Source organism: Lacerta agilis, chromosome 7, assembly GCF_009819535.1.
Source record: "Lacerta agilis isolate rLacAgi1 chromosome 7, rLacAgi1.pri, whole genome shotgun sequence".
NCBI lineage: Eukaryota > Metazoa > Chordata > Lepidosauria > Squamata > Lacertidae > Lacerta > Lacerta agilis.
The window spans coordinates 51950711-52076306 of record NC_046318.1 but is presented as its reverse complement, the minus strand read 5'-3'; the positions used below and the strand labels follow the sequence as shown (position 1 = coordinate 52076306).

At 39.7% G+C, this 125596-nt stretch overlaps 1 protein-coding gene across 1 annotated transcript; it reads left to right on the top strand.

The window, feature by feature from the left end:
* Positions 1-24623: 24623 nt before the first annotated feature.
* Positions 24624-121324, top strand: ASPH (aspartate beta-hydroxylase). The gene is made up of 28 exons (XM_033155293.1): positions 24624-24739; positions 40340-40489; positions 43028-43096; positions 60053-60142; positions 62729-62809; positions 63734-63880; positions 65551-65601; positions 66917-66973; positions 68697-68741; positions 69673-69720; positions 71799-71837; positions 72967-73008; positions 73649-73681; positions 74353-74397; positions 77867-77920; positions 79715-79759; positions 91657-91692; positions 94151-94236; positions 95654-95740; positions 96823-96973; positions 98515-98651; positions 101813-101911; positions 103689-103778; positions 105184-105321; positions 113181-113316; positions 114880-114971; positions 115884-116017; positions 121092-121324. The coding sequence occupies exons 1-28, from the start codon at positions 24685-24687 to the stop codon at positions 121240-121242; spliced, it is 2388 nt and encodes a 795-aa protein (XP_033011184.1). The 5' UTR covers positions 24624-24684; the 3' UTR covers positions 121243-121324.
* Positions 121325-125596: the final 4272 nt, after the last annotated feature.

The window sequence follows — 125596 nt, the reverse complement described above, 5'->3', positions numbered from 1 at the left end:
ACACACTCAAATGCTTCTTCTTCTTCTTCTTCTTCTTCTTCTTCTTCTTCTTCTTCTTCTCCTTCTCCTTCACAACAACAACAACAACAACAACAACAACAACAACAACAACACACCTTTTCCCCTGGCACGACTCAAGGCAATTTACAGATAAAATAAGAACTAAAAAAATATTTACAAAATCATTAAAAGACAATTAAGCATTGATAGAACTGAAGCATGATAGTACTTAATGGTGTGTACATTCTTGGCAGCAGATAACCAAACAAACATCTATGTTTGAGATCTTAGAAAATCACAGCACCATTTAAACTGAAGAATCAAAATAGCATATGATAAGATTTATAGGCATGACCCATTAATCTCATCAAGTAAATATCAAGGAATGGGATTACTTAAAAGCTCCAAAGGATGTGCTTTGAAAACAGGAAAGAATAATGAATTTAGCAAGGCTTTCCCTATGAGCTGAATAATGTGCCACAAACTGTCTGCATTCCCCTTTAGGATTCTGTGGTGATGGTCTGATTCATGAGTCTTCCTAATGGCTCTGCAGTGCTATTTAGAGGCTGAGAACTGCAAAGGAAAGCTACTGCTGAACATTCAGAAATGGCAGCTGTTGCTAATGCCAGCCAAATAAGTCACACTAGTACAGAGCTTGTAGATTTCAAAAGTAGCTAGAACCCCAATTTGGGTCAGAAAAGAACCCCCAAGTGGTCAAAAATTAGCTCCACTCCCCCAGTTCACCCCACACCACTGCCCCACATCACTGTTTAGCAGAATGTTGTTTTCGAGTGCTCCGAAATATTATAGGACATTACTGCTGTGATTGCCTTTAATTGTGTTACTTCTCTCCTAGGAAGGAGAGCACTCTCTAAAAGAGAAAAAAGAAGATAGATCAATCATGAGCACTGTTTGACTGCTTTTAGCAGTTCTGTCTTGGGCTCCTGCTCCTAAATGCTAGCTTCTTAAAATTAGATTCCCTGCCTTTCACATAATCTTTTGCTGCTCTAGAAAGGGGAAATTAGCAGAAGGGGAAACAACAGATTAGGTTATTGTTTTGTTATTGGACATGAACACTAGAGCAAGATGCAGAAGTGGATCATATCTGATTATTTAAAAATTGTAACAGATCCATGTGTTCTGATAATGCAGTTACCTAATGACAAGTGTAGAATGAAGCCTAATACAGAATAAGTTGGTAGAGTTACATTAGAAAGTAACCCCTCAGTTGTCCAAGAGATTAATTGCACACACTGAAGTAGGGATGAACAACCTGGGCATTCCAGTTCCATCAGCCTCAGTCAACATAACCAATGGTCAGGGATTATGGGATTTGAAGTCCAACAACATCTGGAGGGTGAGAAGTTAGTCACCCATGCTTTAAATGAAAATACTTGGCCCACAACAGACTTGAACATCCAAAAAGTTCAATAGTTCTACTTTTGATTAAGACATACTGACCTGACAAGTTAAAACAGCCTACAACCAGGGGTAGCCAATGTGGTGTAATCCAGATGTTTGAAGATTACAATTCCCATCAATGGTAGCCCACATGGTCAATGGTCAGGGATGATGGGGAATGGATTACTATATTCCCATTCAGTATCAGAGCTCCCATGCCTGCAGTTTGCATGGGACAAACATTTCCACCCACTTCCATTCCACTGTACTGGACAATAGCTCATGGTGGGCAAAGGTTAAAGCCTACCACGACTATACAGTAAGGTCTTGATCAGGATTGGATCTCTGTGCTGGCAATTTATTGTTGAAATCATCACTTGTAGTTTGGCCCTTAGTACCAGGCAGTCAGTGCGTGGCCTTTCACCTGAGAAACTTACATGCATCCACTCAAACTGGGTGAAAATACATTGTTGTTCCAGAGATTCTTTGTATATTTCAGTGAGACACAGGCTGCAAGGCAACACAACACCAGACCTGAGCTTATAAGCTGCCACTTCTTCTGCACAATTTAAAATAAAAACTCAATTTTTTACCCTCTGAGTGCTCATAAACAAGTTTTATAGTGCCTTCAACTAGAGTCTATTGTATATTGCTGGTGAATTACAAGTGGCTTGGGTTTAAACCTCTCTCCTAAGTCATCAAACAGAAACAGAAAATGTTGCAGTTTTTATCTTTACTGAAAAGCTTCCCAAACTTCTTAAAACAGAGAGTCAGCCCCCCCCCATGTAATTCTGGACTTACATATACACATACAAACACAACATCTTGTAACAGAGAAAGATTGAGAAGTGCATGTTTTGCCTAATTGTCCATCTACATTCCATTTAGCTCTGAAACACAACACAAAATTCAGATCAAATTTTTAGTTTCAGGGCCCCACTTTCCCTCAGTTAGTTCAGTGTTACAGATTAGTAACTGTCGCGGGCCCTTCGCCCTGTACAGCCCACCCCCGGACGTTTTACGGTCTATGAGTGCTGCACCAACGACAAACAGTTCCCAGCAGCAGCCCTTCAGACTACTAGCTGGATCCTGCTTACTTCATTCACCACAGACGAGGATATTGTGAACTAAAAAGATGTTTATTGCGTACAAAGCTTGTGGTTGCTGATAAATAAAAGGTTGTTCAATAAGCTTAAAACAGTTGTCCTATACCGGCCTAATACCTCTAGATGTTACCGGCCTAATACCTCTAATAGTAAACTAAATATCAATAACAACGCGTTTCACTATCTCTTTATCCTCTCTGCTAACATCCACCTAAGACTCTAAACTCCCAGCTCTATCTCTTGACTCACACTTCAACTCCCCGCACTTAACTGCCTCACTGCCCACTGGGAGGGGTGTTTTATACCCAGGCTAAGCCCGCCCCTGAGGGTTCTAACTGTCAGAAAAAATTAACCCCTACCTGGCATTGGGCTAGTTCTCCACATACCTCCCTCCTTTTTAGGTTTGTATCAGAGGCGTTACTAGCCAAAGTATCCCTCTGATACAAACAACATTTTTAAACATTAACATAAACAATACATTTTATAACTCTTACCTATATTACCTATCTATAACATAAACAGTTACATCTTCAGTAAAAGTACATATGGTTGTGAACATTATATACATGCAATATTACATAGTACCAGTGACATGCAATATCGTTGTGGTGATGTCTTGTCTTCGGATCAGCCGTGGCTCCCTGGTTTTCGAGACAACGCATCAGCCACAATGTTCAGGGTTCCTTTTACTGATTTGATGGTGAAATCAAAGTCTTGCAAGATTAATGCCCACCTCATTAGCTTGCTGTTGGTCTTCATGGATCGTAGCCAGATCAGCGGTGAGTGATCCGTACAAAGTTCAAATGTTCGTCCCCACAGATACGGCTTTAAACGTTGCAGAGCCCAGATGATGGCCAAACACTCTTTCTCGATCGTCGACAGATGTTTCTCCCGAGGCAACAACTTTTTGCTGAGGTAGACGACCGGATGTAGTTCGTCCTCAGCTCCCGGCTGGCATAACACAGCGCCAAGTCCATCATTAGACGCGTCAGTGTAGACCGTAAATGGCTTGCCAAAATCAGGTGTAGCTAGTATTGGTTGGGATATCAGTGCGTTCTTCAGCTTGTCAAAAGCAGTTTGACAGGCTGCTGTCCACGTGATGGGGTCTGTTATTTTTTTCCCTGTCAGACTAGACAAAGGAGCAGCTATTTCACTAAATTTGGGGATGAATTTACGATAATACCCCACCAGTCCCAAGAATGCCCTCACTTTCTTCTTGGTTGTGGGTTTCGGCCAGGTCGCGATGGCTTCTACTTTTGCAGATAAGGGTTTAATCTGCCCATCCCCAATCATATGACCCAAATATTTGATAGAACTGCCCCCAATGTGACATTTTGCCGCCTTGATGGTTAGGCCTGCCTCTTGGATTCTTTGTAGCACTATTTTTAAGTGCCCTTTATGCTCCTCCCAAGTTTTACTAAATATGGCGATATCGTCAAGATACGCAATTGTAAAGTCATATAACCCATTTAAAACTTTATCCATGAGGCCGTTGGAAAGTGGCTGGTGCGTTTTTTAGACCGAACGCCATGACTGTAAATTCATATAAACCGATAGGACTTCTGAAAGCGGTTCTTTTCCCTATCTTTTGGGTGCATTGGAATCTGATAGTATCCTTTTGTTAAGTCCAAAACTAGATATATATTTACAGCTTCAATTTTCTCGATTAAATTGTCGAGCCTAGGCATAGGATAGGCATCTGATTTGTCACATGGTTAAGACGGCGAAAATCCAGACAAAATCTTATAGTTCCATCGGGCTTATCTAATAAAAGAACAGGGGCTGCCCATGCACTGCTCGAAGGAACAATAATGCCTGCTTTTAACATATCCTGAACTTCCTCGGTTACAGTCTTTATATAATGGCCTGTAATCCTGTACGGAGCCAATGCAATGGGTTTGGCATCGCCCGTATCAATCTGATGCATTACCCCTTTAGCAATACCTGGTTTATTGCTGAACGTGGGTGCATAGTGTGTCAAAATTTGTTTTACATCTTCTTGTTGGGACTGCGTTAGTTGGGGGTCCAACTTAATGTCAGTTATTGGACAGGGTTTCTTCTCCCTTTCCCAACAAGGTATTGGCATGTCTTGGGGATCTTCTTTAATAGCAAATAATGACCACCCTTCTGCTTTATAATAAGGCTTTATCATGTTCACATGCACGACCCGCCTGCCTTCACCGTATTGAATTATATAGTTTACATCATTCATTTTTGAAATGATTTTAAAAGGACCTTCCCAGGTCAGTTGTAACTTATTCCCTTTTACTGGTCTGATTAATAAAATATCCTGTCCTGGCTCAAAAGATCTCACACGTGCCTTTTTGTCATACCAAACTTTCTGTTTGTGCTGAGCAACCTTGCAATGTTCTCCTGCCAGTTCTAGTGATCGTTTGAGAGTGTTTTGCAATTTAAATAGGTAATCAACTACATTCTCCGAATCTCCAACCGGCCGTCCTTCCCAATTAAATCTTAATAAATCTAGGGGACCCTTGACTTTTCTCCCAAACAATAATTCAAAGGGACTAAAACCCGTGCTTTCCTGGGGTATGGATCTATAAGCATATAATAAGGCTTGAATATTGTCATCCCAATTGTGAGGATGTTCCGTTACATATGCCCTCAGCATTCTTATCAGGCTTCCATTAAAACGTTCTGCCAAGCCGTTCGTCTGAGGGTGATAAGCGGTACTGGTGATATGTTTTATCCCACAACTCTCCCACAAACGCTGCATCAGTTTAGAGGTAAATGAGGCTCCAAGGTCTGTCACGATCTGTTCTGCAAACCCTAGCCGACACATATAACTTATTAGAGCTGAAGCCACTGTTTCAGTCTCTATGTTTCGTAATGGAATCGCTTCCGGATATCTAGTCGCAAAATCCACAATAGTCAATAAATAATGATGTCCCCTGCGACTGGCTTTTGGCAGTGGTCCAATAATATCTATTGCTAAGCGTTGGAAGGGTTGGGAAATTATAGGCAAGGGGCATAATTGTGCTTTCGTTTTATCTTGCCCATGTCCTTGTAATTGGCAAGTATGGCACGTTCGACAAAATAACTTTATTTGCTTGCCCATCCCAGGCCAAAAGAAATTTTGGGACACCCTTTGTTTGGTTCTGGTGATTCCCAAGTGACCTCCAAAGATACTGCCATGTGCATGTTGTATTATCTTGGTTCTGAATTCAGTAGGTACTATCAGTTGCCTGTGGATCTCATTACCCCCCTATTAGGCTTTAAAAGAATCTCCCTGTATAGCAACCCATTGTTGACTATAAACCGCTCCGGGCTTTCAGGGGTTAATACTGTATTCACGGCTGTGGCTTGAAAATATTTCTGTAAATCTGTATCTAGTTTCTGCTTGGCTGCAAAACTAGCTGCTTGACTATTTGTAACTGGCATTATACTTGTATCTTGTGTCAGTTCAGCAATTGTATCAGGCCTTTCCTCCTGAGGTAACTGTCGCAGTTTTTGTGCCCTAGTTATTACAAATGCACTCTGTACATGGTCAAGGAGATCCCACCCGATTAACATTGGAGCTGGGATTTCTGGTGAAACTGCTACTTGCCATTTTCCAGACCATTGTTTATATGTCAGATTAACTAATGCGACTGGCAAGATTTCTGGCTGTTTTGATATTCCTTTTAAACTGATTGTTTTGCCTTTAATAAAGTCTTCTGGCTTTAACAAATCAGGATGTACAATACTAATCTGAGACCCTGTGTCTTTTAAGCCTTTATATGGTTTACCATTCACCCAAATTTCTTCTCCTGTTTTGTGTAATAGCATGTCATCTTGTTGAATTATATAGCACCTCACAACTTGGGCCACTGGTAACTCATCAGCCTCTGACTGGGCCTCGGTTGTCGTGGCAACCATGTTGGCAGTTGGCTCTGTCTCCACAGTTTGGACACATATGTCTGCTTCTGAGGGATAGTATTTGCACTCCTAGTTCTGAGTTCAGTTCTACAGTCCAGTTGTCTATGGCCTTTTTTCCCACATTGCCAACAGATTAATTCAGGCCTTTACCCTCACTATATTTATTTACTTTTCCCTCAGTCCCCCCCGTGTCATAGGCGTGTTATGGGGAACATTTGCATTGGCGGGAAAAATTTTCTTGGCAGTTTCTGTGGTAAACTTTGTGGGCTGTTTGCATTCTCTTAAACTTATTTGTTTCCCACTGTTTGTCCTTATATTTTGGGGCATCATAAGCGTGTTCTCGGATTTCATTTATTTCATCTGCCAGATTAGCAGCTTCCAGGATGGTTTTAGGGCGTCTTTCTTTAATTAAATACTTCAGATGACTATTAATCGTGTCATAAAATTGTTCCAATGCGATCACCTCTTTTATTTTTGCCACAGAATCGCACCCTCCTGTTCTAGCCACTTGTTTAAATAATTTGTAGTTTTAGCTCCTAGTTGAGCAAATGTTCCTCACGCACTTTTTTATTGTTCTAAACTTTTGTCTCAGTTGTTCTGCAGTAATTCCGAATCTAACATAAACCAACTGTTTAAATGCTTCAAAATCTTTAGATTGATCAGATGGCATTTGAGAATAATCTCTGTTAAGGTTCCACTAATACGCGCTCTCAGTATTTGCATTTTTCCTCTCTTTTACTTCAAAATCCTCACAAGCCCTCTCAAAAGAAATGAAAACGCTTCAGGGTCGTCTTTATCTCTTGAGTCAGGGAATCTTTTTTAAATCCCACCCTGCTAGGATTTGTGTGGAACTATTGTTGTTGTTTCTATTATCTACAGCTGATAATTCAAGTCTTTTCATTTCTAGTAAATATTCTCTTTCCTCCCGTTCTCTTTCTCTCTCAATAGTTAAGGTCATTTCTTTCTCTTTCAGTTCTCTCTCTTTGCCTCTCTTTCTCTCTCAATATTTAAGGTCATTTCTTTCTCTTTTAGTTTCATTTCTTTCTCTTGTAGTTCTCTTGCCTCTCTCTCTCTCTCTCTCAATATTAATTCTCTCTCTTTTGCCTCAGCTTGTAACTTTAATTCTCTCTCTTTTGCCTCAGCTTGTAACTTTAATTCTCTCTCTTTTGCTTCAGCTTGTAATTCGCTAGCTCGAATTTTAAATTATATTCCTTCTCAAGTTTCCATTTCTCAAATTCCTCTGAGGCTTTAAACTAGTCCCCTCAGCAGGATTTTTGTTAACTGTTTCAGTACTGGTTTCCTCAATCTGGGAAACCCCATTTTCTTCTTCAGAGCTTTCTACTTGTGAGTCCCTAAGAGCTGTTTTAGTCTTTCTAGGTGGCATTTCTATTTATTTGGTGGTATTTTTTTTCTTTACTTAAGTCAAGGATGTTTCAGTTTAAACTATTTCTTCAGGCTCAGTTTCCACAGTTTAGGTCCAAAGTCACGCCTAAAGTTACCTCAGTGCACTTTATCCAGCGTACTTTTTCCGACCTCTCACTATAAACCTTTCTGCCTGAAATAGTTTCAAAACGCAAAGTATCTTTGTAACTCTCTCACAATCTCACAGTCTTAGGCGCTATCACACCACACCCTAGGGCCAGGTAATTCCTCTCTGAATTCCCCTTCCTTCCCTTTCCAGGTGTATGCGATCCCCTTCCTGACTAGATTGTAGAGTCTCACTGAAGTTTGCTTAAATCCTCTTTAAGCCTCACACTTCACACAATGCGTCACCCTTAAATCCTTCTTGTACCTTGGCACTTCTTGCCAACACTTTAGATCTTTGATCTCAACGTGACCACCACTTATTGACAATCTTTCGTCCGACGCTGCCACCACTTTAATGTCGCGGGCCCTTCGCCCTGTACAGCCCACCCCCGGACGTTTACGGTCTATGAGTGCTGCACCACCGACAAACAGTCCCAGCAGCAGCCCTTCAGACTACTTAGCTGGATCCTGCTTACTTCATTCACCACAGACGAGGATATTGTGAACTAAAAAGATGTTTATTGCGTAAAAGCTTGTGGTTGCTGATAAATAAAAGGTTGTTCAATAAGCTTAAAACAGTTGTCCTATACCGCCTAATACCTCTAGATGTTACCGGCCTAATACCTCTAATAGTAAACTAATATCATAACAACGCGTTTCACTATCTCTTTATCCTCTCTGCTAACATCCACCTAAGACTCTAAACTCCCAGCTCTATCTCTTGACTCACACTTCAACTCCCCGCACTTAACTGCCTCACTGCCCACTGGGAGGGGTTTTTATACCCAGGCTAAGCCCGCCCCTGAGGGTTCTAACTGTCAGAAAAAATTAACCCCTACCTGGCATTGGGCTAGTTCTCCACAGTAACAATGACTGACAGCAGCTCTCCAGGATTCCAGACAAAGGAGCTTTTCCAGCCCTACTGGAGATGCAGGGATTAAACCTTAGACCTTCTACATTTTATTTATTAGTTATTGAATTTATATACAACCCTGAGGTCTCAGGGCAGTTCAACAGAATGCAATACATGCAATACAGAACTATAGCTTTCTCCTGTGGTGTTCCTTTGTGAGTCGAGGACCTGCCACCCGCCTTAGAGATAATAAGTAACAAGGACACAGGAATTTAGGTTAATGGGCTAAAGAAGGCCACAACTTTATTGGTTACAGCATGTGAGTGGTATTGCCCTTAGGCATTGGATCAGACAACTCCACATGACTCCACCCTGCTCAGTGGGGAGTCATTCAAGGGTTAACAACCAGTGTGTGGAGCTTGTTGATGCAAATACAACTGGAAGCTCCCCCTTATGTCACCAGTGTGTCATAGGCATACTGGTGGGGGAACACAATTTGTTGTGTGATGTGACATTATTTTCTGTTTTCCCACAACATCTCTATATTGTTTGTCTTTCTTACTTTTGCCTTGAGGGTTCAGTACTTTTGCTTATGCTGATATAAATCATCTGCTCAGGGTGATATGAACAATTACCCTTAGTTAATAAGTAAATGATCACTACATGACCAGCCCTGTGGATAGCTCAGTTGGTAAGAGCACAAGACTCTTAATCTCAGGATTGTGAGTTTGAGGTCCCAATTGGGCTACAGATTCCTGCATTGCAGGGGAAGTAGACAGGATGATTCTTGTGGTCCCTTCCAACTCTACAATTCTATGATTCCGTGACCATTTTCTGTTCTACTTTTGTATGGCCAAAGCTTTGTTCACCTTTGTGAATGGAACTAGTTAGCTCAGGCTTCCTTAACCTCGGCCCTCCAGATGTTTTGAGACTACAATTCCCATAATCCCTGACCACTGGGATGCTTTACACCATCAGTGCTGCCAGTTCAGACCTTAACACACACAAACACCCCCCCCCCCGTTCACTTCCATGAAGCCTCATCTTATATATAAAAGAGCCTTTCTCAAAGCAGCCTTCTGACAGGGTTGCCAATGGTAAAACTTTTCCAAGGGAGCAGGTCTTTTGACTTCATCACAGCTTCTCCCATATGTACGTTTAGGTTTTGTAGGAGCTCCAGCACGAGGGAGTCTGTGTGCTTGCAGACAAGAAGCAAAAGGAATCAGATCAGAGGTCATGGGGAAAAGCGAAAGAACAGTCCAGTTTGTGTCTGCCTGCTGCAAGTCTTATAAGGCATGAAGTGCAGTGCTAGGAGAAGAGGGAGCTTCAAGAACCTTCCAAGCCAAAGAGCTAATTCAAATGTACAAGCATTCATGTGGTATATATCTACCTCTGACTGTAATGCTTCTGGGATGTACATAAGAGATTGGAGTGGTGGTGTTCTGGTTTGTTTTTGTTTTTTAAATCCCACCCTGTTCAAGCTCTCTTCTCTGACATGGACATCCTCCAGACTTCATTTTTATTGTGTATTCATGATTATTTGTGCTTGTGATGGTGTTGGGGTGGATACATTTCCAGAATGGTTTATTCCTGCAAAGGTTTTGGGGGTGGCCATACTGCCTCATTGTTCATGTTCAGCTTCCTGCTGAAATCCTGAAACTTTTCATGCCACAAATATTCTGATCTTGCTGTTTTTCGTCCTCCTTTTGTCTCCCTTCAGATGCAAGAATGCGATAACATTGGGGAAATGTCTCAGAACACTAATAAACCAGAATGTGGACGGTCCAGTATAAATCTACCACCAATGCGCTATTATTGCATCAATGGTACGTTGTAAAGTATATCTGCAAGAAACTCCTCTCTGAAGGAGCTGATGTGGGATTAATCTTTCCTTCTTAGCCATTTATCTGCTCAAAATGACAGGAAGGGTACTGTAGAGCATTTGCTTTGCATGCAGAAGGTCCCAAGTTCAATCCCTGGTATCTCCAGGTAGGGCTGGGAGAGAAACCTACCTGAAGGCACAGCCCATAGACAATACTCAGCTAGATGGACCATTGGTATGACTTTGCATAAGAGAGATTCCTAGGTTCTTGTATTCCCTACTGCATCCCCCACAAGCTGCTTGTCTCCCTAAGAGTTGAAAAATATGGGTTGGTGTATCTTTTTTCTATTAGGGGAAAAAGCACCTGGGTGCAAATTTGAGTAGAGAAATGGCTGGTAAGGATAGGGCCGAGCAGGTTCTCCACCTCCCTACATTAGTCCTGTCCTCAGTGTGATGTCATATGGAGTTGTTTTACCTGAAAAAAGGAACCCTATGGGTATATATGTTGGATCAATCCATCAACCTCTGATGGGTGATTTAGAAGGATTGGGTCCGGCATCACTTTCGCTGCATGTGTGTGCCAGTATCCATACTCAGCAGTTACATTTCAACACAGCTCCTTCCTTGGAAGCGTATTTGGGGTTGAAGGTACACACAGTAGGCAATAAACACTCATGGACACCATAAAGATTCAGTCAAGTTTAGATGTTTACTTGACAGGCATAAAAGCATATTGGTAGAAAATATATACAGTACAGACATTCATCACTGCCATGGTCAAGAGATGCTTAGAGTCTGATATGAGTCCAAGACTCTCTCTCTCTGCTTCTCTCACTGCAAGACGCAAGTAAGAGACTCATAACAAGTTACACAGAACCGTTATCAGTACTTCCTGTCACACTGCACATGTCCAAAGAACAGTTCCCACAGAAAATGTCCTTGCATAGACAAAACAATCTCAGACTGCTGCTGCTGCTGCTTGAAACATCTTCTCTGTTTCTGGAACAAATTATTCTCTCTCACACAGAGAGAATATCCAACAATATACCAAAGTTGGTGAACCTGTGGCCCTCTGGATGCTGTTGGGCTCCAAGTCCCATAAGCTCCAGCTAACATGGGCAATGGTTAGAGGTGGTGGAAGTTGTTGTTCTACAACCTCTGGAATGTGATGTGGATTTCCATCCCTGGCATAGACCTTTAGAATCACATGTAGCATGTAGTTCCATTCTCTGAGCCAGTGTGAGCCAGTTCTGTTTGCATGTCCCACCTTTTCATGCTTAAAGGAGCCTTGTGAAGGCATCCTGCCCAAGACCTCCAGAATCCTGGAGCAGACACTGCACATTAGAGGTCAGTAAGAAATCAATAATTTGTTTGTTTCCTGTATTCAGTGCTTATTACAGTGGCTGCATGGAAGCAGCTCGCTTTTAATTATGGCCGAGGCAGATTTATTTTGTAGCATCATTGAGTGATAAGTCAGCCTTTACCTTTCAAAATGTGAAGCTGTTTATTGTTGGCAATGAAACCACGGAACAGAGAAGCAAGTCTGAAAATGGATTTGTGTATTATTTTGCCCAGATCTTTTGTGGGCAGATGATGAAAGAGAAATTAATGTGGACTTCAAAACTTGTTCCGCCTAAAGATGCAATTCAATAGTTGTGTGATACAACTGGCCACATGCCATTGCTCCATTCAGTTCTACCATCAATCCATAGGGAAGAAGTATATAACAACAACAACAACAACAACAACAACAACAACAACAACAACAACAACAAGCAGCTCTGGGCTAAATATAAATATTTGGTGACATGCAGGTATACAATTTCATTTCACAGTTTCAGTAGTGTGATACTTGCCCTGTTTAGGTCTCTACACAGATCTGATTTGAATGGTAAGTAGAATAAAAGTACATTTATAAGTATCATGGCTACAAGACCCCACATCAAGCTTCTTCTGTTTTTAATTACAAATTTCACAAGTCCGCTAACATTTAACATTGGCCAGGGCATTTATATTTAATGGCAAACCTAAATTTTTGGGTAAGGACTTTTGTAGGAAGATTACATTGTCCCTGGGATAAGTGAAGCAGTCCTAGGAGGAAAAGATTATTTGCATTAAGCATCAACCCTGGCACCCAAAGCATACCCAACCTGTCAATCTGCTGTTCTCAAACAAGGATAACCACCATTTCATTCTCTCATTTCCCAAGTACCCTTGGCTGCAATAATCACTGATGAAAGGAAAATAGAGCATATGTTGCTCATGAGGTTTGCTTAAGTTAATGGTGCAATTGGTCATTAGTGTGACTAATAGCAATAGGCCCCCTCTGATGAATTATTTGTTCAAAAGGCTCCAGCTGCTTCAGCTTGGCATTAGTCCGTCATGTATAACATATCTGGCTTCCTGGTGTTTTAGAAAGTGATTTTTGTATAATTGACAAATATTTGGGCTAAGTTGGCCTTATGGATATTTCAGTGTTCTGAGCCCCCTGCTCAACAGGGGAGGCAAATGTCTGATAGTTACCGGTAAGTCTTCACTGACAAAGAAGCACTTACAGCAGCTCCCATGGTGCTCTGGACACAAACACACACTTCTAGATTCTAGGCAGCTGTCCTCAGATTTGTGCTCAGCTCTGTGGAGCCGTTGCAGCAAGGGAGGACCATGTCCCTCACCAGCTTAAGTACTCTCAACTGATGGAGGGGTATGTGTGTAACCTGAGGCTCCTCCTACATGGAAACTATTACTGCTCTTTCCTCTTCAAGCCCCTCCTATTTCTAGCAGATGGCGGGGTAGGGAGTGGCAGGGAGTCTACTGGCTCATCCCTTGCCTGAACAGTCTCTTTCTCCTTTGCCATATCCTGCACGCCTCCTTCCATCTCAGACTGCCCTTCCCCCTCTTCCTCTTCCTCCTCTGGCTCCTGCCTTGCAGGCAGCCTCAAACCCCATAAAATAAATCACTGACCCATTCTCCTGGGTCACTGTCCTGGCCCCTGCCTCCACCACACACTCTTCCAAGCCCTGCCAATTCCTGACACGCAGCTGTTACAAATGTGCTAGTATTCTACAGGGTATCGGATAGCAGTTACCCCAGGATCACCCTATAATGTCTACTCCAGGCATAGGCAAACTCAGTCCTCCAGATGTTTTGGGACTACAACTCCCATGATCCCTAGCTAACAGGACCAGTGGTTTGGGATGATGGGAATTGTAGTCCCAAAATATCTGGAGGGCCGAGTTTGCCTATGCCTGGTCTACTCCCAGGGATGGGCCACAACTCAGCGGTAGACCATTTTAATTTTTCCCTCCCCCATCCTATAAATTCTAATTGTTATTGATACAAAATGCCTTTTACTTATGGTCACCAATCTAAGCAACACACACTATGATGCATCATTTCATAAGTGTGATAATTGTAATTATTTTGGAATATACACTTCGACACAGCTTTGTTAATATATTCAAAAACATTTGAGCTTTATTAATTGTTTCCTTTTCATTTTCATGTGAGTGTTGCATGTCACATGCTCTCATATAAACAAAGATATATTTCAATGCAACCATGTTAAACAGTATAAAGAAGAAAATGAATATAAAATATGTTACACACATCCCAGTCACAACTGAAATGCTGGAAAGCTGCTGCCAGTAAGTGCAGACAGTATTGTGCTAGATAGACCAATGGTTGGACATTGCTTGGAAGCCATTCCCCTTGCATTCAAGTGGGACATACACTACATTTTTTTGCTTAGGATCACAATCTTAAAGTAATACAACGTAATCCTGTGCACATTTACTTAGGGCTCGTCCACACTCCTGCTTGTCCTGTTCCCAGAAAATACAAGTCTGAGCACTTTGCTGCTTGTCCTGTGCTTTCTTGGCACAATTCTGAGTGGTTTTGCCTTTTTGCCCCGCCGCTACCTGACCCCCTCACAGAAAACCTGATTTTAGCGCCAACTTGGAACAAACAGCAATCTTTGGAAAACTCAACTGTTGTTTCTTCCAATTAAGCACTAACCACATGCAAGCATGCAAATGTGATGTCACACGTCTGCGTTGCAGTGGCAGCCGCTCCTCTTCCTCCTCCTCTCTGCAGCCAGTGAGGCACCCTTTTCCACTGGGAGGGCCCCCCACAAAAAGGATGCCTCGCTCACTGGCTGTGGAGAGCAGAGCTGAACTGCTTCTCTCTCGGAGGCAGCACCACTGCCACCTACCAGCTTTGCTCATTGACTTTGTGGGTGCCCAGCCCCCACAATTATATTGCCCCCTGCAGTTGTCTCCTATGAGCGCTAAATTGTGGGCTTTTCCAGGGAAAAGAGGAAGAGCAAATGGAGGTGTGACTAAGCCCTCAGAAGTAAATCTATTTTCAACAATGCTTGGTCCTAGTTAAGTGGGAACAGGATTCAATTTTAATCTATGCAGCTTTGGTTTTTTTTGGGAAAAGGTATTAAATATTTTTTAGCGTGGTCTTCCTATAAAGGTAGAAATAGGTACCATATATTTGGTTCACTGCTTTCTAAATCACAAGGACCACCTAAATTCAATGACAGTACTTTGAACATCGACTATGTAGCAACAAGGTAGCTATAAAAGTACAATTAATATAACAGTTCAACAACTTGATTGCTTTGAGTTACCAGATCTATTTCATCTTTGTATGAGAACATAGGAGATTATTATTCTCTCCCACCATTGATAGGAGTTATTCTTGTATAAAGCTATTTCTGTGAGGAAATACAGTGTAAAACATCAAGAAGTCCCTTTTGCTTAGGAATTAATGATCAGCAGAATCTGCAACTGAGGTTATGAATAAAACACCCACACAACTCTGCAAGAGCTTGGGGCATTGGCATCAAACTGTGAGGTCAAGTTTATCAACCTGACATGCAAAAGTCTTCAGAAAAATGAGCTGGATCTGAAAAGAAAGATGTTTGGGGATCTGCAAAGTAGCCTTTTGGGCACAAGACAGTCCCTGAAGCATTCATTTAAAAAAGAAAAGAAAATTACCATTTCTCAAAAGTGAAAGCTGACTTTGTTATGCCCTATAACAATGTGGACATTTTTTTTTTTAATACCAGTGCGAGCCTTTAAACAGGTCACCTAAAACTGTAATATCTTTAAGCAAGAGAAATGATTTGGTTTCCAAGTTAAAACATTTGCCCACAAGAATGCTCTGCAAATAATTCATTGATGAAATAATATAGGTTGGGATTCAGGAAGCTATTGGTGACTTTATTTCTTGGAACACACCTTCATGCCATGTCACAAATGGCCTTCGGAAGTCCCTTTTCTATATATATAAAAAAGGCCATTCAATAGGCTGCTTTTGTGAACAAGAACTCCAAAGCCTCCTTAGCTGCATAGTACTACCGGTAGTTGTTCAGTTAGTTGGGTCCCAGCTGTCTGCTCACAAATCAGGTGCACAAACAAGTCTTTTAGGCCCTTGGGTGAATATCATGTAATGGACAATATGCTTATAGCACACTTTCAGCCAGAAGACTGGAAACAATTACCAATACAAACCCTGAAGACATTTTTAACCCAGGAGATTTGGCAGGTCAGGGGGCTCTGAGAGAACTGGGTGGGGTGTGTCTGTTCTCAGAGACATTTTCAAAGCAGTAGTGAGAATTATTACAGCAGAAGTAGAATGTTTAAAATTAAGACCTGATTAGCTGTATTGGCATTCATATTGTAAATATTCAGGGATCAAAAAAAAAAAAGACTTGGTTTTAAGGGAAGAGTTAAGGTGCTTATAGATTTTCTTATGTGTCAAAAAAGCACAGAAATTGCAACTTAATGCACCTGCTTACTTTCCATGCCATGTAAGCTGGAAGAGGTGCTTGTTATATTCATAGCCTGTCATGAACTGGCAGGACAACAGAGAGGAGTAAGAGAATTCCAGAGAAGGATGTAGCCAGGACTGGGATACACTGGGGCAAGCTGGGGGTGAGGAAGGAGAGGTTGGTGTAGGAAGTACTCACAGGGTGACAGACGAGGGGATGGGGGTCAGTACACAGGACCCAGAGCAGCAGGACCCATCAGCAGATGGGTCATTCAAAAATGGCATTGATACAGAAATGGACAGCAGTGGTCTAAAATTTATGTCAATCAAAAATAATATCTCAAGTACAAATACAAGCATACCTTGTCTTAAAGAATAATTTTATAATGCAGAATTCAGAATCACCACTGCCCCAATTGCTTTTATTTTGTATGGTTTACAGGAATTTCATATAGTTATCTCCATAGATAATACTTATCAGGTAACCATGTGTACAGTCCTATGCACATCTTCAATTATTTTTCCCAGTCAGAAATTTATGGAGACTTGCTAACACAGTCATATTTGACATGATCTCCTGAATTTGTTTCTTATGTACGTTGATATAAAACCAAAGTCACTTGGTTTCGTACTTGCCCTGTGTCTTCTGTAGTGAAACGGATAAGCAATTAACCAACCAAATGTGAATCTCAGCTCCAAGCTAAGATACAAGTTATAAACCTGGAGTTTGATAAGAATGGTCATCTCAGAGATGGTGACTGTCAACAGCGTCAACTAAAGATGACTGATGGCAACAGAAAACTCAAGACTGTGTTACTTCAGTCTCTAATATGAAATGCTATGCATGTTTACTTAGAGACAACCCATGTTGGATTCAGGGTACTGTACTTTGTTCTCTCTCGCTTCCTAAATACAGTATGAAAGCTAGTTTCTAAAGTGTCCTTTTCTGCTGCAACACTGACCTCTGCTGAGCAGCTTCAATATACTGCAGATTCCAACTGCAATCCAACCTTTCCAAAATGGAAATCACAGCAGGATTACAATGACAAACTCTTACAGAAATTTCAATTTAGTGAGCATCAGATTCCCAGTAAACGAGAAGCAATACACAGGGAGTTGGTATCAGCAGCAATCAAAATGTTGATAAATGCAGCATAATTTTGGACTCCAGACCACTTCCCATATGCAATATTTCCATATAAAGGCAGACTTCCACACACCCCTGCACACCAAGTATTCCTCACCGCCACCTGCCTATAAAGTTGTATTCTGCTTGTGCTGGCTTAATTCCAGCAGACCATATTATTTCACACAATTACAAAAATTGCTACTATATTATTCTTGTGATGGAAAAAATGTCATTACCCCCACTTCAGGACAAAGTTTAGCACCTTCATATTTGATATTTCCCAGATCAATACACTACCACAACAGATGCCTCAATTTGGTTGGAGACCTGCCAATTACCTTAATCTGGCTTCACCCATAGCACATGCCATGAAAACTATTAATAGAGTGTTAATGTAGCTGGGAGGCCTGATCCAATACTCTGCAGACAGAGTATTCCCTCCCTCACTGCAAGAAGTGAAGCTACAGGGAACCAGGCAGAGGGCCTTCTTGGTAGAGGTGCCCGCCCTGTGGAACACCCTCCCATCAGATGTCAAGGAAATAAACAGCTATCTGATGTTTAGAAGACATCTGAAGGCAGCCCTGTTTAGGGAAGTTTTTAATGTTTGACGTTTTATCACTTTATTATTATTATTTTCTGTTGGGAGCTGCCCAGAGTGACGTATAAATAATAAATTATTATTATTATTACAAGTTCAGTGTGGAAGTAACAAACCTGCACGTCTATGGGCCAAACTACCTGTGATACTAAACCCTGCCCTCAGCCAGTTCCCATCTGTCTGCCTTTCTTACAACTAGTCCAGCAGGTAGCACTGGCCATCAGCTTTCTCCTCCTTAGGCTCAGGGTTGCCCTTGTGGAACTCAGCCAGGGGGAAGATGAGTTCAACACTAGAAAGAGTTGGCTCTGCCTATCATTGGCTCTGGTTCTACCTACTCTTGGCCTCCCTGCCCTACCTGTCGGAATGTGTAATCCATATTTTTGTGTTGGGTTTTTTTTTTTAAAATAAATACAGATGTGGAGGTTGCAAGACCTGAACAGTGGAGATAGGCAGAGTATTACCCATATCTTTTCCACCATGGACGATGAAAAAGCAGCTTGGTGGGGAACAATTATTATTATTTAAATGACTGGGACAAAAAAAAGGTTAAGTAGCTCCCCACTCTAAGTGGATCTTTCACTTCAAATTGAAGTATCAGTGGCTTGTTTGCAAATTGACACCCCCCACCCCCTGAGTTCTGGGAGGAAAACTGCAACCCATTCAGCATCCCATGTAGATTAGTCAACACTGTTTAATATCAATATTTGACTATCAGTTTGAAAGTGTCTATTAAAACATGTCAATTAAAATCCTGAAAATAAATAAAAAATTGCAAATGAAATGAAAGGAATAATAATAATGATACAATTCATGAGTTACAGTTTATACCTCTTTGGTCGATGAAAAGCTTTTTGCCCATCATACTTTCTCATATGTGTAGTTTGAGATAAAGTTATTTGCTGGGATTAACAGGACTGTAAACTCTTCCAGATGGAGGGCACAAGGAGAAGGGGACGACAGAGGATGAGATGGTTGGACAGTGTTCTTGAAGCTACTAACATGAGTTTGGCCAAACTGCGAGAGGCAGTGAAGGATAGGCGTGCCTGGCGTGCTCTGGTTCATGGGGTCACGAAGAGTCGGACACGACTGAATGACTGAACAACAACAACAACAAACTCTTCCAAACAAGTGCAATAATATTCTTGTGGCATCTACAGTACTTCTGCTGGTGGCAAATGTTTGCTTTGCACAAATTCCTCTTTACCAAAAAGGTAAAGTTCGTACGTCACAAAGTAGGAAGCAAAGTAGTCCACATCACTACCTATACAAGGTACTGTAAAGGTTCTAGCAAAGTATTTGCATAAGATACAATCTCTTCCTGCTGAGAGTGAGACTAGGCCTGACTGATAGTAGATTGATGTAGCCTTTGACAGGTGGTTGTGATATACTGAGTTAGACTTTACAACTGGCCAAACAGCCCAAATCTGGACAGTCCAGATCAAATGTCAGTGCCTGATAGGTCAAAGTATTGCAGCATGATGTTGTCAAATGAAGCCTGGGGCAAGGCAAGTGCTATTGCCCATCCTGTTTAAGCAGATTTAAGCAAACATGTTGACAAGTTATGAAGGTTGTCAAAAATGAATCTTATAAAATATTGCTGTTACTTAACCAGTAAAGAGGATTTCTGACTTTGACCACTTTAATAACAAAGCAGATTTTTTTATACCATAGATCTTCTTATGGCCCAAATGTAAATTAAACAGGTTACTGCAAAATTTAATACTTGCTCACATAATGGGGGGGGGGGGAGTCTCATGTACAATATTAGTTAACAGTAGAAACTGTTCAACTATCCACTTCCATGAAATTCAAATGAATGATTGATCTGTCTTTTAAAGGGCTGAAAGATTTTGTGATTATTTAAATGCACCTACAGCAAAGCAAGGTTTGAACATGAGAACAGCTAACTTGCATAAGATTATAAGCTCCAGGGCAGAAGCTGATTACCTACTGAGATCAGGATGGAAATTTCCTTAAAGTCACAGAGATGTCTGAATACATTATAGTTTTCTTTTTGGTTTCAAAATCCTCACAACATTTTTCCAGGAACAAATTATTCTGACTATAATGGCTTTGCTGGCTTGTGCTACAAAGCTTGATTTAGGAACTACTGGATATTTCTGCACCCAAGATGCTGGATTTCAAGGATCTATGACCCACGTTTGTATTCCAAAATGTTTTCCCCATAATCATCCAATCTCAGTATACCAGATGTCATGCTTTTAAAACAGTTACAGGTGGGTAGCCGTGTTGGTCTGCCATAGTCAAAACAAAATCAAAAATTCTTTCCAGTAGCACCTTAGAGACCAACTGAGTTTGTTCTTGGTATGAGCTTTCGTGTGCATGCTTTTAAAAGATCTTTTTACACATCATCAACTTGATCTACCAACTCCAGCTGTTAAAATGGTGGATTATGACTTATGTTACTCTCACTAAAATCAGCGCTTTTTTTCAAGAAAAATTGCTGCTGAAACTCACCATGAAGTTGGTCCAGTAAGTCACTGGGCAACTTGGGACAGCCCTAAACGGATGCTCGCAGAGGTGCTAAAAACTCTGACAAGCTGTTTTCCTAGTTGGCTTGGGGGGTTGCCACTGGTTCTGATGCAGGTTAAATAAATATACCTTCACTTTCCTTAATTCTCTTAGATTCAGGAAGATGTCTAGGGTAGCCTGGGTGGAAGGGCCTTTGTGAAAACATGCAACTGTACAGGCCCGGCCCTGGAGATTGACCAGTTGCAGGTAGGAGTGGCTAGGTGCAATTATATATATATATTTATATATATAGGCACACACATGCTAGCCAGCTTTTGCTTTGACTTGAAATGTTCGTTTTGAGCTTCTAAGAAGTACGTAAATGCAAAGAGCTAACAGGGTGAATGCCAGCCTGCAATGGCACCCACTTGAGAGGTGCTGGACCTTTGCTCTGGCATGTTGTGGCTGAAAAGAAGCACTGATTAAAATTTGCTTCTGCTGTCAATGCAATTGCACTGGTTAAAATTCAAATACTCAGGGTCTGACTCTTCAGTCAATAATGCTGAAGATAAAACTTAAAAGTTCTGCAAAGGGTACTTGATTGAATTCCAATGGTACTTTCCAGCAATCTTCACATATCACTAGATAATTCATTCTTACAGGGGTTTTGAGATCAACCTTTTGTTTAGTTATCAGCAACAGTTTCAGTAGCTTGTGCTAGAAGGTCACAATACTTTATAATTAAGTGTGGGTGAGGCAAATCTATTCCTTCACACTGAAGATAGGTGAGGCTTCTTATTGAGTTTGCTATAATTCCTCATTATGCTTTACATTTAAATATTAATAATAAGGGTGTCATTGGAGAACAAAATATATTATTCCCATTCACCAAAGTTAATAGTCATGTATATGTGTCGATTTATCAAGGTTAACAGTAATTTATATGAATTGTTTCCAACATATACGACAGTTTACCCTCAGAAAATTATCTTAAGGACATTGTTTTTCTTGTACTGTACACTGCAGAACATTTTACAGCAGTGAAGAGCCTATTAAAGCTCCTTAGTTATGTCATTATCAAAATTAAATAAAACTATTGTCTTCTTATGGTAGGAAGCCAACTTTGCAAAACAGGCTGAACAAAAACAAACAAACAATGGGACAACTTCAGAATCAAGGTAGCTGATTTGCTGGTTTGGACATTAACTCTAAGCCAGCTGCTCCATGGTTTGTTTCCATACTGGGCTAAGGCAGGAGCAAAGTGGAAGTGCTAGAGATGTGTGCACTAGCATGTAGCTCAGGCATATTAAGGGTGAAACAAGCTGTACTTTGTGGCTTCTCATTGTGCTAAAATGCAACCAGTATTAAATAAGTTGACGGAGTTGCAGTGGTCTTCAGTGAGTGCACTGGAATGCTAAACAGCAGCCTTCCCCTACTTGGGCTCTCCAGATGTTTTGACAACTCCCATCAGTTCAAGGCTGGGAAAGACTGAGATAAAGTCTTGTAAACCTACATACTGCTATACAGTACTGCAGTCACAAGGAAAGCAACTTTCAAAGGCTGGTGTACAACTAAGTTCTACTCAGAGTAGACACACTGAATTTAATGAACACAACTAAGTTGGTCCATTAATTTAAATGGGTTTACTCTGAGTAAAACTTAATTGAAAACCACTAATATGTCTAATGGCCTATAGCCACAGCTCTCTCCCACATATTTCTTTTGGGTGGCTCAGAGTAGACCAGCTAACACTAATGGGCTAAATTGAGTCATGACTAATTTGACTGATTTCAATGGGTTTTCTATTAATGTGAGTCGCCATAGCCCCACCCCCTATTCAAAATTATTTGATTTTTACTATTTCCCCCTTAGTATTCTAGATGGTGGTAAATTTCCCAGCTCTATATGCTGTAAACATTCCAGAATTGTAAAAGTCACAATTTATTTTGAGAAGTCTCACAATATACACTCTCACAAACTGATTTAATCTCCAAGAACAAGATCAGAATACTACAAGTTTCCAGAAAATTCACGTTCTCATTTAAACCAATATTGAACAGTTTCTCAGAAAATTTTAAACTCTAAACAGTTCAAAATATTCAGGATTTAACTGAAACATTTGCTGTTCAGCTACTGAAAGTAAAGAAGTCCAAGAAGCCATTGATGAATGTATAAGCTAGACACTTGTACACAATTCTTGCACAAGAATGCATACCCAAGTTTGCTTCTTAGTAAATTATTAACATTATTTTTTTTCTTGTTTAGATTTCACTCTACTGTTACTTATCAAACCTTCTTGTTAAGGGAGAGAAATTCTCAAATGAGTGTGCACAAAATACATTTATTCCTCTTAGATTTTCAAAGCGTTTACTGCATCCTGGTGGAAAGAAATGTTGCAAAGATATTTACTGCCCGATTTCAATAACTTTGAAATGTTTATGCAACATTACTGAGTTTTTATTTGTTTATTTATTAAATTTATATCCTCCTAAAGGTTCCCAGGTTTGCAATGACCTTGGTCACTCATTAAAACATATTCAATGAATGTATCTGGATTATATACAGGCAGGGCCATCTTAAGTGAATCCGGCGCCCTGGTGCGAAGATCCCTCCGGCGCCCCTTGCGCTCCGCCGGGCAGGGCCAGGCGCAGCGAGCAGCAGGAGGGCACGGTGTGGCGGGGACGGCGAACTTGCAGGGCCAGGTGCGGTGGGCAGCCGGAGGGCGTAGAGGGGCGGGTGGGGATGCTGCCAGCTGTGCTCCACCTCCGCCTCCGCCTGCTTGGCCGAAGCGGGGGCGCGATACTGGCTGCAGCGCCAATGGGAGGCTTGCCGACGGCCTCCCCGTGTCCGCAGCTTGAGAAGAGGTGGGTGAGAGCGGCGCTGCAGGCGGGGCTGGAGGGCGCAGGCAACCCCCTGATGCCGTGGCACCTTGCGCCAGTAGCCTCAATGGCTAAGACGTCCCTGTATACAGGAATAGTTAGAAACTTTCAACCCACCTACATCTTTTAAAATTCAGCAATGAATTAATTGGGGATAATATGCAGTCTCCTCTGCATTTCTCAAGAAAAGCTGACTGCTTTTTAGCTGAAGGTACATAAGCATGTATGTCACAGTCAATGCAAAATATGCATGTGTATGAATCAAATGAAACAAATAAGACTTTGATGGCATCAAAGTATCATTAGGATTGAAGTGCTATTTTGTAACATGAAACTTGCAGGATCAGACATGACTGCATTATACCAAAGAGCAGATATACCGGTAACATGCTATGCAATGCACTTCAGCCGTGGTTGCAAAGGGAACCAGGATGCAATACGGTGCACTTTGCCCTACAGTGAAGCTCACTGAACAGAAACGTCGTTCTACAGGCCAAAGTAAATGAGATGCTAGGCATGTGATTTGGGCCTTGCACTTGAGTTTCTGCTTACACCTGTGCGGCGGGGAGTGATTCAGATGGGATTGGGAACTATAGTATGAGATGGGAACGGATGCAATCCTGACCTGAATCTCCACCGTGCAACTGATAAATTGCCCCAGCGGTGGGGGGAAAACCTCGGCAGCAAATCCCGCTGAATGGAATAGGGTGGGAATTAATTCCAAATGGAACGTGCAGAGGGCACTGGAAGTGAGCGTTTGCTTCTGCAAGCTGAACAAATGGTTCCGGGGCTGCACTGACGAGACACAGAACCAGCAGCAGCCTCTCCCAGGCAAACTCTCTCCCGTCCCGCTCCGCCCTCCACGTGCCCCCTCGTTCCCTTCCCTCTCCTTCTGCGTTGCCACGTTCCAATCGATGCGTTCCCAAGCACGGTCCCCGCCGCGGACGCAACGGGCGCGCGCGCGCGCGCGAACGTCGAGGAGGCGTTCCCCGCGGACCGTATTCGCCAATCACGTTCGAGCGGCTCCTCCCCAACCGCGAGCCTCCGCCTCGCGATTTGCTAGGGGCAGCTGCCAGTCGGGCAATCAGGCTCCCGCCCAAGGGTCAGGTCGGTGTGCGGAGCGAAGAGCGTCCGCCCCGCCCTCGCGCCGAGCCCCGCCCCCCCGTCGCGAACGCGCCCACCGTCGCGAACGCGCTCCCGCCTCTCTCACTCTACTCGGCGGCGTTACCTGACAGGAGGCGACATGGCCCCGCGCAAGAGCCCCAAGAGCGGCAGCCCCGGCCCCGGAGCCAGGAGAGGTCAGTAGCGGCCGCCCAGATGGCCCTGTTGTGGAGGGCGAGCGGGCGAAGAGATGCCCATCCCGCCTTCCTGGTTCTCCGGACCCGGCGGTCCTCCGGAGGCGGCGTTGGCGGGCGGGCGGGGTGGATGGGGGTGGGAGCGGGGCCTCTCCTCTCCTGTCAGCGCCGCGCTTTTCGAAATTGGCGCCCTGAAGTCCAGTCCTCTTCCAGCCGCCTTGCCGCCCGGGAGAATTTGCTGCCGGTCCCGAAGCGGCTCCTCAGGAGGAGGAGGCGGCTCCCTCCCGTTGGGCAAGGGAATGAGGGGCCTGGACGGTGCTGCTGCTGCTGCTGGGATCAGGGGCGGGGAGGGGAATAAAATGGAGCCCGGGATTTTCTCAGTCCGAGGCGGTCCTGCTTCTGAATACCAGTCACTGGAAAAACCGCGGGAGGCGAGAGGGCTCTTGTGTTCGTGAGAGCAGGATGCGGGCCGTTGGTCTCGATCCAGCAGCGGGCACTTCTTTTGCATGCCCGACTGCAGGTCGTGAAAGCGCTCTCGAAATCCCATCGCTTCTGAGCTCCTCCTTGAGCACACAGATTGAGAGAGAAGGAGGCGAGGAGCCCGGCTTCGTTTATTTCCCCTTCCACTTGTGTACACAGGTCACACCTCTCAGCTGGGTAGAACCGATTTAAAGAGGCTGCCATCCTGGGCGCACGTGTACAATTAGGAGCTGGTAGCTTTTCTTGCTCTTTTGAAACTGTGTGGTTTTAGAACGCATAGGAACATTGAATTGTAGAGTTGGAAGGGACCCCCGAGGATCACCCCCCCCCCCTGCAAGGCAGGCATATGCAACTGTCCCATACAGGGATTGAACATGCAACCTTGGCATTATCAGCACCAAGTTCTATCCAAAATAAGTTATCCAGGCCGACTCTTGTGGAAGACAGTGGGTCTCAATTCCATATAAAGAGACATAGGATTGTGTTGCAAGGTTGCAAACCAATGTATGCTGGAGTGAAATGCCATGGAATTCAGTGAGGCTTGCTTCTGAGTAAACACGCACCAATCCTTGATGATAAAGGATTAGCTACTTCATGCACAAACTGGCACAGATCAAGTGTTGACTGACTAGGTTGATGATGTGCATGCCCCTGTGAAATGTCCCTAACTCTGAATTCTTTCTAACCCTTTACTTTTCCCACTCATTGCCATTGCTTTCTGTAATGCCACAGTTTTGTTCCATTTGCAGCCCATTTGGTGACCATCTTCAGGACACCTGAGGAGAGGCTAGCTAATGTAGCCTTTTCATGGGGGGTTATCATCCTGTGAGGGTATCTACATTGTGCGCAAAGTGCAAGTCACTGTGTGTTAGCAGAATAAAATCCTGTTCCATTCTGTATTGAAACACTGCAAAGTATTTCATACAGTTATTTTGAGTGTCTTTCTTTACACAGAAAGGTGGCTATCAAATGCTTCTGATGATTGCTGCCTTGCTGTATGATGGTTTTGTGCTCTATCGTGCACTAACTATAGTCCACTGGGGGAAGATCTTGGAATAATCTATTTCAAAGTGGTATGGTGGCAAACCATTCTCTTGAAGTGGATGTTGTTAACCTTGTTCCACTGGTGGTGTTGCATAAACCCGCAATAAAGCAAAACTATTGTATCACAATGCAATCCTTAAGTTATTTATCTGGAAGTCCCGTTGATTTTAGTTAGACTTACATGCAGATAAGAGTGCTAGTTACCCTGTTTCTCCTAAAATAAGACATAGCCATAAAATAAGCCATAGCAGGATTTCTATGCATTTGCGAAATATAAGCCGTTCCCCAAAAATAAGCCATACCCCGAAAATAAGCCATAGTGACGTGGCACCTCCCATTAAAACAGCCTGGGGAGGCGTGGCTATGCAGCGTATCGATGCAACACGGTTAAAATAAGACATCCTCAGAAAATAAGCCATACTGTGTTTTTTTGAGCAAAAAAATATATAAGACGGTGTCTTATTTTAGGAGAAACACGGTATATACAAAGTGCTGAGGCACTTTTCTAGCACAGTTATCTTTGGGAATCTGTAGTAGATAATCTGATTGTTGGTCAGAGTTTTTTTGTTTGTTCAACACCTCTGTTCTACTGGACACTAAACTGAATTACACAGATGAATTTTGCTGTGATTTGTCCAAAAAGATGTTTGATAAATTTTGTTGTGATTTGTCCAAAACTCTGTGTAATTCAGTTTACTACAGCTTTGTGAGGCTGCAATGGTGGGAAACATAGATTTTTCTACATCATTAAATTAGCTGGCTGAGTGAATTTTCTAGGATTTGGCACATGGCAGCCTAACCCACAATCTATCTCATTAAATCACCATTGTAGTTTGTTGCCTGTAATCTGGCATCAAGTTTCATGTACAAGTATAAAATGCTTTCTCTTGATTGTGTGGCAAGACTTGTATCCCTTGCCAGTAAGGTATTTTCACTACTTCTGTTTGGTTACTCCCTCATCTCTTCCAAAGTGTTTACGTGTCAACTGCCCATTAAAGAAGGGTGAGGTATGACCAGATGGTTTACATTTGCTGCTTGTATTTAAATCAATCCCCCCTCCTTTTCCTTCTCTACTGGCATTTTAGTGACAGAGAAATGTCTTAACTCGCAGAAGAACACATGCATAAGTGAATGGAAAACTTTATATAATAAAACCTAGTTAGTGATAAGAGGTCAGATGAATGTGTGGCTGGTGTTAGTATGAATGCCTTTAGGGTTTCTTTTTCTTTTTTTGCCAAGCAAAATACCTTTTTTTTTCTTTTTTTTTGCCAAGCAAAATATTTTTGCTTAAAATACCCTGCTTTTTAAAGGTTCCAAGTAGAAAATAATAGTTCTCAAAATATTACTTTCTTCCAACTAAATATACTCTAGATTGGTATACAGATTTTGTGGAAATTAGGAATTTTTTTTTTTTACTTTGGTAGTAAAGTGGAGTGTTAGCTGGCAGGTTTTTCTTTTCTTTCATTTTCATTGATTTCATTTCATTGTCTCAACATGGAAAGTGTGCTTTCCTCCACATATTTTTGTTAAGTAGCTCACAGTTCATAAGTTTATTATTTCTTTCCTTCTGTGACAAGGGAGAATATCCTTAGCTTTAGAGAAACCTAAAGCCCTCCCCTAAATGTGTTTATTCAGAAGCAGGTCCTAAAGGGTTCAGTGGCACTTACGTCCAGGCAAGTAAGTGTAGTTAGAATGGTGGCTACCTCATATGCATGTTTATTTCAGAGTTGGTTCTGTTTAGATCAGGCTTCCTCAACCTAAGCTCTCCAGATGTTTTTGGCCTACAACTTCCATGATCCCTAGCTAGCAGGAACCATGGTCAGGGATGATGGGAATTGTAGTCTCAAAACATCTGGAGGGCCAAGGTTGAGGAAGCCTGGTTTAGATCAATTGCACATATATTTACTTAGAAATAAATCCAATCTGTAGCATTAATGTATAGTTAACCTAACATCGCCAAGATTTGGTGGCATATGGGGCATTCAGGCATATTTCACCCATCCATCCTATACTGTAGCTGCCTTCCTCAGTGTTCCCACATTGATGATACCTTTGTGTGCCTGTATGTGCTGGTAACAAGCTATATTGAAGATTTTAGAACATAATTGAGTAGACTGCTTTATGTCATATTATTATCATTCCGTTACACACACACACACACAATCACAACATAATTAAGCTATTCATAGTCTCTGTGAGCTTACAAGTCTAACTGAAAAATGGCCATGGCTTCCACAATGATAAGTCCTGCCCCACTAACTTTTTAGTGTTTTTTTGAGTATGTCAACAAGTCAACATGACTAAGGATGACTAAGTAGACATTGGGTTTTATCCAGTGTTAGTCCTACTCAGAGTAAACCCTATACAGAGTAGACCCATTGAAGTGTATGATAAAGGAAACTTCAATATGTTAATTTTAATGAGTCTACTCTGAATGGAACTTAGATACAATCTGTGTATTTAGAGTTTCAAACACCTAGGTCTCCTGAGTAAGCTTAGCAGTCATGGGATAAGAGGACAGGTCTTTATGCACAGAGTAGGGATAAATTGACAGTTTGTACAATGGAGGGACATAAGAAGCAGAAATGCCGGAACTTCTTAATTCTTTGTGCTGTCCATTCTCATCCATCACGTAACTCCTTGCAGGGCTTCTCGTCATCTGGTCGCACTATTAGTTAGCTTTCCTAGTAAAGTATATCAAGTTTCTCTGCAATATAATTCACGTGGTATTCTCACAGTTTACTTTGTTAAAGCAAGACTAAGACCAACATTCATTAAATATAATGAAGGCATACAGCTTTACTGTGCTCAGTTTTGCCCATACCTTTAGAACAAACATACTACCGGTATGTAAGGTGGAAGGGCCGCTTGGACTTTAGACAAAACGTATCTTTTCTTGGCAATTTCTTACATCTCTTCTGAAACCATGTACACTTTGATATTTCTCTGATTTTTCGCTTCTGGAAAAATACTATAGAATATATATTATTATTTATTATTTCTGAACAATGAAGTATATCTTATGCTAATGGTTTATTGGATTCTTCATTATAGGCCATTTGTGCAATGTTTTCCTTGCACCAAGGTGATTGTTCCTTGATGAACATCATATACTGGTAAAGTGTGACGATTGCTGTGACTGATAACGCTGTTTATTTTGTAACCACACTCATGGATTGATTTGCTGCATGTGAAGTTTTTGTTTGTGTGTTTTAAAATGCTGTGAAATGAGAGATCTAGGGCTGGGAAATCATTCAAATTCATAGATGCTACCACCAGAGGCTCTAGCCATGAAAAAGATTCAAATTTCTAATCACCAACACATTTTTTCAAACAACAACTTTAGGCACATGGTGATTGCTTTATCTGATTTTCCAGCCCTGGAGAAAAGAAAAGCATCATTTTATAATTCTTTTTAAACCTATGTTGAAGTAGTTGTATTAGTTTTCCTGAAAATATTACTTGCAGTGTTAAATATTTGTTCAATTGTTAAATGCTCGCATTGAAAGAAAACTACTAATGAGTGGTGTGGTTTTGGAATGAACAAGAAAATAATCAACAATAGAACTCTACTTTTAACTTATTTATTATTTTGAAGATTTATACTCTGCCTTTTAATCAAATGACTTTCAAGGCACTTGCTTGTAATAATAAACAACCACCATCACCAAAAAGTCACAAATATACACACCACCCAGCACATAGCTCCTTTCAGTTCTTCAGTCTCAGTGCAACTAGCTGTTGAAGCAGAGTGTTCTTTTGTGGTAGAGTGGGGAAGCAAACTCACTGCAGCTGCTGCTCCTTTAATTGACAGTCGGTTGGGCTCAAACTGTGTCTTCTTGCCATGGTATTCTTCTGGTGGGGTTGGGAGGGTGTACTGCCTCCCAGTGGCCCTTGGCTCCCTGGCCAGTGACAAAGGTCAGAGTGCTTCATAGACATGCAGTCCCAAGGCAACTGGAGATAATCATTGAAATGCAGCATAGACTGCCTTTTACTAGGTCAGACAATTTGTACATCTCACCCATAATTGTCTACTCCGATAGGCCATGGCTTTGGCTGGCCAGAGTCTCATCCCCACTCCTGTCACCTGCTACCTGATCTTTTTAACATAGCAAGGAAGGCCTGGGGGAGGGGGTTGAAAAGAGGCAGGTCTCTCCCCCGCCCCTCACCGCTGAAACTCTTCCCATGCTCTTTCTTGAGCAGGAGTTCAAAGCTCCTGTTTCAGGTTGTATAAGCACACCTTCACAGCTGAAAATTGCAAAGTGCACACATTTTGTTCTTGTGAAATGAATAGGTTTGAACATACCTGCAGTCTCCTTGCATGCCAAGCAATCATGGTGATGTGTTAGAAATAAGGCATTAAAAGCTTTGACCAGATTGAGCAAACATTTATGTCTGACAAACGTCAAACCTGTACGCTGTTTATGCAATTTACCTCTTTTCTCCCTTAAGCAAGGATTTGGAAATGTTATTTAATTATGTGATCAGACAGGACTCTTATCTCATAGAGCTATTTAGGACTGCAGCTTTTACTCCTGTTGTAACAATGGGAAACAGATAATGAATGCAAAAGAGCATAGAAAGAAAATAATGGTAGTGTTAAAATGTCCTTTTATGTTTTATGTGTGTCCCTGTCTTTTCTGCTTGGCCTTCTTTTAAGCAGACTGCTTGAACAGGCTTTCTTGGTATTCATAGTGTGATAATGATGAATATATCAGCCCTCACTGTACAGCAGAATGAAATATTGCAGGGATGTCCAACCATTAGATCGTGATCTACCCGTAGATCCCCAGCTGATCCTGGTAGATTGTGGGATCCTTATCATGTACAAAAAGTTATGGGGGGAAAGCTAAAAACCTCTGTGCAATCCTTCCCCCAAAAAGCTCAACAACAACTCTGGGCAATCCACTCACCCCACACCCCCTCCTCCTCCCTCCAATGACAATGGGTACATCACTGCCAGCTTTTTAATACTGGGAGTAGATTACAGTCTCTTGGGAGTTGGATATGCCTGAAATGTTGGATACAAAAACATCTCACGTATTCTTCCTTGGTGGTGTTGCTGTTAGTTGAGGCACAGTATGCAGCATGCTGCAGAGGGAAGGCCTTTTATGTGGTGGTGCTTACTCTCTACAGCTCAATCCCATCTGAAAGGAGCTTCCAGTATCTTCTCCAGACCTTTCTGTTTACTCAGGCCTTTGCATGTGATTAATTCCTAAAGGTAAAGGTAAAGGGACCCCTGACCATTAGGTCCAGTTGTGTCCGACTCTGGGGTTGCGGCGCTCATCTCACATTACTGGCTGAGGGAGCCGGCGTACAGCTTCCGGGTCATGTGGCTAGCATGACAAAGCCGCTTCTGGAGAACCAGAGCAACGCACAGAAACACCATTTTCCTTCCTGCCGGAGCGGTACCTATTTATCTACTTGCACTTTGACATGCTTTTGAACTGCTAGGTGGGCAGGAGCTGGGACTGAGCAACGGGAGCTCACCCCATTATGGGGATTCAACCCGCCAACCTTCTGATCAGCAAGCCCTAGGCTCAGTGGTTTAACCCACAGCGCCACCCACATCCCGATTAATTTCTAGCTTGGAGTAATATATATTGCTGGCTACAGTGAGTGGAAGTTTACAGTGGTTTATTGTTTTAAAGTGTTGTTTTATTATTGTATTTTGGAGAACTGCTCTGATATTACAGATGAAGAGTGGTATATATTTTTTTTTTTAAAAAAAGGTTGACAGAATATACAGCATGTGCTTTTGCATTCAATTGGAGGATGAGGCCCAGCGTAAACCTAAACTGCTCTAATAACATGAATATGTACTAAATCTGGACGACTGATATCTGATGTCTCAATAAAACTCATCTAGTTACTACTAGAGATGTAAAATTTCCGGAAATTTTGAAGCTTGGAAAACCCCCCGGTTTTTTTCCAGTTTTTTTCGTTGGAAAAATTGAAAAAAATGCTACATTAGCACTTCTTTTTTCTTTTCCAGATTGAAAGTCATTCTGTTACTTTAGAAACATAAAATATAACTATGGACAATTTTAATGGGCATTAAATTATCACAACTAACATATTAAAGATATAGTGTATCTAAACAATTATTACAAACAGAATATTCTTTTAAAATATTTATTTGTATTTGTAACAAATGGAGCAACAATCTCCTGAACTGTTTACTAGTTTATGTGTAACAAAAAAACTCCACAAAACAATTTTTAAAAATGCAGAAATAACAATTATTCATATTTCCTCTCCACAGTATTTAAAAAAAACATTCTCATAAAAAGAACTGAAGAAAGAAGTGGGACTAAGTTTCAGTGAATGGGCATGAAATTTAATCAGAAACATTTTCTGAGCTGTAATTAAGTATATACTTTCAGGCCCTTTTTGTTGCTCTATATTTTCTTCCAGTGCTTTGCAGCCTAGTGAAGAGGAACAGAACCAATGAATACCACACGCATGCAAAAACAAAACTGAAACCTTTTTCTTTTCTAGTGACAACAGCACCTCCTAAAGGAAGAAATGTATCTTGTTCTTGCATTGGAGAGTTCAGTTTGTAACCTAGGACTTGCTTGTCCTCACAGAAATTAGAATAATCTGATACCACACATTTTTTTTTAGAAATGATTTATAAAATACAGTGGTGCCCCGCTAGACGAAAATAATTCGTCCCGCGAAAATTTTCGTCTAGCGGGGTTTTTGTCTTGCGGAGCGGCAATGGGAGCCGCGCTCCGCAAAAACGAAAAAAAAAAAGACGAAATTTTTTCGTCTTGCGAGGCAGCCCCATAGACTTTTTCGTCTAGCGGGGCAGCCTCCCGCTAGACGAATGCTTTCGTCTAGCGAGTTTTTCGTCTAGCGAAGCATTCGTCTAGCGGGGTACCACTGTATTTGAACCCCTTATCTTAAAATATTTTATTCATCATTTTAAAATAAAACATTCCAAAATCTATTTTTTATTTTTTTCAGTTTTTTCCGGCTTTTTCCCAGGCCTTCCCATCTCTAGTTACTACCTAGAGATTTTAACTAAAACAAGAATTCTGTAAAACCATGTGCTGGGGTATTTTTTAAGGCCTGCATTGCTCTCCACTTTTAAAGCATGCTATACAGTACTAGGAGTACTTGGGTTTCAGTGTTAAGTGCAAATTATTCTTCAGCTTCTTCACAGTCTGTGGTGCCAGTTTTGTTCAATTTTGTCCTGGCAGCTTTGTAGAATTTGTGGAGTTTGTGTTGCTGTTTCAGCTCCATTTATAGATAGAATAGGAAACATGGCTTCATAAGAATGGAAGTAGCAGCAGGAGCAGAAAAACTACCGGTACTTGAATATAGCACCTGTTGCACCCTCAATCTATTCTTCAACACCCACTATCTCACATCTACAAACATAGTCTTGCATCTGTAATCACCTGTATTTCATCCATATAGTTTACTCTGTTAATTCTCTTAAAATGAATTGTGTGACTTTGGTTGGTAGAGATTATACTTGGCATTGAATCAATGTTTGGTAGTAGCAGTAGTACTTCTATCCTGTTTGAAACTTGTTTAAATTATCATACCATCTCTTTTAAAAAAAATGAAATGAAATGTGTTGCTACATTTATATCACAGCTTTCCTCCAAAGAGCTCAAGGTGGCTTGGTCACTTCTCCCCCTCCCCATTTTACTCTTACAACAATCCTGCAAGGTGTTTTAGATTAAGAGACAGCAATTGGCTCAAGGTAATGTAGTGAGCCTTATGTCTGAGTGGGAATTTGAACCCTGGATTCCCTGGCACTGTTCCAGTACTCTGAATACTACAAATGCCACATTGGCTCTCATCTGATTTTTCTCCCTTGTAATCTATTCACTAAGTACAACTTTTCAAGCAAATGTATGTATTTTATGAACTGGAACGAGTGATAAAATTGAGATAAAATGATTTTTAGTGTGTTGTTATTAATTAATTTTCCAGCCTTTTGCCTGAGTTACTTTTCCGGATTAATTAATGAACAAATATCACAAGAGGTGAGCAGTTATGTGATTAGGGGTTATTGGGTCATTTACCGGTATTCTTTCCAAAGAGCTTCTTCTTCTTCTTCTTCTTCTTCTTCTTCTTCTTCTTCTTCTTCTTCTTCTTCTTATTTTATTATCTATACCCCGCCCATCTGGCTGGGTTTCCACAGCCACTCTGGGCAGCTTCCAACAGAACATTAAAATGCAATAATCTATTAAACATTAAAAGCCTCCCTAAACAGTCTTTACAGTTAATTTGTAATCACTTTGTTCCATTGACAGTGATGCTTTGTCCCATGAAGTGCATGTAGTCTTAACCACTTTTAAAGTACTTTCTAAGATGACGCAATGAGGGTGGATAATCTGTGGACCATACCCTGCCCCCAAGAGTTTTTGTTACTGCCAAGGACCCCTCCCTAAAAATATCAATAAAAAGAATCTGACAATTTCTGTAGGTCCCCTGCTTTTATTCTGTGATGGGCAGATTTCAGTGGAGGATGGGAAGTTTAATTGCATGAGGAAAAGTCATTTCACTAATGCAATGCCTTCTTTGGATAAAAACCTGTTCTAGAAATTGTCAGGGAATTTCATTTCATAGGGTGGCCATGAGTTCTTTGTCAGTCTTTCTCCATTTTATACTATTATATGAAGAATTATCCCTTAGATCTGCTTTTTCCCCTAACCAAAAGGTTTCCAAATGCTTTAGCATTCTTGTGACAGATCAGGAGAGGGATTTCCCCCCCCCCCCATGCTGATCCCACCTATTTAATAACTCAGAATTTGAATTTTGAAATTGCTAGCTACTTCTGGCCAATTGTTTATTGTGTGAGATGGGTTATCTTGACAATTTACTTGCTTTGAGACATCTATGGGGGAATGGCTGTTTGACTTTTACATGCCATGTCTATGGGATCCTCTCTTCCCATATATGAGGGATGGCTAACGGTTCAGAGCTGCCTGTAGTATTTGCTTGCATGAAATTGCGGCATCTTAGAGAATATATAGCGATCATGTCTTTGTAACCATCCTCAGCTTAAATGTTTCATTCCTGCAGAAAGCCAGCATTTAGGATCCTCAATGTTGCAGTAGAAGTTAGAGGTGCTTCAAATGAGGGGTTGTTACCTAGTGAGGCAATAGAACAGCTCGGCTAATGTAAACTTCAGGTTGCGAAAGCAGCAAACCCAGAATTGTTTCGCTGTGTGCGCATGCACAGAAATGGCCTACTGCTTCTCCTCGGGTTGTGAAAACCGTGGGATCCGGCTGGACCTCCGGAATGGATCCCATTCACAACTGGAGGTACCACTGTACTTGAACTATCCTCAAGATAACTCCCAAGGTCAAAATGTAATTCTGTATTGATTATGAATTGTAAAGGTAGAACCCATAAAATATAGTTGCATACCCCTAGTTAAGTTTTTTAGAAAGTGTTATACCCATGGAAAACTTTTATGGTTGTTCTCTGTGTAGCAGGTGTAATATTTGAAAATAATGTACTAATTGTGGTTGTCCAGTTGTATGAGGCATTTTTGTATTAGCATTGCACATTCCTAAGTGATGAAGTGCTGCACAATGTGAGCTGACAGATGTGACAAAGACTTTTCAGATGCTATGGACACTATGTAGAACAGCACCATGTTGAAAGTTTCCTGAAGCTTACACAGAGTGGTTATAAAACTTACACTAGCTTCATGTACAGAGACCAGTGAGATTCACACGATATTTTTAAAGCAGTAGTTTTGTGTGGATATTCTCCTGTGTAATGACCAGACTAGGGCCATACCTGAATCTAGACTTGCAGGTTGTGCCCTCCTGCTGGGGGGAGGGGAATCAAAAGCCATCAGCTAAAGTCAGGCAAGTTGGAAGCCGGTTCCCCAAATGCAAAACACAATGGTGTTGACCAGCCAAGAGAGTTTATGCTGTCTTCGAGTTTCAGGGGCCAGTGTTGGTCTTGAATTCTTCCTTCTCTGCCAGAAGAGGGCTTTGAGGCCCGAATAAGGTATGGGAGAGAAAATCAGTTTAGTTCACATTTAATGTGACTCTACCTAATTTCCACTCTCTGAAACAATACGTGAACCTAAATGCAGCTTTCTTTTGAAATTTACTCATCTCTGGATTATGCAGCAAAAAAGAAAAGTGTGTAAAATGTACATATTGTGGGAACATGTGCATAATAATAATAATTATGTTTGTAAAATAAAATACAACAATAGGAAAATTGCTTAGCAAAGTGCATTTTAGGAGAAATGCACATTAAAATATTGACTTACCTTTTCATGACTTTAACATAAAAAAACTGCAAACTGTTACTGAAATGTGGTGAGCTGAATTTAAGATTTAAAAATTGACAGATTCATCCATCCCTAGGCCTGAGTTTAGGAATGAACCATTGAAAACTGGAGTCCCTGATATCCTTGGCTGTTTGCTGCTTGGTTATGCATTGGGAGCACAAATACTAACCTGTTATAAAGGACCTTGTGAGAACTGTATAGCTGCCAGCTGGCTATCTCAATATTTTTTTTCTTTACAAGGAGTGGCATTTAATAAATGAAGTTATTTGGCTCACTCTGTGACCTATATTATCGCTAACTACTCTTTTGTACTTAATGATTCAATTAAATTAACTGAGCCATTTATTAACTTATTCATAATAAATTGATTTATTGCCTGTTTCCTTGTGTATGCATAGCCAAATCACACCAGTTAAGGTCTAACATTTTACTCAGTTCTTACCAAAAAAACCATGCTGCAGCCATATAGTGCAGTTGCTTCAATTGTCTTCTAGTTGCTGTTCCTCTCTATAAAATTGTTTTGAACTTCACATTGATGATTTCAATTTATCTACAGTCAGTAAATATATACATGTATGGATTATAGTTTGAAGTCAACGAAAGTATAGTTTTTATTATTTAGGTTATTATTTGCTAAATGGGATTTTTGTACCTTTCCCCCCCTAACATATTTAGATTTGGCTGTTAGAAAACAAATGCCTTAGCTTCCTGAGGAGAGAATAGTTGAGGGATTAGCAGGCAGGTTTTGCCTCAGAGCTATTGCACCCTGCCCTACAGGAAGCTGGGTTGGTCCCATGGTGCTGTCACTTTTGAACTACTCAGCTGTGTACTGGAATGTAGTTTCTTTGAGAATGAAAGGTGTTTTTTTTAATAGGCATTCTTTGGCTGCTCTTTACTATTAGCATGTAGGCAAATTATTGACTCCTTAGTTGTGAAACACTCTTCTCCTAAAGCACATCGGAATTCAAGCCTGCAAATCTTCCCAAAATGCCAACAGTCTTTATTATTTGGGCTAGAATTCAACAAGTTAGCTCTTTTTGTGTGTGTGTAATCTAATGTTTACACAATGCTTTCTAAAAAGCTATCAGAAGGAAGTTTTAAAAAACTAAAAAGGGGCTATTGACAATATTTCCTGCTTGAGGAGAGCTAAAAACTAAAGCATGTTTACAAATATTAGTCTTGCACCAAACGCCATTACCTCCCAGTTCAAAGCTTGGTTTGCAAATGTTGCATCAGAAGGCAGCCTAGCTGCATGTGCCTTTCTTTCTTGCCAGTGACACACCATCCTTAGTAGTACATAATACAGTACATGTGTTAGTGCCATTCTGTATTTGTGGATTATAATTGTGTCAAGTTTATAGATAAAAATGCACCCAAAAGTCATCCGATGGCTGACTGTCAGCATCATGTAAATGTGTGTGGCTGTTGCCCAAATTGCACAGACAAGCTTTGTGTCCTGACTTTTGTTTGAGTTTGTACAGAAGGTTTAATGCTCTTAGAATTTAGTCACTGAGGCATGCTTTCCTGCAATCATTTTTAAAAATCTGTTCTGTTTTGCGTCTCTGGTATGTTGGTGTTTAGAGATTAAATGAGACAGAAAAGATCCAGGATGCTTTGTTAGTAGGAGGGGGCAAATTTGATTGTCGTCAGCACTGGGTTTCCATATGGGTACTTAAAAGCATTTGGCTTGCAGATGATTGCACTAAAAATAGCTTTTGAGCAGTTTGCAGCAGGGTCCGATTTCGTGCCTTAGCTGAGTTGGCTTTATGAAACTTTCTTTGTGGCTGTAGGAAGGCTTACATGAGGGACATTTTTTGCTGATTCTATCTGGACACTTGCTTTTTATATTAAGATTTACTTAATTCATGGATAAAGGACACTGATGCCATGGCTGATGATTCAGGTATACTTCTAGCAGCTTGGAATACCTAATGTATTTGTGATTCTGAGAGTGAGCAGCAAAACTGTAAATGTATTGTGGTATAACTTTAATCTGAAGATTAAATAGTTTAAAAATTATTAATATCTGGGACTTCGTCTCCCTAGAGCTGTATAGCTTTATGAAATAGATACACTGCAAACAATGAGATTTAGTTTTGACTTGATATATACAATGTTTATGACTTCATGTTTAATTAGAAGCAGATCACAATTTTGTTCAGTGGGGCTTAATCTCATGTAATAAATGGATTACATTTTGTCTTCAGATTTTGACAGTGGGTGCCATTTTTTCTACTTGAATCTAGAGAATGAACAGAGATCCCTTTATATAAAATGGGGCATATTAAACCTGAAGTGAATGAATATTCATGAAGACATAGTTCTTCACATTATTTTATAAGCTTTGAAAGTGCAGCACTGTATTTTACAGGACTATGGGATCTGTGTCGAGACATATGGTAGGTGAAAGTAAAGGCTTACAAGATTTGGAAATTGACCTACTTTCTACATGGCTGGCAGCTTTTGCGTGCAGGGCTTCATCCTTGATTTCGTTTTCTGGAATGAGTTTAAATTGGTATATAAAATATGCTTTTAGCTCTCAGTTGGCTCTTAATTATTAAATGTCATATGATAAAACTTAAATGAAAAAAGATAAGGTTCTGATTAGCATAGCTCAGAGGAGTCTAGCTGGTGCTGGCAGTAAAAGCTTCACATCAGGAATTGTTTCACATTGGTTCTTGAGTGGTATGTGTTTGCATAGCAGTCAACAGTGCTTCACAATTTCAAAAATAAATGTTCATAACATGGCATTTTCCATGAAACTGAGTTTAAGTTTTTGCTAAATCTCAGGGGGAACTATCTGCTGCTGAGATCATTTTTACTTATATAGACTATGCAATATCAGTTGCTAAATACTATATTTATCTCTGCTTTGGTCTCTACATCGTAAGTGGCTTCACTATCCATGAAGTTGCTGGACCCAGTAGTGTGCTATATTATATTCCCATGACTTGTGCTACAGAAATATTTAAATATATTCATCTGTAACATGAGCAACTACTGTATATAATACTTGATGCTGCCCCTGATGACTGTTTAAGGCCAGGCTGAATGTGGAGAAGCTATTTCCATGATTCAGTCCTAAATTTCTTAGTGTGCTTTAAAGACTGAGGATTTTTTTTGTAGTTTTTCTTCTGGACCCAAGACTCTAGAGTGCAATCCTATACATTAGTGACAGCCAACTTGTGGCTCTCCAGATGTTGGACCTCAATTTCAGTCATCCCTGGCCATTGGCCAGACTGGCTGGGGCTGAAGTTGGCATCCAAAAATAGCTAGAAGGCTTTTATCTTGACATCTATGCTATCTTACTTATAATATCCAGTTTAAATACCATGAAAATCAATAATCTTGCACATAATAAAGAATTATGAGATCTAAACAAAATAATAATATAGTATCTGCTATTCTGGGTTGGGTTGAATCCCAAAAAGGTGTGTATTACATTCAAGTTAATATGGTAGTATTTTGCCCAATACCTTAAAAAAAAAAGATTTTGGGGTGACACAGAGCTGCAGAGGGATGGAAGAGGCATGAGCATAATGGAAAACAGTTCAAATCATGAATTACAAAATGGGAAACAAGATTTAAATAAAGGATAAGTTTTATCTTTTTATGTTTGATAATTTTAAATGACTTTGATTTAAATTAACCCACCAGGCTTGAATCAGTAGACAGTCCTTTAAATAATTGCATGAAACACTTCATTCTGAATTTTTGTAATCAAATAATATATTTGCAGGAATGTATAATTGTAAGCCTTGCCTGCTAGTAGTAATTTCACTTGCTTTATTTTGCAGAAGCAAGACATGGAGGGAACAAGAATGGGAAGAAAGAAGGAATTTCTGGAAGTTCATTTTTTACTTGGTTTATGGTAATTGCACTGCTGGGAGTGTGGACATCAGTTGCTGTGGTTTGGTTTGAACTTGTTGATTATGAGGAAGTGCTAGGTAAGCATTACAACAGCATTTGAAATGAAGTAATTTTAATATTTCACATTTACAAATGTCATTCTTTTGCAACTTCAGGATTTTGATTAAGAACCTTGGGTCATATCCAGCTCTGTGGCTCCACTGGCATAAGTAATACATTTGAACTTCCTCTTCCTCTCCTGTCTCTTCCAGCACCCCCCTCACAAAATCATCTGCAAAGAGTTGAGGGACCCTCAAGAGCAAATTTTAAGGGTGCACAGGGGGAGGAGAGGAAATCAAAGTCTCATTTCCTAAGTGAAACCTCACTAGTGCAACATTGGATTTAACCTTTCAACAATTACAGGTGCTTATTCATTGTTCACTACCAAGCACCAGATATTCATGAAAGTATTGATTTAAAGAGTAAATCATGTAGTTCATCTGTTCAGGTTTTGACAATGTGAATAATGGTTTCTATATTTTTACCACGCATGCAGCCAAAGCAAAGGACTTCCGTTATAACTTGTCAGAGGTACTCCAAGGTAGGATTATAGAGAAATAAACTGTTGGAGTAAACAAAATATGCTGTAACTTTATTTTAATTTTTGTAATGGAATATGGTTGGCTTCATTATTTTATCTTCTGCTATATCCTTCAATCTTTGCTTTCTTTAAGTGGTTTTCAGATTTTAAACCGTACTCAGCTGCTACTCTTTCTTTTAGGGTTGAGTTTTGGTACTTCTTTATTAAGCAAATTTATGAACCACTTGATCAAAAATAAATTTTCCAAGTGTAAAAATAATAAAAAGCTGAGGAGGAGGAGCAGTTGGATCGCGTGAGCTCTGTGTTCTTTGGGGGAAGTGTATGGGCTAAGTTGACTTTCCCATTTTCCTATGAGAGTGGAAAGCTGATATAGGTAACACCTGGCATGTAGCCTGTTCTCTGCTTATCTCTATATGAAGCTGCTTTGGGGCATTTTGCTTCATTTGATTTGATTCTAGAGACTGTTGGAGCTCAGAGCAAATAGAAATGACGTAACCCAGGGGTCAGCAACCTTTTCCAGCCATGGGCTGGTCCACCGTCTCTCAGACCATGTGGTGGGCCAGACTATATTTTGGGGGGAGGGAAATGAACAAATTCCTATGCCCCACAAATAACCCAGAGATGCATTTTAAATAAAAGGGCACATTCTATTCATGTGAAAACACGCTGATTCCCGAACTGTCCACGGGCCGGATTGAGAAGGCAATGCAGGGTTGTATTCAACTAAGTTATACTTGCAGTATACTCTTTGAAATTTATGGGCCCAAGTTAGATAGGTCCAGTAACTACAGTGGGTCTATTCCAAATCCTATGGTTTGCATAGCTGAGAGCATAGCATAGCTGAACTCAAAGAATCAATCAAATTGGTTTAGAGCTGTTTGCCTGCTTTTGTCACCTGTCTGCTCTGCTCTCCTGTCTCTGGCTATATTGGCCTTTGGAAGCAGAACAATCTCCTTTATTATGGCTTGTCAACTCATACATCAAGCCAAACCATAGCTAGATTTCCTTTCTTATAGTGCTGGTTTATCATATTATGTTCAGTATAACTAATGAATAACAATTGAATGTGCTGCTAGAATTTTCAGTTTCATTCTTGGATATTTTAATTTTTGTTGTTTGGGATAAAACAAATATGCCCTTTGAGCAACCACCTTGGCAGCACTCTGTTTTAGCTTCTTCTCAGCATGACTGTTGCTTCTGCCTTGTTCAATAAGCCATGGCAAAAAATGAGCTCAAACTATGCTCTCCAACTTTTAGGACTTTCTAGCAGTTTATCTACTGTATCAGCCAGCTTGGCATGCATTTCTCTGATTGAAATTGCTTCTGCCTTAATTTCTTTTGAGTGTTTAGGGCTATGGCTCTGCCAGTATCCCAAATGCAGCAATTGCAAATTTCCATAGCAGCAGGAATATTTCTATGTTGCATGCATCTGCATTATTCCTGAGTACACCAATTTACTGTCTGAAAAAGATGCATTGAACGTTGTGTTTGATATGCTTATGAAGTATTGTACCTTTGAAATTAGGTAGGCAATTTTATTAATAAGCAATCATCATGTAGCACTTAGCATTAGATTTTGGGTTTTTTCTTAAAAAAAAATACTATTCCAGTAATCTAGATAAATACTATTTAGTGAACTGGTAGGTGCAATTCTGTTCCTATTAAAAGCCAGTACCATACCTTCCACTAATGTGAATGGAGCAGGATTACAGCCATTATGTCACTTGACTTGCATATTCATTGCAGATACAAAATTGTTACAGTTCCTTAAACACTAGCAAGTAATGAGGTGCTGATTTAGCAATCCAAAAGGATTTCAGATTTGCAGAAAGATACACTATCTTTTAAGCAGTTTGGTTTGTTTATTTGGAAAAAATGTGTATCATCTCAAAACAGTAAGCTTGCATTTGTGTTTTGGAATGACATCTTTTATAAAATGTTGAGGCTCATGATTTCTTGCTACATTCCATCACACATTCAACAGATTAATATAGAAACAGATTACTGAATTAGTTTCTTTCTATCCCTCCTTTAGGAAAACTTGGGATCTATGATGCTGATGGAGATGGAGATTTTGATGTGGAAGATGCCAAGGCTTTGCTAGGCAAGTAGGCACTTTTTAAACTGTCTTAAACGTTAACTTCTCTTGCAGCATTAAAATAATCTGGTTTCCAAAACTTCACAATATCAATATTTATTACATGTATTTTTAAACAAAAAGTAACCCAAAGTGTTAAAATAATCACAGTAATTGCTTAATATTGGTGAAATTATGTAGCACAGCACAATGTATTCCTGTAGTCCTGTTGTTCTCATATACAGCATGAAACATTTAATACGATAAATGTTTAAAGTGATAATATGTTTAAAACTTTTTAGGGTACCTGTATAAAAGATTCCTGAGAAATCCTAAACCAAATTAAGAAGAGTGCTTAAGCCTATTAAGCCGCCTTGAGTCCCATCAGGGGAAAAGGTGAAAAAGAGCACTGGAACCATTTTATATAGAGAAACAGTCATAGTATGCAATGAAAACAAAAACAGAAAACAAAAGCATAAGATTTAAGAGAGGTGAGAACTGATGTAAAGTGTGAAGCTTGATTGTCAGAGTAACCCAGGATACAATTGAAGTAAAACTGGAAAGAAGACCTAAACACCGTTACATAAGGCAAATCAAGAGGAAAAAGTAACAAGACATACCTAAAAAGCCAGAAGATTGACAAGACAGAAAAGGCTGAGGACTTTGCAAAGGCCAGTCTGCCAGACTGAGACATGTGAGGGAAAAGGGCACTTAGGACAGTGCACCTGATTTGAATAGCTAGGTTGTAAAGGTGAATAGTATAATACTAGATTAATAAGCAGAATTACATAGGTTGGAAGTGGAGAAGAGAACAAGTCCTGGGACCTTTCCCAAATAAAAACAATTACCTATATCTTGGCATTTTTATGCTATATTGACATGCTGTTTAAAGGCTCTGTGTTGCTTCCTTATAGTACAGGGATATTGATTTAACATTCAGATGTTCTCTAAGATCTTCAGCTTGTCTGAAAAACTTAATAAATTTGGTTTGTGTCGCTGCACTGGGCAAATATACTCCTGTGTCTTCAGATACCTAATGCATTTGATCATGTACAACCTTTAACCCAAATTGCTTTTATGTATTCTGACTACTTGTGATTTAACAATGTACAGATAGCATAGAAATCAATATATTCAGACACACCCTGAATCTCCTCCATTCATGAGTTGATTAATAACCTATACAACCCCCCCAAAAAATAACTGAGGGGTGGTGGAGTGATAATAGGCAGGTGCTATCATTGTTATTTGTGATTAATTCTTTCCCCAGTTTCAAGATTTACATTGCAGAACTTTGTATATTAAATATGAATAATATGAACAATACTGATTCAGTCGTTCACCAAGATGCTTACCCAATACCTGTACATGCCGAACTTTGGTTTTATGTTTTTTTAAAAAATACATAAACTTTGAGTAGCAGACCTTTGGAAGATAAGATGAGCTGTGTGTGTGCGTGTGTGTGTGTGTGTGTGTGTGTGAGAGAGAGAGAGAGAGAGAGAGAGAATGCATATTGTGCATATTGATTCGTTTGGGCAGGTGTCAGTAATTTACTGGTTCAGGAGCCTAGTCTTTAGTGGTAACATTATTTTGCAACTGACATCAAAAAGAACTATATAGTTGTAAAGACACAATCATGCTACTGTTTCATAGATGTACATGTAATTAGAAATCAGATATTACCCAGTCCATGACCATGACTGGTTCTTATGAGCAGGATAATGAAAGCTTTGTCTCCCTCACAAGGTATGTCTATTTCTTCATCTCCTAAAACAGCCTTGCTGGTGTGATTTTAGGGGTGTTACCCTTACTTTATTAATTGCTCATTTTTGTAATAGTAATAATAATAATTTTATTATTTATACCCCGGCCATCTGGCTGGGCTTCCCCAGCCACTCTGGGCAGGTTAAAGCATATATCAAAACATAATGAAACATCAAGCTTTTGGTTACAGACACCCATTTGCTTTCTCCTTTTCTTTCTTCTTCAGTCTGTAGTTCCAAGATAAATGCAATCTGACAGCAGTGTTTTCACAGTAAAGGGAATAAGCAGCTAAAATGGGGATTCAGGTTTTTTCCTAATTCTCAATCACTGCTTTATATAATTCTACAAGGAAAAAACAACAACAAAGTCATCCTTTAGAAAGGACTCATTTCTTGGTTACTGAACCAATATGCTTTTGTGCTTAGGATATGTTTCCAGGGATGGGGGAGCTTTGGCAGTGCTGGACTTGCAAATTAAGGCTATGGGGAGAGGAATTTGATGGGTTTGCACATGCCTGATGTGAATGTTGTGCCATATAGATAATGGGTGGAAGATGGCAGTTTTCTACACCAATAACAAACTGTTAAAAGTGGTTATGAGATGCTCTAATAAAACCTAGCTTGCTAGGTAGAATGTTGAAGTGCAGGGACATAGCATTTTCACAAATGCTACCTGTTTCATGCAGAAGGCCAGCAACATGGACAGGTGGGAGGGGTTTGAATGACATGGTAATGTGAGGAAGAATTATTTAGATTTATTAAACATTGGGGAGCACTTTAGGAGAATCCATGCATGCAAAAGAAAGGGGCTTTACTTTAATTACAATGAAACCAGGCTGCTGGTGTCTGAATTGGTGCTCATAAAGATTAGGGAAATTGGTCAGGCTGGAGCGCATCCTGTTTGGGATAACTCTTACCTTAGAGAGTTGCTGTATCAAGAGATCACAATCTCTTTATATAATTCTGTGGCAATTTATGGACTACTGTGTACAGTTCTAGTTACTCTATATCAATAGAATATATTGCTTGAAAAGGTGAGGAAAGGGTTAGAACCAAAATGATAAAAGTTGTTGAGGCACCTTTTCTGTGAGGAGAGGCAACAGTTTTTGATGCTTTTTGCATAAGCATGTGTTTAATCCTCTCCCCATTAGTGGCCTCTAATAATCAACCATCTTGGCAAGGTCAGTAGTAGGAATACGTCTTTGTCAGTATTTTTTCACTTTCTTCAAATGGTGTCTTTCTTGGGTGCTTATTAAAACTTCCAGATTTCTTTTTACTAATTTTCTTAACTATACTGTTTTAGACTTCTGATCATGAAACAGGCTCTCTTAAATCCTTCTATTTTAGTTTCTTTTTTCCACCTAACTGCTACCTTCTCTCTCTCTCTCTCTTTCCTTTTATTCTTGTGTAGGCTTGACCAAAGATGGCAATAATGAAAATATTGATTCACTTGAGGAAGTCCTTAATATTTTAGCAGAGGAAAGTTCTGATTGGTTTTATGGTTTCCTCTCATTTCTCTATGATGTAATGACTCCTTTTGAAATCATAGAAGAAGAAGAGAGCGATGCTGCAGATGATGTTGATGGTACGTCACAGAATGAAGGGGTTCAGGGAAAAAAGACATGTGTTATTGTGGATTTACAGAACCAATGACTTTAGTTCAGGGATCAAGTTCAGTTATCAAAATGCAACAGGCTACTGGGGTAAAACCTGATGTAACCCCTTCCCTTCAATGGACATATCAGCCATGTGATGTAGAGTCACTTGTCAGAAAGCCTTTTTGAGAGAGAGACTGGGGTGAGACAAAAGTGTATTCAGTAGTATGATTGGTTTCTGTATGGCTTTGCGTCGGTTTGTGCTTTCTTAGCACTAACCTGTGCTGTGCATTCTTAGCACTAACCTGCACAAGCTCTGTGGTAGTAACCTACACTATTAACCCTTAAATGATTCACCTTTCTAATAAAGTGTTAAATTACTATAGACTATTCTGGCATGATTGACAAATTATGTATATATTTATATTTTATATTTTAAGATTCTGCCTACTCTTGCATTAAATAAGAAAACTATTACTGAAATTATTTGAATTTGCTACCAATGAGTATTCCTTAATTTTATAATTTATTACATGCTTTTACAGACTTATAGAGCAGAATACTGAGGTTACTTAAATTTGTTATGTTAGTAAATCCATTTACTATATGAAATAGCATGCAATTGTTGTATATTTTGAAATGAAGCTTTCATTCTTATTTTCTTTATATACTATTTTATCTCTTAAAGGCAGATTTGTTTGTAAAAATTTAGTGGACTTTTTTTGAAAGCGAGAACCTGTAAATATGTATTTCTCCTGTAATATTCAACTAATTAAAGCTGATAAATGCAAACTGTCTTTTATGTCTTGCTAAACTGAATGGCTGACTCAGATTTGCTTTTTGATTTTTCTGCTCTGCCGCAACCCCCCCCCCCCCGGTCTCATCGTGCAGGGACTGATTATACAAATGCCCCAGTTCAGCAAGTTTCCATCCCCAGCAAATTAACCTTCCGGAACAGATATGTGTGCAAAATTTTGTGTGTGTGCGTGTATGATCAAATCTAGTGCCTGTATTGCATGCACACTGCTGAATAATACTTTGGCGTGTTTGATCTGATATTGCTGATCAAACCTTAGACTGCAGTCCTTTACACACTTCTCTATAAGTAGCAACCATTGAACTCAATGGAGCTTACATCTGAATAAATATGTATAGAATTGCACTGTTTGTCTCAGAATTAGCACATTTGATAGAAACTTTAATGACGCATAAATGAGTATTTCAGTAAAGTGTTCAAGTAAAGTCTACAGCCTGAGGAAGAGTTCTATGGATTTTTCAAAGCTTGCCTAACATAATATTGAGCACATAATGTGAAAAAGTTGCTTTACATTTTGCACAAACCTCTGCTTTCTTTGCTAGGGCAGCAATGTGTAAATAATTTGAAGAAGATGCACTTTGCATTTTATTTGTTGCAAATAAAAATATCTGAGCTGAACCCTGGATTTCTGTGACCATCCTCAACTGTATCTGATGCAAAACAAGTCCATATCTTGTAAAATGGTTGGGCTTAACTGTTGTAGAAATATATTAAAACAGTAGTTTTTTATTGATAAATGTTATATACTTTGTATGTTTAGCCACAGTGGAATAAATTAATGATAACTTTTGGATACTACAGTATTGTAAGGAAAGAACCTGAAGATCTTGAAGAGCTTGCAGGGATTGTACCTTCGTTTGTTTGGAGTTATCTTCGCTAAAAATAGTTTGTATCCCTGATAGTATGAGTTAGAAGTTATTTAGTTGAGACTGATGAAAAGGGCAGTTACTCATAACATGGCAACCAATAATTCAGGGCTTTGTGGGGCAAAACATAGCCTTTGTCCTTTGTCACCAGATGTTCAGCAAGAAATTTCATTTTCTTTTCTGTTGCCCTTTCTGTTCTTTGCAGTGGGGTGGGGTACGTAATTTGAACAGTTGTGAAGCAAAGGTGAGGAAGTGGAGATTTCATTGGTTTTATTGCTAAAGTTCAGGCTGTTCTAAAATAATAGATTGCTATAGCAGACCCAAGGCTATAATATATCAGATTTTAGACCCTTTATTATTGGTGGCTAATTTTTAATTCTTATAAACATCTGAGTAGGACCATATAAATAAATGTTAGACAAAATTTGTATTTTATTATCTAATAGCAATAATGGTTCAGTTGTGGAGTTTATTTCAAGGACTAGATTGTCTTTTTTAAAAAAATGTATTGGTAAGATTTGCTTGTTTGAATATTTTGTTAACAAGTTTGTGTTTTTTTATTGCCCAATGTTTTTAAAACTTCTGGACCTTTAATACCACTTCCACATTCCTTTGGTGATGAAATGGTAAAACTTCAATCATGTTTGAGGTAACCTTGTTTATGATCTGATCTAAAGTTCATTTGCTTTTTTGCTTTTTGCATAAAAAGGAAATAAAGGGAAAGCATATAGGTTTGAAACGAGAGAAATGCTGATGGAAGAGGATGGGTGAAAGGTGACTTCTCTCTCCCTTTGCCTGTACAAAGTTTTTCCTGAGGTGTACATTGCTGAATGGAGTAGGCAGTGACACATTAGACTAAGTGGGAAGAGGGGGATTATGGGAAATGGGAGGAGGCATCTTCTGTGATGCATTTTTTCCTTTGCACCCAGCATAAAAATAAGCAGGTGGGCAGAAGAGGCTATGTTAGCCTGCTGTATTTCTAGCCTACATTTTTTGCTTGCCTGCTTCTTATTCATAAAAGAGGACTAGCAGAGGTGGGACAGAGTGCTACTCCTGTGAATAAAAAGTAGACTTACCATAGTAATTATTTTTGTAGGCTGTTAACTTTTATGGGCTTATCTTCACAGCTTGCTAAGATCTTTGAGAGCATGATATTCAAAAGAAACTGTTGTTCTCCAGTAACTTAATAGCATATCACTGGATCTTTTCAATTTAGATCTACAGTTTATATCTAGTACAGTATTTTGAAATCTTCTTTCAATCACCATGCTTATTATTTTCTTTATTTATCTTTATGCTCTACCTTTCTACCAAAGCACTCAAGATGGCTTTCAGTTTAAAATAATGTCTTCAGTCTCAGGTACATGTTTCAAAATGGAAGGAAGAAGAAAAGAGGCAAACTCAAGTATCAACCCAGTCACACAGTTGCACAATAGTATTCAGATTATCAAGGAAAGACAGAGAAAGCCTTGAGGTATTAAATCACTACCCTCATTTTGGCAACATCATACGACCACCCTGCTATGGAAAGCAGTAGCTAAAGGAACTTGCACTCTATAATTTGAGAACTGGTTGAATAATGAAGTTATGCAGTGACAAGGTAGAATGGTCATTGCAGTAGGCACTTTGGGGAAGGAAGAAGCCAAATGGTAGCTGTTCCCAGTCAGCCAAGGCAGGGAGCCAAGCTGCCTCACTTTGGCAACTAAGGCAGCCAGGTGGCATGTTTAGGATTAGAAGTCCACAGGCAGGTAGGGTCTCGGCCTGCGTACCAGATGGAGCTGGTAGACAGCTGCCCTTGATACAGAATTGACCTGTGCCTCCATGGATAGCTGTGAGTCCAATATGACTCCCGGGGTTGCGCATCTGGTCCTTCAGGGGCACAGTTACCCCATTCAGAACGAGGGAGTGCTCCACTCCAGCCCGTCCCCTGTCCCCCAAGAACAGTACTTCTGTTTTGTCAGGATTCAAACTCAATTCATTAGCCGCCATCCATCGTCCAACCACCTCCAGGCACTCACACAGGACTTTTACTGCCTTCACTTGTTCCGATTTTAAAGAAAGGTAGAGCTGGGTATCATCCGCATATTGATGGACACCCAGCCCAAACCCCCTGATGATCTCTCCCAGCGGCTTCATGTAGATAGCATCCTTTTAGTTTATGCTTGCCCCTACTTGGTGTTACATAATCCAAACAGCACTTTTTCATAATTGGTAATTGGCTCATAAGCTAAACTATCAATGAAAAAATCCTATTTGGAATGCTCTTTGTTTTTGTGATACATCTTTCACTTTCTCTTTGAGAACCACCAGTTAGAAAACCCATACAAGTTTTAACGATTTTTTCCCATTACACACACACACACAGAGAGAGAGAAAGAGAGAGAGAAAGAGATACTGTTATCAGATCAACTGAGATGGTGATGACTAAAAGAGCTCCCCAAACTGGAGAGCTTTAAAAGCCAGAATAAAAGCAAATAAAATAAGACCATAGATAACAAGACTGCAATACACTAAAAGTCTAATGGAATAAAATGTATTTACCATCCTCTCGTCAGAATGGAATTTTGTTACTGGGGCACTGCTATAGAAAAGGTCTTTTCCTGTGACCTTACCAATTACACCTTTCATATTTGATGAAATGAGAGAGACTGGGCCTATTATACCTGTGTATGGCTTATTTTGAAAGCTTTGTTTAATGGAACACTTCCAGAAAACAGAACAGTCTGGTATAAGTATTTTTTAAGGTCTGATGTAATTTTGGTGCTGTTTTATATCCCCCTTTATGTGTGTAGCATCTTAAAGACTTAAAATGTTTGTAACTTGTTTTCATTTTATGATAATCAGGGGAGCCACCAGGAGGGGTTGCCAAGAGAAAGGCTAAAGTCAAAGGTACTTTGTTACTGGAGCATTAGTGAACTTTTGTGCACACTGATTATGAATGCTTGAAATGCATGTATTTTACCATCTTGTTAAATGTGTTTACTAATTCTGGATGCAGTTCGTACTAGTGTGATTTTGCATTCAAAATGTACTGGACAAAAAATATTAAGCTTTAGTTTTGGGTGCTCTTCAGCATCCTACATCATTAGATCCACAATACTTGAGAACTTAATTTCTAATCCAGCTACAGGCTGTGTGTGTGTGGATCTGCATATTTCTCCTGGATGAATCCTGTGTGCAAATTGATGCAGTGCATGCAATTCCGTAGGATTTGGGACAGGGCATATGTAACCTTAGAAAAATATACATTGGATTCCTACTAGTCAACTGTCTGGGAAGGAAAAATAGGATGCTACATTCAGTCTTTCTTGTCAAATATCTAACTAGCAGAATTCTAGCTGAATTTTCCCAGTGATGCATGAGAATTTCCGATCACTGAGTACACTCCTTTGGATCAAGGCCTTTGGGCAAAAAATTTAATCATTTGGATAGATAAGGCTTCTACAATGTGCATGGCATATGAAATTCTGTATGGTTTTCATATTGTTACCCCAAGCTTTCTGCTCAAAATATGCTGGGCCTTTCTTAATTAGAGTTCGTGTCTTCTTGTTGAAGGAGAAATGCTCCCTTTTTATGTTTCGTTGTAATATCATAGTCTTTTTATTCTCAGGGCTTTATTTATTTCTAAAATTTATACACTGTGAAATATCTTAAAGCAGTGTACAAAAACAATAAAACAATAAAATGATTGGTTAAACCAGTTAACAACAACTATTAAGAAGATTTTTTTTTTTTAAAAAAAAAGCAAAATCAGCAATAAACTAAAAACATCCAGTACAGTCCTCTTCACCACCTTCCTCCAAAAAGGAAGTATTTGCAACTGGTCAGTAGTTGTTCCAGTCTAAGGGGCTCAGAGCCAGTTTCTTTAGAGCGGTTGCACCACTGCCTCTTTCAAGGCAGGAGAAACCATTTCCTTATGCAATGAAGCATTAACCATGCTCTGGACCCACCAAGTTAGTAATGCTAATCTTAAAAGATTTTTATTGCAAATGCATAGCTCCTATTTCCATTCACAGTAGAGGGATTGTAGATCACTCAATATTTTATTGTAATAATCCTTCGCAAATGTTTTTTTTAAAAAAACAGGTGTAGAAGAAAAGGCCTTGTTGGGAAGGGTGGACTAAATGTTTGTTCTCAATCTCACAATTGCTGGAGAATGTGAGCTGGAGAACATATTGGAGGGAAAGGCCAGCTGGAAGGGTGCTTTTACCACACCTGAACCTCCTGAATCCTCCCTTTCCCCGAACTTACTTCTGACATTAGAGTTTGGCTGCAAGAGGAGAGGTAATTAACTAATGGGGAAAATTTTGGCAGGTGCTTAATTCTTGCCCCAGTCTGCAGATCCTCCCTCCCCCATGTTTTCTCATAATTTCCTGAATATTTAATTCAGAAATGTTTGCATGTGTGTTGGTGGTTTTCTTTTCCATATTAGCTAGTACTTGATTGGATTTGAGTTTTACCTGAAGTGGCATTTTTGTCATGTAATTAAAACACTAATTATGGTATCTGCATATTTTTTAAATTAAAGTCGGCTACAATACTTCAGATCTATTTCAGTATTAATCTGTTGAAATAATATTGTCAGTTTTAATTGGAAACTGAATGCAGATTTGTGTGCCTCAATCATTTTCATAAGTCTCTGCGTATATAACTTTCTCAACTATTTTAAAACTATTTTATAATGATATAGTATTGTTGACCTCTAATAAAAAAATTGTCTACATGATGGTCCTCATTAAAATCAGGTGTTTTCAGTAGGATCTTATTTTTATCTTGTGTTTACAGCACAATGGAAATAATTCATGCAGTGTCTTCTTTACAAATCATGACCTCTGGAGTCAGTTTAACATTTCTACAATTAACCTATAAAACGGGTGGGGGAAGCTGTCACCCTCCGGATGTTGATGGATTTCAGTTCCAATCAGCTCCACCAGCATGGCCCAAGGGTCAGGGATGATGGGAGTTGTGGGCACGCACAAATTCCTCATTCCTCTTTTATTGGGTCACAGCCATTTAAACTTCAAATGAGTTGCAGTACTCGCCTAGGGATGCCTAACTTTGTTTTTCACTTAACTTTTCCAAATATACCGGTATGTAACATCATGCTTAGTTTTAGCCAGTGCTTTTTTCCGGGGGGGGGGGGGGGAAGCAGGGGTACACATACCCCTAAACATTTTGTGAATCTAACTTTGGCCTCATTGAGGGGCAGTATTTCAATATGAGTAGGAAAATGAGAGTACCCCTAAACATATTTTTTTTAAAGCACCGGTTTTAGCATTTGTGAATTGAGATTAGTCATGTTTTCTGTTAGTTCAATGATCCAGCCCCATGGGTACAGGATAGCAGATAGCACTGCCCTTTTCATAAGGGCAGAGGTCAAGGAGATCTTAAGAGAAAAGACCAAGCAGATGTAAAAAGTACAGTAGCAGAATGATTGAAGTAGGGATGGGGAATCTGTGGCCCTACATAAATTGTTGAACTACAGCTTCCATCATTCCAGCCACAGCTTCCACACCCCTGACTTTAAAGTATGCAAATTTAATTCAGTGTATGTTTGAACTGCTTCCTTTCTTTTTCAATATCCCCAGCCCCTCAAAATCTATGGATTGTATCAAAGCTGAGTGAACACAGTTCTGCTTGCACGGGGGGACTTTCACTTGCCTCTCCTTTCCCTTTGCACCCCAAAATGTGCTTTGGAGCGTCCCCCAATCCTCTCAAACAGATTTTGAGGGAGCGACAAGGAGAGGAAGGGGGAGTTCCACTGCGCAAGCCAAAGTCTGTAGAATGAGCAGGATGTCAGAATTGGATATGCAAATTTTAGATACGTTATAAGTAAGTTATGCCAGTTATAGACCTCTTGTAAAATAGGCACATTTTAGAACCATTGATTTAACAGTGTGTCTCTTTTCTAATTTTATTTAGTAGCTCATCAGGTAGCATGATGTTGTTTAAAATGCTGGCAGCTGAATAATTTTTCAAGCAATTGAAAATTGTTTTAACATATTTAATGAAGAAATGTATACGTCAGTTTCTCTAAGGCCACTTACAATACATAAACCCCTTAAAATAGGAGAACTAGTTTAAATACTGTTAAAAGTTTGGGGAAATAGAACAGTTTTCATCTGATGCTGAATAATAAGTTTTGGGAAGCCCTGTAAAATAGAAAGTTATTTCCCTTGGCACATCCTAAGTAGGGATTGCTACCTGCAATTCTTTTGACAGTACTAATACTGTGTGATCAAGTTCTTTTGAATTGCAACTATGAATTTGTGATGTGAAGTTGGAATGTGAGTTTGGTTTACTAATATCCAGTGTCTTAACGCCTGTTCTTTAATGAACATTTTCCCTTTTTTAAATGGGAAAATAGAAAAAATAAAAGAGATCAAAGAACCAGCCAAGAAATTGAAAGAGAAGCAAGAAGGAAAGAAGGAAACCAAAGATGAAGAGAGGAAAAAAACCAAGAAGAAAGTTGATGACTTGGAGAGAAAGGATAAGAAAGTTGCTGATGATAAATCAAAAAAAGAATCTGAAAAGGTTAAGCGAGACAGAAGAGGTGAAAAGGAGAGATCAGGGTTAGAAAAGAATCTTAAAAATAAAGAAATAAAAGAATCAGCTAGTGGCAAGGAGAAAGAAATTAAAAAAATAGCTAAAGCCCTTTCTAAAGCATCTGATAGCTCGGCGAAGGATGAAGAGAAGAGGAAAAAAGTAAAATGATACTATTTTCATATCTGAATGTTGCTTCAGTTAGAACTGATAGCACAAGAATGTAATATAGCACCACTAAGGCAATTTGTCTATAGCTTGTTAGAGTAAACAAGATGACAGAATCATTTGCACAAACAGCCTTAGAATATGTATGAAATTGTAAGCATGAAATAAGATAGACTGCTATGAAATTCCAATTTGTACATAGTATGTCTGATAATGTCTTGTACATTCTTATTGTACTGAGATCATTTATATAATGAAATGTTTTTGGTACTCAGTATGTCACACATAAGGCTAACACAAAAATAAAACACTGAAATATTTGTAAGTGTTGTTTTACCCTGGGAAGCAGAAGTATTAGGGGAAAATAAGGCAGACTAGTTTTCAATTTTTATGTTCAATGAACATGATCCAATTTATACACTTGGGACAATGGAATATCTTATCAATATGCATATCACTCTAGAAAGTGCAACAAAACAAATCTTTTCAACTATTCAGAAAATAAATACATGGAAGAACGAAAGCTTAAATGGATCAATGAAAAAAAGTGAAGAACAGGTGTAAAATAAATAAGAACATTTACTACAAATTATACCTTCACTGCTCCCCCCGCTGTTTGCATTTTACAGACTGCACTGGTTTTGTTTCCTGTTGGGTAGAAAGTTGGACATACTATTATATATGTTTTTAAATAAACATTGAATATAATCTTTTCCAAAATGATATTTGGAATAAGTCCATTTGCTGTTTTTATCTTGACATGGAAAATAGTGTGTCAAAAAGTATTTGGGGCAAGGGGGAAATGTAGGAAATCTAGGGCTGAACAGACATTGGGATATGTGTTATGATCAGTGCAAGGTTTGAAAATATATGGTTGTGTAGCTCTTTGTGTCTCTGGTCTTACCACAAGGAGTACTCATATATGGGTGACAAAGTACAATTTTGACATGAAAATAAAAGCAACATATTTCAGCCTTGTTTTGCAGTAATACAGCACATTTAGAATTCTCATGAGATAGAATGCTTTTCTTGATCATGTGAAAAAGCCTATGCAATTTAAATTCTAGACATCAATGTGGGTTTTTCTGGGACCATCTCTTCCACGTTTTCTGAAATGTAGAATGCAATAATAAAATACTAGCATTTCCCTAATACCAGGTGTTATATATTTGGGTTGATCAGTTTATAACTAGATGATTTTTTTTTTGAAAGGGTGGTGGAAGTTGGAAATTAATCTCCCAATGTAAATGGCTTCTATCCTTTCTTCGTGAGCCATGCCAACCCTATTCTCTTGCTTCTCACCCCTTAGCTTATAATGCTCTGCATGAGTAATCAAATCTAGGTACAGCCCTTGGGTTTTGCAAATTTCAGGCGCTGCTTTTTTCCCTCCCACCCCCAGCTTACATTTTGGGGAAGCTTTTGGGAAAGAGAATAGACTGGCAAATGAGCTGGTGATTGGGGAGCTTCTAGATGTTTCCAAGCTTTGAATGACATTTTTTACAAGCCTGAGTTTAAAAAAAAAAAAAATTCCAAAAAAGTGTAGGTGGACTTAGCCCATTCACAATCAAGGCAAGTTTCTCTCCAAACTGATATGAGTGGGTCTAACCATTTCTCATTCAGCTGAGATTGATATTCCACCAGCAAAGGTCAGACTATCACTTTTCCTTATAGCAAAGGGGATTTGTGCCTATAGCACACATTGGTACAGTGGTACCTCAGGTTATGAACTTAATTCGTTCTGGAGTCCGTTCTTAACCTGAAACCATTCTTAACCTGAGGCACGCTTTCGCTAATGGGGCCTCCCGCTGCCGCCGCGCTGCTGCCACACGATTTCCGTTCTCATCCTGGGGCAAAGTTCTCAACCCGAGGTACTACTTCCGGGTTAGAGGAGTTTGTAACCCAAAGTGTCTGTAACCTGAAGTGCTTGTAACCCGAGGTACCACTGTAGTACATAAGCACATTGATTAGTGTTACAAACAATTTGTCCACAAGGACGGGTTCCTGCAAAGCAGTATTATAGGGCCTGAGGACCAGGGTGGACATGGAACTTCTGGCCTATTTATATAAGCTAAGATTTCTTTATTGTCATTGTACAAGTACAACGTTGTACAAGTGCAACGAAATTGAATGCCATCCCATAAAAATGACAAAAAACACATTTTCAGCCACACATGCACATACATACACACCCATCACAACTCTCCAAGGTAGTTGGATAGAAATTGATGTTTCTGAGAATGAACAAACTCCATGTGGTGTGAGACTTTCCTGCTTACCTCAACATCTGTACATTTGGTACTGCATCTAAATGGTGTGGGTGTACAGAATTTATGGTTACAAACATTAAGGGCTGCCTCTCCCCCATATGAACTGACCCGAACCCTGTGATAATCATCTCAGGCCCTTCTTCATGTGCCTTCTCCACGAAAGGTCAGGAGAGTGACAACATGAGAACAGGCCTTTTCTGTGCAGGCTCCCTGTTTGTGGAATGCTCTTCGAGGAAGGCTCGCCTGGCGCCTTCATTACATATCTTTAGGTTCCAGGTGAAAACGTTTCTCTACAACCAGGCCTTTCGCTGATCAGTGTTCCATGGCCTTTTAAATGTGTTTGTGGGAGGGGTTTTGTTTTGTTATTTGGTTTTTGGTTTGTTTTGTGTCTGTCGTGAACTGCCCTGTGATCTTTGGATAAAGGGTGGTATACAAATTTAATAAATAATAATAATTTAATCTTTACCTCTAACAAATGAAGCCTCAGCAACATGAAGACTGTGTACCATTTAGATGTTACATCTGGTTCATGGTAACTTTTAGGGTAGTTCATATTTTACTTTATTTTGGATTGAAACATACAGGTTGAATCTTTTGAGAAACTATTTTGCAATTCAGCATACAGAAAATAATCAGAACCATGCACATTTTTGTATGAAATTAGTTTACAGTAATATTCCATTTCCAATAAAATTTAATGTCACCACTTTGTTCTGAAAGAAGAATGAAGAAACTGACAGTGCAATTCTATATACATTTACTCAGAAGTAAAGCTCTTTATGCTCAATGGGAATTACTCTAACATGGGTGTGAGTAGGATTGCAGCCTTAGTGTCCGTTTAGTAAAATCACAGAGTGCCCTATTCTCTATGACACAATCCACCAGAAAATTTTGGATGTTCTTTTATGCCACTTCTGTTTACAGCAATAAGAGTTGCACCAAGGTTTTTGGTGGACTATACTAGCAGTTTGTAAACTTATAAATGCTACAGAGGATAAATTAAAAACACTGCTCAGAAATGCTTCCTCTTACTTTAAAATTGCAGTGGATAAAAAATGAGTCCAACAAATTACATTTTCTTGAAGTGGACAATGATCACTGTAGATATGCAGGCCTTTCTTACTGAGCCCACTCATTATTTTCTGTGCTTTGTTGTGCAATATTGATGGAATATTGCCAATGTGGTCAAGTTCACGCCAAATCTGAATTTTGGGAAATTGTCTTGATCAAAGATGCTAAATGATAAGATTGTAGCATGGTATTTGGATTTGACAGGTCAAGTGGCTGGATCTGTAACCTGTCTCCCATTTGAAAAATGTTTACATCCATTATTTAGATCAGCGAAAGGAAACTGTGGTTCCCTCACAACTATTAGCCATATTGATTAGAACTTATAGGAACTGAAATGCAGCATTTGGAGAGCCACATGTTCTCTATCCCTGGTTTAGTCATTTGATGGAAATGCCACTCATTTATACCACTTCTAGCTAGAAATTTTTTTTTTATTTTTACTGGTGCAAAATCTATTAATTGTATGTCAGGAGCATTTTACATGTGGGAGCATTCGAAATATATTGCCTCCTTTTTTCTGCCTGTAATCTGAAGTAGTACAATCCAGAATTCTATTTGTATGCCGCCTTATTCTGTATAATGTATAGATTAGCTCTTCCTATCTTTCACTCTCAAAAGTGTGCCACAGAGAAAGTCCTCAGAAACAGTTTAGGGGAAAGAGAGGTTGAGACATCGTTTTCACTCTCCCCCCTGCGCCCCTCAGTCTAGAATCCTAACCTTGGAAAGATACCTTCCTCCTTCTCTACACATGACCTGGCTTTGAGTGGGAGGCAGTATTTTCATTAGAGATACATTGCTTCACTTTCAAAACAAAACAGAACAAAACAAAACAAAACAAAACAAAACAAAATGATTCCCTTCCAGTAGCACCTTAGAGACCAACTAAGTTTGTTCTTGGTATGAGCTTTCATGTGCATGCACACTTCTTCAGATTGCTTCACTTTATTCTTCTTCCCTTTACCCCAAGCCAGTTCTTCTTGTTTCATCAATGGTAATGATCTCTATACTAGATAGGGGAGGTGTTGGTGTGTGGAGGGTTAAATAAGAAATGAAGCAAGGGTGAAGAGTTAGGAATGGAGAAGAGCTTCAGCCTTCATTTGAAAACAGCTACTATCCCAAATCCACCTTTCGCTTCTGCTTAACAACTAAATATGTATTTTAGAAGAAGTGGCCCTAATATTTGTACTACTATCTTTTGATATTCTAAGTAATTAAAAATTACCGGTAAGAGTGCAATCCAGAGACACATATAAGATCACAGCAGCAGTGGAGAGATTTCCTTGAAGCAGCCCATAACCCCATATTTACAGAGCAACTTTGGGTTTTGGCAAAAGAAAACTGATTTAAAGGCAGCTGGAAATGAAACCATACAGAGAGAAGTTTTCCTTTAAGAAGATGCTGCAACAGGCTCCAAAAACTTGTTTTTTTAAAAAAATGAAAAAAATGTTGGACTTTGAAATACAATGTGGTACTGTACTTCGTTAGTTTGTGTGTAGTGTGTACTCTCCCTTTTGGTAGTCTTTAGATTTGTGAGCTTGGATCCAGACTTTGCTCCCTGTGGTGGGAGACTCCTTTGAGCAGAGTTCTGATCAGGGGACTCCTTCACAGGCAGAAGGGGGAAGGTGGCAATTCCTCCTTCCCTTAAAGCCTTCTGAACAATTATTGTTGTATGGAGTGGGCCTGGGGTTGCAGGGAAAGCAGGGAGGAGTGGACGTTTCTGCTTCCCTCTTCCCTCAGCATGATCCCTCCACTGGATCAAAGCCTAAATGGAAGGAGCCGTTACAGTCTTTCTAAGTTTAGATTCAACCCCTTGTCATTATCTCAGTGATACCTAAGAAAGCCAAAATGTTGAATCAGAAAGGCTAAAGTTAACTTTATAACTAAACAATGCAGGACTTAAAGAAAGATCTGTCCCAGAACAGCAAAAGCCAAGAGATGCTGAAGAGGTTATCCAACCTACAGAGGAGCCACATGGGAGAGCAGGTAGGTTCTTGTGCAAACTAAGTCATAGAAAAATAAACTCCAGTCTTGCCTATCTTTTTGTATGGTAAAAGCTTTACAGCATCTGCTCTACAGCAACTTGTCCTCAATGAAAGGTTTGCAGATCTTGTCATATTGCAAACCCTCTACCATAATGTTAACACTATGGGAGTGGTTTCAGAATGGTTCCATTGAGGTAGAGATATGCATAATGTCACATTGGATTTATTTCTATTTAGATCTTTCATGAAAGTTTAGTCATCAGGACAAACATAGTTTCTGGTTCATGAATTGTTTGCACTTCACCAGCACATTTACACAAAATCATTCTGAACTCATCTCTTAGGGAAGTAAACATTATATGAAAATATGCCCCAAATAATGATGATGATGATAATAATTTATACCCCACCCATCTGGCTGGGTTTCCCCAGCCACTCTGGGCAGCTTCCAACAGAATATTAAAATGCAATAATATATTAAACTTTAAAAGACACTTAAAACAATATGCAAGTTTTCTAGTATTTGGAAGTCTTCTTGCAATATGTACATGCCACTGATTAGTGCAGGCTTCCTCAACCCCGGCCCTCCAGGTGTTTTGAGACTACAATTCCCATCATCCCTGACCACTGGTCCTGCTAGCTAGGGATCATGGGAGTTGTAGGCCAAAAACACCTGGAGGGCCGAGGTTGAGGAAGCCTGGATTAGTGCTACATTCATTACGTGCAATGTAAAATTTCATCATTACATTGGCATACATCTGTGTGGAAAATAGTCAATCACTTTACATGGTTAACTTTACAAATGTTCAGGACTTGTAATTAGCTGTTTTCACTTGGTCACTATTCAAAATCACAGTAAATGAATCTGTGTTCCTTTTTTAGAATTATGGAAACTTTGAACATTTTATTTATTTATATATTTGAGAGATTTCTATACTGCCCAGTGCCAAAAATGGCCACGGCAATGTGCAACAAAACAATTCAATGCAGTACATAATAAGCAACATAAATGTCAAAAATCCCAGATCCATATTAACTTGGCTGTAGATTTTTACTTCTCTGTGTACGTTTTACCAATATATTGCTCTTGTGGTACAGTAAGCAATTGGTTCTGCTTCATAAGTTCCCATTGTTGCTCTAATTCTAGGTTGTGGACCATGGGGTTCTAGTAAAAAACAATGTAGATTCCACAAGCCTGCCTTTGTATGATAAAACCTTGAAGGCTGTGCTTGCTCATATTCAAACAGTTTCATTATCATGAGGGCTGCAAAAGTGCTTTATGTAAAAAGGATCCTCAGGAGTCCAGATAGTTCAGCATAGCAGATTCTACCCCATACTCCAAGCTCATGGAAGATGCACTGTTAATCATGATGGATAGTTTCAAATTATTTAAACTTAGAGGTGACTAACCTGTGGCCTTCAGTTGTTGGATTCCAACCCCCATTCACTCATGGGACAGTGATGTGGAATGCTTAGTCTAGCCCTACTAGATTTATTTTATTTTACAAAATGTATACACTGTTTGATTGTAAAAGAACAACAACCACCCTCAAAGTGCTGTACTGTAGCCTTGTGCTTAACTATAGCCTCATACTGTTATTTTATGGAATCATAGAATTATAGACAACCAATGGTTATCTAGTCCAGTGCTCTGCAATGCAGGAATCACAGCTCAAAAAATCCCTAACAGATAGCCATCCAATCTCTGTTTAAAAACTTTCAGTGAAGGAGAGTCCACCAGCTTCTGTGGGTACATGTTTGTGAAATGTACAGGCACCAAACCCGCTTATGCATGTTCACGTCACATGTGACTGCACACATGCGTGGTATCAAGAACTCAGAAGTAGGGGGAGAGACCTGAAGGGCCTCAACAAAGTCCTGTTGCGCCTCCAGTTTGTGGGGAGACCCTCCCTGGAGCCCAAAGAGGATGTCCTCTTTGGGCTCTGGAAGGGTCTCCTAGTGTGTCAGAGGTGCAGTGGGGTGCTTCCCACTTAAGGGCATTTCACTTATGTGTGCAGAGGGCCAGCCCAGACTCCCCTGTGTAAGTGGGGAGTCACCTGTATATGAAAAAAGCCTGAATAATCAATCAATCAATAACAATTTATTCGACCGTCAGTCAGAACACAATCATCCATACAAATTTTAAAACCTGAGACAACTCAGAGGGGTTTACACTAGAACATACACTAAAAGTAAATTATACATAAAAACCCATATCGATACCATCGATTTTGACCTTACGCTGTTTAAGGGCCAAAAAAAAGAAATTTGGCCACCTCAAAAGTTGTGGTGCCAGTAAAATTATTCAGCAAAAACGAAACCTGACATTCTCCTTCTACCAGGCTAAGGTGGCCTAAGAGTGGAGCTATCAGTTTCTGTCTAAGGGCAACATAAAATGGGCAGGTCAGGAGAATGTGTTCGGTTGATTCAACCTTTCCCGAGATACATAAAATAAAAATGCCATATATCACTTTTACCAAGTCCATAGGTAAACATGCTCACTTTCCCTAAAAGTATTTGTTTTCTGGTTTTCGAGTTCAGTCTCTTCTTTCTGCTTACCTTTGATGTATTCTCTAAAATAATGTAGAACACAGGAGTGCTGAAGCAGAACCAGAAGAGGAAGATGAAATGGACACTTTGCTACGTCAAGTTCTTGAATCAGAGTTTGGTATGAATGAATACTTTGTCCATGAACTTCTAAAAAGAAATTCTAGAACTAACCAATTATTTTGGATCTGTTAAAGATTGTATGTAGCTAGTTACCAATCTTTCAAAACATTTTTGCTGCTGGTTGGAAATAACTCTTTGCTTTCCAAAATGGAATGATGACTGTAGTGGCTAATGACCTGCCCCTCACGTGTTTGTCCAATGATACCAGTTTAGAATTATCCCATAATAACAGTAAATGCTTGAGGCACAATATCAGAGCTAAGCACTCTTAAGATCCACTGATTTCTGTGAAAGGAGTAATTTTAAACTAGTGGGTTGGATGTGGACATTTCCCTCCACAAACAGAAGGGCTCCTTCATTTGCAGATGGGACTCCAGTCCAGCAGAGGCTTTCATTCCACTTTATTGGATGCTCCTGCTGGTAAAAGGGGAAGAAGACGATTTTTGGCAGGACCTAGAAGACCAGGGTTCAAATCCCCACTATGCCATGAAGCTCACTGGAGAACGTCGGACCAGTCACTGTCTCTCAGCCTAGCCTACTACAAAAGGTTGTTGTGAGGATAGCATGAAGAGGGGGAGAACTGTGTGGCTTTCTTGAGTTCCTTGAAGGAAATAAATGTAAACTAATAATAAATGAACAAGTAGTCCCCTGTGCAACTTCCCATACTGTTCTTCAGGGTCTCCTAATACTCTGGAACAGATTTTCAAGTGCACTGTCTGAGGAAGGGGGGTCTCCGAAATGGTGTTCTTCCCCTTCCTCCTGTGGGAGCATCCAGTTAGCAAAATTCCACCTGGATCCAACCCAGTGGGCCTTAAATGTGTTTGGATTGTACCAATGATCTGTTTAGAAGGGTGGTGATTACAGAATGCAATTGAGACTGTTCTGTTAGATGTTTGATATGCTGTTTTTCTAACATTTTAAGAAAAAATAAGTGAAGCGGATGAAGAAACAGATTTTCAGGAGGAGAATAGTGAAACACCTGAAGTTCCCACAGAACAGGATGTCTATGATGGAGACCTTGAAGATAAAGTGCCAGAAGTATTAGAAACACCAGAATCTGTCTATGAAGGTACCTGAAATATTAAGAGTATTCAGCCTGTTTTTCTTTTCATTTCTTTTTTTTTTTGGAAAGAAATTAAGAAGGTGGTGATATTTTACTTAGACTTTTATGGAATAAATATATGTCTTTGAGTTCATTCAGTTCAGTCAAACATAGTATGTCATCAAGTCTGTTTTAAATGACTTGTATAATGTATTGTGACCCAGTTTGGACATCATTGGAAGGAGAGTTTAGTGAATGGATGAAGACTGCAGCATCATGTGTGCCCTTCCTTCTGCCTTCCCCCTCTCATGCATGAATTCCTCCTATGTTCTTGTATTTAGGCATACATCTAACCTGAAGCCTAAGATCCTGAAAATTGTAATTTTATCAGGATGTTCAAAATATTTAGAAGTATGCCTGGATTCACTTTAACCTGAATTGATGATGCTCATACCAAGATGCAGGGAGGCATGAGGAAATTCACTTGCAATAAAAGAGGTATTGGAAGACAGCACAAATGGTTCTGTGGTCTACTCCAGTCCTTACATTCTAGTTCCAGGGTTATGTCCACTCCAAGCATTTGTGTCTAAAAGCTGATAGATTAATTGGGCACTTTTCTGAAAATTGACAATATTTTCACTTAGCAGTAAGTGGTATTCAACAAAGTATTTGCAATAGCATAATGGGATTTCCTTGCTCTATTCCCCTCTACCTCCCACAAGCCCTGCCCTGTCCCCAAATGTGCTCTGGAAGGTTTGGGGTAATCCCAGAACAGCTTTAGGAGACATACAGGGGGAGAAGAAGTCCACTGACGAAATGTTTTTCCTAGTGCTACACTGAATACAATATTTTATGTAATAATAATAATAATAATAATAATAATAATAATAATTATTATTATTATTATTATTATTATTATTATTATTATTATTTATACCCCACCCATCTGGCTGGGTTTCCCCAGCCACTCTGGGCGGCTAACAGCAGAATATTAAAATACAATAGTCTATTAAACATTAAAAGCTTCCCTAAAGTGGAATTTGCTACCAAGAAGTGTGGTGGAGTCTCCTTCTTTGGAGGTCTTTAAGCAGAGGCTTGACAGCCATCTGTCAGGAATGCTTTGATGGTGTTTCCTGCTTGGCAGGGGGTTGGACTGGATGGCCCTTGTGGTCTCTTCCAACTCTATGATTCTATGATTCTATCATTCTATAAACAGGGCTGCCTTCAGATGTCTTCTAAAAATCTGGTAGTTGTTTTTCTTTTTGACATCTGGTAGGAGGGCATTCCACAGGGTGGGTGCCACTACCGAGAAGGCCCTCTGCCTGGTTCCCTGTAACTTGGCTTCTTGTAGCGAAGGAACCACCAGAAGGCCCTTGGCACTGGACCTCAGTGTCCGGGCAGAATGATGGGGGTGGAGATGCTCCTTCAGGTATACTGGACCGAGGCCGTTTCGGGCTTTAAAGGTCAGCACCAACACTTTGAATTGTGCTCGGAAACGTACTGGGAGCCAATGTAGGTCTTTCAAGACCAGTGTTATGTGGTCTCGGCAGCCGCTCCCAGTCACCAGTCTAGCTGCCGCATTCTGGATTAGTTGTAGTTTCCGGGTCACCTTCAAAGATAGCCCCACATAGAGCACATTGCAGTACTCCAAGCGATTACCTTCAAAAACCAAATATTTCCCTTATTCTTCATTTCAGAACCTGCAAGTGACTATCAACCAGGAGAGCCAGACACAGATGACGGTCATGGTATGTCTGCTTTTCATAATAGCTTTAAGATGTTGTGAAGTGATATATCAGGTGATGAACATGTGTCTTTGAATTGATCCTAAATATTTGCAAATTTAATGGGAGAGATAGTTTATATGATGGAATTTTTAAGTGTTGGTTTTCAACCTCACCTAAGTGGATCACAACTTTACCTATCGTATCTGAAGAAGTGTGCATGCACACGAAAGCTTATACCCAGAACAAACTTAGTTGGTCTCTAAGGCGCTACTGGACAATGTTCTTATTTTTTTATTTATTTCAACTGCATCAGACCAACATGGCTACTTACCTGGAACTTTACCTAAAACAGATTGCCATGATTCAATGCCATTTCACATTTTATGTTATTTAAATAATGCATCTTCTCAGCCAGGTGATGATAACTTATGTGTGGAGAAATACTAGTCAGGGCAAAGATGCCATACATAGGCGACTCACTCAACATTTGAGGGTAGCATGGTTCACGTACATTCAGTCTATAATCTTAATAAGTCTTAACTAGAAAAACCAATGTTAAATTGTCTATGGCAATTCCATCAGGGTCGAGGCCTTTGTAAGATCCTTTTGGGAGGTGACAGATAAATTTCTGTTTCTGTGCTAACATTGGAGGCAGCAGTTATGTGAAGGTCTGGGCAGAGGACCATGATTACGGCACCTGTCTGTAGTTTGGGTAGAGAGAATCCAGTAAAAGGAAAACCCACAAGTGGAGATGAAATACCCATACATAGAGAACAAAGATCAGTAGAGCAAGGGGAGAGAGGAAAAGAAAGATAGAGAATCAGAGAGAAAATATATAAGTGGGTCCCATGTTAGAGGGGTTTAATGAAATGCCAGATCAAAATATTTGAAGATAGCTGTTCTGATCAAAATATATTGCATTTCATAATACTTGTTGAAATCAATGTGCATTCATTACCGGTAGTTCATCTAGGCTTGAATTCTACACAAACTACACTGGAGTTCAAGTCCCATTGAATGCAAAGGGACTTTATTCTGAATTGACATGCACAGAATCCTGCTATTAAGTAGTTATTAAATGTTTTGAGGTAATATCTATTATTACTTTCTTTGGCCATCTGTTCCTGGGGGAAAATTTTCTACTCCAAACTTTTCATGGCTAGTGTTGATAAAACCTGGGCATTCCCAGTTATAGTTGTGTGACTTTCTTTCCCATCAATCTTCAGTTAGTTAATCACAAGGACTGAAACTAGTTAGTCAAACTAATTTAAACCCTCCAGCCTTGACAACAGTATTAATAGCTTCTTGTGATTTAATATGAACTTCTAATTTTCAGATGCATATGAATATCATGCACATACGGAAGAAGCTACATATGAACCAGAAGGCCAAGGTTTGTCTGGTTATTATTCACATAGAAGTAATATGTTATATAGAGTGTGTCTGTTTCTCTACGCTTAACCAACCTTGTGAGCAATGGAACTGCAAATGTGAACATTGTTTAGATCAAAGAAAGCTTGTCTTTTGTCTTGGTAGGCTGTCGATACTGCATTCCTGTTATCTTTAAAGTAAATGCACAATGTGCATTTAAAATGTGAGACAAAAAAGACATCCCAGAACAGGGTTTAAAATAATGCTTATTGTAATATAGCAGTGAAAGCTCCTTGTGCTCTTATAAATTATTATTTTAATATGTGTATATATTTATTTGTTAAATACATTGCAGTGCAGCAGTTACAGTTAATACCGTAAGATTAATAAAATACTATTATGATACATTTTTAATATTTTTATATACTCACATTCTCAAACTGTTAAATATTTATATAAATGCTAAAGAAAAAGAAAAGTTATAGTCTTATGTTACTTATTAACTATTTCACCTACACTTCATACTATTAACTTTCCCTCAGCAAATAATATTGATCCACTGAGTCTTATATTTTTACTTTGTTCCAATAAGAAATAAACAAATTAAGTTTCTTCCATAAAAACATTTTCTTGTTGCCTCTTTCACTTCAAACCAGATTTGTGAACTTCCACTATGCATGCCATATCCCAGACTTTGACTAGCCAAGAATCTTGTCTGGTCTTTTCCAGTTCTGACATATTGTAATTCTGGCTGTTAGCAAATGAGTAGACATTTATATATCTTCCTCTAGTATACTATGTTTAAGGTAACCAAATAGTATTACTGCTGTATCTTTGGTGAGATCACAGCCAAAAATGTTTTTATTTCCATTGATGACTAAGGACTGTGATTGAAAGACTGGCTCCAACTATAAATAATATACTAAAAATAATAAGTGGCAGCCTAATTGCTGTAATAAGAAACAAGGGGAAGAAGGATGATTAATATTTGAAAGTGGTTCCTCTTGATAGCTTCTTTATCTGTTTTAAGAAAGGTTTTTAATTGAAGCTAATGAAAAGAGGAAATGGTTTCTGACTGTCAGATGGCCAGGGCATGTGCTTTTTGTAAGTGGTGTGTGATGCATGAAGCCTGTTCTTTATTACTCATTTCTGTTTTGCTTTGGAACAATTTGTACAATAAAAATACTGATTTAGTAAGCTAAGAAATAAACACTATGACACCAAAATGGTATATGCATCAATATATACATAATAATTATTATAATAATAATTAGTAGTAGTTGGTTTATATATCACATTTGTATCCCATAATGCCTATATGCAGAGGGCTATATCCAACTAAGTAGTTCTGTTAGTGGCTGCACAAGGAAACTTCCCATTCCTCTGCTCTTCCCGTGCACCCCATAAATCTGTTTTGGTTGTTCTCCCAAGCCCCTGAAGCAGATCTGGGAATGGCAGGGGGGCGGAGTTTCATTATGCAAATGAAAATCCTTGCATAAATGGAACTCCTCCATTGGATACTGCTGTATGAGGCTAATTTACATAGACTCAAACACATAATCTGTAAAACATGAATTTGGAAGTGCAGGCCTCTTTGCAGATATGATTAATATGTTAAATTGACTGTAAGAGACCTAGTGCAGTCCTGATTCCTCCTTCTTTCATCCAGTCTGTCAACCATCTGTATAGAAACATGTTCTATGATTTGCACAAATGAATAACATATTTTTGTCTGTCTTCCACAGATGACACAGAACTAAATCTAGAGGATGCTCTGGAGCATAACACAGGTATTACACAGATACCTACGGTACATTTTAAAGTTGGATTCTACTTAATTTAAAAGTGAGGTTATGTTACCCAACAGAGCAGGGACATTTTTGGGCCTGTGTCATATCCGGAAAGTGTGCTGTAGGTACTGTTCCTTCTGGTTGCTTCTTCCCCCCTCTTCCTAGGTCAGACCTGCCCCAAACATACAAATTGAAAGAAAGTGCATGCATATACACAGCCAAACATACTTTTCTTTTATGTATGAATAAAAAATCAGATTAGCAGAATTAAGACAGATCCTCTTGAATTTGTATGATTTTACCAAGGGTCCCTGAAAAGCCACAATCAAATTAATACTTATAGTAATACCACCAACAAATCACATAACACATCTATGTATACAGAGGCAGCTTGTGATATGATGGGTACTTTTGAGGTAATCCCTGGTGTAAATTATGAGGATCCATAAGTATCAGTGCCTCAGATCCCTAGCAATGCTGGACAGCCCCAGATCCATGTCTTTTCCAGTTCAGTCAATAGAAAAGAAGTGATCTCTGATTTGATGGTTGATAGAGGAAGGGAACCAGTAGTGGTGGTGGTGATTTTAATGGATCCTTCTGCTCTTTCTTTTCTAACTACCGGTAATGTGGCACCCTGCTCTCCTCTCTGGCTACTCAATTTTCTTCCTCCCAGATTGCTCCCCTGTCTCTACCGCTTCTATTAATACCTCCACCATTGCCTGTACACATGCACGTTGACCTACACAAAGGCACATATCCCAGCCCTCTGGGACGTTGTGAGCTACTCATTTTGCCCTTGCCTTCCATGTTGCTTGCTATATCGGCTTCCCAGTTAAATGCCAATTACCGTAAATGCAGTAAGATGTGAATTCTTAGGAATAATATATGACAGTAGATTTATTGCATGCATTAACAGTCTCTTTACTTGCAGAACCTTATTTACATGACACAGAAAAGCAGGACTATGTGGATGAACATGGTATGTTGTGTGACTTTATAACAACACTGTGATTCAGGACATTTGTTTTTATTGCTGGTTGTAATATCGTTTGAAAGTCCTCACATTTATAACATGTTTGGTTTAAAATAATATGAGATTTTAGCCTGCTTTTTCCTGGGGGAGGGGGGGTTCCAGCAGCCTGCGTAAGCGAATTTCCCATTTCTTTATAATTCTGTCTTGCGAGTACCATCCCAGGACTAGAAAGATTTGGATTACTTTGTCCCGTCTATATATTTGAGGGCTTTGTTTGGAGGGAACTCAAGGATTGTAATTAGCCTCAAATAGTTTTAGTTAGCCTCAATGAGTTTTGGATGGTTTCAGCGGAGTTTCAAAGGGGCTTTAGGAGAGCCTCAAGGGAAGGGAGGAAGGTTTAAAATACCTCCCGGCGACTCCCGGAGTCCTTATCTGGCTGGGATATAAACTTTTCTGTATTGTTTTTAAAAGCTCCTACTCACTCTGCTGAGGCTCACAGGAAACTTGCTTCAGGCGCCATCAAGTGTCATTTATAACATGTTGCTGTAACAGTATGGCTGTACTGTGTGTATATTGCAATTATGGGTTTGAGTTGATCTCATGGGCCTTTCTCAGCTGATTAATGCCTGCATTTCTGGATTGGGTTGTGGGGAAAGCTTTCTGCTTCCCTACCCAGAATGGTATTTATATGTGTATAGTGGCTGAACAGTTTGTATTTATATTATATCATTTTTATGATAATTTGCTATTGCTCACCTCTTGGATATTTTATGATTAAATTATATATGAATGGGTAAGTAAGTAAGTAAATATAATGTACATTGAATGTCACCTAGAAGAAGCAGCAGACAGCTTGGCTTGTGTGAAAGGGCCATAGATGAATCAGTTTTTCTAGTTGTATTTTAAAGTTTTGAAAAACTGACAATGAAATGCAAATCATTCCTTGTGCCTAGCCTAAGATTCCTTGTGCCTTACAAAAATGTTGAGCTTTAATCAGCAACAAATAAGTTGTGTGTGTTATATAGTGAAATATGTGATTGTGGGGGAACCTTTTCTTTCTCTGTCCCAAACATAAAATATTGCTCAGTGACAGAGAACTACCTTTGCATGCAAAAGGTCACTGGTTTGATTACTTTCAGAGGTTTGAGTGGAACCACCACAAAGCATCTCCCATGACTCCTAAACCCCAAAGGCAGTCCAGAAAGAAACTGAGACTAATGGTATCAAAAGCTGCATTATGGGATACAAATTTCTCCTGACATAGGTCATTTTTTAAATTTATTTTTATTTATTCACAACATAAATCTGGAAATTGATCTGGACAAGCGAATTTTGATTCCAAAACCAGGTCTGAAACTGGATTGAAATGTGCCTAGATAATCAGTTTCATTTGATCATGCTTGAAGCTGTCCTACCCCACCTTCTCAAGCAACTTGCCCCCAAAGCAGATACTTTCTTCTTCCCTCACTCTCTGTCCATGTTTACTCAGCAGCAAGGCCTGTTGCCTTCAATGTAGCTTTATCTCTAGTAAGTGTGTTTAGGATTGCAATCTTAGTTTCTTTCCCTTTCCTCCATCTGATCCACCTATCTGAAGGGGCCCTCTACAAGCTTTGCCAGCCCATTGGGATCTTCTTGATTCAAGCACTGGGAACTATTTGATGATGTCCCAGTGTTTGAAAACACCAGGCCATAGTTTCTGGAATGTCCAGTGCTGTTCCACACTAGAGTAGGGGGCATTCCAGTCATCAAAAATTTGTGAGTGCATCTCTCCCCTTCTCAGTGTGCTTCCAACTTCATTTGAGATCCCTACTCTTATCCAGGCAGTCCACTTCACTACAAGTGTGTGTGTGTGTGTGTGTGTGTGTGTGTGTAGTGTGTTTGTGTGTGAGAGCATTCACTGATTAAGACAAACTGCTTTGCATTTCACAGTCCTTTAAAAACTTATGTATTCAAGTCTTTTTCTAGCATATATGCTAATTAATCTGACATAAAGGAAATTGTGATTTTGTTACTTTTTTCTTTATTAACTCATAACCATTGTAGCTTTCCAGTTTTAAAATTTTAATTATGTATATTTTTTTTAGAATTAGAAAATGAAGAATTTATTGAAGCTCAGAATACAGGTAAATTGACTGTGACTTTGAAAAATAATGACTTGGCAGTAATGGTTTTCCTTGGCTGTTTCTTTGCTGTTTTAGTGCACACACTGAGCAAGTCATGTCCTGCATGAGTTATGTATAGGTGGACTAAAGATATATATCTAATGAGTTATTCTGCACTTTTGAACATATAAGTAGTAGCAATTATGTCTTTGCTCTGTAACTGAACTGACAGCAAGAAAAATTTTCTTCTCTTTTCAAACAGGCATGTTGAAATAGTTCTAAACAGTTCTCTACCTTAGTCATTGCAGACAAATTTGCTACAGTGCAAAGCTGAGCCCAGGCTTTTACCTGCTGCATCGCTTATATATAAAAGGTGTGGCTGGGCCAAATGGGGAGGTCTGGAAGCCTAATGCAGAGGCCTGACAGGCCTAATTAGGCATGTAGGCTATAGAATCATAGAATTGTAGGGTTGGCTGGAGTTTCTCCAGCCCTTTTCTAGAAGCTGAAAGAATTTGCAATCTCAGGAAAAACTGAATGCTGTCAGCAGGAGCCTGGTTAGTGATAGACATTGATTCCTTTGATGCAACTCCTATAATTGATACTCTCTAAGGGTTTAGCTACACATTATGTATAAACATGTAGAAAAGAACCCTAATGACAGGTTTTGTATCTTTTTTTCTTTTGTTGTTGTTGACAAAATGAAGCTTTGGGTGGCTTCTCTACTCCATCAATCTATTCCATCCTCAGACCCCTGAGTTACAACCACATTTTTGTGAAAGTCCTGCATAGTCATTATCTTTAATTTACATTACATGGACCTGGATTCTTTTTTTCCTTAATCAGAGAGGCCTGCAGCATTATTTTGTTTGTTTGTTCCATAAAATTTATATACCATTTATTGTAGAAAACCCCCGCCTCAAAGTGGTTTTCAAAAAAGATAAAACGATAAAATTATCACTGAAATTTTTACAACCATAATTTGAAACATACAGAAAGTTAAAACCACAATAAAATAGACTAAAACAAATAAAAACTCATACTAACTTTCTAAACATCTGGCTAGGTTTATCTAAATAAGAATGTTTTCAGCTGGTGCCAAAAAAGAATACATTTTCTTGTGAACTATATTACAACATTGTTCTCTTTTCAGATGGAGAACTGTTATCCGAACATTATTATGAAAATATGCAAGGTAAGCATATATTCATTTTATCATCATTTATCTATAAATGAATATATTCATTTATTAACTAGGGGTGGTGGTGGTGAGAATAATTATGCTGCAAAACTAATGCTTATTGCTGGATTAAATAAAACATGCCCATCTTAGCAGCAGCTGCAATATTGGCGTCTCAAGTCCACTTGAAATATGAAAACAATGTTGTAGAAACAGCACAGCCAAATAGGAAATGTTGTGGGACCTTTATATCTGCCTTATCAATGTGATTATTGTATCTTAATTATTTGCTGCACATTGTGTACAGTATCTACATTGTAGGGAGGCGCCGTCAGTCATGGATTCCTGTATGCATACACAAAGAGAAATACAGAAGTGTGCATGTGATGACCAATCCACATCTAACTTTATTGTTTCTTGAACAGCAATACTTTCCACATAGGCATTTTGTCACATTTGAAGGGATTTTCGGTTGTGTTGTCTGAATAGGTATTTTGGAGTCTGAGAACTAAAGTGTAAGGTTTCTTTCTCCTGCTTATAAAGGTCCTAGCTCTATCTTAAATTACAGTTTGTGTACACATTACCTCTTTATATTGTTAGTTTTGGTCTTATAAAGGCTGTGATTTATTTATTATATGTATTATATATCTAACAGAGCCAATAGAGAGTACTGATCAAACACATGAAAGTGAGTATAAAAAATGGTTCATTCCATCTTATTAGGAATCAGCCCTAAGAATCCTTTTTAAATCCAAAGTTTATGATTTCATAAGCTATAAATTCCCCATATTTGTGTATAATTATCTCTGTAAATTAGCTGCTGTTGCTGTTAATGATGATCATTATCATTACCACCATTATCATTATTAAAGAACATAAGAGCCTGCTTCTCCTGGATCAGGCCAATGGCCCATCTAGTCCAGCATCCTCTTCTCACAGTGGCCAGCCAGATGCGTTTGGAAAACAAACCCACAAGCATGATTCAAACACAATAGTCCCATTAAATTTTAGGATATTGCAAATCCACAAGGTATCTTTTAGAGCTAAAAGCTCTTTCAGCAGTACTCAGTTGCCAAGATCCAATTTGGTATAATGTCATTTTGTCTTCGACCTGTTTCTTTTTATCTCATAAGTGTGTCAGTTTAATAATTAAAGCAAATTCCCATACCTTACCTATCCACTCATTAGTAACAGTTGCTACTTAGGCCCTCCATTTCTGTTCCAACATTATTTGTCCTGCAGCTGTCATATAAGGAAATAATTTTGTGTGCTCTTTCTTTGTGAGGTGTTGTTTTTGTTAGTTTAATTTGGTTGCTACTCTAACAGCATGTTATCTAATTCATTTTTATATGCCCATAGATGAAGCAGATGTTCCACATTCTGCTACTGAACAAATTTATTCAGGTATGTATGCATGAATTAACCAAGGTGAGAGAAACTAATTTGAGTATAACTTTTATTAAAGTTATTTTTCTCTAATTCATGAAAGCACTTTTTACCTGCTGTTCATGTGTGGAATAAGAGGAATACTGGACAGAGAACTGCTGAGAAACTTCATTGTACAAGATGATGGTTTTTAACCACTGAATTTATTGATAAAAATTTAGACATCTGGATCTTAAAAGCTCTGAAGGTATTTACATACTATATATTTGCATGTCACTTTGACATTTGCTTCTGTGAATTCAAATAATCACAAATCAGTGTGGACTCATAAGGTGTTCTGTGAGAAATACTGAGAGATGTATTAAGGCTATTTTTGCTGCTACCTCTTTGCTGTCCTGGGAAAAGTGAACATTAAGTTTCTCTGTCAGGAGGAGATAGAAGAGATCAAACCTGTCCCCCATTTTTAAAGCTACCTGTCTCAGGTGTGGCAAGGAAGGTTACTAGGATATTTGTGAACCTGATTTCCCTTTGCCTTCTCTTACCATATGTCAGGTCTGCGTTGGGTTGCTAACGAGTAAGCAGGCATGAGTCGAACTGTCTTTTAACAGTTTTATTGTGCATACTATTTACAGTGCAGAGTGCTGAAAAACATGACCATATCAGTCGCTAGCAGAATCCGGGAGTGGCCCCTTCTGGCTGGGACCCCAACATAAGAGTTTCTGTATCTGAAATCTCCACCTCCCCTCCTTGCGTTTCACCCCTCTGCGCATTTGGGGTGACAGACATGGTGTGTCTCCCTCCTCGCCCACTGAGCGAGGGGGGTGCAGGGTCTCTCCAACATCCCCAGAGCCTTTTCTCTGAAGCCCCTGAGCTGCATGCCCCATCCCACTTGAGACATCGCTGCTTCCTCCGCTGGAAGAGGAGGTGCTGCTGGTTAGGTGGGGCCGGGGCTCTCTGTAGCATCCCGAGAGCCCTTCCACCACCCTGCGCTGAGCCGGGGACAGTTCCCTGACACCATATAACATTTCCGTCTAGACTCTGAATTATGCTAATAGCAGGGATTCATACTGGAATTCAAGAATGACCACCTACCGTATTTTTCGCTCCATAGGACGCTCCGGAACATAGGGTGCACCTCGTTTTTACAGGAGGAAACCAGGGAAAAAATATTTTTCTGGTTTTCCTCCTCTAAAACCTATGTGTTTGTTTTTTTTTAGAATCAGCTCAAAGTTTTGCAGCTTTTTTTGCAAAGGGAAAAGCCCTGCTTTTTGAGGATCAGTTCAGATTTGTGCAGCTTTTGCAAAGGGGGAAAGCATTGCTTACAAACCAGTAAGCACCAGTACAGACCAGTAAGCACCAGCAGGTAATAGGAAGCAAGAGGAAAGCAAACCAGTACAAACCAGTAAGCACCAGTACAAACCAGTAAGCACCAGCAGGTAATAGGAAGCAAGAGGAAAGCAAACCAGTACAAACCAGTAAGCACCAGTACAAACCAGTACAGACCAGTAAGCACCAGTACAAACCAGTACGCACCAGCAAGTAATAGGAAGCAAGAGGAAAGCAAACCAGTACAAACCAGTAAGCACCAGTACAAACCAGTAAGCACCAGTACAAACCAGTACGCACCAGTAAGCACCAGCAGGTAATAGGAAGCAAGAGGAAAGCAAACCAGTACAGACCAGTAAGCACCAGTACAAACCAGTACGCACCAGGAAGTAATAGGAAGCAAGAGAAAGCAAACCAGTACAAACCAGTAAGCACCAGTACAAACCAGTACAGACCAGTAAGCACCAGTACAAACCAGTACGCACCAGCAAGTAATAGGAAGCAAGAGGAAAGCGAACCTGTAGAAACCAGTAAGCACCAGTACAAACCAGTACAGACCAGTAAGCACCAGCAAGTAATAGAAAGCAAGAGGAAAGCAAACCAGTACAAACCAGTAAGCACCAGTAGGTAATAGAAAGCAAGAAGAAAGCAAACCAGTAAGCACCAGCCAGTAATAGAAAGCAAGAGGAAAAGTAACAGAGAGCCTCAAATGGCTGAAAAACTCAATTTCCCAGGATCCTCAGCCTTCCTTCCCAAAGGGCTGTGCAAGGGGCCTGGGCGGGGCAGGAAGGGAGCTAGCTCCCTTATCTCCCTCCCCGATCTCCTGCAATCAGCTGTTGAGCGGGTTCCTTTCAACACTCTCTTTCCCTCTTGTTAGCCTTTAGCTCTTTCTACAACAGAAAAAGCAGGATCTGCCTTTCCCCCCTGGGTAGTTTGGCTCCAGGGACCATGCATTCGCTCCATAAGACGCACAGACATTTCCCCTTACTTTTTAGGAGGAAAAAAGTGTGTATTATGGAGCAAAAAATACGGTACATAGTGGCTGTGGAGGGTGCAATTAAAAGTAGGGAAAGGGCTCCTTGACACCTCTCTTTTTACCCTGCAACACGCTCCTCTCACCCATTTTTTACCCAGCCATGTTTCCAGATATGTGTCTATGTCACTGGGGAAAAGCAGCAAGTGGGAAGAAAGTTAATCACTCCATTCTACCCACCATTTTACTGTTTCAAATAACACCCACCCACCCCTGCTGCATTGCAGCTATTTTATGGAGACCCAGGTCACTTCTAAATATGAAATTCCAGCTGAAGTTGAGGATTCTGTGAACTAATTGGTCAGCTACCTATCTTTCTTGAGCTTTTTGCTTCCTGGATGCCTGCTGGGCATTCCTCTGTTGTATTTGATCTCATACTCCATAGGTAGGGAAAATCACAGAGTCCACTCTACCAGCCAGCTTAGCAATTTTGTTTTGACATCCTCTGCACTTGAACATGCTTTAGTACAGCCTTTTCTTGTCTTATGGAAGCTCACTATTTCAAAGTTACTTTAAGGAGACATGCATGGATATCACTGGAAGAGGGTATACATCTTTAAGAATGGAGTACACTGCCAAACCGTAGCTGTTATGTTGAATCTGCCCTACCTTTGGAACAAACATCTGTTTGTTTTTAAGGACTCAAGTGTTGGCATATGACTCCAGTAAACCACTCATTTTCTTTGGTTTGCTCATTTCGGAAGTCAAAACTGTAGCTGAAATATCCAGCTGTGATAGCTCAAATAAATATTTAGATATTTGGCTTTAAAAAATAAGAGAGTATTTTATGATGTACACGCTAAAACTAAAATGCTTGGGAAAAACGAGAGGGAAGAAAATGCTGTATTTTATATCCGTGTCACACACTTATGCTGTAATGTACAATTTGACAACCTATGTGCTCTGTATCATCCTTAAAGTTCATACAATCATTGCTGATTTTTTAAAAAGAATTTAAGCTTGTCTTTTTCTTATTTCTTTAAGTATGTCTGTATAACTACAAAACCAGCCTGAATATATTTTGGTTTATATAAAATATATCAATTTGTTTAGTAGAAATCATTATTAGTAATAATAGCACAGGCATACACAATATAAGATAACATACGTTTTCCCAACTTTTAACAGTGGATGAGAGAGAACATACAAAAGATCATGTGACTGCTCAACCCCATGAGACAGGTTTGTACATTATTTTGTCACACTATGCTAAAACCTATTTATGTAATGGTGATAGTATAAGAGTGTGCCCAAAATTGTTCACCAGGGCACATACCTTTTCCGATTCCTTCTGTTATAATATATAACAATGTCATGAGCAGAACTATTTTATTAATTCAGTTTCTTGGAAACTGAAATGGACATTGTAGTTCAGTAGCCTTCCTTCCTTCCTTCCTTCCTTCCTTCCTTCCTTCCTTCATTTATTTATTTATTTATTTATTTAATCATTTATTGAAAGCTTTTAAAAATGATTTTAAAAGGCAGCCCTAACTTGGAGTCACCTGGCTCCTGGGATGATTATAGTGGCAGAGCCCATGCTACATTCAAAGTTCTCCTAGTTCTACGCATCCAGGGCAAAGGTCAAAAGCTCTGGGGTTGTTTTTTGCTTTGCTATGCCAGCTCAAGCTGGCTCCTCACCTGGCAGTGGGCTGGCTTAGGTTCTAGCCTCCCCCCCCCCAATTCTGCCCAGTTTTGAGGCCATGCATGGGTTATCAGTGGTGGGAACACTACTGCTGGTAGGTTTCCAACTGTGCATACAACAGGCACAGTGGTGATGATGGAGCTCTTACTCCAGGAGAGCCAGTGAATGTGGCACCTCCACCTACTCCTTGGGTTAGGATATCCCCTTAGATATCAGGGCAGTGTACAAAATAGCTTTATACATTGTTTAGGGATACCCATTTCTATAGCCTAGTCTAGTGGAGTGGTCAGACTATCCCTTTTGAAGTTACCATTTTAGCAAATCCAACTAACTTTTCCAAAGCAACCCATAATGGTTAAAAAAGTGAATAAGCAGGAATTTACTAAGAGTGTAGTTATCATTTCTCATATATATGTATGTATATACAGGGTGAGTCCTTTAAAAGAGGCCCCGCGGATACAGAGTACATGTGTTCCACGGGGCCTCTTTTAAAAGACTCACCCTGTATATATATATGTCGTACCTTGGTTGCCTTGTGACTCAAACGTTTTGGGTCCTGAACGCCGCAAACTCAGAAGTGAATGTTCTGGTTTGCGAATGTTCTTTGGAACCCGAACGTCCCAACGCAGCTTCTGCGGCTTCTGGTTGGCTGCAGGAGCTTCCAGCAGCCAATCAGAAATGGTGCCTTGGTTTTCGAACATTTTGAAAGTCGAATGGACTTTCGGAACTGATTCCGTTTGACTTCTGAGGTACCACTGTATATATATGCGCAACACATCAATCCTTTGTAAATAGTGTGGTATTCAACATTAAAGACAAAGCAGGTAACAACGAATACATTAATCTTTGTGCAAGGTGTGATTTTTGGCCGTCTAAGGGCCATTTTTACATGACAAAGTTACTAAACTTTGTGAGAGCCTGCTGTGCAGTTTGAGTATCACATTTAGTAATTGTACACACACCTACTGCCAAATACAGTGGATGACCTGTGCATCATTTGCTGGTTCTCCTACACAGACATGCTGTCACATTTGAAGTGGTCTCTATTTAGACAGATTTCCCCACCCACCCACCCACTCTATGTCAGAGTTTAAATGTTTTTGTACCATTTCATTTCCAGTGGGGGGGGGGATGTGCTTTTTCAACAATGACAAATTCACATCTTAGTGAACAAATGAAAACGAATTGTTGTAAAACAATTATTTTATTTATTTTTATTTATTAAAATATTTATATACCATTGTATCATAAAAATGTATCACAGCAGTTTACAACAATATAAAAACATCCTTAAAACTTGACATAGTAAATGGCTAAAAATCTTTGAATTACAGAAGTTCCTGTTCAAGTGGAAGATAATTCAAATGATGATTTAGTTGGTAAGTCAGTCTTCAGAGAATCTATTTCTTTAAATAAAAATTGAAATGTACATTTGAGGCTGTGTTTGTTTAAAAATTGTTTTGATTTTTTATTTAAAACTAGAAAGAAAAACTATAAGGCAAGTGCTTCAACCTTAGGGCATAAAACCACAGGCTAGGCACCATTCCTTTGATACAACTTTCTAACAAGGCTCATGCAGGTTTCTACAGTATTCTACAACATTTGTCTTATGGTGGAGGCATACTCAAACAAGTGGAGTTTTATACTACCTTTGGCTTTGAGATAGGGGCATAAATTACAATGAGGTCAGTTAATGGAGACAGACGTCACCTTAGATTGGTATTTTTATACTCTGTTAGCTACTTTCTCCTTCTAAGCCTAGTGGGAGCACCCACTAGGGTCGCAGATGTACCAATAATAGCTGTGCTGCAATATTAATTGCGTACTCAACTAGTTGGCTATGTACTGCATGTGTGTTACCATTGAGGTTAGGATGAAGGAGGTCTGCCACAGACTGGTTTTTTAATTCCACAAGGACTGACAAATAAAAACGAGACATACATGCAGTGGACTCTCTTGCAGTTGGTAGAATGCTCCCTTGATTCAGGAAACTTCATTTTTTGCTTTACTCTGGGCGGCTTCCGGCAATATATTAAAATACAATAATTCATCAAATATTAAAAGCTTCCCTAAACAGAGAAATAGTTAGACCAAGCACATTTGTACAAAGCCCTTCTTTAGGGGCACTGTGAGATAAACACAGCACTGTGTTCTTTGCAAGCCATTTTCATGCCATAGAACTCACTTGAAAATTGACTTTTCAGAAACCATTGTAGTGATACTGTGTCTGAAACAGTAGAAATTTGTTCTGCCTAATAAACTATTTCCCATACACTTGACAGTTCCTCACTTCTTTTCCCCTTTTACATTTGACTCTGGCTAGTCATAATAAAGGATAGAATATGCACCCACTCAAATTGATGTATGTTAAATTTAGTGCAGATATAAAACAAACCATTACTTCACACAGTGCATAGTGCTAACACAAGATGCAATGATGGGAACTAGCTTAGATAGTTTTAAAAGGAGTTTGGACAAACATACATAGGGTTGGTCTCTTAAGAATTGATTACTCTTGATAGCACATCAGTGATCAGAAGTGATGAACATTGAATAATAGCTGCTGGGAACAAACAGCAGGAGATGACAGTTGCCTTCATACAAGACTGTTGCTTTGCATTGGAAGCATTTAACTAGCCACCACTGAAATAGGATGCTATATTTGATAGACATTTGGTCTTACTCAGCAGAACATTCTTGAATGTTTTCTGAGCATGAAAATCATTTGAGCAAGCTGCATCAAGCGAGAAGTCCTGTGCCATGTGGAGTTGAAAGTGCATTAAGGCTGCTAGGCTACACTCCAAATTCTTTTCAGCTGTAGGTTTTTGTTCCAGCACTTCTCTTTGCAGAGCTTAAAAGGGCAATGAACCCCACCCCAACAAACATTGCATCTGTGTATGGGATTTTCCCCATATATGCTTCAGCTCCGTTACGCCATTCTGACTGAAAAAAGTTATTCAAAAATATAAAGGGGAACACTTTTTCAGTATCAGACAACATGGTCTCAGCTGTGACATATTGCTCAGTGATTCTTCTTTTCTACATGAGCATCACATAAGATGGCCTCTGAAAAAATGCTTTCTGCTGTGGAGCAGTCTTTTACTTACATCCCTAATAAACTGTCATTGAACCTCTTTCACTTGGAATATGTCAAGTTAATGGAAATTCCATCTGAACAAAATATTCAGAATACTCAGCTGGTGGAGGCACAGTGTTTGATATGAAACCAGTTTGGGGTTTGTTTGTTTTTTCTTCGGTGCACCACAATCCATCACCACTGCATTATCTAATCTCAAATAATCCTGTGACAAGATCAAATACCCTGTTTTATAGTCTTTTCTGCTTTTCTACACTGGCTTTATCCACTGCTCCATCTTTTTTTCTTCATCCAACATTTTATATTTATATGTCATTTAGAAAATACCTGAAGGCAGCCCTGTTTAGGGAAATTTTTAATCTGTGACTTTGTATTGTATTTTAACATTTGTTGGAAGCCGCCCAGAGTGGCTGGGGAGACCCAGCCAGATGAGCAGGGTATAAATAAATTATTATTATTATTATTATTATTATTATTATTATTATTATGCATGTATTTATAGTAACCAATCACAGGACATCACTACCAGTATATAAACCTCAGACAAGGAGATCACTGCTCAGTTCTGTTACATTGCTGAAGAAAAGGAATTGGAATGTGCCATTTAAACCAATGTTATCCAATTTTCTGAAAGATCTAATAAAGGTGTAGAAAACAACAGTGAGTGACTACAACTCTCATATCCACAATAAATTTCTTCTCAAGCCCTGTCTCTGGCATTGTGAGAAGAAAGCTTTGGCTATACATATCTCTGTCGCAGAGTTTGTTTATAACCACCAAGGAGATGCATGTGGCGACTGCTACTGCTTTCTGGAAGTCTCTGGCTCACATGGGTAAGGCTCCATTAACAGCAATACGACAGAAAAGGTCTTATGTTGACATTTGACCTTATGAAAGCTGCTGAGTCGGGCTTCTTTTCTGTTCAGGGCAAAAAAGGGGACTTTGCAACCACTGCTGTATCTTGCTCATATCACAGACCCACCATGTGTTGTGTCTGCTTTGCCTTCCTCCCAGGATGTGGTATCATGACTTGGCAGGATCTGGATTCAGGAAAACATTGCAGGCAATAGAGACCTGTAGGCTGCAACTTGGAATAAACAATTAGCTTTCCAGGTACATCTTCAGTCAAATGGAGTTGACACAAAGGCACAAGTCTAAACTTACTGGCAAAGAGGGATGTGATCTTATGATGTGAAAAGATTGCCAGCAACATATCTGCAGTGACTGCTTATCAACACCAAATGTGGAAGAAATTTGATTTTTGTATTTCATGCCTCTCACCCTAGACTGATACTTTGCATCCCATAAAATGATGGCATTAGATTAGCACCAAAGCATTATTACAGGTGCTAACATTTTCATTTCCGTCCTCAGTATGTTTTTAGTGAGTCAGAATGAGTAAATACAAAGGGATTTGATCACAGCTGCACATTTCCAGATTCTTAAGTGGTAGATGAAAATATTCATAGTTTTGGGTTTCTGTAAAACACATTGCTTTCTGTTTCTTTTTAGTTTTTATTTCATTGCTTAACCCTACTTTTTGTTTTTTTGGGAAATGGAATATTCTAAAAACTATTCCAAGGCACAGTTGAGATAATAAAAGTCCTCGCCTGCAGGGCTTAGGTTAAATTTTACAAGAGCAGTGTGGAAAAATACCTCTGAGTCTCAGTTTTGGGGAACCAGAGTGCTGAGAGTGCCGTTCATGCTTTTGGGCATCCCATAGGCATCTGGTTGGTCACTATGACAAAAGAATGCTTGGCTACATGAGCTTGATCCATGTGGCATTTCTAAAGAAAAGTCAGTGGTGGACTAATGAGTTGTTGTTCAGTCGTTCAGTCGTGTCCGACTCTTCGTGACCCCATGGACCAGAGCACGCCAGGCATGCCTATCCTTCACTGCCTCCCGCAGTTTGGCCAAACTCATGTTAGTAGCTTCGAGAATACTGTCCAACCATCTCATCCTTTGGACTAATGAGTAGCATATGGTAAACACTAGAAATAAATGCTGCTGCTGCAAAATAGAGTTGGGGATCATCAGGTAACATTAGATTTGCAGATATGGTGAACTCATGGATGACTGCAAGGGAAGGAGGAAAGTCCACAGAAGTGCCACAATCACCAGAGTTCCAGTTTTGACTGAAAAAGAAGGCTACCATTGTTAAACCGGAGATATGAGGCAAAATATATTGGCACTATTTTCCTTGTTTTGTAAACTAGCATGATTGCCAGTGAATGACGTCATAGCAATGAGTGGTATTGAGAAAACAGATCTAGCCAATTACACAAAGATATGACTAGAGCAGGGGGAGCCAACATGATATACCCATATGCTGTTGGACTATAATTCCCATCAGCTGCAGCCAGCATGCCAAATAGTTGAGGATGATGGAAGTTACTGTCCAGCAACATGTGGAGGATACTACGTTGACTACTCCTGGGCTAGAGTCTAGTGAAGAAACTTGTTGGTTGGTTTTTAAGGCTTTTATGATGTAAAAAATGATTGCTGCTTCATAGAGAGCCATTCATGTATCCAGGATTTTAGTGTAGCTGAGTTTGGGGAGTCAACTGAAAAAGAAAAGATGGCAACAAAAACAGGAGTTTGTGATCTTTCTAACTCAGGTTTTATTTAATATCAAAAAGTGCCCCCTCCCATTTGTGAACATCAAAAAATAAAAATCTCAATGCAGCTAAAACCTATTGTTATTTTATCCTTACTGCAAGCCGGGGGAGGGAACGCAGAACACTATGGCTGAGTGTGTGCACAATGTAATCCAGTGTTCATATCCATATGCTGAAAAGTGTGGGGAGTTATAGTAATTTATAACAACCCTGAAATATAGACCTTTGTTGTTACTCTGAAGTGTTGGTGTTTTTGTGTGTGTATGTGAGTGTGAAATTGATTGTAGAATAGTTTGATCAATTAAAGCTTGGTCGGGGTTAGTTGAGCCAGGGAAATAATTGTTGGTTTGAGTGGTCTGCAAAAGGTGGCTGGATGCCAGGTCTACCCATTCAGAAACAACAGATGGAATATATGGAATGTAAGTTCATCAGATGCAGGCCTAAGTCTTCTAGAAATTGTAGACCTGTTCTCTAATACTAGTTACCAGTACATTTGTTTAGAGTATTTGCTTAGCTGCTGCCTCTGGAAAAAATCCTTTGGATGGCCATGGATGAGCTTAAAGTGAATCAAGAATGGATTGGAAATAAAGGCTTGGCTGTTGAGAAGAGAGTTGAAAAGGAGAGAGAAGCAATAGAGAAGGAAAGGTTGTTCCTGGTAGGAAGGTAGAAATTGAAAGAAGGTATGAAAAGGACAAGTTTGAAATATCTAACAGAAAGTGAGAGAGTACAAAAATTGTGATTGTAACAAAGTTATGAATGTGTAAGCAGCAGAGAATGCATCTTGAAAATAAAAATAATTAGACAACTAGATAGTTGATGGAGTCAGACATAAGGCTTTGTAATCACAGCATTGTGATGGCAAAGATAAGGACAACATTAACAGAATAGAGATTCATCCAGTTGAATTTATATTGGGTGTGGTGGTCATGGCACTCTCCTGCAGCATGTGAAGTAGCAGTTTGATAGGCACAGCAAGTCAAATAACCATTTAATTGGGGCAAGCAGCACCTGTCCCTATGCGAGCAGTATAGTACTAAAGCACACTGAAGCTCCCATTTTGTTATAAGTGGCTAGCACTACCTTCAAATTCAGTGCCTTTCTTTATCCATACTGTTGTGTCTAATCAGTGAAACAGGCCACAACTGTGTGTGTGTTTGGCCCCTCCAATGTGCAATAACTGCAATTGACCCCACAGAATTGCACAGGATGTTATATCGGATGCATCAGCATAAATTTTCCTCTGCCTGTTCCAAATATATACATATAACAACCCAGGATGTAACCATGTAGATGAAGAGCTATGCAGACAGTTAGCGCTTGGTTTAGCCTCCACCCTGGGGTTATCTCCATGTTATGTCTTCACTTTCTCCCATATAAGTGAATGGTTGCCAGTTATTCTTCTTGCAAGGCAGAGAAGTAAAATACAGTGATACCTCTGGTTAAGAACTTAATTCGTTCTGAAGGTCCGTTCTTAACCTGAAACTGTTCTTAACCTGAGGTACCACTTTAGCTAATGGGACCTCCCGCTACTGCTGCACCTCCGGCACACGATTTCTGTTCTCACCCTGAAGTAAAGTTCTTAACCCGAGCTACTACTTCTGGGTTAGTGGAATCTGTAACCTGAAGCGTTTGTAAACCGAAGCATTTGTAACCCAAGGTACCACTGTACTGCAATGGTAGAGTGTTGGGGTGTAAGCAAATCTGCCCTTCCATCCTTAACACTGAATGGCCGAGCCCTCATTGCGAGGGAGTAAAGAGTTCTTACTCTACACGTATGCTTTCATTATAGTAATGCATTTTTCTCATAATATGTATGTATGGTCAGAGGCATACCTAGACTCCCTTGCGCCCTTGGCAAGGAGAGTGGGCAGACTCCTAACCACTCTGAGCCAGAGTAGAGAGGTATGATTTCTGCGCTTGCTTGGACCTGCGCCTTTGGCAGGGGCCAATCTGGCCATCCCCTAGGTACATCCTCGTATATGGTGTGCATGTGTGTGTAGTGGGGGAAGAGATTCTTGTTTTCTTGCTCAAAAAGGCTGTCCTTCAAGGTCTGCTGTTGCTTCCCCTCTTTAATAGATAGCAACTTTGTGTCTAAAACTAATACAGTTTTAATAAAAGGTACAACCAAATTCCTTTGCTACAAAGTTGCATATTAGTAATAAAGAATATTTTTAAAAGTAATTTGTATCATGGTTGGTCCTCTAATTTAGATCTCCCCTTATTTTTTCAGATACTTAAAGCTTCAAAAAGACTGTCCCTACAGCAGGAGGACCAGCCTAAACCATTCTCTACACAATGGGAACAGATGTTTGTTATAGACTTTATGCGTAATTAACTAAGCAGTTGAGAAACTTGTGGTGGAGGGAGAAACACTAAAGGTGTTTCACAAGTGATGCTAGGAGACTTTCCCATTTGAGTTGCATCTCATGTAGATGATGTTAATATGGTATTAGCCAGAAATAGAACACTATTTTTAAACTGAATATATATTCTGGTCAATGCAGACTTTTCATTCAATTTGTAGATGCAAAAAAACTATTTACGCATCACTTGTGAAACTCTGAAAATGTGTAGCACTCAGTTCACATTTTAGTATGCCTTTAGCATATATTTAGAACCCCAATATACATTTTTAACATTTTGTAGCTTTTAATATACATGTTTTTATTTTCTCCCTTATTAGTGACCAAGAGGTTGTGGTATCTGAATTTTACATGTGTCGTTCACATAATTGTAATATGCTATTTATAATGTAGCAACAAATGATTTAAGATTTTAATATATATATATCTGTGGATACATTAAAATTTGGAAGCAATCTTAGTTAGCAAAGTTTTAAAATGTGATCAAATAGCATTGTGAAATATTTACATTCTTTTATGGCGAACACTACTAAAATAGAGCTGTGAAATTTTGGCTTGGGCCTGTGCTTGTTGGTTAGTAATTATTCTATCTGAGCTCAGCTCACTTTAATCTATGTGCAGGTGTAGCAAACACCTTAATGATGGACATATCTACAGAATTACTTAAATAATTACACTACACAAAAACGTTCTTGTTGTAACCACCACTTCTGATGAACACTGAAGAATTCCATAGCAATCTGGAAGTTTGCAGAGCTTACATTAAAAATCCACTTGGGCTTAATTGTATTTTTTTCCCCATTTGCCCTTAGACCTGCCATCGTAATGCACTGTTTGTCAGCAATTATATCGGCATAAGTACCTAAACTGTATTCCCACAACTGCTTAATCAACAGTAGCCCCTCTGAAATAAATGGGATTATTCTGAGGCAAGGGTTGTAGTTATCTAATGAGTCAGAATATGATTGATTTCAACAAATATTCTTTACCAAAAATTGCTTATTCTAAATATAAATCAGTATTTATTAATAAAATCCTTATTTTGCTCACAAATGAAGGTAAACTTTTTTTTTAAAAAAAGTTAGGGGTATAGATAACTATTCAATGGTGCTGTTCTATTATAATAGATCCACATTACTTTAATTATTTTATCCTTTTTTGGCTCAGGAATAGTTCTCATTTTAATGCTGTTGCTCTGAGAAAGATAATCTCAGTTTAATCTGAGATATCAGTAGGAAACACTAAGTAGCATTGAAGTCAATGAGAATTCACTAGGATTATTGTGGAATCTGTGTCTTGTGAACTGTAGCCAGCACTTGGAGATAATTAGATTTATTTTATTTTATTTTTAAATGTAGAAACATGAGTAAGGAGAAATGTGATGCAATTTTCTTGGGTTGGAATCCAATATATTGAGAGGTCTACATAGTTTGTATGTAGCATATATCCTAGATTTCTGTGAGCATATTCCCTTCCTACATGGGCACTGCATCTGTGCATGAATGATTCCCATAAAATATAACAGAGCCTTGTTCTCACCACCACAAGCTTACCCATGTGTACCCACAGGCATTACACCAGGCCAATGCAGGGAATGGGAGACTGCAGGAAGGATCATGCCATTCATACTTTTCAGGAAGCAATAGTCCTCTAGTTCTGTTAATACAGATTGAGGCAAAGTATTGTTTTATCATTGATGTGTTTGCCACCCTGAACTCCTTGGGGAGGAGGGTAGTATATAAATTTAAGGAATAAATAAAATGAAAGTGTTATTCTTCATTGAATGAAAAATTGCATATTTCTAAGTGGAAGAGCAATAATTTTTTATAAAGCCATATTTTTAAGGACATGAGAGAAAAATAGGATTGTGTTTTTGTACAATAGCGACAATATATTTTTAGACTGCTGGAGTAAGAAAATTACTATGCTGTGATCAAGTTCTTAAAATGCTTATAATTACATAATTTTCATGTTTACACAAGTGTGCCATGGGGGCAAGGTAACGGGGACTTTTAAAAGATGAACTTTTCCTTCTGTGTAATGATTGGTTGCAATAAAGTACAAAAGAACATTTTCACTGGTGCAGTCATTATTTTCCAGAATGCTGACACAACATCTCATCTCTCTTCAATAACACTTTTATGTCTTCTGTATACCATTTGAAATCACTAGTTATTTTATTATGCAGAACTGGTGGTTAAAACCAGCTTAATGTGAATTCATGTATGTCTTATATCTGCATATAAACTCCTGCAGTTTATATGCTTGCATTCTTTTTTTATTCTGAAGTGTTCACCACTTTTATCATAACCTCTTACCTTTTCACTATGAAACAGAAGCGGGCGGGCTAGTATCCTCCTTAGTGTGTAGGTTCACAGTGTATGTGCTAAGGCAATATCTGGAGCGGATGGTGGATTTTGTTTCAGTACAGCAGCTTGTACCAATAACTGTTCCTAGATGTTCCTAAAGGCTTTAGTGATAGGGAGGCTTATAGTGAGCCAGGAGGAGAGGAGAACTAGGGTTGATTCATGAGCGATCATGAAGTCTTTTAAGGCACCATGGTGCTGGTTATATTACTTCCACCACATCCTTGTGTTATACTGTGGATAGAATTGAAACAGATAATGTAACATAACCAGAGGAACTTACTTCACATGAGCAACACAGAGTCTTTTGGCATCTTAAAGACTAAAATCTATATTACGGCATAGTAAATCTGTTAGTTTTTAAGGTACCACGAAGCTCCCTGTATTTACTGCAGCAGATGAATGTGACTAACCTGAATTTGCTTCACATGATGTTAGATGGTAGTTACAATGGAAATGAAAAGCGGTTAGCAACAAAACTCAAAGCAAAAAAGAGGCAAAGTCTCGAAATGTATGGGGGTGGGGGTGGGTGGGACTAAGATTCTCTTGTCACACATGCCATATAATGCAAATTAGTTAATAGGCTAAAGGTAGTTGGGGGGAAATAACACATTACATATTTGTCTTGAACATAAAAAGGTTATTGATTCCTGACAGGGTTGGAGTACTCGTAAGATACATCTGACCTTAATTTTGCATGTATATTAAAATAACTCTGAATAGCAACTTTTGGGACCACTTGCTCAGGATTTGAACTGCAATGGATATGGTGCTGGAGTTTAATCCTCCCTGTGACCCTGCAGAAATTCACTCCATAGAAGCTACTATTTGCATCAGGAAGGGAGTTCCCATTGATGCTCAAATCACATATGGTAGCTCAGATCATGGCAGTTCATACAGTTGGAGACTGCACATGAACTTGACCAAGTATTGAGCACATCAATTACCCAACATGAATGAATGAATTTATTTTTACGGTCACAGACCAGCTCAACATCTTACCAGAAGCAATCACACTGGGGTGGAGGGGACTGGCGCCTATCAGTCTTCTCCAACCTGATGCCCGCCTTCCATGTTGGGAGTACAACTTCCATCTTGGACCATTGGCCATACTGGTTGATTGTAGTTCAAGACACCTGGGAAAGTATAAGGCTGGAGAAGGTTGGCAGGCATAAACCAGGTGCAAGGCATAGTGTAAAGGGAACTGAAATGTTTGGTGAACTGAATTAAACCACCACCACACTGTTATCTAGATATAGAAGTCTGAAACTTCTATACATAAACTGCCAGTATATTCAAGAGAGAACTAGTTATGTTAATCTGGAATGCAGGAAGATGAAAAATAATTGGTTTATTAGGTTAAGAGTTTATGCAGGCAAAAATTTCCATTCATTTGAATGAAGAGGATTGAGAATGAAATAGGTATGAACTTTAGTCCTTACCTTTTGTGGCACAACCAAAACAATTGTTCTTTATTGTTCTGCACATAATAACTATTTTATATTTGGACATTGATAGATTTTAAAACCTGACAATATTGCAAAATGAATGGAGCCAACCTTAACATTCTGCCACCAAATCTGATTGTATTCTAAAGAGTCCAGTCAAAATTCCTCAGAGTGGCTTTACAAATGCCCCCCTGTGTGTCAAACACAGCCATATGGTTAGAAACAGGCATGATTTGCGTGGAGGCCAGAGTATGGATGCAGGTGTGTAACCTGGCTGAAGCTTAACCTGAAACCTCAGGGCCTAACCTCGCTGCTATTAAAAGATAACTATCAATCCCTTTGGAACAAGGCCATAGTAAAGAAGATGACAAGTATAGGCCTCCATCCATCTAGCCTCATGTCACGTGACTTTAACTCAGCAAAGATCATTGTTAAACAGAGGTTAACAGACATAGAAAGACAGAAGGATCTGGGTAAAGTACCTCACTTTCTAATTCAGGAGGAACGGAGATACCTGTCCCGCCCAGCTAGATATTTATTCCAACTAGAAATACCCTCTCATAGAAGAGCATTTACTCTAGCCCGTAATCACATAATGCCTCCAGCAGTTCTCCAAGGGAAGTACAAACGGACCCCATTGTGCGAGAGATACTGCCTGTGCAGATCTGGAGAGGTGGAAACTGTTGGCCACATACTCCTGCGATGCTGCTTCTACGAGGAGGTGCAAGGCGAGCTTATCCACACCATGCTGGCTGAGCTACCTGGACACTCGGACAATTTCTATATAGAGTGGCTTCTTTCAGATGCTAATGCTAATGTGACAGCAAAGGTAGCCGAGTTCTGTGCTAGAGCCATAAAAATTCGGTCCGATCTAGTTAGCAGTACCCACACAACTTCAGGACAGAACTAAAGACGAACCAATGCTATAATCGGCTGTAGCCCACCTTTTAAAGTAGTGATACCTTCTTTTATCTAAAAATTTTAAAGTTTATATTTATAGTTTATATTTTAGAATGTATTTTGGATTTATTTATTTTTGGAATATATGTGTGTGCTGGTAGAGAACCGTAACAACAAATCATCATTGCAAAATGAAGATACAGTGGTACCTCGGGTTAAGTACGCTTCAGGTTAAGAACTCCGCTAAGATCAGAAATCGTGCTCTGGCGGCGCAGCAGCAGCAGGAGGTCCTATTAGCTAAAGTGGTGCTTCAGGTTAAGTACGCTTCAGGTTAAGAACGGACCTCCGGAACGAATTAAGTACTTAACCTGAGGTACCACTGTATACCCATTATTTTGTGGGTATTATTCCAGTTGTATACATTTTAAAAACAGCACTGTGGTGATGATACAAATCTTTTTCTTTTTCTTTTTACATATTCCAGGACAAAGTGAAAACGAAACTCAGCAAAAAGAAAAAGGTAAGATAATGTGAATGCTTAGTTTTTGCATTGGTGCATGGAATAGAGAAAGTGTTCAATTAGTCTATTGCATATGTTTGGGGAGTTTGTATTGGAGACTGTTTGCTTGTAGACCTTTGAGTAGCAAGTGACTTAACATAATTACCATCTTCCTTAAGTTAGGATCTGAAGCATTGTGTTTAATTCAATGCATGCTTGGGTGTGCTTTTGTCTTCCCTGAATAATACTTATGCTTCACTTTTGGTGTTTCACATTCTCTCTTTGATCTTTTCCAATTTTGCTATGTAACTAGATATCAAAGGAGTCACATGGCACCTGCTGAAAGTAGCAGACTGCATCTCCTCTAGTTATATCTAGTGGTACAAAACACAGGATCATTGTGCCAAGAGGAGAAAAAATAACACCCAAATTCCTTGACTAACACACCATCAACTACATGCCTTCTTAAACAATCCAGAAGTAAAATCAGCAGCCACTAGGCCCTTGACCACCTTCAAAAACTTTCTCCTGAGAGCAGAGGGACACAGCAAAGGAATAGTATCCACAATATACAAAATACTGCTCCAAAATCCCACAAACCCCCTTGACACAATCAAAGAACAATGGAAGCACGATATAGGCTATGAAATTAACCCCACCCAATGGACTTGAATGTGGTCTAAACCTCATTTTAAGTCCATATCAGCCAAAAGAAGGTTTCACTCTGAAACTCACCTCCAGGTGGTACTTAACACCACGGAAACTGGCGCTGATACACCCAGGAACCTCACCGAGATGTTTGAGAGGCTGCACCTCCACAGGCACATGCCTCCACATGTGGTGGGAATGCCCTAAAATCCAACCCTTCTGGACAGCAGTCCTATAAGAGATATGCATATTAACTAAACAAGTATTAGAAGTCACCCCAGAACTGGTCCTACTGAACAACTTCCAACATGATAATGACCACTCACATTATACAGAGGTGTCCTTTCTACATTTTGTGTCCCTATTATACAGCACTATCAGAAGCAGGGGCCTTTAATTTACTTGGATAGTTCAGGAACATGACACCATATGGTGGATTGCCGACACAGTGTCCTGAAGCATATGGGTGTTCTTGGAAAGAGACCATGAAAGCATGCCTTCCAAGTCTTGGAAAATAAGATCAAATGATTTTAATGGTCCTGTTCTGCACATTTGTGCCTTATGCAGATCATTTGTCATATTGTGGTAATAGTCATAAGCCTATGATGTTCATATATTTAGCCAAATCCTTTACAACAGGGATGAGGTACCCATTGGGCTCCAGGTGTTGTTGGACTGCAACTCCTATCATTCCTGAACATTAGCCATGCTGGCTGAAGGTGGTGAGAGTTGGAATCTAATAGCATCTGTGAAGGCTCCCAATTCCTGCTTTAAAATCATGTATAGAGGTTCTTTGTTAATTGATCCTTAATCTTACTACCCTGTTATCCCTCCTGCACTGATACAGGGAACGGAGTTGCTGGCAAACCCAGTGGCTGAATGACTTTGAATGACTAGCAGTGGCTTCAGAGACAATTGTGATCTTTCAGATAGTTTGTAACTACTCTGGGCTGTGATGAGGGCACCGTTGCCTTTTTTGGTGCTGGCCAGATGCTACTGCAACTTGCAGGAAGCAGGGATAGCCACCAACTTAGATGGCTTTAGGCAAATTCATGGAGGAGAAGGCTATCAATGACTATTAGCCATGTTGGCCATATTCTGCTTCCACAGTTGGAGGCAGTAATACCAGTTACTAAAAACCATAGAAAGGGAGACGGCTCTTGTGCCCAGATCTTGTTTGCTGGTTTCTCACCAGCATCTGGTTGGCCACTAAGAAAGCAGAATGCTGACTACATGGACCATTGTCCTGAGTCAGTAGGCTCAAACTATGTTCTTGCATTCTTAACAATTTTGGACTGGAAGACAAGAAATTTTAAAAAGAATGGGAAATGTTTATAATGTATATACAAAAGTAATGCAAACAGGTCAAAACATTAGCAGGATTCTAAATACATTTGTAATGAATTAGAATGTATGGATAACTTAGGAAGACAGAATAATTGGAGAAATGTCAATATGCAGTTAAAATAGAATTAAGAGGACTCATGGTGGGATGGGGGGAAGTCAAGAGGGTAATCTCAATATGTCGAGTTGTAAGATTTTTTTATGTAAGTTTATCTTTCTCTTGTGTTATTTTCATTCTTTTTTTCTCTTTTCCCCCTTTATTTTTGGAAATTCAATTACACACACACACAGAGAGAGAGAGACACATACACCAGTTTGGACTGGTCAAAATATTATTGTAACTGCGTAAATACGAAAACACTACAGTTTTGCTCGTTATTGTTAGATATCCTTCAGCATGCATTAAGGTGTTAAAGAAATTCATAAATAGTCAATTCTGAATTCTGGGAAGAAATGCTGTATTTCTTTTTAATATTTTTTTTTCTAGTGAAGAAAAAGAAACCAAAATTGCTCAATAAATTTGATAAACAGATTAAAGCTGAACTTGATGCTGCAGAGAAGCTGCGTAAAAAGGTAACAATGAAATTCGACTGAGCTTAAATTGGCTGTTGCTGGAGAGAACATAAAAGGTGGGCCATAAGACCATGCATAAAATTCTAGGCATAGAGAACCACAAAAGGCTCTGATAAACACTACAAATGGTTGTGAACCCATCTATTGGCAATGCTAGTGGATCACAATATAGGCTTATGTCTATTGTAAGGGGTGGATGGACAAAGACAGCATTTCAGTACTTTTAAAATGTATAGACTGTAGCTCAGTGGTAGAGCATCTGCTTTGAATGCAGAAGGTCCCAGGTTCAGTTCTCAGCAACTCCGGGTAAGGCTAGGAAAAGACTTGTCTGAAATCTTGGAGAACTGCCATCAGTCAGTGTAGACAAATCTGAGCTTGGTGGAATAATGGTCTGATTCAGTATATGGTAGCTTCCTATGACATTTTATGCAACTGAACCTGGGAAGTAGGCCTGCCCAAGTAAAGTAAAACATGCAGTTCTTCCAGATGTGATGGCAGCCTTGAGTTTTAAAATCTATATATTTTTCTCATATTTGCATACCTCTGCATAACTGATGCTTTCAAGGATTTCACAGCTGTGAAATAGCCAGTAAGAAGGTACCTAAATAATTTCATTTTGATGCCTTAAATTGTGTATTTAATTTCAGTAGGATTATTCTGAGTAAAACTCAGTTGAATACCACCCATCATATTCAATTTTTTTTCTTTTGTGTTTTAATAGCCTCCAATATGCTTTCATTTTCCCCCCTTAAGATGTTCACTCTAAGCCATTTCATAACAAAAAGGATAACTTCAGAGATGTCTCCAGATGTTTCCCTCCCTGAGGAAGAGCAGTAAATACCACCACCTCTCCCTCTCCCTCTCCCTCTCTTTCTCTCTCTTCTGTCTCCTTTCTCCCCCACCCCCACTCCCCAACTCTGAGCCCAACCTAGCTGGTTTATTTTAGCATCTAAGACATAAAATCCCACAAGCACTTCTCCCTGGGTACAAAAATATAATAACTTGTTGCTCTTCCATGACACTCAAAATCCACTGCCTGATGTCATCAACCCACTCTAGTGCTGATATTTTAGATTCCCCCACCGTTCCCTTCCACAATCATTTAATAATGTTAATATTTTATTTTTATTTAAACAACAACAATCCCAACCTCATGCACTGTGTTTATTTAAAAGGTGTATTATACATTACCAAACTATAACAGATAACTTTCCCAGCTGTCACTGTAAAGTGTTGTGTGCCTGCTTCCTTTTCCCACAAAAAAAATGTTTTGTAAATGACCGAATTGTTTTTAGGCGCTTTGTTAGCTGGTGACTTCTCAGCGCTTTTATTTGAAATGTAAATAATAATGAATGTTAATATTTTCCCCACGCCTGATATTTTGCAAATTTCTTCAGGTAACAATGTTTTTCTTTAGGGAAAAGCCGAGGAAGCTTTGAAGGCATTTGAAGCATTAGTGAACAAGTACCCCCAAAGCCCACGGGCGAGATATGGAAAAGCGCAGGTAAAAAATGAGCAAGCAATGTATGGAAAGACAAATTGTCCAGTTGTGTATGTCTCTATTTGTCCTAGGCTATAAATCCAATCATCTCCAGGATGAACACAATGGGAAATGTGAATGATCTTGCAAAAGGCAGCTCTTATTCAGTGAGGCCAGGACATTTTCCCCAGAACTGTGAAACTTGCATGTGGTTTACTGGCTGTTCCTTAATCCTAGCACTGATTTCTTTTTTCCATGCTCCTGTAACTGCCAATTTCTTCTGAAAGAAGGGAGCAGGTGACACTTCCTTTCATGAGTAGAAGAGGCTTGGTACCTCCTGTCTTTTCTCCTTTGGATGTCTCTCGGCTTCTTGTGTTACATACGATTAAGCAATGGCATTCCCAGTGATTTGTGCTTATAACCCATATTTTGTAGCCTTAAAATAACTTGCATACACACTATAATCAGCTTGCTTGACATTACACGATGAAAATATGGAGGTCTTAACTGTGTAAATTCTTCAATAGACAGTCATCTTAAAAAAATTAAAATTAAACCAAAGCTGGAAAAGCCAGCAGAATTCACCATATTAACCCTTTGTTAAAACAACTTGTTATTACAACTTTCCGTCCAGTAAAGTCATTATGAAGTGAAAAGAGATTTATACTACCTTTGAACAAATACTCGTGATTTGGTGAATGAATTCCAGAATAAAACAAAACAAAGCTGCAGGCATTTCAAAAGATGAGCACGGAAACAAAATACCTGTTTATTTTTTCAAGTCAGTGTTGTGGTTGGCTATGTAGAGGCTGTTTGCCAACTATTAAAATATTTTTTCCCATTTTTTCTTGCTGTACATTTTGGTGTATGTGTCACCAAAATGCTTGAAGGTATTTGTCCATTTGTACAATCAGGACTTCTTCTTCTTCTTCTTCTTCTTCTTCTTCTTCTTCTTCTTCTTCTTTAAAATGAAAGCAGTTCATCTCCTTTTTCCAATGACATTTACCAATCTCAAACAACTACCGATTGAGTAAAAACATGTTTTTAACAAACAAAAAGTTAAGTGGTGACTTGGGCACTGATGAATGATTTATGCTCACACACAGAGTGAGGATGACTTGGCAGAGAAAGCGAGAAGCAATGAAATACTACAGCGATCCATCAGTACCTATGGTGAAGTTGCTAGTCTACCAAATGTCCCCGATGATCTGGTAAAACTCACATTGAAAAGAAGGGCAGATCGGCAACAATTTCTTGGTAAGGATCTTAAATCTGTACATACTGCAGGTCAAATGTTCAAAAATGCCCAGAGGATTTTTAAAGACTTTGTTGTTTTATTAAATGGATGATACATACAGCATATGTTTATAAAGTTACATGAACGATAAACAACAAAAGAACTGTTCATGGAATGTAGCTTAAAGGGTAAGTACACACTAGAGATGTATATCAGGGGTAGGCAACCTAAGGCCCATGGGCCGGATGCGGTCCAATCACCTTCTCAATCCGGCCTGCGGATGGTCCAGGAATCAGCATGTTTTTACATGAGTAGAATGTGTCCTTTTAGTTAAAATGCATCTCTGGGTTATTTGTGGGGCATAGGAATTCGTTCATTCCCCCTCCCCCCCAAAAATATAGTCTGGCCCACCACATGGTCTGAGGGACGGTGGACCGACCCACGGCTGAAAAAGGTTGCTGACCCCTGATGTATGTTATATAATGCCAAGAAGATTTTGAAGGAGACGAGTTTTGTTTACTGCAACTGAAACCTATTTGGTCTCAAAAAATTTCCTTGGGAATTTTAACATCAGTTTTTCTACAGATACTTCTCAGTTGCTTGAATATTTTTTCCAAATGATTTCTATCTGGATTTGACATTGATACTTGGTTTTAATATCCTGATGGGGTGGGTTTTTAAAGCAGTATTTGATAATGCATATGCTGTGTTGCCTGTATGCAACTTCGCAGAGTCAAATTATATTGTACACACCACAGATAAGCTTGTACAAAAAACAAAGAAAAACAGAACACCAAACCTGTGTGCAGTACATCACTGCATTTGTGTTTTAAACTGTTGATCTCTTCCAAGTGGCATTAAATTACAGGCATGACTTGAAATGAACAGAAGTAGACAGAAACAGGTGTCTCCCAGATTCACGGAAAGGACAAATATTAAGCAAATATTGTGAGCAACTGTCTTCCTGTGAGCCAGGAAGTCTGAACATTTCCTCCCTGCTAGAATTAATTGCAGTTTATTTATACCCTTAATTAATGTAGTTGAAAAAGACCAGCAACTTTAAATGTGCACTTTAAAGAACTGGAGATTAATTGTTGGCATATCTGTGAACCCCCTTGTTACCACTGTCCAATGAAAGCTGAGATATAAGGAATGCCACAGTTGTCCACAAGAGGTCTCCATAAGACTGATACAACCCACCAGCTTGCTTTTCTAAGGCATATCTGTTAAAATTAGTAGTAAAAGAGATCAGTGAGAAAAATATTCATGTTTTTACGTGCATATTTATATTTTGTGTTATCGGTCTTTAGTAATGTACACTTTTTATATATTTAATCACTTGAGCCCATTTAACAACTGAACATACTGTTTTGCAGGCATGGGCAACATGATGCTCTCCAGATGTTGCTGGACTTCCATCAACCTCAGTCAGGATGGCCAGTAGGCAGAGATGATGGGAGTCCAACCACATCTGGAAGGCACTGGATTGGCTGCCTCTGCTATATCCCAAACTACTCCTACTTGTAACCAAGTTGTTGTTTATTTTGTCCAATTAAATTAGGTCGCATGAGAGGCTCCTTGGTTACACTGCAAAAACTTGTTAGCCTGTTTCCTAATGATACTTCATTCAAGAACAATCTAGGAGTGGGTTACCTTTTGATTGGCGACAACAGCAATGCCAAGAGGGTTTATGAGGAGGTGAGCTTCTATTAAGAATATGTAAACTTTTTTTTTAAGGCTTCAGAACATTACAATTTTGAAAACAACAAAAGTATGCATCTTCCTCTTTATAGCATAGGCGGTGAACCAGTTGGCTGAAACTGACCTGCTAGGTGATTGCAGCAGCCCTGCCAGCCCACAGCAAAATCAGACACATCTCCCTCTGCAAAGGCTCCATTGCTGGGTGGTCTTACCAGACAGGAACCAGGAAGGAGCATTCTGTGCTGTTTCCTCATAGTAACGATTCCCTGCAAGAGGGAGTATGACTTTGCAAATTATGCAGATGGGGGCTTTCTTTTCCATTGTGCCAGTTGGGCCTGAACTTCTCCTCATTACCCAGCGCTGCAGTGGCAGAATCTGTACATCACAGTCCTGGGCTGAGAGGAAAGGGTTAAACCTCTTCATGCAGCCCAACACTGTGATGGACAAATCACCCCATGACAGGGATGAGCTGAGGAGAGAGGCTTAAACTTCCGTGCCAGGCCTAGTGATGGAATTTCAAAGCTCTGTGGTAAGGATGAGTGTGTGGGCAGAGTGTGTGTTCTGTATGTGTGATAAATATGTGTTGGCAACACCTACCACAGGCATGCAGTCCTTGGATTAGTTGACTGACTCTCAGGGTAGCCCTTCAGCTGAAAAAGGGTAGCCACCCCTGCCTTTTAGGCCTTCATTTTGACCAATCCAAACATTGCAAATGTTTCCTCTTACAGTTGCGCTAAAGTGTGCATAGGCTATGTGTGGTTTCCCTGTTGTGTAGCTTCTTGTTCAAACTCCAAGATACTTGCCTTTCCCCCTTCTAACTGTTCATTCCTTCGCATGGGAAAACCTGGCCTACTAAAAAGCATGTGAACAGGATTGTACCATGACTCTAGGTAGACATTCAAATCTGATTGTATGATAATGTCACTGAAAGCAACTGAACCTCATTGAAAGTGAGGGCCTTGCTTCCTGAAGCAGTCACTTACATAATTCCAGCCAGCTGCAGTTGTACATCAATTTAAAAGCATATCTCATTCACAAACTGCTCAAAGATGTTACATTTTAAAAGTTAAAGAATACATGTGAAATGGACTGGTGAAGAAACAAAGTTAGGTATCCCAAGCAGAGTATCATAACTCATTTGAAGTTTTAATATAAAGTTTATATGTAGCTAGTACTGTACCCTATAAAATAGGGATGAGGAATGAGTGGTGCTTCATATGTTGTTGATTACAACTCCTGTCATTTTCTTTGCCATGCTGATTGGGGCTGATGGGACTTGGGCACCCAACAACTTCTGGAGGACCTCAGGTTCTCCACTGCTGTTATAAATAGAGTCTTGAAATCTGACTAGTGGCATTGCAATGTGGTTGAAGACCCATGAATAGAATAGAATAGAATAGAATAGAATAGAATAGAATAGAATAGAATAGATCTTTATTGTCATTTTCCCCTTGCAGGAAGCAACAAAATTCCGTCTGCTGATGGCCAACAAGAAGCAGAAAAACCCTGCACCCTCTCTTCACCCCCCTCTGTTGGCAAAAGGGTAGCACTAAAATGAGAAGTTGTGGGTCAGCAGTAGGAATAACTTTTAGGAAATCCCTGTGTTCGTGGTTGACCTAAATGCTGTTCTCAGCAGTTTGGTCATGTTGAATTTTTTTTCCTATTTCCCTGCCACCTTCAGCAGTGAACCTAAACAGTGAACTTTGAATCAAAGAATTTTATTCCTATAGCTGGAATTCAACCCAAAGGAAAACTTGTCCATTCTTGGCGAACATTTTTTTTTCAAATCTTCCATTGTATCACAGCTTGAAGGCAGTGTCAAGAAAGGGATAGCATTTCATTTTTCTCCGATTAGCTATTTCCCCTTTGAATCTAGTAGTCTAGCACTGAGATACAATACATTAAATATAGGCTTTGTAAAAATCAAAGCTGCTTTTGTTTTCAAAGCGCAATAGATCTTGGTTTAACTTTCTTCAAGGGATTTCTCTAGTTCAAGAAATTTGAAGGCAAACGCTCTGTCTCCCAATTTGTGCCACAGATAGACAAGTGTTTTGAGCTTAGTCCTGAACTCTGCATTAAATATAGTTAAATGGCTGAAGGAGACACAGTAGCAGGAAGAATTCTCTTCCTTCTCTGCTCCCACAGTTCTGTGTACTAATTAAACATTCTTTTCATAAAAATCCATTGTGCAAATGTCAAAGCTGACGTTTGGTATGTTGTTTAAAAATGAAGGCCAGACCATGAATATCAGCACAGCTCCTTGTCCATGGCTGAGGATGGAACGACACCTCACATGCAACATGGAAGTATTGCTAAAAATGCCCCCCTTCCTGTTTGAGTTCTCCCCTTCTGCTCCATAACATTTAGGATCACTTAACCCAGCAGGTGCCCACCTCATTTTTTTTAACTACAACTCCCATCCGCCTTGGCTATTGACCATGCTGTCTGGGACTGATGGGAGTTGTAGCCCAAAATATTGGGGGGGGGGGGGAGAACGGACTAAATTGGGGAAGGCTGATTCAGTCTATATCATGATATCACCAAGCTGTGAGTTTCTCTGCCTTTAGCAATGGGAGCCAATAATGTGGAGTGAGACATGAAGTCTCATGACTTGATAAAAACACAACATAGGGCATGTTCCTTATTTTCTTATTTCCTTCCTTCCTTCATTATTTCCCTAATTCTCTTCTCCTCTCTCCTAATTTGTCCCTTCTCTATTTCCTTTTCTCTTTCTCTTTTCTTTTTGGCTTTTGGTTTTATTTATATTAAGATTTTAATTTTGATAAAAAAGATAATAAATAATATTTGTGTCCCTTTTTCCAAACTCCAATAAAATTTATTTTTTTTAAATGCCATTTTGAAGCATTTCCATGTGACACACAATATGTAATTCCAACCTATATGACTGTGCTGAATTAGTCCAAGACGTCTGCTGCATGACCTTGCAGGCAAGAGAAAAGGCAGGGACAATTCCAATTAGACGTACATGTTCAATAATGCATAGTCAAAACCCTTAGCCAGTGGTCTACTTGTAGACTACTAATGGAAATAAATCCTTATTTTGAGCCAAGAACTAATATATAGCTATGTCACTGTAAACAATTCAAAATCACTGCAGAGGTAAAGCCCTAATTATGTGTTGTTTTGCTTTCTCACAGGTTTTGAGCCTGGCTCCTAATGATGGCTTTGCTAAAGTGCATTATGGCTTCATCCTGAAGGCAGAAAACAAGATTGCAGAAAGCATTCCCTATTTAAAAGTAATATTTACATTAGGATCTCCTTCTTTTGGAAAGCACAATAAATGGAGGAAATGATATGTAAAGGGTCAAAATTGTACTATTTAATCTTAGAGGGTCATGAAAACCTCCTTTCCCCATATGAACTGACCCAGATCCTGTGATCACCATCTGAGGCCCTTTTTCATGTGCCTCCTCCACAAAGAACAGGCCTTTTCTGCAGTGACTCCACACTTGCAGAATGCTTTCCCCAGGGCACCAGGTGCCTTTGCTACATATCTTTAGGCACAAGGCCAAAAGAGTCCTCTTCTCCCATACATTTGGCTAATTAAACAACCAATGGACTTTTTAACTGCAGGGTGTCTTGGGTTTTTTTGTTACAAAAATGGTATACATTTTTTGTGTTTTTATATTGTAAACTGCCCTGTGATCCTTGGGTGAATGGTGGTATAGGATGATGATTATTGTTGTTATTACTACTACTGCTGCTGCTACTACTACTACGTTGATCCATCCCCTGGATGCGAGATCTCTTTTCCACCGTGGGGCCTCAGGTCAGTTATTTATCACTGCAACTTACTCCCTGCCCTCCAAGAACCAGTTCACACAACCACATTTGAGATGGTTCTTCTGAAGCAAGTTCCCATGTAGAGACATTTTCACAAGTCCATATAATCATGTGAACATTTAATAATAATAATAATTTATTATTTATACCCCACCCATCTGGCTGGGTTTCCCCAGCCACTCTGGGCGGCTTCCAACAGTATACTAAAATACAATAGTCTATTAAGCATTAAAAGCTTCCCTAAACAGGGCTGCCTTCAGATGTCTTCTAAAAGTCTGGTAGTTGTTTTTCTCTTTGACATCTGGTGGGAGGGTGTTCCACAGGGTGGGTGCCACTACTGAGAAGGCCCTCTGCCTGGTTCCCTGTAACTTGGCTTCTCGCAGCGAGGGAACCGCCAGAAGGCCCTCCGGCACTGGACCTCAGTTTCCGGGCAGAACGATGGGGATGGAGATGCTCCTTCAGGTATACTTAACCGAGGCCTTTTGGGGTTTTAAAGGTCAGCACCAACACTTTGAACTGTGCTCGGAAATATACTGGGAAATAGTAGAGTTGGCACACAATAGCAGAGAAGACATGGAGAAAGGAGGGTGATAGATAATTGATTATGCATCCTTTGAAGGAACAGAAAGTGTGTACACTATAATACATTATAGGAATTTTAAGATAATATATCTTTGAGAAAGAATTATATACGTACAAGTATCCTATACAGTGGAACCCCGGGTTATGCACACCCCGGGTTGCAGACGTTCAAATTAAGAACACCCGCAACCCGGAAGCGTTTCTGGAGAAGCGCTCAAATTGTGCTACTTCCGGGTTTTTTTCTTTTTTGGGGGGCATTCGTGTTATGCACACCCATGTTACGTAGCGCGATACGGAACGGATCGCGTGCGTAACACGGCGTACCACTGTATAGTAGTAATTGACTTACTATCTGCATGTGGGTCTTTAGGCAGCCCAAATGACAGTACAATTTAATGTATAAGCAGCCTTGGGGGACCCTTAAAGTTTTCAGAACTACAAGAAATCTTTATGGTGGGGGAGACCCAAAACAGCTTGGTGAACATGGAATGATGGGAAAATTGAAAGTTGGGGGAATGGAAAGGAGTTTCCTGGTAAAGGGCACAGCTGGCTCAAATCCTGAATAGCAGCCATCCACGCTGCTACATTTTGAAAAGCTTTTTTTAAAAACAAAAATGAATAACTGGCATTCTTTTCTGATCCCTCTAGGAAGGTCTAGAATCAGGAGACCCAGGCACTGACGATGGGCGCTTTTATTTCCATTTGGGTGATGCCATGCAGAGAGTTGGAAACAAAGAGGTAGAGTTTACTGGAGGTTCAATGAGTTTAATCTGAAAAGGCAAATAAGATCTGAGTCGACTTTGGCCCTAATGTGTCCAGAGTGTGAGATTGGTCAGGAACCTGAAGCAGGAATATGTAGAGCACAGCCAAACTCCAAATATCATCAGAGGCTATGATGAAATTGCAGGTTGTTAAGCAGACTTGGAAAAAAGGGAAGACTTGGAAATAAATAGGGCTGTGGTTTTACTCAAGCCAGTTAGAAGAAGCCGACTTTACCTAGGGAACAAGAGTTGGGTATAAATCCAATTCAGTTTTTGCATTAATTCACATAGCCAAAATTCCTAAAGCTTAACATGGACCTTAATGAAAGGCTGAATGGTCAGAAGCACCATGCATAAAGAAGTGGGAAATTCCCCGTGCAGTGGTGTCTTTGAGATGGCATTGCACTGGGTGAAATCCAATATAAGCTACATTTATTCATGAATACACCTAGCTGGATCACACCAAACTGCTTCCTAGTTACTGATGTTTCAGTAGGATTCCCCCACCCCATTTCTTCTGTAAGGAAGTGCATAGCAATGGATACAGAGAAACTTAGTTAGTTGCCTTTTCTTCTTCTTTTTAACTTCTAGCAACATTGCTGCAAAGAGAGCTTAAAACCTATTTCTCTGTACTTCCATGTCTTAAAGTCCAGTGTATTGAGTTCCTTTCTTTGTGATGTAGTTGAGCGGCTTACTGGTTATAAGATTGTGGATTGACATTAGGGACAAAATTTTAAAGAAAACTTTCAGCATATACTTTTTGATTAATTTCTGCACTTCTGCTTATTTACTGAAGTAGGGATGAGGAACCAGATTCAGCTGCAAGGCCAGCCCCTGGCATCTCACAACTCTTGTGGGCCACTGTGGGTGTGGTTTTGCAAAATGGCCTCACCACTTAACTGCCAATACTGGTAGCTTTCCTGCAGACATTATCCACGGAAGGCAGATAGATTTCTTATATATATATATAGGAGGTGACAAGAGAACACTGTATGCTGGTAGAGAAGATGTCTTTGTTTATTGTGTTTTATTGCAAGATGGGCAGACCGGGAGCAGCAGCCTAGCAGGAATTTCTATAGGCACATCCATATTCCACATGGATGGTGGGTATGCTTGAGTGCCAGTGAATTCTTTGGTGCTGCAGGTTTTCACGAAAAAGATCTTAAATTGTTTGTATCCACCTCTGTTCTCTTTTCCCAAATCACTGCATCTCAGCTGTTTATTTGTGATGATGCTATAGGGGAACAATCACTAAGCAGTCAGATACCATCGTTAGCATGCACAGAGGAATTTGCTAGCATATGATATTTGTTATTGATTTATCCTTTTCTGTGGAAGTGTAACTAATGTAAATGAGCTGTTAACAAATTAAAATCTTCTAGGCGTACAAGTGGTATGAACTTGGGCACCAGCGGGGTCACTTTGCATCTGTCTGGCAGCGCTCTCTCTACAATGTCAAGGATTTAAAGGCTCAGCCATGGTGGACAGCAAAGGAAACAGGTTATACAGACCTGGTCAAGGTGAGCAGTATGCCTTCTTTTACTATATAGATTGTTATCAGCAGAAATTTCTTCATATTGCATGATGCCAAAAAGAAAACTGAAATTATTTGCAAGCATAATGCATACATAGAAAAATGCAAGAAGGGAAAAAATAGGAGATAAAAATACAAAAAATAATGATCAGGATAAAAAAATCTACATTTTATTAATTCTCCTATATAGATTTTTGTCTGAAGTAGATTCCACAGTTTCAGTTCTCTGATTGTTGTTGTTGTTCAGTCGTTCAGTCGTGTCCGACTCTTCGTGACCCCATGGACCAGAGCACGCCAGGCACGCCTATCCTTCACTGCCTCTCGCAGTTTGGCCAAACTCATGTTAGTAGCTTCGAGAACGCTGTCCAACCATCTCATCCTCTGTCGTCCCCTTCTCCTTGTGCCCTCCATCTTTCCCAACATCAGGGTCTTTTCTAGGGAGTCTTCTCTTCTCATGAGGTGGCCAAAGTACTGGAGCCTCAACTTCAGGATCTGTCCTTCTAGTGAGCACTCAGGGCTGATTTCTTTGAGAATGGATAGGTTTGATCTTCTTGCAGTCCATGGGACTCTCAAGAGTCTCCTCCAGCACCATAATTCAAAAGCATCAATTCTACGGCGATCAGCCTTCTTTATGGTCCAGCTCTCACTTCCGTACATTACTACTGGGAAAACCATAGCTTTAACTATGCGGACCTTTGTCGGCAAGGTGATGTCTTTGCTTTTTAAGATGCTGTCTAGGTTTGTCATTGCTTTTCTCCCAAGAAGCAGGCGTCTTCTAATTTCGTGACTGCTGTCACCATCTGCAGTGATCATGGAACCCAAGAAAGTGAAATCTCTCACTGCCTCCATTTCTTCCCCTTCTATTTGCCAGGAGGTGATGGGACCAGTGGCCATGATCTTAGTTTTTTTGATGTTGAGCTTCAGACCATATTTTGCGCTCTCTTCTTTCACCCTCATTAAAAGGTTCTTTAATTCTTCCTCACTTTCTGCCATCAAGGTAGTATCATCAGCATATCTGAGGTTGTTGATCTTTTTTCCGGCAATCTTAATTCCGGCTTGGGATTCATCCAGTCCAGCCTTTCGTTCTCTGATTACTTACCTGGAATTAAATCTCATTAAACACAGTAGAGCTTACTTTTCAGTAAGTATGCATAAGGTCAGACGTCAGCAGATAGAACAATGTGCTGCTTTGCTCCTTGTGACACACCTAAGCTTGGTTCCAGGCTTAGTCAAGCTTAGAGTAGACCAACTGAAATCAGCAGGACCTAAGTTAGTCATGTGACTAACTTGATTTCAGTGGGAGTCATAGTCCATTGTGTGACATTCCTTCTGCTAAGGGAATAAGTTGTGGAAGTGAGTGAACACAAAAAAAAAATGTACATGCTGGACCACTTGAGTTTTTATGGCTGTAGTAAGTCTGTAATTCACACTAATTACTGGGAGGCAAGCCTTAAATTGTTGAATGTTGTAATTAGTGGATAACATGCCGGTTTGTTTTCCCTTGTGCTCTCATAACTCTTAGAGGCTTCACTGGGACGTTTAATTGCAGAAGGTAGACAACATCAGGCCAACTGAATAAATACAAAACTCAGACACCAGAGAAGAAACTCACCACTTTTTGTAGCCCTTGAGATAGACAGCTAAATTATTTATAATCACTACTCTCTTGTATTATTAAAATACAATTTAGACTGTTATTAAATCATCAATTATTGTTCTTTTTTCAAAATGTCAGTGAGATTTCTATTTCTAGAACAGATTATAGAGGAACTTTAGAGGCTGCCATCTATTTTACTTGTTTGCTTTCCCCCCTTAATGTTCCATGTTAATAAGAAGAAGACTTATACTCCTCCCCCTTTTAACAGGATCACACACATTAATTAATTTTGTTGTAGCTGTAAAAGCTAAAACATATGGTTTTTCTGAACATGCTTTAATGTTAGCATGGATAACGTTCCCTAACAAGAAGTATTCTCTAGCATGAATATCCTCATTCATTTTGACCCTCAGCACACTTTCTAGTAGGAAAGCCCTGTTGAAATTAATGGTCCATAGGGTGAGTTTGCATACTCAAAGCTCAAGTGGGCTTCTTAAATCTGCATCCCACTTGGGGTTTTTGATTGTTTTTAATAAAGTCCACATTGGAGAGAATTCCTGCTGATGCCTTTTAGACAGAACTCTCATAGGCTGTTTGGTTGCACCTGTTCATTCTCCCAACTTCAGTCCCCAGATAATATTGGACTACAGACCCCATAATGCCTGATCTCTAGGCTGGTTGGGGATGATAGGAGTTCTATTCCAATGTGTGGGAGCCCAAGAGTGGGGGGGGGGCTGCCTTAAATTATCATGATGGAACAGTCTGGCTGTTTGGGAGACTAAATGGAACATTGATTTATTTATTTTTGTTCCCCCTGAGAGAGCTAATGCTAGTGTTTGGTCACAATGTGCTACATCTAGTTGCACCTAAAGGTAAAGGTAAAGGGACCCCTGACCGTTAGGTTCAGTCACAGACAACTCAGGGGTTGTGGCACTCATCTTTCTTTACTGTCCGAGGGAGCCGGTGTACAGCTTCTGGGTCATGTGGCCAGCATGACTAAGCCACCTCTGATGAACCAGAGCAGTGCACGGAAACGCTGTTTAGTTGCACCTAGTGGCACAATATAATCATGACTAGTTACAGGAAACCAGTCAGAAAAGGGGAAAGACACCCACATGTTCTCATTCAGACACAGATCATGAAACAGAACCCATGGGTGCCTGCTTCCAAGCTATAGGCTCATAAGCATGCATATTCCAAGATGCTCATTATCAACCTATTCTTTCCCAAGAAATGTTTATAAGACTAAGGCACCTGCCTTATTCAAGAAGTAGCACACAGGCCTGAAAATAACTGTGTTTCAGAGCAGCAGACATAATGATATTTCTTTGGAAGTGATCCAGTTTTGTTCACTTGTACCCACATATATTTATAGGTATGCACAGAGAGAATGAAATTCTTGCGCTGTTTGGAAAGGGTTTGAGTTACCTTAAAATACTTGATGCTTTGAGTCTTCACAGTTTTTTTTTATATGCTGACAAATATATTCACAAAAGCCCAAAACGTCTAGTAGCAGAAATCCTCACAGAGGTAAAGAAAACATTGTCTTGGATCAAGGAAACTTTAAAGAGCCATTTACCTGCTCTCTTTTCCTCCCATTGTGGGTATGTTAACTTTTTGTAGGCATAATTTTGAACACTTGGGTCCATTACATACAAAACCTGCATAGACAAAGATGCAAAGCATTGCAGTACTTGGAAGATATTTTTTTTAAAACATCAGTATATAATTTCCCCAAAGACAGACCAACTGCATGTGGGGGTATTTTCTTCTTTCGTTGCTGATTTTGGTAACTTAGTTTGAGCCAGGTGGGGCCTCATTGTCCAAATTCAGTCTCCCCAAATCTTCATGTTTGTAATTTTCTATTAATTTGTATATGTACCCCCCAAACAATCTTTCTGGAGAAAGTACCAAATAATGCCTTACATCTCCCACCTCAGATTTAATTTTAAATGAGGGAATTGGACATTATCTTCAGGTATCCTGGTATTCCTTCCAATGTCGTACCTTTCATGTTGTTCTATTTTTAGTAAGAAGAGCAAAAGGCTTTTCTCCATGTGGAATCGCAGCCTTGTAATCAGTCTAGCTAATATTTGCTAACTATAAAAAAGAGAAACCTGAGTGAGATGCATGGAGCATCATGATGAAGCAGTGCAGTGATATAGTACTAGAGGGGCTGTTCCTTGGGTAAATCTGTGCTGTTTTGTATGCATAACAGCCTATGCTTCTGCTGATGCATGTATATATTTTGCTCTAATTGGTGTTGTGTTTTAGATGCCTGAAGTAGCTTGCACAGTTGGAAGTTTGCCTAAGGAATTAGAAATATAAGTTGTGAAGACACATGAGAAGAACATTTGTAGTCCTCATGCTTCCATGTTAATGCTATATAAAATTATTTCAATGTTTGAAAAAAATGTAATTCTAGTAATGAGCTGTGTTTTTGCTGCAAGCGAAAAGTGCCATAACGTTCTCAGGAGAGTAGTAACAAGCTTAATAAAGACAGCTGTTTCAGTCATTTGTGCTTCTATTCCTTCTTACTTATTAAAACCGAGAAATCCAGACATGTTTTCTCTCTGCAGCCCATGCAATCCAAATTTGTGAACTTGTTTGCAGAAAAGGCACTCAAACCAAACCGACTTGGCAGCATTCGAGCTTATGTACAGTGCAAAGTACTCATCTTACTCATATTCAATCTATTCAGTGTTGAGCCCGATTTATATACTGATGTTAAAACTGTATTTAAATGTGTGTCTGCCCTATTTGTATGTAAATCTGGCTATGGAGTGTAAGATGCAAAGCACTGAAGAGGCAGGGCAGTGCTGACCCTTCCTTGAAGCTCCCACACTCACTTCCAATTGCTTTCTTCCCAGCTGGCCCTACTTCCAGTATCAAAGCCCACTTTGGAGCAAAGTGACTCGAAGGATGGACTTTGAGAGTAGCAGTGGTGGATTCATCACTCCATGATCATGTGCCTGTTTGTTCTTCTGAATCACACTCTCCATGCTAGCTTTCCATCTAAATAGGGTGGGTCTGTGTTTGGAAACACAGTTTTGCTCACATCACATGCTTTTTGTGCCTCCTTTTAACATCATGGAAGTTAATATTGCTTAATTGGAGATTAGGCACAGACTAGATGCCATGGTTTGCATATGATTGGCCCTTATGTGTTTGATTTCTGTTCATTAAATAGTAGTAGTAGTAGTAATTTATTTTTACCCCGCCCATCTGGCTGGGTTTCCCCAGCCACTCTGGGAGACTTCCAACAAAGTAGTTGCAAAGAGACCAGGATTATTCCTTTCATGGTCCTAAGCCACATCAGTCCTCCCAAGCTATTTAGTAAAACAAAAAACCCCAAAACGCAAGGGACAATCAAGGGCATACCGTGCTGTCTAGTTTGGCTTTTGAGTATGGTTACTATTTAGCCAAGACTAAACCATTTCACCTGTGCTTCAGTTCAGGTGTATCTGACAGTACTGGGGAGTGTGTTCTGAGAATAATCAACTTGAACCCACTTTGCCCCACATTCAGCTCTTCAAGGGATACATGTCCCACCCCCAGTGTTCTGTGCATGCCTGCTCCACTCCTGACCAAGCCCCACTGATGTGCTGATGTGAAGTGAAATGCTGCCTTTTACTTTGCCCAAAATGATATGTAAAAAGCAAAGTTTTCGGCCACCCCTCACGGCAGCATTGGAGTGGGGAGAGCTGGAAATGCTGGTTTTGTTTGTTTGTTTGTTTGTTTGTGTATTTGTAATATATTTGTATACACACATACCTAGGCCACACCCACCGCTATCATGCAGCTCTCAGAAAGGTAGCTGACCATCAGTGAGGTTCTCAGGCTGAAAAAGTTGAGCCACCCTTTGTCTGCACAGACCGGCAGCAGCTCCCCAAATTTCTCTGCCAGTGCTGCCTGGAGATGGTTCACGGGAGCTTTTGCAAGTGAAGTATGTGCATTTTGTTTTCATGTCTTCAGGCTAAATGCTTGAAGATGGCTAGCTATTTCTTTTATTTCACTTTGAAAACTTAAATTCCTTATAAATTTGAGGTGGCCTACGATTCAAAAAACAGTATTATAAAACAATCACACCTAATAATAAAATATTAGCATCAGAAACCAGGACCACAATAACAATTACAAGGCAGCCATCAGAATCAAAGCATCAGCTTACCAAACATACCCCAAAGGAGGAAGTGTTCAGCCAAAGGCCACCCAAAACAGTTACACCCGAGAGACCCTGGCACAACTCGCTTGGCAAGGCAGTCCAGGATTCATCCTTATTGAATCGCAGCACTGCACAGGCCATAAGAAAATCACCGTTCTTATCTGTGTTTCAGATAAGGAAAGCTTGAGTAAAGCTGTTCCCTGTGTTGGTGAATTGATATTCCCTTACCTGATCCTTTCCGCTTCTGTTCTGACATCCTATAGTACATTATTATTGATTCAAGCAAATCAAGTGGTACCTCTGTCAGTCCTCAGTATATTGTTTAGATTACATCCAGATCATTAAAAGTATCGTCAGTTTATTCTAGTGTCATCAGAAATATTGTTGGCAGCAAAAAGAAAGAAATAAGGCAGGTAACTGTGTACATTTTCCTAATAATGCTGCTTTGACATTTAGGAAGGATCACAGCAGTGTCATTCAGTAACTGGAAATGACTGATTAAACAATGTCCTATATTGTCAGTTTGCAAAGCAATCTGGAATGTATTTGACCTATGTGATTAAGTTAGTTACCATGCAGATTTCTTTCTACTCTTGGGGAAGGCTCAATAATGGTGCACATATGTCACATAAATGTGAATACCCGAGCTTTCCCCAAGCTTTTCAGGGAATGAATCTCAAGTGACTGAAAAACTAGTATCTGTGGAGAACTGAAATTGATATCTGTTGACCACCAGAGTTGACCATTCTGCATAAGAGAGACCATGATTCAGTTCCCTTTTCTCCGACACCTTGTTACATTGGGCATTGCCAGGCACTGGTATCAGTCATTAACCATAATATATTTGCATTGCTCTTTGGAAATGAAAGCAGTGCCCAATTAATTGCATGGCACATAATCTGGCTTTGCAAGTGCCTCTGTGATGTTAAGTAGCAAAAGAATTGCCTGGCAGACTGATGCACAAATTAAATCATTTAGGCAACAGAAGATAAAGATTCTGTTTTGCTGATGAAATTAAGTTGTAAATTAAGAGGATTAACTCTGCTTAACATCAATAAGTACATAGGGAATCTGTAGAAAGCTTTGTCTAGGAAAATGTGATGATGGCAAGTGCTATTGGTTGCTTGAGTTAAGTTTGTGGGCTAAAAACAATGCCATTACCCTTCCTTTAGGGAATTCCTGTAATGCCATTAAACAGTATGTGGGTGAGATAGAGGTGGGAAGGCCCTGGGATCTCAACACTTGTTGAAGTCACATTGCTGTAGGAGTTACTGCTGCTTGATGCTTTAGCAGCAAATCAGAAATTTGGGGAAAATGCCCTGGAAAAGAGGTGTTCCTCTAACTTTGCACCTTGGGCTATGGGAATGTTCTGCTCTCTCAACTTGGCTGGGGCCAACACTTGCAACAGAGTGGAGTGGGGGGGGAGCACTGAGGATTTCACATGTCATTACAGTCTTAAAAGACATGTGTACATTGTGCTGCATTTATTTCTGGAATTCAAAGTATTGTTCTCAGTGCTCTATTAGCTCTCTTGGTATTGAAAACTGGTGTGCTGTGACTGTGAAGATCAATACTCTTGTTAGTCCATAGTATAAAATGATCTGCTGAACACCCCCCTTGGCTAATCAAAAGCAAATTAAAGTGGAGGCCACTCTGGTAGGTGGCAGGGGATTATTGAAATTTTTATGATGCGAAGGTAATTGAAACTAAGAAACTACATGGATCGTTTTGACTTCCGGCGGCTGGCGCCATTGCGGATGGTCCTGGGTTGCTTCGGTGGCGAGGCACCCAGTTCATCCCGGGGGTTAGGAGCCCTGCAGCCGCATGCAGGGCTCTGGTTGGGGCGCGGGAAGAGCGTCCCGCGCCCTGGGCTCCCCGGCTATGCCCGTTGTGCTCCGAACCCTTCCCCCGCGCCCCCTGTTTTCAACCCTTAACTGAATGGAAAATGGAAACAGGAAAGCTTGTTAACGATGATAAATGCTTTCTTACTGCTGCTGTGTATTTTTAAGGTAAAAATAAATAAATCAGAATGCTCTTTAAATACTAAGTTAATGTATTATTTGGTATTTTTTTGCCTTTTCAGTCCTTAGAGAGAAACTGGAAGGTGATTCGAGATGAAGGACTTTCTGTGATGGACAGAGGAAAAGGACTCTTTCTGCCTGAAGATGAGAACTTGCGAGAGAAAGGTGACTGGAGCCAGTTTACTCTCTGGCAGCAAGGTATGTAAGTGCTAATTTCCCCCTCTCTCGGGTCACTCAGTTTCCATGCTGCAATTTTAATAAAAGCTGTCGTTTTAATGGAAATGGGTTTGTTCCTGTGAAGTCAGACTGCAATGAAATGAAAATGCATGGCTGTTCTACAGCAAGTGCTGGATTCAATCTATTTGGGCAAGGTGGCCTCAGTGGGCCCACATCCTCCTTGGCACTATCACCACTTTTTGTTCACTTGTGCTTTCTCTCTGTGACCAATACATTCAGCATCACAAAGGGAGGGGGTGAGGCAAGTGGAAGCTGCTTACCTTTCTCATTCCTGCCATTGCCAACTTCTGTGCGAGGACTGGGAGAAAGGGACTAACACCAAAAAAGAGGAGTCCAAGAGCCACTAGAGACTTCCTGACACGAGGATCATGCTTGTCCACATTAAAATGTTACAAATTGTCCTGTGCATGTTACTACTGTGACATTTTTTATAGAGACATAAGAAACAGTCTTCTTTTTCCCTTGATCACTTCCTTTCCAGTAGAGTGATGTACTGTCAGGCTCGAGGGATTCTCTCTTCCCCCCGGTAGCATCAAGAATCAAAGAAGAAACAAGAAAGTTCATATTTGTGGTTTTATTCAGTAATCGTGGAGCAAGGCAAACAATCCAGCCCTTAACTCCATGGTGACGTTGCTCACTCTGAGCCCCTCCCCTTCTTTCTCCAGCAACAGCCCGTGGCTCTATGGGAGGCTTCAGGAGTCAAATATCGTTGAGCCCTTTGCTCTTGAATTCTAAGTGAGTGACGAGTATGCGGTGGTGGTGGAGCTTCTGTGCTCTCCAAGGAAGTCTTCTCCAACTCCCCCTCCTTCTCCTAAGATCTCATAGCTTGGCAGCTCTGTGTTCTGCTGTAATACAATCTTGCATTCCTGTCTCCCTCTTCTCTTGAAACTATGGGAGAAGGAGGGGTGATCCGAGGGAAGCAGAGGAGAAGGAGGAGGTGATTCCCAAACCTCTTCTTCAGTCCTGTCCCTGACATGTACATAAGAACATTAGAAGATCGGGCCCAAGGCCCATCTAGTCCAACAACCTGCTGTTTTCACAGTGGCCAACCAGCCACCTGTGGGATGCCTGCAAGCGGTGCAACAGAGTGCAACAGAACTCTGCCCACCAGTCTTCCTGGTTGCTGACACACACACTCATGTAACTGAATCAGTTACAACCTTTGTATACCAAGCTATTTAGATCTATAAGAAACTTGTACAGGATTTACAGAGATAATACGTTTTTGTCCTAATCTTGTTCAAATTATTAACAATGAAAAATGTACTGTAGATGGGCTTTCTCATAATTTGGAAGGGTTTTTCCACCCATCCCTCTTTGTGTGGAATCAATATTTGTTTTTGGAATTAAAAGGTATGTGGACTTCTAATAGACAAATAAACTTATTAATCTTACAGGGAGAGAATTTTCAAGTGTTTGAATAACTTTGAGGGTTAAAGAAGGAGAACTTGAAGGTTAATTAATCTTTTGTTTTAAGAATTCAAATCACTGGTGCTTAAGTTATGGTTTTTCCCCTCCTTCTAGGAAGAAAAAATGAAAATGCATGCAAGAGTGTTCCCAAAACATGTGCCTTATTGGAACGATTTCCAGAGGCCACTGGATGCAGAAGAGGACAGGTACTAACTGATATAGAGCAGGGGGTCGGGAGAGAGGTGGTGGTGGGGAGAGATATTATAGGGAATGTTGAGTGTTTAATGTGCATAACAGGCCATTGTGCATATTCCCCAGGCCTCATTGAGAATGTGCACATTATATTTCAATGAAGAGGGGATTGTGCACATTTCCTGGTTATTATGCATAATCTTGGGAAATGTGCATATTGTGGCTTACTTTTTAACATTCTCTTGCTGTTATGCATAATCCCCAACTGGCCTTGGGGAACGTACATATATTCACTGCATTTTGTACGTTCCCAGGACAATATGCACATTATCTGATCAGTATGCATAGTCTCAAAGAAACCTGCCTTTTTTCTATTTCTGGTTGAGAAGTGTGCAATCTACACTCCCCAGGTTGCTTCTGACCCACTGCTTGGCATTGCCTGGGTCACAACATATTCTCCTACTGATCACCTAAGTCCCCCCGCCCCCCGCTGTAGTTCTCCTTTCCACCACTCTCAGCTGTTTCCCAGCTGAGCAGCACAAGGGGGTTCATATAGAGATGCAATTGTTTAACTTTCCTCCTACAATTCTGATAAAAATACAACTCCCCCACCCCTTATTAAGTGTGCTCTTGCACACTACAACAAACCATTTTTGGTGTGACCTGAGGGTGGGATTGTATTGGAGCTCTAAAGTAATTCCAGGAGATTCAGCTCTAATTAAAGCTCCTATCATGTGCTTTGGAAAAGTTAAAAAACCTTTATATCAAGGTTCCTGGACGTAGTCATGAACAGGCCTGCTAACACAAGATGACATAGCAGTGCTGGCTTGTCAGCCTGAATTGGTTTGAACACAGTCCTATACTCTCTGCAAGTTAGAGTAACTGAACTTTTTTAAAAAAAACACAAACTATGCCTCTCTCTGCAGATCAAATATTCTGTCATGCACCCAGGGACTCATGTCTGGCCTCACACAGGGCCTACAAATTGTAGGCTGAGGATGCATCTAGGCTTGGTGATTCCAAAAGAAGGGTGCCAGATTCGGTGTGCCGAAGAAACAAGGTATCTCCCTTCTCCTCTATCCTCTGGTCTGGGGTTTATGGTGGGCAAGTCTATGTACTATAAGAGTGGGGACAGGAGCCAAAGGGGAAGAGCTCCCCAGAAAACAGAGTCAGTACAGAACCTGGTGAGTCAGGGCAGAACCAGTTTTTTTTGGGGGGGGTGGATTAAATCTGGAAGATCCTGGGCAAAGTTGTCAGCATTTGGTTACCAGACAGAATACACACAAGTTAAATGCACTGTGGTTGACATGCCCTATCAGTAATTCTCTTCTTTATTCTATCATATCATATCTATCTATCTGTCTATCTATCATCTATCTATCTCTTCTATCTATCTATCTATCTATCTATCTATCTATCTATCTATCATCTATCTATCTATCCATCTATCCATCCATCCATCCATCTATCTATCTATCCATCTATCATCTATCTCTTTATTGCAACCAATGACCCATTTCTTCTATTTTCTCTCCCTCCTTTTCAAAACCAGCACGTGTATAATTATCATTCATTTATAAATATCAGTAAACAAATAAACCATTCGAAGCCTCTCATTCCAGAGACATTTCTAAACAATGTCACAGTTATGTCTCTAGGCATTGAAGGAGTCCTGAGAAGTGGTAAAAATAATACTAGCTCATATGATACAAAGAAGTTATAAAAGCATACAGGTGAGAGAACCAAGAGAAACTTTCTTTTGAGGTTTTTTCCAGCTGCAGCTCCTTATCCCCCCCCCCCAGGTAATCAGTTGGTCATTAAGCCTTAAAAATGGCTTCTCTCCTCAGCTCTTGGAAATGCTGATCCAGTTGTGTGTATGATTCTGAACTGCTGACATGGTGTATAGCAAATTCCATCCTATGGATTATTAGAAAAGGACTTGAAAACAAAGCTGCCAACATCATAATGCCAGCACACAAATCTATGGTGCAACCACTTTTGGAATACCATGTACAGTTCTGATCACCTCACCTCAAAAAATATACGCCAGAGCTGGAAAAGGTTCAGAAAAGGGCAACCAAAGTGATCAATAGGAAGGAGCAGGACCTCAGTGGGATTTGTTCCCAGGCCTAAGATTGCAATTTAAGGCAGTATACAGGAAAAATTCTGAAAAACCTAGTGTTGTTTTCCAGTCTGCCAATCATGCCAAAGCTGTTTTGGAACTGTTACTATTGTAGAAACCCAGTTAGTGGTTTTTGTGGGGAGGGGAGGGAATCACATGTGCCAATTATCTTCCTAACATGTCAAAAAAAATACATTTTCTGGGGAATAGGCTTTACTATTTTGAAGGCAGGATTTTTTTAGCAATTAATAATGTGATTGCAGCTACTCCCACCAGAAATTTTGGACAATTGCCAGCATATACCTAATTTAAATACTGCACCACACATGACAGTTTGTGGCAGCTGTTAGCTTCTATTGATTACTCATTGACAAGAATATTTGTTTCCAGGAGTTTGAGCTGAGTTAGGTGCAAGGGGATGTTGCTCAGAAATTTGATAATGAGAAATTTAATGAATGTTTAGCTTCTCCTAGTCATTGTTTGTCATTTCCACTCCAATTTTTTATGTTTTACAAAAGAGAAAACCATTACACAATCATGATATATTACTGCAGAAAAGCCCCCAAAAAACCTTACCCACCCCTTTTACAGGGATAAACACGATCGAGATCAGACGCTACAATTCAAAATGCAATATGAAATATGACAATACAAATAATTTAAACTTAATAAGCTGTCAAAGGAGAATTCCATATAATACAGGAATGTCTAGTGGTAAGAGATGGGCATTAGTTTATGCAACCAACATAGCCCAGTATTGACATAATCCTAATACTGGCATTGTATGATATCATGTTGTGATTATCACATTGTACTGGTACTTTTCATTCACAATATAGTGTGGCACACACATAAAAGACCCCACATTTATTTGCATTTCAGTGGTAGATTGAGCAATTGATTCCAAAAACCAATCAATGACCCTGGCAATTCTATAGCTGTTTTGTTTTGTTTTGTTTTGTTTTGTTTTGTTTTGTGTAGCAATCTCTTTCAAGGCTATGTAAATGACAGAATCCTCTTCAAATTTTTGACAGCAACACTTTCCTTGCAGTAGTGTTTCTCTCAAGAATCAGAAATTTTGGTGGCTAATTAATGCAATTTTTTAAAATAAAAACAAACAAACCTCTCCCCCCCCCCTTTTTAATAGAGTCACTTTCTTACACAAGTTTGTCTCCTGCTTTCCACTAGGATTAGACAGAACTAAATTTTCATTCAAATTTAAGAACTGGCATGGTGCTGCCTATAATCCTGCATGCCAGTTTACAGGACTATTTTAATCCTTGGGTTTTGTATATCTGGATTGGAATTAACATTTATTCCCACTTTTCTATTAAAACAACACTTGAAGCAGCTATCCGAAGTTCTGGTGTGTAAATTTAGGATTGAGGTTCCTCATAGCCATCACTTTTTAAAATCAGTTTAAATAAATGAGTTTTCTTTCTTGATTGTGACACTTCCACTGTATTGTATTTTCCATTAGCCAAAGTATCAGCCAAAATGTTCAGCGCTATGAATTTAGTTGAAACAAGGTCCCTTTTAAGCAGGGTGAACAAAACACTTCTGAACATCTTTCCAATTGTGAAGCTTAAATCCTTTCCTCTAATTGCTTCCTCTGTTTATTGCTCTCGCTTGAATTTTCTTCTCTTTAAATCTTTATGGCAATTTGATGTCCAGGGCTGTTTGCAGTATTTAAAGCTCAGTCTTGTTCTCATCAGAGATTAATTATGAGAAGACTGTTGTCTGCTCTCATTGCAGAACTAGGGCAACGTTGGAGTGAGGTGACCAATGGATATTCTTGCCTATTGCTCTCTGCTTCCGTAGGATAGTCCCTGAGTTGAGAGCTGGGGTACAAGCTCTACTTTCAGAGTACTAATCAGAGACTTTGCCATTATCAGATTTTGGAGGAATTAAGAGCTCATCAGGATGCTCCTAAGGTTTTCTGTTCACAGGATCATGAAAAAATGGTGGTTAGAAATATAATGTGTTCTGAGTAAACTTGAACCTCATGGGGGAAGCCTTGCAGTGTCCCATCAAGAGGCCAAATTAATGGTGTGAATCAGGCATCAAAGAGAAAACTCATCTGACCCAAAGAGGTCTGTCATACTTGTGTATGGTAGAACCAGTGGGTGGTGCAAAGTCAATGAGGCAAGGCAGCAGATCTTTCCAAGAAGGTCGCTATCACTGGAGAATTATTATTTCAAAGAGGTCCAAGGTTGTCACATCCTGCAAACTGAAATTGGGGGACGGGGGAAAGGAAAAGTAGGCCTCAGTGGCAGCTAGATTAGACAACACTGGGCCAAGCTCAGGAAATATGCTATGAACTGATATAATGCAACTCTGCAAAGGGCATGATGAGACCTCTGCAAATACTAAAAAGCCGGCCATATTTGCACTGATCTTCACCATTGTGTAGGAAACTGTTTTCAGAAATAGTGCTTCCTGAATGACTCTATCAACATATATCTCACAGACTGAACACATGTCATAAGCCAAGTTTCTAGGTTTCTAGTTGATTTTAAAAAATAGGTACATGATGCAGACCATATTTTTGTCACATAGAGGTGATAGACTCTTCTTGGAAGTTTTTAAGTAGAAGTTGGATATGATTTAGTAGAGATTCCTGTGTAGCAGAGGGTTGGACTAGATGTCCCTTGGGATACCTTCCAACTCTACAGTTCGATGATTCTATGAAATACTAATTTCATTGCTCCATTATAGGCCCCATCCACATTAGATAAGTACCTCTTGATATTTCCATGAGCCAACTGGAAACAAAATTAGGATAGAAGCCGTATTCCAATTGAACACTTTTCACTCTAGCTCTTCCCATTATTGACTCTGGCTCCTGTGACACCTGGCATGCAGCCTATGACAGATTACCGTACCTTTGAGGGCATGTGACCCTCATCATTGAAAAGGAAGAGTATTCATTGATAGATTATAAGTTTATTAACTTCTGCTTCAGGTTTTTGCTAGTAAGATGGTTTCATAAAAGTGAATCAGAGTGAGTCTTGTGTGTTCATTTGCTCTTCCAAGAATTAATTTGTACATAATGTTTTGTTAGATTAGATTTGCTTTGGAAAATTACCATACTTGTTTTCTTTTTCCTTGATATTGATCTTTCCTTTCAATGTTTTTCACTATGATGTTTAAACAGATGAACAGTTCTTCAGACTTACCGACCTTGGTTGCTGAATATATTACATTTGCATCCTACCTTTTCTCAGCATTGTTGTTCAGTTGTTCAGTCATGTCCAACTCTTCGTGACCCCATGGACCAGAGCACGCCAGGCACGCCTATCTTTCATTGCCTGCCACAGTTTGGCCAAACTCATGCTAGTCCCTTCGAGAACACTGTCCAACCATCTCATCCTCTGTCGTCCCCTTCTCCTTGTGCCCTCCTTCTTTCCCAACATCAGGGTCTTTTCTAGGGAGTCTTCTCTTCTCATGAGGTGGCCAAAGTACTGGAGCCTCAACTTCAGGATCTGTCCTTCCAGTGAGCACTCAGGGCTGATTTCTTTAAGGATGGATAAGTTTGATCTTTTTGCAGTCCATGGGACTCTCAAGAGTCTCCTCCAGCACCATATGATATATGTCATATATTTCTCAGCATATATGACACTATCTCCATTTCATCCTACCCAAACCCCTGTGTAGTAGGTTAGCTTGAGAGACGGGGGCAGATTTGTGAGGGGCACAGCAGAAGAAAGGTGAGCTTGTGTGAAGAGCCTTAAGTTAGAATCTAACCTAATCAAACAATAAACACAATGTGGAGAATCTGTTACAGATTCTGGATCAATGTGGATGTGCATTCTACCACAGATTTTATATCATACACCTGCCTTTATGGAGTAGTGCAATTCTCCTTTTTGTATGGAAGAGCTAATATCAAGCTATTCCAGAGTGAAGCTACTAGTTCCAGGGTAGTTTGGTCATCTGTGCAAGGTTTTCATCTAGAATGGAGATGTGGTTCTTGAGGCAGCAAATAAAGGATGGCTTCTCTGTCTTTCAGGTTCTGGGAAGAAGGGAAAATCCTTATCTTTGATGACTCTTTTGAACATGAAGTGTGGCAGGATGCTGATGCTTATCGCCTGATATTCATTGTGGATGTTTGGCATCCAGAGTTAACATCGCAACAGCGGCGCTCCCTTCCAGCCATTTGAAGGATGCTTGAGGCTTTCCCTGTTGAGGTCTACATTTTATGTTTGGAAGTGCTGGTCTCATTAAAAAAGAAAGAAACCTGAATTGTATGTATGAAGTAATCTGGGCATGGACATTAAAGCATCCTATTCTGTGCTTTATAAGGCACTGATCTGATAGCTCTGTATTCATGCTGCAAGTACAGATTCCTATTCTTTCGTCAGCCAAAGAATATCCTGTGCCATATATCAAAACAAGACTTGGTGTACTGGTCACGTAACTACTAATGCTTGTGTGTTATCATAAAGGACACAGATTTTCAGACACCGTGAGTATGCAATTTCTGTTCACATGAAGGAAAGTTCTGCAGCTACAGTACTTGGTGAATTGCATCTCACATCAGTGCTTCTATATCCTTCTAAGGACACTCATAACCAGTTACTCACAAGCATCTTGGACATTTGTCATACTAGAATGTGTAGAAAGTGTAGAAATGCATTTAGATTTAAGTGAATGAACTGATAGTGTGAGCTGTAGATAATGTGAGTGGATGATTTGGTATTGTATTTTTTAAAAGATCATAGTATTTTTGTATCGTATGCTCTTTATGAACCACTTTCCTTTTGTAATTTCCTTTTGTGATAATGGCAATCCATGTTAATTTTGCAGAGATGACGCCTTATGGAGCTGCTCTTCATTTTATTGAGTTTGGCCTTTCAAGTGAGAAGGCACAATATGCATTTGCCTTGTTCAGTTCCCGGTGAGCAGTACTTATAACCCAGCTCTGATATGTCTGTGTCTTTCTCATAAAAAAGGTCTTGTGGCCCTTTCCAATACAGCAAAAAGAATTTCACTTAAATGGGAAGCACATTTTCCTATTAAGGGACTGTGCAGGTTGTGAGGAGGATCACATCTGGAACCAATTTGCTTCCACTCTATTGTTACGGCATTTCTATTCTCAAGTGTAGCCAGTTTCATATTGTACAATGGCGTATGTGGTAGAGGAAGCAATCAGTTGGGATACAGGTATCGTCACATGAAGTGACACCCACATGGTTGTTTCAATCCACCTGAGGGGGGGAAAGTGGGAGCTGACCTCCCTTTCATATTCGCTTCTCAGTTTTGCCTTTGAATTAGTGAAGTGCGGTGAACAGCATCAGCACCAAAGCAGCTTTGGTTAGACTTTTTACAATTATGACCAACAACAAGACAGTTCACACTCTCTGACCAAAATATACATTACAATTTTAATTTTATGAGCAGAAACGTGCCAATGTATACATGTGCTAGGTTTTGTAGTGCTACACTTTTGAAATTATAGAAGCTGAAGTTCTGAGATAATACCTAAACTGATGACGTGGAAATAAATATTTGCTACGGCCTTGACGGAGTAATATTTTCAAATAGAATGGTCAGTATTTTGTACAGATTGAATCCAGGGCCCTGTTGTTGTCATTTGTTTCATTGGCTGGAAAGATTCCTATGTTTAATGTTTATAAATAGCTGCCTTTTCTTTCCTAAGTGCAGATGGAAGACCTAAAATGAAAGTGTGAACAAGTATGTGTTGTTCCATCTGGGAAACCACAGGCTACATTTTTATGTAGCCCTCAATAGCTCAGCATTGTTCAGTGTTACCCTATCTCAGTTTTGCCTGAAAACAATTACTGCATGTGGAAGGCAAATGGAATATAGCAATCTACTCTAAATGTGCACCTACAAGCTAATGGTTGCCCATTATGTGCTGTGGTATATTGTGCATTAAACAAGTGCCTTCTTTGTGGCAGTGTGGATTTTTTTATATATATGTTAGTAGCTTCAGCACTGAAATAGTTTCTAATTTTTGCATTGATAGCAAAAATCGCTGTTGCTACTGGAATAAATGAAGCTTACATAAAAACAAATGTTGTGTTGGCCTTTTCTGTGTTTGTTTTTTTACCATTCTTCACCAATGAGAAAAGCAACTGCATTAAAAAATTATCAAAGGGGAGAGGAAATTTTGTTGAACTTTTCATGGGTAGAGTGTGTGTGTGTGGGGGGGTGTTCTCACACTTATTTACTTTTGAAGTAGCAGGAGGTTTTCTGAGTCATTTGTTTCATTCGACATGTCATCTTTCTACAGGTCTGCACTGTACAGACTTGCAAGGGACCCACACTTGCTGAAAACCTCATGATGAGTTGCTGTTTTAAAAAAAAAACATTTTTGCTTTGAAAGAAATCAGTGTGCTAAGTTTTTGCTTAATAATAATAATAATATAGCAAAAATAAGGAATTTACTTAAAAACAAAACCAGCAACTACTCCCATCTCAGGAGTTTGGCAGCCACCCTCTCAAGCTTCCTGTACTTCATTTAAACTTCAGGGGAAGGTGCCATAAGGAACTCCTCCCATGGGCCTTTTTCAAATCAGGAAACACTGGCAGCCGGGGAGGCTGAGGAACACAGCTGAAATGTTTTAATGGGGGGGGGGGAGAGATCCCCCACTGCCATCTGTCATTCAGTGGTGTGTAGGGGGACGAGACTAGTCCCTTAAATGTTCCTGGTAAATTAGAGCATTAAATTATTAAAGCCTGGCACCTCCTCCCCAAAGTCCAGGAAGGTTCTGCCCAGTTTAGGGAGGGAGGTGCAATGCCTCACATGCACGACGTCAGGGCGTTCCAACACCACGAGCGCAGCGTCAGTCCTCCCATTGCCCTCGCAAGCTGGTGCCTCTGGCCCTAACTCTTCTCCTATGAAAAAAAAATCACTGCATGCCACTACTGCCATTGTACAATGAGCACCGTGCAAGTTCACCTCGGCACCAGCTAAAATGATCAAACATGCTGTCAGTGAGGCCGGAAAATGAAAGCTTTCATGGGGAAAGAAAACATTTGAAATTTTGGAGTACAGGTTTTGGCACTATACTAAAAAACACACCAAATAAAACCCTGCAGAACAAACAAATATACAGTGTATACGTAACATGACTCAACCTTGACCTTTCCTTGTTACCATTGTATGCTTCCTAGAGTTCTGCATCATGCTGCTAATGGAAGAAGCACTTTCAAAAGCCACATGTCCAACTAACACTGCCAGAAATAACCTTTTAAGCACTATCCTTATGCTAACCTTGGCAGTTGCAAAAAAAAACTTCCTGTTATGTTCCGCTCTGGCCTTTTGGGTACATTTACAATCCACACAAAGGTCTACTTATTTATTTTTCCATTTTAAGGTTTATTATCTGAGTTGAAATTGCTTGTTTGGGTACCCATGGATGCTATTCCATAATGCTTCTTTTAATATTCTTGGGCTATAAAAATAAATTACATGGATCTTTAAGCTAAGATTTTAATACTTGTTGCAACCTTCCCCAAAATTTACAATGCATTTGGTCAACATTTCCAGAAGGTACAAAGTCCATGGTGGTAGGAGTGAGAGTTAAGTACAGCAAACTTTTCTGAAAACAGATACATTGGTAAAAACTCAGTTTTTCTCTTATGAATGATAAGAAGCTTTTTTATGTTGGCCCCAGTGACAAAGGATTAGTAAACAATCTGGACTTTACCAGCAGAAGCAACAGTCCAGAGTAAACCTGTAGTAAAGGTGGAGACCCTGTATTTCACTGAGAAACAATAAAATGCTGACTTGATAATTACTGATTTGATAGAACTTCGATTTTACGAGAGAGACCAAGTTCATTTTTTTTTATTTGGCCCTCTGGAGCAATAGAATCTGCAACTAAATTATATCTGCTGCAACTCTGTACAAGCATCATAGCTCTACACAATAGATAAAAAGAATTTCTGAATGATATCCCTAACAATGAAACATTATGCCAGTAACATATCATGGCTTTACTCATTACATGTGACTTCTACTAAATGTTTGCAATTGTTTCTCAGCTTCACCAAAGACAGGGATGAAAGATGTGGCCCTCCAGATGTTGTTGCACTCCAGTTCCCATCATCCTTGACTATTAGCTATGGTGACTAAGGGCTTCTGGGACTTGGAGTCTAATGACATCTAGAAGGTCACAGGTTCCCCATCCTTGACCTAAGAGTTACTTGGCCATCCTTGAGATAGCGAGCAAATCCTTCAGTGCATATGGCATAAATGTACTGTTTGGCTAAGGATTGCTAACTGGCTGTTACATACTATTGCAAAATGTCAACAAACATGTTTCCAGCACTTTGAGATTTTCAATGCAAGAATGGGGTTTGCTTTTGCAAGTAGAGCAAAGACAGGAATAGCAAAATGATCTTTGGCATTTCAGTTCTACGTTTTTCTGTTCTTCCATGGTTCCTTCTAATGGAGGCATATTGAATAATTCATTCCAAGTTTTCCCTTTCCATTATAAGCATAGCGTATATCTGCAGTCAGCCAGGCCCTCTGGCTACACCTTT

What these genes read in the sequence shown, in the direction of transcription:
- ASPH (XM_033155293.1), top strand. Translation starts at nt 24,685, where the DNA reads ATGGCCCCGCGCAAGAGCCCCAAGAGCGGCAGCCCCGGCCCCGGAGCC. An exon ending in AGACACAGATGACGGTCATG is followed by an intron (nt 65,602 to 66,916) that starts GTATGTCTGCTT and finishes TCTAATTTTCAG; the next exon opens with ATGCATATGAATATCATGCA. An exon ending in CGAGATATGGAAAAGCGCAG is followed by an intron (nt 95,741 to 96,822) that starts GTAAAAAATGAG and finishes GCTCACACACAG; the next exon opens with AGTGAGGATGACTTGGCAGA.